This window comes from Lytechinus pictus, chromosome 9 (genome assembly GCF_037042905.1).
Source record: "Lytechinus pictus isolate F3 Inbred chromosome 9, Lp3.0, whole genome shotgun sequence".
NCBI classification, from domain to species: Eukaryota; Metazoa; Echinodermata; class Echinoidea; order Temnopleuroida; family Toxopneustidae; genus Lytechinus; species Lytechinus pictus.
The window spans coordinates 16388987-16503979 of NC_087253.1; the positions used below are offsets into that span (position 1 = coordinate 16388987).

Genomic DNA, 114993 nt, shown 5'->3' on the forward strand with positions numbered 1-114993 from the left:
AAGAAAGGTCCACAACCATGGCCTCTGCAGCCTTGGATCAATTTAAAGGGAAGGTTCACCCAGAAGAAAACTTTGTTGTAAAAATAGCAGTTTTGAGGAATACCTGAAATAAAAATTAAGAAAGTTGTTAGAATTTTAAGTTTTGGATTTGTATCATTATAAACAAGCAGCTGCCCCATATGTTATGTAATGTAAAATACATTTCATGATGACTTATTTTAGTTTTCTGTTTAAGAACGGGTGTAAAATGATTTGTCTATTGATATACTGAATTTAATACAATAAAAACCATTTTCAATTTGCTGAGAAAATGACATTTCATTAATTTTTTTACCATTCGATATATGTAGGAAAGCTGCTCGCATATGACGTCACAAATCAAATAATTGAAATTCTAATAACTTTTTTATTCTTTGATGGATTTTTTCACACCTGCAATATTTTTCATTATTTTTTCTGCTACTTTTACAATAATTTTTTTGTCAGGGTAAACTTAACTCCTTTAAAGGATAATCCAAACTTGGTCATAAAAAGTGCTGGAAAGGAGAAAATGCATATGTAAGTATAAAACAGAATGGAGAAAGTTTGAAAGAAATCGGACAAGCAATATTAAAGAAAGCAATGGCTGGTTTGAAATTGAGATCTCTATTTCAAATTGGCAACTGGGTTTACAAGTAAATTATGACAAGGAGCAAGGACAACTTTCACATATATACATGTACATATGTAGGCCATCTAATGATTATCAGGGATTTGCAGTTTTCTCCTAAGAACCTATTCCCATTTAGCAGTAATCAAAAGTTAACCCAGTTAGCATTTTGTTTTAAATGTCCTCATGAAAAATACAATTTTACATAAACATTTTTGAAAAAATAAAATTTCAGCCATTATTTGTATTGGAACACAGAATAGTACATAAAGTAGTCCTTTACTTTTTTCACAAATGCGGCAGATTTGAAATCTCCATTGGTACAGTGATTTATTTTTAAACTTTTAAAAATTCATGTTTCCGATATTGCTCAAAACTTTCACCTATCAGCTTGGCAGATTATTCTTTTCCTCTAAAAACAGCTTTTTATTTGGGATGGATTCCCCTTTCAGCCCGACACATTTAAAATGACACAGATCTACATGTATGGTGTATACATTTACACTCTCCACTCCAAGTAGAGCAAGTAAAGAGAGAAAGCATTTTGTTTTGAGAATAATTTCTGAATTGGAAAAATAATTTGGGCATGTGAAAAGAGCAAGCAAAATTAACCACACTATTGGATGAAGATATGACCAGTGTCATTTGCAGGAGTCCCACCCCCCCCCAAAAAAAAAAAATCTTAAAGGGGAATCCAACCCAAATAAAAAATTGTTTTTATAAGGAAAAGAAAAATCAGACAAGTTGATAGGTGAAAGTTTGAACAATATTGGACAAACAACAAGAAAGTTATGAATTTTTAAAAGTTGTAAATATTGGTAATCACTGTATCCATGGAGACTTCAAATTGGCCGCATATGGGATGTCATAGTGATGTAAGGCAAGGACTACTCTTCCATGTACTCCAATTCATATTATGGCGAAAATGTGATTTTTTTTTTTTTCCCAAAAGTTTTATTTCAAATTAATATTTTTCTTTCATGAGGACATAAAACAATATACTACTTGGGTTATATTTAGATTACTGCCCCAGGGGAATGGGTACTTGAACAGCTGAGCATGGATTGTGCCATCTGTGTGAGAATTGTTTTGATGTAAAACTCCAGGTTTTTATTCCACAATGTATATTTTTCTATAATGTCTTCCTTTTATCAAATAATGAAATTAAGATATTTAAGTAATGGAGAAATTTAGAGATTTTTATATATTTATGTACTCTATTTGATAAGTTTACCAAATATAAATTGTTTCATGGAATGTTTAAAGGATTATATACATATGTAGCAGGGGCCGCTGAAAGATTTTGAAAGTGGGGTTGGGATGGGGGGGGGGGGGGCTGAACATGTATAAAATATCATTGTCATATTTTTGTACTCATTCACTAAAAAAGGGGATGTTCAGCCCACCTTTCTGGATCTGCGATTTTTGCAATCATATTTGTTTGAATATCTATTTTATTACTGAGTATTTATACTATCTTTAAGATGTGAAACTGTTTGGATTTTTGTTCTCAATTATTAGAGTGTGATCAATACCTGGTAATAAAATTGTTTTAGAAGAAGCAGAATTAAAAAAAAGTAATGGAAGAGTAACGAAATGCAAACGATGCAAAGTGATTGGTTGCTCCTGTGAACTCTACCTAAACAGCAATATTTGAAATCCAATGAGAAAATTGATTACAAGTTCTTAAAAAAATAATAACTTATTGTTTGATTTTATTTTAAAGGGGAATCCAACCCAAATAAAAACTTGTTTTTATAAGAAAAAAAAAATCAGACAAGTTGATAGGTGAAAGTTTGAACAATATTGGACAAACAACAAGAAAGTTATGAATTTTTTAAAGTTGGAAATATTGGTAATCACTATACCTATGGAGACTTCAAATTGGCCGCATATATGGGATGTCATATTGATGTAAGGCAAGGACACTCTTCCATGTACTCCAATACATATTACGTCTAAAATGTCTTTTTTCCCCAAAAGTTTTCTTTCAAATTATATTTGTTTTTCATGAGGACATAAAACAATATACTACCTGGGTTATATTTAGATTACTGCCCCAGGGGAATGGGTACTTAGGAGAAAACCACTAATCCCTGATAATAAAGTACATGGCCTATGGGAAAGTTGTCCTTGCCCCTTGTCATAATTTACTTATCCAGTTGCCAATTTGAAATCTACATAGTATTAGTGATCTCAATTTTAAAGCAGCTATAACTTTCTTATTGCTTGTCCGATTTCTTTCAAACTTTCACCATTCTGTTTAATTTATTTTTCTCCTTCCCAATACAACATTTAATGGCCAAGGCTGGATTCCCCTTTAATTGCATACTACAAGTACTGGAATAGTGGCTAGCGTTTTTGAAAAATCTAATGTAATTTACCTAATACCTTTCAAAGAGTTTAATGCTGGAACTATTAAATAAACTCATGAACTGGGACAACTTGAGCAGTATGAGTATTCTACAATGATTGATGCTGGCACATTGTACTGACAAAGAACTGTGAATCAATTATGTTTTGACAATGACTTCTGTACGATGTATTAGGCTTACATTGACTGTACACTATAAAAATGTATTTACTTTGGGGGTGTGTACAGGTCTGTATTACAAAAGAGACTGACTTCCAAACTAAAATGGGAATGTACCCTGGAAAAAAAATTATCTGCCCTTTTGTGTTATACAGTGCGTATCAAAAAAAAGTTTACACTCCTGTAAAATTATACATTTGTGATACATGTATCCTGAAGATTTTTCCTCATTTTAACATTGGTACAGACCTATTTAAGCAAATGACGACATAACTGTCGAAAAACATTTCCGCTTGAGTGAGCACCACTTACTTTTGAAAAGTTTAATAGTGAAAAATGGTTTGCGCAGAACTTTGAAATAGTTATGCGAATAAAAGTAGACCTTATTCATGAAGAACATGTGGAATTTAGGTAGTAGAATTGATTTGAAGATATCTTTTACTTTTTTTAACCTGTTTCCTTGTCCAAAACACTACGAAGAGCGCATTGCGCCCCACCCCACTCCCCCACATACATGTACCGAGGCCATCGTGACGATATTTGCTTTACACTGAGCTGTGATTTACATAAAATGGCTTAGGCTTGATTTTTATTTTGTTAATCATTGTCAAACTCGGGAAAAGTGTGGAGTAACAAGTATTAAATGAAAAATGAAATGTAAACCCACTTTAAAGTTTAAATGATAAAAACTTAGTAAAAAAATGCTGGAGATGTCTGATATAAACTTTTGTTCAGATTCAGTTATGTCCTCAGAGCCAGCTGGCACAAAATGGGCAAAGGTTGTGCTTACTAATTAAAGTGTTGAAATTTCAATTTAGGTGGCAAAATTGTTACAAAATGCTTGATTGTATCCGTTTTATTTCAATTGACTAAAAGTGCAAGGAAAATGTATAAGAAATGTTTCGCAGGGTAGGTTTGATTTCGCCCTTTCCCCTTGACACAGCGTGAAAACGAGCATTTCTGCGCAAACAGATTTCTGCGAGCTTTACAAAAATGGACAGTGCTCACTGCTCACTTAAGTGTAACATTCTGTCATTACTTTTACTTCCATTGGATAGATGAGACCCAAACGGTTTGCCAAACCCAAGAATATAAAATTACTCACATGTTGTATATTTTTTTAATTCCCAGGGCTTTTTCAAAGTGTAAACTTTTTTTGATATATGCACTGTAGTACAGTATGTATTTTTAAAACATCTGTAGAACTTTATAGCTTTTCTCCATTTTAAATTTTAAATGAACCATCTGCATATTTTTAATATTAAAACACATTCAGAAAAAAGTGATTTTTGTTTGTTTAGCCCAGTATGAAACCAGCTGTTTTGAATGCTCTAATTGATCTTTGGTACCAGTATAAGCACATCCTACCCTTTAAAAAATCACACATTACAAATACCGGTACACCGTCTTTTCAAGAATTTCAAAGAAATGTGCCGTAATACATGTAATTAATCTTAGGAAATACAAATGTACACGTACATGTATTTATTAATGACAGATCAAATGCCTATTCAAGGTTTTCTTGAATAATCTTCTTAATAAAGTTCTTGTTCTCTTCACCTTCAGGATAAAAAAAATATATATAATTTTTTTAAAATTTCAAGTTGAAGCTTCTACATTGTACACTTAAACATGTTTTTTTTCTAGCAACTTTAAAGTAACATTTTGGCAATATGTATTATGTACATGTAGTGCATTTAAGTACACTATTAAACTTTCTATAAAATCTTCTTAAATTGTCAGATAAAATATACAACAATGTGTTGCTTTCACAACTTGACCATGGAAGTACATTATCTGACTCCCAAAGCATATTAAACAAAAAGGATCTCTCGGCTTAGACCTAAAGAAAAAAAAAATCATCAAACTTTACATTGGTACATAACGTATCCTACATTGTACAATGTTAAAAAGTGAAGACTGATGTTTGTTATGTGAAAATATTTACACAACCAACGAGGCACTTGATCTTCAAACCTGATAATCATTCTATTGTCTGAATAAATAAATGATAAAGATATGATATTCTATCTCTACAAAATACTATGTGAGGGCATCCCCTATGAACTTCCTGTCTAATAGTCAGTGACTGTTGATTATAAGTACTACAAATCCTTCACCCGATTGGCCAAGAGTAAATCAGCCAGGGAAAAATCACTGACAAGCAGAGTTGGGCTCAATAACTTTCTTGAAATTACATAGTTGAAGAAATGTTCCATTTCAAATACTCAATTAAATTACATTTTTTGCAATTACAATTTAATACCAATTACTTTTGTCAATTACAATTTCACTTTCTATAAAATCATTAAAAAAAAATTCAATTTATATTTTGTATACATGTAGTGTCACCCATTTCAACTTAATTCTACGTTTGAAAGAAACTGACAAAATGGAGGTTTAATAGTTATAGAGAGCATTGATCCTGCCTATCGCTCCCTTCAATGCCAAAGTCAATTGACAATTCTCAATAATAAATATTTTCATCCACTTTTAAAAGCTAACTTATAAAAGATTTATATACATGTACATGCAGTAAAACATCTTACATTTATTCTTACAAACAAAATGAGGCCACTGCATAAGTTTATAAGAAATGTAACTTTGCTAGTATTATGAAAAATTACAGTTTGATTCCTTGTTGGAGCCTACAGTGTATTTCCTTTTGCAAATTTTCTCAAATATTTCAAATGTTCAATATGTGTACGGTACTTTTTATAGCAATGTTTCCTCTTTCCCCCACATCATGGGAAAGGATATAGTTGCATGCAAGATAAAATAAATGAAGTAATGTATTTAAAAGTAATTGAAGTCAATTACAATTACTTTCCCTTTAAGAATTTCAATTACAAATTTAATACAATTAATTGAAAAAATGTAATTAATTACGCAATCGATCAATTACATTGTACATGTAATTGAGGCCAAGCCTGCTGAGAAGTCTTTTTGTGAAACACTCCCACTGAAATCATGATGGAAACAGGACAGATTTATAACAATATAGGCCTACATATTGTACATGTACATTGTACTTGTAGAGCAAGCGCTATACCCTGTTGCGTAACGGTTACCATTTAATTCTGCCATGCAATGGTAACTTGCATGGAATCCTTAATTCTCATTGGCTGTTGATCATCCTCAACATATGGTAGTTACCATTGGATGGCAAAGATTAAACTTTTATGCAACAGGGCCCAGAACCATATATGTTCCTTAAATTATAGGAGTGGGCTATACATGGGTCAAAAATACTTTTTTTGTAATTTCAATATGACAACAGTTTTTTTTTATTCCTTGTAATGTATCTCAACATGAAATGACAATATTTTTTGTCTTGGGTCCGAGAAAAAAGTGTGCCGGGCCAAAATCCAAAATGGCCGCCAAAACCCCCCAAAATCACAGTTTTGGCCACAACTTTTTTATTTGGTGGTCAATTTCTCTGGTTTTGGTGTCTATTCATATGTTTTCGGGGGCAGGCAATTTGTTTTTCCTATAATTAGTACTTTTAAACCATTATGTGTAGAGTTAAAAGGTAATTATACCTAAATTTTCCCATTTTTGTAGCCTTTTTTCAGCCAAAAAGTAGGTTTTATCATCCTGGGGTTCTGGGATATTAGATGGTACGAGGTCAACTATAGCAAGCAGCTTCATATAGCTAGATTGCTTTTATTCCTCCACTTTGGGTCTTACGGATATTTGTGAAATACATCTTATTAAATAAAAAATGTCAATTATCCATTGGGGCTATACAGTGTACAATGTACTGTACATACATACTGCACTGCATAAATGCATTGGCCACCATGACAGATAACAAGGGTTGTATAAACTATAGTGTCATAGAAATGAGCTCTCAGGTTTAGAATTAGATGCCTCAGAAATTGAAGATATGTTTTGTCTCAGAAATTGAAGACATGTTTTGTCAAATATGCTAATTCAGGGGGCGGAGAGAGGTAATTTACACTGTAGCTATTCTGGGCCCCGTTGCATAAAAATTTACCATTTATAGTGTTAACTTATTGGTAACTTGCATGCAATCCTTTAGTCTGATTGGCTTGTTGATCAGCCTTACCATGATACTAGTACTTACCTGACCCCATAAACATAGGCCAGTTAGACACCAGAACCAGGTAAAAAAAAAAGCCTCCAAATGAAGAAGATATGGCTAAAAATGTGATGTACGTATATATACATGTCTGTGATATACATGTAAGTGTAATTTACGTTGCTGGTTTCACCATGTACATCAGCTGACAAGGAATCAAATTCACAATCTAATTCTAAACCTTTGAAGCTCATTTCTATGACAATATAGTTTATATACAGGCCTTGTCATATGCCATGGTGGTCAATGCATGGATATATGCAGCGTAGTTTGTAGAGTGCATTGTACACCGTATAGTCCTTATGGATAAATGACATTTTCTTTTATTTGATAAGATATATTTCACAAATATCCGTAAGAACCAAAGTGGAGGAATAAAAGCAATCTAGCTATATGAAGCTGCTTGCTATTGTTGACCTCGTACCATCTAATATCCCAGAACCCCAGGATGATAAAACCCACTTTTTGGCTGAAAAAAGGCTACAAAAATGGGAAAATTTAGGTATAATTACCTTTAACTCTACAAATAATCAGACCTTCATTTTTGAGGAGCGCGATCGCGCCGGCGCTCCTACCGCGCTCCTTAAAAAAAATAAGGAGAGCAAAAAATCGCGCTCCTAAAAAAAAAAAAAAAAATGAAAAAAAAAATGAAAAAAAAAATTGCTAAAATTTCACATTTCACATCTTTAAATCTATGAAATGGTCTTCTTTTTTCCATAATTCCTTGACATTACTTTGATTTAGTTGAAAACTATCAGAAAAATTAAGAATATTCATCTCTTTCCCCGACTCTGATTTTAATTTAAACTCGGTAAATATTTGCAGTCCCATGTAGTCCCATATGTAGATTTTCATGGCAGCACCTAACCCAGAGAGCTCCCGCCCGCGCAGCGGGCGGGAGCCCAGAAGCTTACCGTGTATTTTACCATTGTCACCGGACTAGGGTGATTTATGGTCTAAATATTTCTCCAAATGAATTGTGAAAACAGAAAGTATACAATTACCACGATTATATGGATGAAGGTCTAACGAGTGGCAGATTCCTGACATCTGGGCACAGTCTGGAACCTCAAAAAAACGAAAAGTTCTCTCCTTCTACCCCGTCTCGATCGGCCATTTTTGTTAAAAATCGTAACAAAATGGCCGATCGAGACTGGGTAGAAGGAGAGAACTTTTCGTTTTTTTGAGGTTCCAGACTGTGCCCAGATGTCAGGAATCTGCCACTCGTTAGACCTTCATCCATATAATCGTGGTAATTGTATACTTTCCGTTTTCACAATTCATTTGGAGAAATATTTAGACCATAAATCACCCTAGTCCGGTGACAATGGTAAAATACACGGTAAGCTTCTGGGCTCCCGCCCGCTGCGCGGGCGGGAGCTCTCTGGGTTAGGCAGCACCATGAAAGTCTACATGTGGGACTACAATATTTACCGAGGTAAGTTCAAATCAGAGTCGGGAAAGAGGTGAATATTCTTCATTTTTCTGATAGTTTTCAACTAAATCAAAGTAATTTCAAGGTATTATGGAAAAAAGAAGGCCTTGCATGGATTTAAAGATGTAAAATGTAAAATTTTAGCAATTTTTTTTTTTTCAATTTTTTTTTTTTTTTTTTTTTTTTTTTAGCAGTAGCGCATACGACATCTTGTAAACGTATTGACGTGACCCAGGCCTAGTTTCACCACAGATTAATTAATAGCTAACACAGCTACTGCATATATACAATGTTAAGAAAAATCTACAATTTATCATACATGTATTGTAATAAATTGATTTGAGCTCCTCACGGAGAGCGATTCTGAGGAGCTCAATTGAGCTCCTCAGAAAAATAAGGAGAGCGATTTATTGAGCTCCACGAAATTATAAACGTGAAGGACTGAATAATGGTTTAAAAGTACTAAATATAGGAAAAACAAATTGCCTGCCCACCAAAACATATGAATTGACACCAAAACCAGAGAAATTGACCACCAAATAAAAAAGTTGTGGCCAAAACTGTGATTTTGGGGGGGTTTTGGCGGCCATTTTGGATTTTGGCCCGGCACACTTTTTTCTCGGACCCGAGACAAAAAATATTGTCATTTCATGTTGAGATAAGGTAAAAGGAACACAAAAAAACTGTTGCCACAGTAAAACCAAAAATCACCCATTTATAGCCCACTCCTACTTAAATTGAAAAATCATAAAAATGCATCAATCTTCATATTTTTCATTGGGAAAGATAATACAAATGTGTGTAATGATGAATGATTCCCAAATTTCCCAGGCTTTAACATTTATATGGTCATTTCTAATTCTATCACATACATGTAGCCTGGGTGTGTATTATCCCAATTAAAGAAAAGGCAATTTTGTTTAAGCCACAAAAGTATGTGGAAAAGATAAATATTTTCCAGTTTATACTTATCAAATTTTATGCGGTTTAACATACTGGTACTGTATGTACACAGACCATCTCAATTGCACAGAGAGATGTATGTATTGTCATGAAGTTGGTGTCATTCAAAGCTGCAGTGTATCTTTAATAGTTAATATTTGCGCTTATTAATTATTATTCATTTCAATGATATACATTATATTCCATTTTTAATGTATTGATTCATTTTAATTTATATGTAAATGCATCACAATTCGGCTTGGCCGTCATGATGTATGATTTTTATCAAATAAAAACCATTTATCTATCTATCTATCTATCTATATAAACCATGGATCCTACTCGCATAGAAATTTTCAGCCCAGTTGACACTGTATATTGGTGATAAAAATTGAGGAAAGAGAATTGAAATTGATGAAGAAATGACTAAGCATTTTTGTGATCCATGAATGAATTTTGTATAAATAAGCATAAATAATTTTCTGGTCAAAATTTCTAAATTCTGTGTAGAAACTTGGTGGACCTCATGTACTGTAGCTCTCGGATGGAACAAAATAATTCCAAATCAGTCAACAAATATTACAAAGCATATTTTGTGAGTTTTGAAAAATATGCATACATGTAAATTAGCATAAAAATAATGAGTTTCAAAATTCTGTGTAGAAATTTTGTATCTCCACCTAGAGCTATCATAAAAAGTAAACAAAATTGAAATGATCAACAAATGAAGGAGAAAAAACATTTTTTTGTGATTTATGAATAAATTTCACACAAATAAGTAAAATTTCCAAATTCTGTGTACAAGTTTGGTGAACCTCATGAAGCTCTACCACATGGAAGAAAACAAATAGAATAGGAAAACAAAAAAAGTCGGTCAACAAATAAAGAAGAGGCATTTTCTGTGATTTATGAATAAATTTTGCATAAATTAGCATACCGGTAATTAACTTTGTACTCAAATTTTCAAAATTCCTTGTAGAAATTTGGTGAACCTCATGAAGCTCTACCAGATGGAAGAAAATAAATCAAAATCGGTCCACAAATAAAGAAGAAGAAGCATTTAATGTGAATTTTGAAAAATACACATTAATTGATTTCGCATAAATTAGCATAAACAGTTTTCTAGTCAAAATTTCAAAATTCTGTGTAGAAGTTTGGTGAACCTTGTGCAGCTCTACCAGATGGAAGAAAAAAAAATCAAAATTGGTAACCAAATTATTAAAGAAGAGGCATTTTCTGTGAGTTATATAAATTTTGCATAAATTAATTTTCTACTCAAAATTCTGTGTAGATTTTGATGAAGCTCTACCAGATGGAAAAAAAAAATCAAAATCGGTCAACAACCGTTTTACTTTTAAATACAAATGTCATTTGAGATAACTTTATTTACTGAATTGTGTTCCTTAAATCTATGATTATATTAAAAATATGTTGTCTTGTAGTATTTTCGAACTTGTTATGTTATGTTTATCATATTATGTACAATTGTGAAACGTAAATAAATAAATCAAATAAAAAATCAACAAATAAAGAAGAAAAGCATTTTACATGAATTTTGAAAAATAAGCATTCTTAAATTTTGCACAAACTAGCATTAAAAAATTTCTAGTCAAATTTTCAAAATTCTTAGTAAAAGTTTGGAGAACCTCATGAAGCTTTTACCAGATGGAAGAAAAAAAAAAACGGTCAACAAATAAAGAAGCATTTATGTGAATTTTGAAAAATATGCATAAATATTATTTTTGCATTTATAAATTAGCATAACAATTTTTCTAGTCAAATTTTCAAAATTCTGTCTAGAAGTTTGGTGAACCTTAAATATGAAGCTCTACCAGATGGAAGCAAATAAAAATCTAAATTGGTCAACAAGCATTTTTTGTGAACTTTGAAAAATGCGCATAAATTAGCATATTTTAATGGGTTGCAAAATTCTGTGTACATGTAGAAGTTTTGAATCCCCCACCTAGTGCTATGATATAAAGCAAACAGAATTGAAATGACGAAGAAGAAGCATTTTGAAACTGTGGACGGAAGACAGACGCCACGCGACCGTCTGTATAGAGTGTATCAGCATGTGAATTCGAGAAATTGGGCACTGTTGAGGGGGAAGCGGGGGAGGGGGGTACAAGCCATACACAATTACACAAAAAGCCTATGTTGTATACAACTAGTAGGCGCCTAGGCGGAGGCTACAACTAATGTCTTTGTTTACAGTACACTTTCTATTCAAAATGGAATTTCATGGGCAATACAAAAATGATGGCTGTTTGAAATTATACTTATGCTGAGTCTGAGGGTTACCGGTATAAAAAGTCAAATATTTTGAGTTATATGTGAGCAGTTCATACCCCATGTTAATTATGGTGAATGTTTGATGAAAATCCATTAAAAAGTAAAGGTTGATAAAAGTTTTTAAAAAACTGTAAATTGTGACATTGATTGCTATGTCTATCCATCACCATTTCTGTACTTCATGACACTCACTTCCAGTGGCTCACTTTATTCATCATCCCAGTATATACATGTAGCTTATGAGCTGCCAAAGGGATTACTACATGTACAGTACATCAAGTATCAAGTATGTATGTGAGCAGATCCCACCGTGTATCTTATGTTCCAATGGAAAATGATAAATTCATTTTTTTAAAACTAGATTCCAAAGGGGAAAGAGTTCCTTTTGTGAAAGCCACCCTAATCCCCAACCCTCATACTAACCCTACCCCTACCCCTAAACTCTAACACCATAATACTGAGCTGAGTAGGCCTATATATTCTTTCACTTTGGGTGGCTGTCGCAAAAGAAACTCTTCCCAAAGGAGGGTATGACCTATTTTTTTACCTATTAATGGTGTGTCTAATGATATTCCCTGCACGAATAAATTCACTTTCAATTTTTTTAGAAAATGGCATTTGGGGATCTATCATATGACATACAAAAGTGTGAAAATAGAACTCACAGTTTGGGTTACATAAAATGTCAAATGAATAGTGCATATCATTTCAGACATTATCATCATCACACCATTATCATCATTAAGACATCAATATCACCACAGCTATAGAGTATTATCACCATCATCATCATCAATATCACCATCATCATCAGCTGATCATCATCACATCACCATCACCATCATCATCACCACCACCACATCATCATTAAATCAATCCTCACATGCAACACTGCCAGCAACAGTTATAGAACAAGGGCAAGGCTGGTGTAAAACGATAAAGCGTTGTGTTGTATTCTTGATCTTAAGCCTAATATTAAAAGGTAAACCCATTTCAATCATAATAATTGGCCCATTCCGGCATTTCCATGTTCAAAAGAACAATTATTATGATCCGTCACAACCTCGCATGCTTGGGTGAGTGGTCAGCAACTACACTAGACCAAAAGCTTCGGTCTCTGTTTTGGTTGTTCCGCTGAACCCCGTTGGCTCCACTCACCAAATACAGAGACCGAAGTTCTAGCTCGATCTGTACAGGGACTCAATGGCCATATCATATGTTTATGTATTAAGTTTGGATAAAACAGGGAAGTGAAGTTGCGCGACAGCCGAAGTAAGTCACTGTTTTTCCCCCTTTTAAGATTTTTTCCCCCCGTTTTGGTGCATTTCAGTCCAAAAGGGAATAATAACCTTTATACCGGTAGTTCTTTTTATATATTTTTATGAAATAAAGACAAAAATCTATGAGCCCCGTCGGGGGGAATTTGCATTGTAAGTCCCCTAATGGCGGCGGCACGCTAGCGAGCCGTCTGTGTATGAGGAGAAATAAAAAAAAATAAAAATGTTTAAAAAACTCCTCGAAACAGACGGCTGCCAGCTGTCTACAAGTACAACTACGCTACGGTATAGTACTCGGCATGTCGATGAATTGAATTCGTCTCTCTCACTCACGTCACACCACCAAGAATAAATTAAGAGTCAGTACCGTACAGTCCAACAAAGCTCACCTAAATTTCTCTATAATTCATAAGGATGAGACGATGACACTGTCTGATGCGATATCCGCCAGCCAACGCCAATATAGGACGGCATCGGAGCGGAGCTGTGCACAGCTGAGCAGCAACGCCTTCGGAGTTTATCCCAACACAGAGAGAACGGGGACCGACCGGGCGGGTGATCGAGTCGACTCTCGGCTCGACTGACTCCGACTACGGACTAGCTAATTAGCCCTGTCAACGGTCCCGAATTTGGGTGAAAAGGGGCTGTTCCATGTATCACTCAACCTGCTTTCTAAATTATTTTCTCGATTCTCGCTGAATTTTATCCGACCAGTCATTTAACTTGGCAATGAATGATAAAATGGATGCTTTAGAACGTGGCGAAATTGAGGATGCGATCTTTGTGTTGTTTATTGATGTTTTGGCACAAGGAAACCAAAAGAGGGCGCACGATAAAAAGACAGTTATATTGATTACCGGTAAACTCTGAAAAGGGGGAAAAGAGAATCCAGAGTCATCTTTAAAACAGAGTTTGTATCCCCGCAAGTTATTTTAACCAACTCTTTTAACAAAGACAAAGACTGAATTATATTCATTAAGTTAATATGCCCCGCCATACTCAAAGCTGACATACTACGATCAAAACACATTTATTTTGTAAATTGTTTAAGATTCCATCGGGATTCAATACCAAATAAGAGGTCTGTCACAAAATCCCTTGGCCATTTCTCTATTCAAAATTTAGATGTGATAACCATCGTTTTCCCATCATTTCTGGGAGTTGTCATCCATAAAAATCTATTCAGTGCCTTGTGCCGGGGACTTGAGCAATGAAGGAGAAATGGGAAGTGAATATTACTACCTCTCTCTAAAGGGAACATTTGTGAAGGACAGACAGACCTCTTAAATAAGAGTAATTAGAGTGAGACCTAATTCAGTTTTCGCCTTGCCCTCCCCCCTCTTTTTTTTTTTACTTTATCTCTTAAAGAAAACCTTTTTTATTTAATTCATGAATCTTTTTCACGTTTTCTCCTCCCTTGTTTTCGGTATTTTTTGTTCTTCTTTTCTTGCTCCCCCTGTTCCATCTTTCTTTCTTTTCTTAGAAACAAAACATAGGGAGTGAATTATGGAGAAACGAGAGGGCAGTGAGAGAAAGATAAGAACACAAGTTTGGTGGGTGGGGGGGGAACAAAAAAGAGAAAGAAACAGAGATAGAAATCATCGATTTCGATATGGAATTCATGATTGGAATATGACTGACACATTTGCCCTATGATGAGATGGGGTCTTCTTTTTTTCTTTCTTTCTTTTTCATCCTTTCTTTCTTTTTAGATTAGAGAGAGGAGAGTGTCTATAATGTAATGAGCCCAAAACATGGTACCTGGGGCAATTTTTTTTTTTTTTTTAAGAAAGAAAAAAGCTGCTAGAGAGCAAAGCGAGCGAGCAAAAAATATATATTTTTCATACAAAAATCTGATTTGGGATAATTTTGACGCAACATTTTAAAAATAAATTATATATTTCAACCTGTCATATTCACTACCCTTTCTTCTTACTTTTTTCTTACTTTTTTCTCATTCGTCAAAAAAAATTAGTGATTAGAGGAGCTATGATGAATTAAGGGAGATCTAAGATAGAAACATAGATAAAAGGAAAGTATGTTATTGCATTTACAATTTTCTCAGAAAAAGACAAGACAGCCGAGTTTCCATTTATTCTGATACACTCAGTCAAAGAAAAGAAAATAGCCACTGCAATAAAGGTTCATGAGATATTAAGTTTATTCAGATAGAAATGAAAAATAATTGCACAATATGCAAACTGGTTTGCTGAAAAATAACAAACATTAAGTATATAAAACTAAGTACATATTGATACAAGAAAAATAGTCAACCAGGTTCATGGTTCGTGAGAAAATATACATTTTATTCTAAATAGAAATAGAAACTTTAATTCACATCATGTGAATAGGCTCATTAAAAAAAATCTAATTAATTGGTACGAAAAATATAACAATTCAAAGTCTCTTTCTAGCACCACAATATATCCTTGAGTAAAACAAAATATAACATCAGATAGAAATAGAAAATAAAATTGTACATCACAAAACATCATCATAATCTGATACATTAGATATCACATCATTTTAAAATATCTCTATCCCAAAACATGCTAATAATGTTAAAAGGGAATCCAATCTAATGGGCGAATGTTCTAAAAAATAAAAAAAATTACAGAGACAGAATGGTGAAGCTTAAAAAGGGGAATCCAGCCATGGCCATGAATTGCTGTGTTGGGAAGGATAAAAATAAATTAAACAGAATGGTGAAAGTTTGAAAGAAATCGGACAAGCAATAAGAAAGTTATAACTGCTTTAAAATTTAGATCACTAATAGTATGTAGATTTCAAATTGGCAACTGGGTATATCAATTATGACAAGGGGCAAGGACAACTTTCCCATAGGCCATGTACTTTATTATCAGGGATTTGTGGTTTTCTCCTAAGTACCCATTCCCCTGGGGCAGTAATCTAAATATAACCCAGGTAGTATATTGTTTTATGTCCTCATGAAAAACAAATATAATTTGAAAGAAAACTTTTGGGGAAAAAAGACATTTTAGACGTAATATGTATTGGAGTACATGGAAGAGTGTCCTTGCCTTACATCAATATGACATCCCATATATGCGGCCAATTTGAAGTCTCCATAGGTATAGTGATTACCAATATTTCCAACTTTAAAAAATTCATAACTTTCTTGTTGTTTGTCCAATATTGTTCAAACTTTCACCTATCAACTTGTCTGATTTTTTTTTTCTTATAAAAACAAGTTTTTATTTGGGTTGGATTCCCCTTTAAAATAAAATCAAACAATAAGTTATTATTTTTTTAAGAACTTGTAATCAATTTTCTCATTGGATTTCAAATATTGCTGTTTAGGTAGAGTTCACAGGAGCAACCAATCACTTTGCATCGTTTGCATTTCGTTACTCTTCCATTACTTTTTTTTAATTCTGCTTCTTCTAAAACAATTTTATTACCAGGTATTGATCACACTCTAATAATTGAGAACAAAAATCCAAACAGTTTCACATCTTAAAGATAGTATAAATACTCAGTAATAAAATAGATATTCAAACAAATATGATTGCAAAAATCGCAGATCCAGAAAGGTGGGCTGAACATCCCCTTTTTTAGTGAATGAGTACAAAAATATGACAATGATATTTTATACATGTTCAGCCCCCCCCCCCCCCATCCCAACCCCACTTTCAAAATCTTTCAGCGGCCCCTGCTACATATGTATATAATCCTTTAAACATTCCATGAAACAATTTATATTTGGTAAACTTATCAAATAGAGTACATAAATATATAAAAATCTCTAAATTTCTCCATTACTTAAATATCTTAATTTCATTATTTGATAAAAGGAAGACATTATAGAAAAATATACATTGTGGAATAAAAACCTGGAGTTTTACATCAAAACAATTCTCACACAGATGGCACAATCCATGCTCAGCTGTTCACCGTAATTGTATCAGTTGTGTAGGGGGGGGGGGGCTACAATCTGGAAGACTTCAAGGATTGTACAACAATGTTTCATATAGTAAATTTTTTGTTTATATCATTCCAATTACAAATCACCATACATGTACTTATGATTCATGGATATTTTTTAATATATGACTTATTTCACTTTGCACACACATTATATCACATACGGTAATTTTTAACTGATGTTAAACGTGATGTTTAACTTGAAACATGTATGCCTGAATATACAAGTACAAATATTAAACTTCTAAAACATAGAGAGATAGCATAAAAAATACAAATTGAAATTTCAGTTACATGTAGTTGCATTAATAAGTAAATGCGTAGTATTGTTTGATACCATTAAATGGATAATAGTGAGCATGACATACACTAAAATATTTCATTTGAGAAAGTTTACATGCATGTACCCGGTTGCACTATCAATCATTCAACATACATTAATGCTGGCAACGACAATCAATAATGTGATATATTATCAAATTAAACTAAGTCATAAACACATATAATATGAACATTATATAATAACTTGCAGATTGCATAATAATGTTAACAGTTCTAACAAATTAATATAGCCACATGGTAGTCAGATCAGAGTGATAAATATCTAATGCACCAATGATGATTGTTATCATTAATTTGACATTTGTCATATTACAGTGATAAACCAATATAATATGAAACATAAGTGGCCTTACAAGGCAATACATGTAGATAAACAAAAAAAAATTAATATAGTTACAAATGGGTGTCAGAGTGACAAAAGCATAATGCACCATTATGCTAACAATGATGATAATTTAAATTATTTTTTATCATGATTGGATCAAGTCATGTCCATGAAAAAATAAATCACTTTTTGGTAGTGATGGTAGCTCAAGCTAAAGCTGAGGTAATAATAGCAGCGCTTTGTATCCTCAGGCAAAAGCGCTTTATAAATCCAGCTACATGTATTATTATTATTATTACATGGCATACATGTTGTTAAATAAAAACAAATTAAAGATCCATGTGTACATGAATGGTACATGAATGTCAGGGTGATGAACTATTATAATCAACTGTTGCTTGGAAGCAACCCTGCATGCATTCATACATGTAGATACATTTTTAATAGAATTATTGATGTTCATTAAATTTTAAAACAATATTAAAATGAAATACATTGCTCTACATGGAGATACACCATAGAATGTAGAATTGCAAAATCAAGGTAAACCCCCCAAAAGTAATAATAAAAGTATGGGTGGAAATCCCTGGGGGGACAGGGGCGACGCGTCCCTCTATCCAAAATATTAGGGGGGACACAATATGAAATGTCCCCCTACTATTTTGGTCTTTTATGATGGAAAGAAATACATCATTCCAAATCGAGAGATGTATTTTTGGACGTGATGACCAACTTTTTTTGTCAAATTTCTTTTGGTCGAAATTACCTTTTTTTGCTTGTCATTTTCCAGCCCCTGGTCCCCCTACCTTTGGGGAGAGATTTCAGCCCTTGAATAAAACAAAGAAAAGTCAATACATATATCATGAGTCAAACTATACAAAAGTTAATTAAATGTAGAATTGACTGTTGTGAACTGCTCTCTTAGTTTGGAAAAACTACAAAAATATCACTTTAAATTCCTGGGAAGCGTTTCATCAACATCTTCGTCCGACAGGTAGTCGGATCTGACAACTTACCTTGATTTTAATTGGCTGAGAATCACTGTTATTACGGTAACTGTCGGATAAAACAGGACTTGTCGGACAAAGGTCTGACAAATCTTTTCTTGAAACACTCCCCAGAATTTAACATGTGGAATGAGACAAAATGAAAAGAAGGGCAAAGCAGCCAGTTTACAGAAAGTTGTGCCATTTTGATTGGGGGGGGGGGGGGAATTACTTTGGGTACTGTACTACTGGCTGGCTCAAACAATCTAGAACACATGATAATTGCATACATTTATAATACGCAGCCTCTTTAAATTTTTGGCCTGTTGCATGAATTGTGGTAATCCAACACAACTCCAAAAATCAAATTCAAATTGATTTTCAACCGATCAAAAATGCACATTTATTACTTGCACTGGATCCCGCCTTACAAAGAGTTGCGATTGATCCGATCAAATACAACTATGGAAAGCCAGCAATGTCAAAATCTAAACTGCATGTTTGTTCAAAATATTTTCTAGCTATGATGCATATTCATACATTCATCATTTTCTTGAAAATTTGGTGTGCTTCTCTTTTTTTACAAAGGACATTGTGCAAATTTTCTGTAGGGAAAATTAATACATTGTTGATGGATTACCATAGTTACGATTGATCGGATCAATCGTAACTTTTTGTAAGACGTGATCCTGGTGTGTTGTCATCATCTTTTAGCATAAGAACTCTTTCTGCAATAGGTCTAAGACAGCATAGCCTATAAATAGTCATCTTATAATAAAAACTGTACTGTTGTCAAAACATTCAAGGCATATCATTCCTTTTATACAAATTCCTGTTATACAAATTACCCTGAAGCAACAATTGCATCATTTTCAAAGAGCTTTGAAACTCCTGAAAGTACTGAAATGTCGGCAGTTGACATCATCTCGTTCAGTGAAAAACCATGGGAACCTAGTAATAAAGCATTACTGTTTTTACCTTTAATTACACCATAATACCTGAATTGAATCCAGTTTGCATAGATTAATTGTTGCTATGTCTGGAAAGCCTCTGGCAAGCTTTCAGGTTGTCAAGAACAACCTTGATTGAACATATGTATAAAATCTAAATAAAAATAGTAGACAGTCAAATGTATATATATCTTGGATGCTAGTATCAATGCTACCAACATCAAACTTATAATAACTGGGGTACTCTTCTTCTTCCCGATCTTCTCGGAGTACAGACCACCTTCTGCATGGCGTATTATCATACTTTAGAAGCTTTGCCTTTAACTGGCAAGTGCAATACACCAGGGCCCCGTCTTACAAAGAGTTATGATTGATCCAATCAACGTCAACTATATGGAAAGCCATCAATGGCATAATTTTTTCTTCAGAAAACTTGCACACTGTACTTTGTGAACACAGAGAAGCACACTGAATGCATTTTAGATGTTGATGTTGCTGGCTTTCCATAGTTGTGGTTGATCAGATCAATCGCAACTCTTTGTAAGACGGGGCCCACGTGAACACCCTACTATTTGACGTAAAGTGTATTGCAGAAAATTGCCATATATTCTATGGAATTACGGTAGAGTCACTAATCAACAATAAAAAAAAACAAGAAGACAAGCAAGAACTCAATTTATGAACAAATTATTCTACATCTGGCAGTGAGTAGAAATTGAGAGCCTGGTCAGAGAGAGTTTATCAATGAATTATATGACAATATGTAATTTTGTGCTTCTTATACTGCTTATTAATGCAAGCTGTGTCAGTTAACCAAATCTCCTATCCGACTCAAATACATATGCATTGCACATTCTTTCCACCATAGGGCTCAGCTCATATTACATAAAATAACCACATCAGCAATAATCTGATTTTAATCTAGTTCTACATGCACCTCATGATAATCCATCTGTTAATCTTCCAATAGTACTTTCTCCTCTCCTGTCCCTCCTTATATTTGCACATTCTGTCATCATAGGCCTCAGCTCACATCTCATAAAGGGCAATTCCATAAAATGATCAAATTTTTTTATACATCCGACTCCCACTTTTCTCAAGTTTTACTTCACTTTATAAATTTACCAAGTCATAGTCCTTTGGGAACATTAGACTTTCATAGGAACCAGAAATCAGAGACAGAAAATTTCATGAAGGTCCCACATTTAGGGGGTCGGATGTACATATTTCATGGAATTGCCCTAAAATAAACCAAATCCGTAATAATCAGTCTATTTTACTTAATCTTTACCAAATTGTTAATCTTCCTTTGAGAGCTTTATTTCTGTCTCTCCTTGTATCTGCCGATTCTGTCTTTCATAGCGTTCAGCTCATATTTCATAAAGTAAACCAAATTTAATCAGCACATTTAACTCAGCCTTTACAAAATGACCATCCATCTGAATAATCTTCCACCTGTGCTTTCTGTTTTTCTGTCTCTCCTTAATATATTTGCACATTCTGTCAATCAATGAACTTACAATCCAAAGCAATCAACGCGCCTTTTAAAACAAGATCTTCAGCTCCGCTTCTATAAGTGAAAGCATTGTAGTTCATATTTCATAAAGTAAACCTAATTTCAGTAACTATTAACCTTTTTATGCAACCTTTACCAAATGACCATCCATCTGTTAATCTTCCTTTGAGTGCTTTCTGTTTTTCTGTCTCTCCTTAATATATTTGCACATTCTGTCAATCGTTGAACTTAGTTCATATTTCATAAAGTAAACCAAATTTCAGTTAATCAGCCTTTTTACTCAACCTTTTAATATCATCCATCTGTTAATCTTCCACCAGTGCTTTCTGTTCTTCTGTCTCTCCTTGTATCTGCACATTTTTCCTATCATAGGGATGACTGAGAAACTGTAAAATTCTGTAGAAAATAACATTGAAAAAAGTACTCCAATCACTATCATGTACGGTCTATTATACATTTAAATGTAAATTCCTAATTGTGGGAATGCCCATAAAATCAACTTGAAAATGAATAGCAATTTGGGGACGCATCACTTTACCTGTGGCAAGTAAAAATTACAAGGAATAAGTTTGCTTACTCAATTTTATTAACACTTTGGGTCATAAGAGAAAAGCTCTCAACCAAATTCTGGACAGTCCTATCTAAAAATCTGCTACAAACACAACTTTTTGTGGAGCAGTTTTTGAAAAAAAGCGGGAGCAAATTGCAATGCAATACCGGGAAAATTATTCCCTGAACCAAATTCAATTATGTGTTCTTTTGAAGATAAGAGTTTGTAAGGATTTTCATGCACTCGCTCAGATACGTGTCATGTTGGCTATGCCTGTAATACCATTATAAAACTCAAATGTGGCCTCTTCGTATGCTTCTTCTACAAACTTATAATGCCAACCAGTTTTTGATCAAATAATGCACAAATAACTGATACATAATTCGTGGATACACAATTTTATGCAAAATGACTTGTATGAATTGAATGTGGCTATGACAGAGAGTCTTCTACGCATTTCATGTCAGTGGTTTTCAGATTTTGGTACAAATGACCTTCCTCTGCACATGTTCAGATTGTATCTCTGAATTGGCTTGAGCGTTGCTACATCAGGCGATCCTCTAATAATTCAGGACAGTGGGTTTTAGATTTTGGTACAAATGACCTTTATCTCCACATGCTCAGATTCCAAATGTATCTCTCAATTGGCTTACTGCCCGATGCTATGTTAGGCAATTCTTTAGGAGTTCATGTCGGTGGGTTCTAGATTTTGGTACAAATGACCTTTAACTGCAAATTGTGCTCAAAAAGTATCTCTGAATTGTCTTACTAAGCATCACTATATCAGGTCATCATCCAAGAGTTCATGTCAGTGGGTTCTAGATTTTGGTACAAATGACATCTAACTGCACATTGAGTGTTGCTTTTTCAGGAAATCCTCCAATAATTCATGTCTGTGGGTTTTAGATTTTGGTACAAATGATCTTTAATTGCGCATGCTACATGTTGGATGGTATTTACAAACTTGCTCATTGAAATCACCTAATGGTACTTACGCTGTTAAGACTATGGGTATGAGGTATATGGCTGCTGCGAGGTAGAACGTGAGTTGAGGGAAGTCAAGGAGAACTGCCTTGGCGTAGACAGCATTCAGCAGGATCGGTGACAGCACTTTACCAATTGATGATGTGATGGAGAGCAGAGCAAAGGCAGTCCCTGTCATGAAAAATAAATACAGATGCAAAAGGGACAAGAGCTTATTGAAGGGATGAATAAACTTTGTCTATTGTAGATCAGGTTTGTTTTGATGAGTATCATCATGTGCCTTGCAACAACTGTCATACAGATCCAGCTTCTAAAGGCAGAGTTACATGTACCGCTAAGATATTACTGACGGAACATTTTAGAGGAAAATGGAAGTCATTACCTTATTCAAAAGGTGACAAAGGGCAAAGGAAATGCATATGGGTGAAAGCTTCTTTTGTCCTCATGACAGCCCATATAGCCCTTAAAATTCCCCCAAATTCATGCTTTAAGAAGACCATTCTTTCTAGAGTCGCCCTAGATTATTTAGAAAATCAATATTCAAACTATGGCAGGATAATATATTTATTTACTCCATAATTCCTTGTTGCCCCTAAAAACTAGCCCTTTTAAAATAGCCCACAAATTCTGCAATCACCCCAATGTGGAAAAAAACGGTCATCCCTAAAAATAAAAGTTATTTCCTCCCCTGGTGACAAATCAGTGGCAGATCTAGGGGGGGGGGGGGCACATCCAGCCCGTGCCCCCCCCCCCCCCTTTAGAGAGCCATAATACAAAATTGTAATGTAAATATGCTCTTTTTATCCAAGTGTGACCCCCCTTCCTTTTGAAAGTAAGGACTTTTTTTTACTCCGTGCCTATGTAGTTGATCTGGAACCTCTCACCTTGCTCATGTTTGGAGACCATCTTGGACAGGAAGAAATCTGTGAGTGAATCAGGAATCGTCCTCAGCGAACCAACAGCTACAGCTATATTAAAGTAAAGAATAACATAAAAGCTTTAGAGAGGCGTTGTGGCTCAGTGGATAAGTCTCTGGACTTTGAACCACAAGACCCGGGGTTCAAAACCCACCACATCACTCACATCCTTTGGCAAGGCGTTTATATCCTTTTGCCACTCTCCACCCAGGGGTAACCGGTAGAAAGGAATTCCTTGAATGCTCGAGCACGTGATCAGAGTAGCCATGCTAAAGCCGGGGTAATAGTATATAAATGTTGCATATTATTGTTTGATATAGAGGTACATAGTATTCCTGGGGTAACACTTGAAGTTCTACCGATTAATCCTCATCATTCCCTACGCGTCAGATTCAACATTCAGTTTTAATATTTTTCAAATTGTTAATTCTCACTCGAGGCCACAGGTGAGGATTTCGGTCCATCTAGGGGCAGAACATATGTAATAAGAACACACAAATTGAGCTTAGCTTTCCAGGGATTTGATCCCCCAAATAAAAAAAACAGGACCTTCTGCCTTCTTGTGCTCAGAATTTAAATTAAAGAAGGGTAATGATAACATATCATGTTATTTTGGGGCAGGATTTTCTGATTTTTATTCATAAATCAATAATAAATTAACATTTTCATGTATATTATAACAATGATATAAATGAATATGTTTTGAATGTGAAGAGATAAATATTACTGACATAGTAATATTATATATCAAACATGTAAAATAGTAAATTGGTTTAAAATACAGCTATTATAAGCTGAAAACTGCTTGAAAAGCAATAGCCGCCAGGAGACGGCCCAACGGAAAAGCAGTTCCCTATAAACTGAACAGGCTTCCCTGACAATATAATAACCTTACCCGCATAAACTAGAATATTGGAGGTCTTTGCGATGGCTGAAACAATAAGTATAGCAATACCAGAGAGAAAGCCGACCTGCATTATGATGTAGCCAGACATGCAGAACAGTAACGGCTTGATAACTACCATGGCAACTGCAATAAACAAAGGAAAAAAAGATATGTTATTGCTGGATAATCACATCAAAAAGACACAGGACCATCTTGCAAAAAGTTACATTATAGTAAAATAAAACTCAAATTGTTATTAATCAGGGCCCCATCTTACAAAGAGTTGCGATTCATCCAATCAATCGCAACTATGGAAAGCTAGCAAAGTCAACATATAAAGTGCATGTTTATTTATTTTTAATCTAGATATGAATGTATATCCATAAATTCATTGATTTCTTGACAATTTGGTGTGATCTCCTTTGTTTACAAAGGACATTTTGTAAATTTCCTGTAGAAAAATTATGACACTGATGGATTTCCATAGGGTCACGATTGATTGGATCAATGGTAACTCTTTGTAAGACGGGGCCCTGAATTTCCTATCTACACAATCGGAGATCGAACTAATTTCAACTTTATCTATCGCAACTCTTTGTGAGATGGACCCCAATAGCTTCAAGGCCACTGCACAACTGACAACATGATTATGGAAATAGTGGTTTGCATTATTCTATAATTGAGGTTCAAAATAACTATCAGAATACATATCCATGCAATACAAGCCACAAGTTAGAATTCGTAACAAAATTGTGTAAAAATGTTACTTATCCTTTTCTCTATAAAATGTTTTTATAACTATGATCAGCTTTTATTACTATGGGGAGGAAGACTGATGCCATAAATGTTTACTTAGTGTTCATATGAAGATTCAGAACTGTAGAAAGTAGTATTTGTTGCATCGTTCCTTCAAATGTGTTAAATGTTTTAACAAAAAATTTGGCCATCGACCAATGGTAAGGTGAGATGATAAAGATGATGGTGTTGATGATGGTGATGATGAGGACAATGGTGATGATGATAATGATGATGATAATGATGGTGATGATGATGAAGATGATGGTGATGATGATGCAGCTCGTGCCGGTGATGATGGTTGTGGTGCTTGCAGTGATGGGGATGATAATGCCATTAATGATAATTGTGGTGATCGTGGTGGTGGTGGTGGTGATGATGGCGTAATTTCCTTCCGCAATAAATTTATCCACATTGTGCTGCACTCAAACCAGGTGAGGTGAATGGGTACCCGGTAGGATTAATTCCTTGAATGCACTGAGCGCTGAAAGGCAGCTCGAGCTAAAGCGGGGGTAATAATAATAAACAAGCGCCTCGGAATAGAATATTTCTAGATAGATGGCGCTATGTAAATGCCGATTATTATTATTATTTATTATGATGATTAAAAAAAATTGGGGATAGAAAACATCAATTTCAGCCGACAGACTTACCAAAAGCAGGACATGCATTCACAATAACATTGTAGATCCCAACCATAGTGGGTGACCAACAAAACGGTTGACCAATCCCATAGATGGTTATAACAGCATAGATAGCCTCGTTGATTAGAGTGAAAACCATGTACATGAAAATTAGAAGCATTAATCTTGACTGTCTCTTGTTCTCTGATACCGATACCAGACGGACAAAACGTTTTAGGAGGCCCTTTACTGTAGAAACTACCTTAAACTTTGTGTTTTTTTCAACAGTTTCAAGTAAAATGCCCGGGATTGAGACGTTAAGGACGTAAAGGAATGCGAATACCCACGCACATCCAAACGTGAGGTTGTAGTTCCCCGTGTTCTGTAAGATGAGATCAACCAGCATTTGACTCCCACCGAATCCGATGTAAATCATGAATGAGAGGATTGTGTATTTGGTGACCCGCGACTTCCCGGTGGTCACATCGGCGATGTACGCGAACGAAACGTTTACGCAGACGATAGAGTCACCGCCGAGTCCTAGGATACATTCTGCCGCCACGGTGACGATGAGCGGGAGATGCAGCCAGGCAACGAGCAGGAAGATGGTCGAGGCGAGGAGATGGCCAAAGGCGTTGATTATCAGGATGGGTTTCCGGCCGACGATGTCAGATGCAGCGATCAGGATCGTTCCAGTGAAGATAGGGATGAAGACAGATGCCGATTTCATGTACATGACCCATAATGAAGTCTCAGACTCTATCTCTTTACCTGTAGCATCAGCTGTAAAAATAAAATTTCATTAAAAAAATGCAGAGAAAAATAGGTATTTACCACATGCAAACATCTTTGATGACTTTTTAACCATATTGAAGTAGTGTATAATCAATTTGTATTCACTTGGTGCACTAGCAGGTGGTCTAATTCTTTTGATTTACAACTTATTTAGTCTAATACCAGGGCCCCGTCTTACAAAGAGTTACTCTATGGAAATCCATCCATACCATAATTTTTTCTTCATGAAATGTCCTTTAGTAAACAAAGAGAATCACACTGAATTTATAAGAAAATTATGAATGTATGCATATATGCATACATGAAAAAATATTTCCATGAAAAGATGTACCTGTATATACATGAAAATATTTCGAACGAACATACATTTTTGATTTTGATGTTGCTGGCCATCCATAGTTGTGATCGATCTGATCAATTGCATTTCTTTGTAACATAGGACCCAGATGGTCTAATTTCCACTTTGTCTGCCTATTATTTTGCCATTTCTCAAATAAAAGTTGGTTCATATACAGTTCATCTAATCATAAAAGACTAAATGCTGTTAGACCAAGATATTATACAAAATGGGTATAGCCTATGAAAGGTCAAGTCCACCCCAGAAAAATAGAGAAAAATCAGACAAGCATAACGTTGAAAATTTAATCAAAATCATATATAAAATAAGAAAGTTACGACAATTTAAAGTTTCACTTATTTTTCACAAAACAGTTATATGCACAACTCAGTGACATGCAAATTCCCTCACTCACTATTTCTTTTGTATTTTATTGTTTGAATTATACAATATTTCAATTTTTACATATTTGACAATACGAACCAACTTAATTGATTGAACCATAAATGTTAAAACAATGGTAATACCACATGTCCAGGGAGGAATAAAACTTTTTTTCACAGGACAATGGGGAGAATATTGGAATATTTCATATATCGTACAAAAGAAATAGTGAGTGAGTGATGTCTTCAGTACCCTCATTTGCATACCGACCCGGGGGGCCACTTACATTTACAAGTGGATACCATATGCGACCAAAAAAACATGTAAAAAGGATGTCTTTTTCAAGATAGGGCACGTTATGTACGTAACGTAATAAGGGTGTCAAAAACACTAAAATAATGAAAAAGGGTATCTATTTTTGCTAGGAAAGCTACGTGTTTAGGGTCAAAATTTGCGAGGGTATAAAAAATTAAGACTAAAATGTTTTATATAAAATGGGATGTATTTTTTGCCCCAAGAGTGTTTAGAGTACGATTTGCACGATCGAGGTGTGGAAAGGTGGGGCTGTACTAAACCCAACGATGTAGGTAAAGGTAAAACCGACGACTGATGTCGTCCGTGACATAACAATTGAAATATCGCTGTAATTGTTTAGGAGTTCTATTCAGGGAATACTTGCCAAGAAGAGTATCGTTTTGTTTCCAATACTTGTTAAGGGTAGGGTTTCACACGCCAATACTTGTTAAGGGGTACATTTTCAGAATATGGAAAATACGTGTTTAGGGTGCTCTTCGAGACCTCATGGTCGCGCATCATTACGAAAATACCCCATTTGAGGCGTCACCGCAGTTCGGATCGCAACTGCGGTTTTAGACCCCATTTTTCATTTGAAACTCTCATTTTTCATTTGAACATTTCCAAGCCCCGATAAACCCATCTTGGCCAGGTAATCCCCGTTGTCTCAATTTCACCTCCACAGGCCAGTAAAGCCAAGGACGAAATGATAAACAACAGCTGTGCTATTACGTAAGACTTCTCTGCCTGTAGAAGGACCTTCGGAATGAAATTATTGTATTCGATATTTAATCACGTTTCCAAAGGCATATTGTATTCAGACATCCAATATTAGTCCTTTTTCAATTTCGAACGAAGAAAATCGACCTCGAAATAAGGAAAATAAGCGAATAAAAATTACGGTATGCTTTGCATGCAGGGACCGCCCTCAGCGCTGCGACGCATCCCATAGTTTCTGTCCGTCCAGCAAGAAAATATGGGATGCATGCCTATCACTCGCGCATTGATACAGTCCTAACGTAAAAAAAACAGCCAGACAGAAAGAAAGAAGGAAAGAAAGAAAGAAAGGAAGGAAGGAAGGAAGAAAGGAAGAAAAAAGTTGCACTTCACCGCGTGTATACACGGAACTCCATAGCAGGCTCTTAGACACGTTGCAATCCATCGTGTGTGGCCCCCTGCTGTGACTGTATGTGCTGGGCTGTCGTGTTATCTTCGGACCGAGGTCAAGAAACAGGTGTTTTGATACTTAAATTGCTTGCTTGGGAGTTCGGGCTTATAGTACTTGGAGAAGAGAATTGGTGAAAAAGAAACTGGGGTATAGTGTTCTCAAATGGAGGGTTTTCGTCATGTGGTATCCACTCGTCAATGGAAGTGGCCCCCCCGGGCACACTGACTAGGATGGGAATAAAACTGTTTTGTGAAATTAAGCGAAACTCAAAAATGTCATAACTTTCTTATTTTACATGTACATGTAGGCCTACATCCGATTTTGATGAAATTTTCAGTGTTATTCTTGTTGGATTTTTCTCATTTTTTCAAATCAACATTTTGTTAATATAGAGTGGACTTGTCCTTTTAAAGATAAAAGGCAGTTGTTGTAATGATCTCAAAATGAGTTCAAACAGAATCCAATGAAATTACAATAGTGCCAAAGTGTTTGTATGTATGAATGAAAAATATGTGCCAAATGGCTCTGGAAAATGTGTACATGTAATTGCTGAGAAATATAAGCAAAATAAGTATGGAATACCATCTAATGTCAGGTTTTTTCCAGCAATATCAATACTGTTCATGCCTTTCTGTGTTAGTGATCATCAGAATTATCATCTTTAAGCGAAGATTTCATGACATTTCATAAATTTTTATTTTTAAAGACCAAACTATTGCTTTAATATCTACAGAGAAACTTCCCTGCTTTTGGTGTGGATGGTCACATTTCACTTTACCTGACTTATTCGCTAAGGAGCAGTTTCCTGCCTCAGGTAGCGTGTAGTTATAATCAGCAGCCAGACGAGCCTCAACATACTGGGTGCGAAGGTTGACCAGCACACCTTGGACGGCTAGACTCAGAAACACAACAGGTTCCACAGAGATGACCCTTGACCTCGCTTTAGGCTCCTCTTCCATCTCATATTCCGAAGACGTGATCAACGTAGAGGATTCTTCGGGTATGGTCTCCATGATGGAGTCTGACATAGCCTGCTGCAAGAAAAAGAAAGGAGACAGTCGATTGATGCCTTTCGTTATGACAGACATGCCAAGTCCTGGGCTTTTGGCATGAGACTCCCACCGTTGGAAATCCTGCTAATCTCCCCAAATCTTTATCACACCTACAGGTATCACAGCTTATCTCTGTACAATGCCTGTGATCTCTTGTTGAGCCATGGACAATCTCGAGCATAGCTGGTCTTGGAACTTGGCATCTCTGTCACGGTTATGCATAAAGTTGAGATGGGGAATCCTGGCTTTTTAATTGACTTATCTTGCACACATATGGTATACTCTCTCAACAACCTGAAACTAGAGATGCTCGGCGGGTCGCGTGGTCGAGCACATGTATCCCCCGAACCCACCGCGTCATCCGTCATTGCGATATACACCTGTATAGAGCTTACACAGAAATTTGACAAATAAATACAATTATCATGGCGACAATGACCCTCCCCACATTTTACCTGTGGGTACCAAATTTGATGACAATAATGTGACGTACAGTAGCAGCGTGACTCTGCAGAACCTAAAGTATTATCCAGTATCACCTGTTGGGGAATACAAATATAGAGTAAGCTGGATATATTATGTAAACCTAACCCTAAGACCCCCCACCAAAAATGATAGGCATCTTCGCTTCACCTTCTAATATTGCTTCTGTGTGCTAAATGTTAAGACAAACTGGAAAAAAGCAGATGTTACAGGTTTTACCAAATTTTCCACAAAAATATGGTTACCAAGGCAACCATGTCTCCACCCACTCCAAAATCATTAGGCGACTTTGCTTTACTTTACCATAACGGACCTTCATGACAAATTTGAAGATAATTGAAGAAGAAATGCAGCCAGTAGAGCACTCACAAGGAAATCTCTATTTCCACAAAAACTCTTGTTACCATGGCAACGATGTCTCCGCCAACAACAAAATCAATAGGCAGCTTTTTATTTACCATAATGGACCTTCATGCCACATTTGAAGATGATCGGAGAAGTAATGCAGCTGGTAGAGCGCTCACAAGGACATCTCTGTTATTTCCACAAAAACTTGTTACCATGGCAACGATGTCTCTGCCGACACCAAAATCGATAGGCGGCTTTGCTTTACCATACTCTATCTTCATGCCAAATTTGAAGATGATCGGAAAAGAAATGCAGCTGATAGAGCGCTCACAAGAAAATCTCTGCGGCGGCGCGACGAGACCAAATCCTCCGAACTCTGTTCGGGGGATACAATAATCTCACCATTTTCAATCTACTTTTTTGCACTTGAAAATACTGGATGCTGACTTTTTTTCCTTTTTTATATGGACATGAACTTTGAATCAAGATTTGATGGATGCGATCGTTGATTGCCTAAAAAAACTTACCTTTAGAATACAACGCAACTCTAAAGAGGGTGTAGCAATGCCTGTTTCATTCTACCGTATGTAGCAGATGTCTTGTTCTAACAGTGGACAATCATGACATAGCAGATGTCTTGTTCTAACAGTGGACAATCATGACAATCAAGTTGCATTGCAAAAGTATTCCCCTAAAAAAGCCAATGGACAGGATAGAAGTCAGTGGAAAATTTGGTTTCTTACTCTTAGTTTTTTTTTTGTTCTTTACATTCACGTTACCTCCATGATACTAAGTCCTAATGTAGAATCTACTTAGTTGTCTAAAATTGGATGAAATTTGACATTATGCGCGACCCACTAGTTAGAAATCCACTGCCAAACGCGGTTCTTGGTTAGTATACAACATGTAATACAAACCTCGCACTAGTGTGAGTGGGAGAACTTATTCAATGAACAAGGTTGAGTGGGAGAAATCACCGGAGGAGTAACAATACAAAGAACGAAGTTTGACAAAGTAGACAATGTATGCGCATTGTTGTTTTCTATAGTATTACTGCACCTTGTTCCCAATAAAGGTCACAACTTTTGTTCTCAAAAACAAAGGAATAGATCTACATAAGAATTGAAGAGCGATTTGTACGAACTTAAAACTGCCATAACTTTCTTGTTACTGGGGCTATTGAAATGAATGAGGTATTAAACGAAAGGTCTTGATGAGCTCTAAGTCTAGACTAAACGTAGACCAAAAGCTTCAGTCTCTGTATTTTGGTTGTTCCGCTGAACTGCATTGGATAGTAAAATGTCAGAAGTTGTGAAGAAAAAAAAACCCAGAAACGACGGTTATTCCTGTCTAGACTAAATGATGCTATGAAGCAAACACCTCATTTCTCAAATTTATTTTTTTTGTAACATACCTACAACGACCTTGAGCATATGGGTTAGACTTAGACTGGCTGTGTGCACACAATAGACCCAAACCCCTGTCATGCCTGGGCATTCATTTATGCCTGGGCAGCCGGCAGTTGGGTGCACAACTCAGCAATTCTTCATCTTGTACCTTTATACTAGGGGCTAGTTGTGCACCCAACTGCCTAGGCATGGATGAAAGCACAGGGCTTATTAAGGGTTATGGTCTATTGGTGTGTGCACACAGCCTATAACCCATAATGTTAGTACGTTTATCGTTTGGCTGGCCAAGGAACTAACGTTAATTCACTTGGACTTTGTCTTTGGAGAGTCAGATCGGCCGTGATCTGGCAAAACCGTGTACCGTAAGTCATTTTTTGGTGTTTTTCTGTTTCTTGGAGTTTCTTATAGTTTTGAATGTGCTCTTTCATCTGGCAAAATTTCAAGTTCTAACTCTAACCATTTTTTTAGATTAAAAAACCAGTTTTTGTAAAATTGTCTCAAAAATCAGAAGATTTAAAAGGCAGAACTACGTAAGTCGACTTACAAAAGTAGTTTTTCAATTTTTGACGAAAATGAAAAGGCAAAACTACGTAAGTCTACTTACATAGTTTTATTAGAACAATATCTTCGAAAGTAGAAGTTGATTAATCAGGCAAAACTACGTATCTCCCACATTTCTGCATTGTAACGGTCGGGAGAACCGCATCACACGCAGTTAGCTTATGTTGCTTAGCGCAATAAGGAACCGCCATTTAAACTTCTCACAGTCACTGTGGTGCCATGGCTTCAAATTCGAGAGGCTGGAGAGGGAAACGGATTTTGAAATTAGCTTTAGAGAAAATCAAAATTTCCCAACTGAAACAAGGTAAGCTAGACTTTCTAGTATACTTCATTGTTCAGATGATAAACATGAGATTTTATCAAAGACTAGATCTACATTAGATCATTCGTTAGAGGTCTAACACCGTCCGATCATCATCTCCAAACTTTAAGGTAGGCCTAGAGCCTAGAGTAAGTAACTATTTTCCTATAGATCTACATGTATGCATATGAATTTTTATCTTACTTTTGAGTAATCTAGGCTCTAGATCTACACTGTAAGTAGAATTAGTCGTCATTGTGCCATATCTTCCAAAGGGAAACTTCTGCTAAAAATTAGTTAGCGTCAAGACTATTTAAGTCTGACTAGAACAACTGACCTGACACAGTACATGTACGTTAACAATTAACTTTTAGAATAAGCGATCTAAGACATTAAGTTAACTTAACTTTACACAAAGTCTTTATAAAAACAAGATGAATGCCTCTGGCCGTCTCACCTGCATCACGCGATTCAATATAGCAGCAGTGCTGATTTTGAAAACTACTATAACTCGCACAAGATGTTCAGTGATACTTGGTTACTCTTATTTCTACGTTTTATGAACTAGACCCATACACTTATAGAGATATGATGGTAATTCAACAAATACCCCCAACGTGGCCAAAGTTCATTGACCTTACATGACCTTTGACCTTGATCATGTGACCTGAAACTCGTACAGGATGTTCAGTGATACTTGATTACTCTTATGTCCAAGTTTCAAGAGAAAGATCCATCAACTTTCCAAGTTATGATGGTAATTCAACAGATACCCCCATTAAGCCAAAGTTCATTGACCTTTGACCTTGGTCATGTGACCTAAAATGCGCAAAGGATGTTCAGTGATACTTGATTACTCTTATGTCCAAGTTTTATGAACTAGACCAACACACTTTCAAATTTATGGCGGTAATTCAACAAATACCCCAATTTGACCAAAGTTCATTGACCCTAAATGACCTTTGACCTTGATCATGTGACCTGAAACTTGCACAGGATGTTCAGTAATACTTGATTACTATTATGTCCAAGTTTCATGAATCAGATCCATAAACTTTTAAAGTTATGATGGTAAATCTACAGATACCCCCAATTCGGCCAAAGTTCATTGACCCTAAATGACCATTGACCTTGGTCATGTGACGTGAAACTCATGCAGGATGTTCAGTGATACTTGATTAACCTTATGTATAAGTTTCATGAACTAGGTCCATATATTTTCTAAGTTATGATGACATTTCAAAAACTTAACCTTAGGTTAAGATTTTGATGTTGATTCCCCCAACATGGTCTAAGTTCATTGACCCTAAATGACCATTGACCTTGGTCATGTGACGTGAAACTCATGCAGGATGTTCAGTAATACTTGATTAACCTTATGGCCAAGTTTCATGAACTAGGTCCATATACATATTAAGTTATGCTGTCATTTCAAAAACTTAACCTCAGGTTAAGATTTGGTGTTGACGCCGCCGCCGCCGCCGGAAAAGCGGCGCCTATAGTCTCACTCTGCTATGCAGGTGAGACAAAAACGACATGATACTTAGAGAACCGTCTTAGCTAAGATTTTACTGCTAGATCTACATGTAGATCTATAACATGGTAGATCTATCTAGAATCTACTGATACTAGACTGAATCACTGATTTTGTTGTTTCAGTCTCAATTTTTCCGAAGAAACCAAGCATGTGGTAATACAATATCATTTTCAAGTGACCAAATCATTTCATATGCGTAGGGGGTGCGGTTGGAAGCTGACATTGTAAAAAAAAAGACAAACGAATTTGGCAATTTTTGCAACTTTTTGTACATGTTTATATTTTGTGGGTATTTGTGTATTTTTGGTGAAAGTTTGATGAATTTTATTAGAATATTTTGTTTGATATTGAATTCAAAAGTGTTTGCTAATACCAGGGACTCCCTGGTAATACGATCCATTGTACGTAGTTTTGCCCGATAAAACATTGCAATGCGCGAGGACATACCTAGTTTTGCCTTATAAAAATAAAACTTTGCAATGCGCAGGACATACATAGTTTTGCCTGATAAACTTTGCGATGCGCAGGACATACGTAGTTTTGCCAGATCAAAAGCTAGGAGTGTAGTCGTCGATTTAATCAGAAAAGCTCGTAAGTTTTAAAAATTGAAGAAAATTACAAGATTTAATGAGGAAATCAATTTTTGGGGGGTCCCAATTCCTTATATATGTTCCACAGGACAAAGGAAACAAAAAAGTCTGATACATCATTCTCCATTTTTTTCAAAGAAAGCTAAAAAAGCAATTTTGAATTATTAAGCTCGAATATCTCGGAATCGCATATTAAAAGGGAGCCAAGGCCAGGGGCTTACCGTGTATTGGACCATAGTCACGGGACTAGGGTAAGTTATGGTTTAACCCTAATTCTCCCGGGGCCATAATGGCCCCCCCCCCTCGACAATTTTTGCGATATATCTGCTGCGCAAAATTTTTGACCTCGCCGCTCACTGACTTTTTACTTTCAAGTCTCGCGCAAATTTTGAGACCAAATTTGTGACGCCCGGGTACGCGGTTACGACATTACGCAACATTATGTAAGTGCATGTCAGACCCAAAATTGCTCATAAACGTGATTTCATGTACAAATCCAATGCAAATTGTGTATTTGGCCAAAATTCATAAATGTATCATTATTTCTACTTTTAATGATCAAACTTAATTAATTTTGCCTTGTTTATGATTAGAATTAAGTCTGGAACGATTTCCATTGAAAAAACAATAAAAAACAAAAAGTAAAAAAACAAAGAAATACATAAGAAATTTAAAAAACAATAAAATACATAAGAAATCGGTCTTGGTACCAGAATTTTTTTCATTCACAATTGTTAGGAATGCTATAAAGAATATTTTCACCAAAAAATAGCATTCTAGGAGCTTTATTTAGTGAATCAGAGCAAAAAGTATGATTTCATGAATAAATTAGCATAATTAATTCATATAAAATAAAAATATATGAATTCAGTGAAATTTACCAATGCAACTGCGTAGATTACGTCATTCTCTACCATCATGCAAATTTTCGTTGTGATCGCGCAATCCACGGCTGAGATCTTAAGGGGGGGCCATAATGCCCCCCCCCCCCCCCCCCCGGGAATGACAAGAATCAGAATACCCCGGGAGAATGAGGGTTAAATATCTATAAAAATGAATTGTGAAAACAGAAATTATGCACTTACCACGATTATATGGATGAAGGTCTAACGTGTGGCAGTATCCTGACATAGAGGCACAGACTGGAACCTCAAAAAAACTAAAAGTTCTGTAGCGGTAGCTCTCCTTCTTTCAGAATTCATAGCAAAATGGCCGATCGGGATCGAGACCGGTACCGAGGGTGTAGGGCGCATGCGCGAATTTGACCAAGTCTATATGCGCTAGTGCTATAGCGCTCGGTCTCGCGATCGGCCATTGTGTTTTGAATTTTGAAAGGAGAGCTACCGCGACAGAACTTTTCGTTTTTTTGAGGTTCCACTCCAGTCTGTGCCTCGATGTCAGGATACTGCCACACGTTAGACCTTCATCCATATAATCGTGGTAAGTGCATAATTTCTGTTTTCACAATTCATTTTTATAGATATTTAAACCCTAAATTACCCTAGTCCCATGGCTATGGTCAAATACACGGTAAGCCCTAACCCAGGGAGCAGCGGGCCGGCGCCCAGGAGCTGACCGTGTTTTTACCCATACTCACAGGACATGGGCAGATTATGCCTATGGTCAAAATATCTAGCAAGATAAATTGTGAAAACAGAAATTATGCACTTATCACAATTATATGGATGAAGGTCTATCGAGTGGTAGAATCCTGACATCGAGGCACAGACTGGAACCTCAAAAAACGAAAATTTATCTCCTTCTACCCCAGTCTCGATCAGCCATTTTTGTTATAATATGAATCACAACAAAATGGCCGATCGAGACTGGGGTAGGAGAGAACTCTTCGGTTTTTTGAGGTTCCAGTCTGTGCCTCGATGTCAGGATTCTACCACTCGATCACTCACACTAATACGAGGTTAGTATATATACTAACCTCGTACAAGGGACCGTGTTTGACCCTGGATTTGAAGTAGTCGGCAAACATCGCTTCATTGCTGAAGTAATATTTGCCGAAACTCCTTCTCGCTACGCACCGGGGCTCTTTCCGGTAAGTAGCAATACATAAAAAATTATACATATGATTTTGAAATGATTTCATTATAAAAAGAGCAAATTTTGCTAGCAAGTGACTTCGTTTGTCTCTTCTACGGAAATACAAGGAAGCCCGTTGGTGGCGCTAATAAATTTCACAACCTTGATTCAGCTCCTCGGTAATTTTATAACTGTGTCTATATTCTTTGAATGTGCAATTCTTATGATTAATTTACTAATTATGGGCACCAATAAATGGGAAAGAGTTCCATATGCACCCCCACCAAAAATAACAAAAGATTGTTGAGACTTCCGGTTCGTTCACTTCAGATTTTTCTATCATTTTTTTACTGTTGCTTACCTTAGTTGGGACTCGAACTCACCTCGTTTGATCTGCAGTCAAGACCTTTCCCACTATGCTAACGAGAAGCGCTGATACCGGAAAGGGTATTTTTACGATTATCAGCCGATAGTTTGACTAGTCTTGACTCGCAGACCCTTTACTGACTAAAATAATAAACCGATGTCTACGGACAATTACATGCACAAGATCTCGCTCGAAATTTGACGGAATAAAGCCATATTTCGGTATGAATTTCCACTTCCCCATCATATATGTTCGATATTAGGGCTAGATATATCATTCTGAACCTTCTCCATATTTTTATTTTCAATTTTAGTGGGGGGTGCATATGGAACTCTTACCAATAAATGAAATACCTTAAAAAATATAATTCAAGATTACTATTGGCGATGATAACACTTTTTTTTCAATTAATTTAAAACGATGACTAATAAAATTAAATTGAAAAAAATACACATGCCTGGAACGAAACCAGCAGTACAAGCTTTAACACACACACACACACACGAACGTCAATAATACGGTATACCAAAGTCTATACAATGAAAAGATTGGACACTTCACGGACTTCGCGTAATGCCTTGCGTGGATTTGCGTGTAAAATAGTGTAGCCAGGGCCCAGGTGCCTAGTCTTTCCCTTGTCGTGTCTTTGATATGAATATAAATCGCGCGCCCTCTTTAGGAGAAAATTGATATCCACGCCAACCAATTTTTATCTCCGTGAAATCTTCACTAAAGATCAAGAAAATATACATATTTTTTAAAAGAAACTTCAAGGAGAAGTCACAGAAGGATCTAAATGATTCGGTAAGTGTCATAGCAGAATGTGAAATACCAGATTATGCGTGATATTTTATGTGGGCAAAAGCCCAATATATTTTCAATGTGTCGTGTGAATATGACTGATATTCCTTCGCACGCGAGACGATATGAACCAATGGGAGCCACTCGATAGACCTTCATCCATATAATTGTGGTAAGTGCATAATTTCTGTTTTCACAATTTATCTTGCTCTAGAGATATTTTGACCATAATCTGCCCTTGTCCTGTGACTGGTGTGAGTATGGGGGCGCTAGTGTAGTTTCGCACCTCCCCGTTTAATGGTTTTCAAACATGTACAATCTCACCCTAAATAATTCACAACCTAAAATACTTGCATCTGAGCCTCCAAAGTCCAGTAGAAGTTGAATATTTGCCGTTTTGACACTTTTTTACAAAGTTTTAGACCTATTTCGGAATCACTCGGTCGCTTGATCAAGCTCAGCGCTGCACATAAGCAGTCGGTACGCGTACAGTACGTACCACCTAGTGAAGTGCAAGAAGAGCGAGTTTTTCTATGGTATCTTCAAAAAGATTTTTTCCCCTCTTTCAGCTTGCACCAAGTATTACGGTAGGGGTTTTTCACATTTCTTATTTCATTCAAACAAGCACACACACGCACACCCCACACACACCTTCACACAACAAACATCAACCACTCTGCACAACCACTACCGTAATACTTGGTGCAAGCTGAAAGAGGGGGAAAAAATCTTTTTGAAGATACCATAGAAAAACTCGCTCTTCTTGCACTTCACTAGGTGGTACGTACTGTACGCGTACCGACTGCTTATGTGCAGCACTGAGCTTCAAGCGACCGAGTGATTCCGAAATAGGTGTAAAACTTTGTAAAAAAAAGTGTCAAAACGGCAAATATTCAACTTCTACTCACTTGTTCACTGCAACCACCCTGCCTGTGGGGAATCTACAGGTTGGACTATGGCATGCCAATGCTGTACAGAGCATACACTTTAAAAAATCATTGAAATATCACTTTTGTGACCAAAATTAGTACTAATTTCCATACAGTTGCAATTTATTTTTCATTAGTAACTTGGGAATAATGTTTGTATTCACTAGAGCGCTCAAAAACTTGAATTTTGGGCATATTTTGTGTACGCCCTCTATTGGTGGAAAATAATATGGCAAGAAAATTTTCATTTTTTATCTCTATTTTTAATTAAGAAAAAAATAATTTAAAGAATCAAATTTACTTAAGGGCCAAGTTGTATGACGAATAGGTGTAACGGAAACTGTCAGTGTAAAAAAATCAAGCATTTGTCCCAAAGAAAAAGAGAAAATAAGCCAAACATTGTCATCCTTATTTTGCCACACATGGAGATATAATTGAGAACAAGGTTATAATCATAACCTTGTTCATTGAATGAGTGCTTCTACTGGACTTTGGAGGCTCAGATGCAAGTATTTTAGGTTGTGAATTATTTAGGGTGAGATTGTACATGTTTGAAAACCATTAAATGGGGAGGTGCGAAACTACACTAGCGCCAGTAATCAGTATGGGTAAATACACGGTGAGCTCCTGGGGGGCGTTTCATGAAAGGACTTGTCGGACGTTTTATCCGACAAGTCCCATTTCATCCGACAGTTACCATAGTAACAGTACCTCTCAGCCAATCAACATCAGAGAAAGATGTCAGATCTGACAACTTGTCGGATGAAAATGTTGATGAAACACTCCCCTGAGCGCCGGGCCGCTTCGCGGGCCGGCGCTCCCTGCCCCTGGGTTAGGTAAGCCCCTGGGCTCCCGCCCCCTACGCAGGCTAGGCGGGAGCTCCCTGACCCTGGGTTAATTAAAAGGGAGATACCACGTACCCGTAGTTCTGCCAGATCACGACCGAGATACGGTCGGTAGGACTACCGGTAGTCGGAGGCGGTAGTATGCGCGGAGGACGTATATACTAGTAGTAGTAGTGACTAGGCTCCTACTAGTTTAAGCAAACTACTGTCTACTCCAGCTCCTCTTCGCCCTTTAATTTTATCTTGACAACCCGGGATTCTAATACTTCTTACCTGTCCAGTTCCTGTGCATCTATTGTTGAGCTGTGCGATTAATAGGTAAGAACCATTCGCGATCCGCCTGTTTGACACTCCGTCAGTCTGTGATGAAAAGGCTGGATCGATCGGAGCTAGCTGTGCACAGTCGACATCATCGTCATGTGACTCGTCATGTGCGCTCTTAATCTTGCCAATGCTAGGGCGATGATGCATGCTCACCCGCCCCCCCCCCCCTCCCCACGGGCTCGCCCCTGGTCTAAAAGTCTTTTTAAAAGCATTAAACAATGGAAAATGGAAGGAAAGCGGGAAAAGAAACTGGAAAATGTGAGAAAGAACAATCCATCCCGAATTAGGACTACGTACAGATACATCATGGGAAATAATTTAAAGATGACAAAAATGGCACTGCTGGCTACCCAGAAGGAAAAACCAGTAAGACCAGTAAGAATTTTTACTGGTTTCCGGTAGAATTTTACTGGTTTCCAGTATATTTTTACTGGGCCAGTAGATTTTTAACTGGAGACCAGTTCCAACAATTGCATTCCAGTTGAAACAAAGTAGTAATACCAGTTAAATTGTTTTTCATCAAACTGGTGTTACTGGTCCAATAAATGGTTTCCAGTAGATTTTTACTGGTTATATATGTTTACTGAACCAGTAAAAATCAACTGGAGATCAGTTGAAACAATTGCATTCCAGTTGAAGCAATTAAAGTAGTAATACCAGTTAAATTGTTTTTCATCAATCTGGTGGTACTGGTCCAATAAATAATGACTTTATTTCAAGTCAGATCATTTGACAAATTATGGAAATGAATCTTGCAATTTCAGAGAAAGTTATTATCGTTATCATTTATCATCGTTATCATTTATCATTGTTATCATCATTCTTATAATTATCATTATTATTATTATAATTATTATTATTATGATTATTATGATCATTAATGTTATCATTCTTATTACTGTTATCATTGTTATTGATATTGTAATTATTATTAATATCATAATTATCAAGTATTAACATTATCATTAAAATAATTATTTCCTTTAATTATGATTAAGATCAAAGCAAGATAAAAAAAATACATATATTTTTTTTTGCAGGAATTTCTGCATTTTATTCATAAATCAACAAATGAAAATAGAATGATACAATAACAATGACATAAATGAGTACATTTTTGTGTGACAATCGAAAATATAAATAATGAATAAGGCTGAAAAATACATAAATGAAGCACGTAAAATAGTAAAGTGGGTAAAAATGCAGGGGCCAGCTATAATAAGCAGGTAACTGCTTGAAACAATAGCAGCCATGAGGGAGGGCTACATGGGAACCGTAATAATAGGTTATGAATAGAATTCGATAAAATGATGTCACAAAAGAGAAAGTATAAAAGTTTAGATTTTTAATGGGGAGAGACAAGATAAAGTTTTTTTTTTAAGTGCGAGTGAGTGCTAGTGGGTGAGTGCAGGTGATACATTTATGAATACTTAGAAATAAGAAACTTTTTCAATGAAGCTTTAAAAGAAAAAAGAGACGCGGACTGTTTGATGTTATGTGGCAAGGCATTCCAAATATCTGGACCATGGTGGCGAATTGTTTTATGAGTGAGTAAGATTATGGGGTTGGTTAAGTGGATATCTGTTGAATGACGCGTTGGATAAGTATGTATGTCTTTGTTATAGATAAAAAAATTGCGAAATGGAATTGGAATGGTATTTATGGAAAATTTAAACATAAATATGGCTATTTGGTATGTGTTAATATCCTCAATTTTCAATGTCTTTAAGTTGTGAAATATTGGATTAGTGTGTGCAATGTAATGTGAAAGTGTACAGATGCGAAGTGCCTTTTTTTGAAGACGGAATATAGTTTCTATTCTTGACTTACTACTATACCCCCAAACAATGTTGCAGTAAGATAAGTGGGATAAGATGAATGAATTGTAAAGCATAAATAATGACTTTTTTGAGATATAATATTTCAATCTATATAAGATTCCTATCCCTCTGGATGTCAACATACAAATATTGCGAATGTGACTGTTCCAAGTCAAATTTGAATCAATCAAAACACCTAAAAATGTGGTTTCTTGTTTTTCCGTGATGGGAATATCATCTATAAAAATGTTGTTGAGAAACTTGTGTTTACTTTGAATGTGTTGAAAATACATAAAATTTGTTTTGTTTATATTTAAAGAGAGCTTATTAGCTCTAAACCACATTGATAATTTCTTCAATTCTAAATTAAGTGTTGGAACAAGTATATTTAAGTCTTTGTGTGAATAGAATACATTTGTATCATCTGCAAATAAAACAAACGTTAATATTCTAGATGCATTCACAATGTCATTCATATAAATCAAAAATAACAAGGGACCCAAAATAGATCCTTGTGGTACTCCACATTTTAAAGTACAAATATTAGATGATTTAGATTTAAAACAAACATAATGGCGTCGATTGCTTAAGTAATCTTTAAACCAAGCGAGAACCACCCCCTAACTCCATATTTCATTAATTTACAAAGTAAAATGCGATGATCCATGGTATCAAATGCTTTCGACAAATCCATAAAAACACCAACAGTGTGTTCCTTTTTAGATAAAGAATCAGAAATTTTGTCACATAATTGCAAAAGTGCAAGGTCCGTTGAATGATTATCTCTGAAACCATATTGATTAGGAATCAGTAAATTATTGCTGTTCAAAAAAGAATATAAACGCTTGTAAACTATTCTCTCAAGTATTTTAGAGATACCCGGTAATAAAGAAATTGGACGATAGTTTGAGATAAGACATGGATCATCTTTTTTGTATATTGGAATTATTTTTGCAATTTTCAGTAGATCGGGGAAAATACCACAAGAAAGAGAACGATTGAAAATATGCGAAAGCGGGGAGGCTATAAAATAAATTATTTTTTTCAAAAGATAGACACTTATACCATCATGCCCACAGGATTTAGTCGGTTTCATGGACCTAACAATTTCTAAAATCTCGTTAATATTTGTTGGATTGAAAAATAAAGAATGTTCTGGAACATCGTTTAAATATACAGAAAAGTCATCATCATTAGATGTTATTTTTGAAGCTAGTTTTGGGCCAATATTATTGAAGAAATTATTAAATGCATTAGCAACATCAAAGGAGTCTTGCATTTGTTGACCATTGTCTACGAAATTAACGTTATCACATGTTTCCTTTTTCTTACCTAAATTTTTTTTTATAGATTTCCATAATGTATAATTATTATCTTTATTATTTTCAATTTTATCAGAAAAGTAGGATTTTCGAGCTTGGCGTATAACTGATGTTAATTTATTGCGGTATTTTTTGTATTTATTTATATTTTCAGTTGTAGGCGATTTAATTGATATTTTATATAATCTATTTCTAGTAAATATGGATTTGATTATAGTTTGGGTAATCCAAGGTTGTTTGCTCTTCTTTTTATTCGATTTAATTTTTATTAATGGCATATTTTTTTCGTAATAATAAAGAAGTTTGTCCAAATATTTTTCATAAGAGTCATTAACATTATGTTCAAGATAAATATCTTGCCAAGATTCTTCAGCCAAATCTGCCTTCAATGACTCAATATTACGATGGGTTTTTTTCCTTCGCATTATAGTGTATGATTTGTCAGTAGCCTTGAGTTGGCGTTTATCGTTTGGATACATTGCAAAAATAGGCAGATGGTCTGAAATGTCATAGTAAATTATTCCATTATTGTTATTATCAAGTGCGTTAGAAAAAATATTATCAAGTATTGTATTGGATACGTTTGTAATTCTAGTAGGTTTATTTATAAGATGTTGAAGTCCAAAAGATGATAATAGATTTGTAAAATGTTGAGCGATTGCATTGTAGGGAAATGATAGATCAATGTTAAAGTCATCCATGATATAAATATCTTTGTTTTCACGCGAAATTGAATCAAGACTGGCTTCCAATTCATTTAAAAATGTTTCAGCTAAACTGATTGGGGGTCTATAAATAACACCGATTATTTTATTTTTATTTTTAGCATTAGTAATTTCTATGAATAAGGATTTTATATTTTTCAGCTCAATATCATGTCTTAATTTGAAATTCAAATCATTATGAATATAGAAAGCGACACCGCCCCCCTTACCAATTTTACGATCAATGTGGAGAAATTTGTAGTTATCGATATTGAGAATGGGAGGTGACGTTGAATGCAACCAAGTCTCTGTGAGACCAATGATAGAAAATGGAAATGTATCAAGAATGGATAAAAGTTCGCAAAGCGTATCAAAATTTTTCTGTAAGCTTCTTTTATTTACGTGCATTAAACTAAAGTAATCTGGAATAGAATTTGGAACTGTTTTGTTGAAAGCATTATTGAATTCGTTAGCTGTATAATATTTACTTTGGGGTGAAAAGATTTCAGCATTCAGTAAATCTGTTGAGTCAAACACGAAAGAACAATGTATGGCATATGGCGAGTTAAAGAAGTAAGCGAAATAGTGCTCGGTGTGTGCAAGTGCAAGAGGTGTAGGCTAAAAGCAATGAATAAAGAGTCCGTATACATGTTCACCTTTGCGTGACGATCTGACAGACTCGGGGCCGGTGCATAAATTAATCATTGTCATAAAAAAAGGTTTTAAAAGTCTATGAATCTATTGATATAGTTTTGATTTCCTAATTTTCGTGTAAAACTATGAGGTTGAAAAGATAACTAAAAATATCTTTGAATTGATAGAAAACAGTAATTAGATTAGAAATATACTTTTCTATCGTTTCATGACATCATTATACCTTGAATAACAGAAGATATATCATGGAGAAAAGGTAGTGTTAAAGCAAAATATACACACATATATTTATATGCATATTACAGCTTACTGGAGCCTCGGAAGAACATTTTGGGAGGCAAAATAGATATATAAGGAATTATGTGGAAGAAATTTATAGACGCTGATGGAACTAATACTAGTACATAAAAAACCCATACAATAGATGCACATGATGTAATCAGATTCATGCTGACGAATAAGGGAATATAATAATCCTGTCCATTCGTAAACTGGCGTCAAACAGCATTTTGGAATGGAAAAAAAAATCCTGCCCTCTTAGAAAAAAAAAGAAGAAAAAGATGTCATTGACAAATGAATGTGGTTGGAATGTAAAGCAATAGATGATAGAGAATGTCAAGAGCAATATAAGTTAACATTGATGTACAAAAAGTAGGGGCGAATGAACGGTAAAACAAGGTTTCTATTAAGCATAGTAGTGTATAGGTACGAGCATTAAAGATCCTCATTTGCATAGGAATTCGACATATTTACGTGCTGTAAATTGTAACCTATTCATAAAAAACAGAACCTATGATAATGTCATCTGAGTGCAATTAAGATTTTTTTTGCAATACATCTGACAATAAACAATGCCAAAATGGTTTGATTTCAAATGGGAAGAAATAAAGAGAAAAATGCATAGCAAGCAGAGGTGAGGAAACGTATCGGAGACGCAATTATATGAGATCCCTGTCATGCAGGAATTTATGTTAAAATAGGGCAAATAGAAATGGACCCTGTACCAAATGAGGAATTTTGACTCTGAAAAGGGCAAGTCGCTTTTGAAATGTAACAGCTGAATAATCTCATTCGCATTGGTATAATGTAGAAATGCGCATGTAAACCAATGATGATAGAAATATTTTCCTTTTACATAATAACAGCAGGGGAACAACGTATATAACAAGGTCTCCTTCGTGTTGGAATTCATAAGACATGTAAGATGGATCACATTTGCATAGGAATCCGACACATTCACGTGCTGTAATTGTAGCCTATTCATCAAAAACTGAATATGTATTATAATGAGGTCGAAAAAAAAGGTATTAAGAATTTTGCAGTGCACTTGAACAACCAAAACATTACAAATGGTTTGATTTGGAATATAAGGAGATAAAAAGCAAAATGTATAGACGTGTTTTGTATCGAAGATACCAATGAGATCCCTATTACACTGGGTTTTCTATTTACCAAATGAGATCCAACATTAGCTCTGAAAATGGCAAGGTGAAGTTAAAAATACAATCGTATTTATAAACTCATTTGCATTGACCATAATATTTATAGCGATATTTTTATAGGAATGTGTTTGTAAGGCAACCTGTTCTAAAAAAAAGAAGAAAAAAAAAATCGTAGAAAATACAGTTTTAACTTCATAAAACTTCGGAGGAGAGTATGGAAAAGATTTCGGTTAATAACAAACAAACAGACAACGGAATTATAAAGGCATCGTGTACAAGATCAGGTCATATGCAATGTTATCACGTTGAGCTTCATTTTAATGAATTACTTCATTTGCATATGAGAAAATTAATGCAAGACTTACGTAAACTCAGCATTATTTTTTGGAAAAATAAAGAAAATCACGCAGTGTATGTATGTATATTCCTCTGATATAGTCAACTGGTCTAAAGTAATGCATGTTTTTTTTTAACTGGCCAAGACCAGTAATACCAGTAATTCTGATGATGCTGATCACGTGGTTTACCTCATTTGCATATTTTCTATTTTTCAGAAAGAAAAATCAGGATTTAGAATGGAAAATCCTTGCAATGGCACTCATTGTTGTTTAAAAACTTTCTAAATAAGTGTGTGAACTAATTCACAATGGAAATGTGTAATTTTAACTTACTAACCATCTCTTCCATCACATTTCACTGACCATGGTATATAACAAACCAAATGCATGTAATAAATTTGATTTGATTTGATTTATTGTTTTCTTCTGCATCCATAACATTCGTATAATACATTTTTCATAACATAATAAACATAATATGCTAGCATTTTTGGCATGAATCATAAATAAAGAGTATTAAAAAGATAATTTCAGACAAAAATTATTAACTATATGATATTCACAATTTGCAGGAGAAGGATTGTCATCATAAGCAGATTGCTTGAAAAAAATGACAATCCCAAACTTATACTAATTGAATTAATTAATACATTTATAAAGCAGAATGGGCATACATTTTCAAATACAAAACATGAATTCATGCAATATTATAGTATGAAGATGATAAAGCTGAGGGTGACGGTGATATGATGATGATGATGATGATGAAGGCCATGGAGATGATGGTGGTCATGATGAAGATATTGGTAATGACTAAATCGAAGGAGGAATAAATTCACGATAAAAAGTATATGACACAGAAATTTTACTTCAAATATTCTGATAATAACATAGATTTAACGTTTGCCTTAAATGAGTGAAGAGACGAAGATTGTTTTACAGGCTCTGGTAGAGAGTTCCACAAATCAGGACCATGGTGTCTTATGGATCTCTGCGCAATAAGCAATTTAGGGTTGATTAAATGGAAATTTGAAGAGTTACGGGTAGGGTAAGAATAAATAGATGTATTCAGAGTATAAAAATTGTGGAATGAAGGTGGGAGCATGTTATGTACGTACTTAAACATAAGTAGTAAACTTTGAAGAGTATTTATGTCAAATACTGTTAGAGTCTTTAGTTTATGGAATAATGGATTTGTGTGTGATAAATATTGGGAATCAGTACAGATTCGAATTGCTTTTTTCTGTAATAAGTATATTGTATTAATTTTAGTTTTTGCACATGTTGCCCAAACTATGTTGCAATATGATATATAAGGCAATATTAATGAATTGTAGAGTATGACAAGAGTTGTATGTGGAATAATGTTTTTCATTTTGTAAAGTATACCAACGTTTCTAGAAATACTAGTAGTTATACGACGTACATGTTCATTCCAATTTAAATTTTCATCTATTGTGACACCTAAAAACTTTGTTTCTCTTTTCCTTTTGAGAGGAGTATTGTCTATGTTTATATTGTAAGGAAATTCGTTATCATGTGAGTGTGTATGCTTGAAATATATAAAGTTTGTTTTATCTATATTGAGTGAAAGCTTATTACACTTAAACCACAAAGATAATTTTGGTAATTCACGGTTAATTATATCTACTAAAGTTTCTAAGCTATTATGTGAACAAAAAATGTTGGTGTCATCTGCAAATAATACATATGATAATAAAGGTGTTACAGAAGTCAAATCATTGATATATATTAAAAAAAGCAAGGGGCCTAGGATTGATCCTTGTGGAACTCCGCATTGTATTAACTGAAAATCAGAAGGAATATTATTGTGAATTACATATTGTTTTCTATTGGACAAATAACTCTTAAACCAAGATAGTGTAATTCCGCGAATTCCACAATTTTCAAGTTTTTTAAGTAATATCTGGTGGTCAAGAGTGTCAAAGGCTTTGCTTAAGTCCATGAATACGCCTATTATATGTTCTTTTTTTGCCATTGCATTTGTAATTTTATCGTATATTTGTATTAACGCCTGATCAGTCGAATGTCCTTTCCTGAATCCATATTGGTTAGAATTTAGAAAATGAAAAGTATCTAGAAACTTATAAAGTCTATTGTAATAATCTTCTCTAATATTTTGGAAATGCTGGGAAGAATAGAAATAGGCCTGTAATTTGTTATTTCATGCGGGTTGTCTTTTTTTAAAACAGGATTTACCTTTGCAATTTTTAGGGAATCAGGACATATTCCGGTGCTAATCGACAGATTAAAAATATGACACAAAGGAGAGGCAATATAGTGTATGATCTGCTTAAGAAGGAAAGTACTAATTCTATCAATTCCCTGTGATTTGCTTGATTTGAGATTTTTTGTTATTTCAATTAATTCCTGAACATTTGTTGGGTTAAAGAATAAAGAAGTGTTAATGGGTGTGGGAAGAGATTTTCCAAAATTTTCATCAGTTCTGTCAAGTTTGTTTGCCAATGAGGGTCCTAAGTTAACAAAAAAGGAATTAAAGGTATCAGCTACATCTTCTGAATTTATCGCAACATCATGAGCTGTGAAATTATCTTTGGGTAATATTTTGGGTTTCTTGCCAATCAAATCATTTATAATCTCCCATGTTGCTTTCATGTTTGATTTGACTTTGTAAAGCTTCTCAGAATAAAACAATTTGCGAGAAGCTCGAATTGTATTGGTTAGTCTATTTCTATAAGTTTTGTATTTATTTTTGTTTTGAATAGAAGGGTTCTTTAAAAATGCCTTGTAAAGTTTATTTCGGGTACGTATGGATCTTAAAATTGCTTTAGAAATCCATGGCATTTTTGCCTTCTTTCTTTTGACCAGTGGTATCAGAGGAAAATTTTTCTCGTAAAATGTTTGCAATTTATTGTTAAAATTTGTGTATGCAATGTTTGAATTAGACTCATTAAATACATCCAACCATTCTTCAATAGCAAGATCCCTTTTAAACGATTCAATGTTATTTTGAGATTCTTTTCTATACATTGTCGATTTGAGTATATTTTCTTTTGGAATATCATTATCGCAAAATGAAAAAACCGGCAAATGATCCGATATATCAGATATTAACAATCCGCTGGTAATATCTCTGTTTAATATATTTGAAAAAATGTTGTCGATAAGTGTTGATGAATGGCTATCAATTCTGGTCGGTTTATCTATATGGGGATAATAGCCAAATGAATGCATTGTGTGTAGGAATAAATCATGTTCATTATTTTGGGATAACAGGTTGATGTTAAAATCACCCATTAAATATATTTGTTTTTCTTCTTTTCTAATAGTATGAAGGCACGTTTCAAGGTCTTCACAAAATAAATTTACTTTATCATGAGGGGGTCTGTAAATCAATCCAATAATTATATTTTTGCTTTTTGGCTTCGTGATTTCTATGAATAAAGTTTCACTCTGTTTTAATGATATTTCTTTCCTTACTTTGAATTGTAAATGTTCACTGATGTAAAATGCTACACCTCCTCCTCTTTGATCTTCCAGGTCACGCCTAATGAGATTATAGTTTTCCAAACTGAATATGTTAGGTGAAGTATTGTGAAGCCATGTTTCCGTGACACCAATAATGGAAAATTTGAAATTGTTTAAAGTGAAAAGTAATGATTCCAATGACTCAAAATTTTTGTTCAAACTACGAGCATTAATATGAAGCAAACTGAATTTATGTTCCATGTCTCTAAATCTAGAAGTAAAATCTTCGGTTGAGTAATAGTTATTATCAGATGATATATTGTTTGTATTGAAAATAGAAAAAATGTCCATGTCATTACTCAGGAGGATAATTTGATATTACCAAAAACTTAAGATTATTGGTATGATATGTGATTTGTGTGTAAATTTTCTGTGTCATAACAGCAAGATGGTGGTAGTAATGGTGATGAGATGAAGAGAGGATGAAGTTTAAAAAAACTAATAAAGGATGAATGTGAAATCGAATTTGCTGTTGGTGATTATGATGATGATGATGATGATGAAAAAGATGACAATGATGACAATGATGATGGAGGTGATGATTGTAGAATTGAAATCCTACAACCTGAACCTGATAATGAATATTCATAATCGAAATGTAATGAACACTCTTATTTCTGAGTGTCTCAGCCATGATTTGTATGCGAAGGAACCTTTTAAACACAAAGTATCAGTGGCACTGAAATAATAAAGATACAAAATAAAGGTTTCGATCCTATCGAATAAAAATATACATTTGTATATATATTGATATAATTGGTCATCGACATCACGAAGTGTCTCAGAGGTCAGAGTCAATACAGAATCAAAGAATAATTTTAATTTGTTAATTTCTAATGAGATGTCAATTGTTGAATATCTCGTAAAATTTCTGTCTTTTATTTTTCTTGATCGATCACTTGTGTTGGTATTCAAAATAAAAATTAAATTCTAAAAGCTAGAAATTAAACACAAGTTTCTCAAAATTAGTTCATGACCTCTGAAAACATAAGGATGGTTCGTGAAAAGGATGATAAATTAGCACATAATGTCATGTACAACCAAAGGGTGGTGCCATAATGGATATACTGCATGCGTGCTGGTATAATCACATAATGCATGGTTGCATAGGGCCTATACACATGATGGCTGCATACAGGTTGATTCAGCAAAAGCTGGTGGATGTAAGAAAGGGAAAATTTCACAATGTCCAATAGATTTGCTACTATTGTCAATAAATGTCTGGACGATCAAATGATTATTATAAAAACTGCCCTGACCTGGCAACGGGTAATACATGGACAACGTGATGAGTTTATTCACCGATTAATAACAATGGAACACCCCGTCACGTCACATGGCCACCGAGATAGCAAGAAACATGTATAAAGGTACGGTCCAGTAAACCGCCATATAGGCACAGTTGATATTATCCGGGGACAAAGCAATGAGGTGTCCCTAAACTCACTCATATAGTGAATTGCAGCAATCAGGAAGTTGATTACATAAAACATTTTTTTTTTTTTTTTGTATTTCCCTTCCCTTTGTTTATCGATTTAGTCTAATTTTTCACTTGAGGCGCCAAAAACAAGATAAAATAAAATGTAACAATTCGAGCCTTCCAATTTAGAGTTCACTTTTCCCGTAAAAGATTGATATCAGCTCACGGTGAATAAACTACATCCGCGTGTGCACCTTCACATTCTAGTTCTACAGCAATAAAAAAAAACGAGATCTACAAAATACATCCACATGTCTTCATATTAGAGTCGCACAATATGTGATGAAATATGAAGTATACTAATGGTAGTCACTTCTTTAACAATTTCTGCAGAAATTTCGCATCTCCAGTATGAAAAAAAGAAAGATTCACATAGAGCTAGATTTAGCGTACACTTTCACAACTAGCTAAATGAATCTCATGATATATTGAAATTGAAATTTAATTGTGGTGTTTACAAAGACAATATAATATATTCAATATTTTCCTTCTAGATAATCTAGAAATTATCGCATTTAACTGAAGCTCTATAAGGACTTACAGGTAGTTGTTTTCCTTCGAACAAAACACAACCAAATATTTTCATATGTTGTTGATTGAATCTAATAATGTATATTGAAATATAATTTGTATATTGATGATAATCTTATATGTTTAATAAAAAATATCTGCAGAAAATGACAAATTTCAAATATTAGATCCACATAGAATTAGATATGTTTGGATAAAATATTACCTCATATCTTCACATTTGGCAAATGCATCTCACTGTATATATGGTTTGTATACTAATGATAGTTCAATGTTTAACAACTTTTGCAGAAATTGTCGGATCACATATAAATAAAAGATTTAACTGGAGCTAGATATATTTGATACAAAAATGACATATTTATTTTTTAGTTATGATTGAAAAAAAGTGTCTACAGAGTCGTTACATTCCAAGTAAAAGATTGATAATGAATCGAATGTATTTTAATAAAATGCAACCGCGTGTAAACATTCACATCTATGAGTCTCACGATATATTGTCAAATTATTCAGATTTGGTTGTTTACAAAAATAATTCATTTAATAATTTCCTCGAACAAAACACAATCAAATATTTTCAACTTTTGGCTGAATGGATCTGATAATATATAGTGAGATATGATTTATATACTAATGATAATCTTATGCTTTGATGACAATATCTGCAGTAATTGTCACATTTGAAACAGAAGTTCCACATTGAATTAGATGTATTTTAGGATTATATATATTTCACATTTAGTGAAGGATTTATATACTTATAATAGTCTTGTGTTTAACATCTGCATAAATCGTCACTATTTAAGTTAAAGATAGATCCCGACTCGGATGTATTTGAGCAAGCTATATACAACCGCGTGCAAATTCATATGTAGTTAGATGAAATACACAATGTATCTTCAATTCATTCAAATTGATTTGTTAACAAAATGTTTTTTCTCCATATTCTTCCATTATACAATCTATATGAATTGTGACATTTATAGTTTTTCTTTTCCCCAAACAACAAAACCACATAATATCTGCACATCTGGCTGAATGGATATCATAATAAGTGCATAGTAAGGTATGAAGATAATAGTTTAGCAATCTCTGTAGAAATTGACAGATTTCAAATAAAAGATTCATATTCTAGTACAAGTCCTCACATTTTGGCGAATGCATCTCACAATATATATTTTTTGTTTACTAATCATTGCAGAGATTTTTTTATTTTTATTTGCTTTATGTGAAGGACTTATGAAGATTTGGATGTTATTGTTTTGGTTTGTTTGGGGGATAAATTACAACCTTTACATTATAGCTGTATGGATATTAAAATGTGTTTCGTTTACTAAACGATTTGGAAACCATGTTTATGTCAAAATATGGATTATACACTACCAGGCCTATAAGAATTCGATATTACAGATATTTGGTAGAGACACTAACACAAGGTTAGCTTCTTGTAAGCAATTCAAACAGCATACACCTGTGTATAAAGTATGTAGGCCTATGGCCGTGTTGGTGAGCTTTGATCCAACTAAGGCGTTTGATTTTTACATAGGATATGAGTTACTAGAATTTGAAGAACATTCCGGAAAAATTGTTTGTGCTTATCATTATATTATTATTTTAAGACAACTTTGCTCTAGTATTAGGGCAACAAGAATAATCGTGGGTTCTTACTCTTTTATTCTTGGTAACGCTTCCATTCTGTTGATTCTTTTGATTTGGTGTACAGGATAACTTTTGTGCCGGCAACAACTATTTTGGTTGAAAGGTTGTCTTCTTTCCTGAATTTGTACGCTTTTGCAGCCAGAATTCCTCTCTCAGCTTTCAACACTGGGGGTAAGTCGGTGCGAACACTGATTCTTGCTTTGCTGGGTTGCTCATTTCCTGGACGTTGTGGCCTCCTTTCAAATGCAGATAGCGACCGATTCCTTTGGGCCATGTAAGACCAGTACGTATACGAGGACCAGTTTGACCAGTTCGAGGACCAGTCAGACCAGCAGAAAATACCAGTAAAGACCAGCTTGAATTGGATACCAGTATGAAGACCAGTTAGACCCACCAGAAACAAGACCAGTATAAAATTCCAGTAATTCAAGACCAGTTTAATTTTTAACTGGGCCAGGGGTATGACCAGTTAGACCAGTAAACCGATGTACCAATTTCCAGAGTTACCAGTTAAAATTCTACTGGTCATATATGCTTTTCACACTGCACTTTTTGTCCTAAATTGGTGGGGCTAAGGGGGTCTTAGCCCCACCAATTTCCCGGGGTTAAGCTTAGCCCACTTCGTTTTCACACTACGTTTTAGCAAAGTGGGCTAAGGCACGGTAAAAAGTACGGTACTATCTGGCCCTGCAAAAAAGCAGGGTTAGCCGGCTTATTGTGGTGCTAGCACCACAATTGCGGTGCTAAGAGATGCAGTGTGAAACGAAACAGGGCTAAGCAAAAGCGGGGCTAAGCATTAGCCAATCACAGAAGTCGAAATTGCACGTTAATCGCGCTCTGTATGGTAAAATCATCAATATTTATGAGCTGTGTGATTGCCTGGGGTTAAGGCGTTAACCCCGGCTAAGCAATAGTACGGGGTTAAGAAAGACAGTGTGAATCGAAAAAAAGATAGTATGGGGTTAAGGATAGTCCGGGGTTAAGGATAGTATGGGGTTAAGGAAATGCAGTGTGAAAAGCATATAACTGGTCCAGTGGAACTGGTTTTTCCTTCTGGGTAGCGACCAACGGGTTTCCATTCTCAGCCTTTCTCTGATTGGTCAGTTAACACCACAGTGGGTGATTTCAAGAACGGTGTTCGATGTTGGTGTTGCCCAGAAGGAAAAACCAGTTCCACTGGACCAGTTAGACCAGTAGAATTTTAACTGGTAACTCTGGAAATTGAAACATCGGTTTACTGGTCCAGTAAAATTTTACTGGTCCAGTTACAAATTAAATTGGTCTTGAATTAGTGGAATTTTATACTGGTCTTGTTTCTGGTGGTTGTTATACTGGTCTCACTGGTCTTCGTACTGGTCTTCAAGCTGGTCTCTTGACTGGTAGTTTCTACTGGTCTTACTGGTCCTCGATCTGGTCCAACTGGTCCTCGTACTGGTCTTACTGGATCAATTTGTTAAATGCATTTGGTTTGTTATATACCATGGTCTGTGAAATGTGATGGAAAAGATGGTTAGTAAATTAATCTTTCTGCTGTTATTTTAAATGTGATATATAAAATTACACATTTTCATTGTGAATTAGTTCACACATTTATTTGGAAAGTTTTTAAACAACAATGAGTGCCATTGAAAGGATATTCCATTCTAAATCCTGATTTTTCTTTTTTAAATAGGAAATATGCAAATGAGGTAAATCACGTGATCAGCATCATCAGAATTACTGGTATTACTGGTCTTGACCAGTTCAATTTCAAACAATGAATTACTTTAGACCAGTTGACTAAATCAGAGGAATGTATCTTGATCTTAATCATAATTAAAGGAAATAATTATTTTAATGATAATGTTAATACTGGATAATTATGATAATATTAATTAATAATAATTACAATATCGATAAAAATGATAACAGCAATAAGAATGATAACAACAATGATCATAATAATCATAATAATAATAATTATGATAATTATAAGAAGAATGATGATAACGATAATAACTTTCTCTGAATTGCAAGATTCATTTTCCATAATTCGTCAAATGATCTGACTTGAAATAAAATCATTATTTATTGGACCAGTAACACCAGTTTGATGAAAAACAATTTAACTGGTATTACTACTTTGCTTCAACTGGAATGCAATTGTTTGAACTGGTCTCCAGTTGATTTATACTGGTCCAGTTAAAAATCAACTGGTCCAGTAAACATATACTGGAAACCAGTAAAAATCTACTGGAAACCATTTATTGGACCAGAAACACCAGTATGATGAAAAACTGCATTGCATCAACTGGAATGCAATTGTTGGAACTGGTCTCCAGTTGATTTTTACTGGTCCAGTTAAAAATCAACTGGCCCAGTAAAAATATACTGGAAATCAGTAAAATTCTACTGGAAACCAGTAAAAATTCTTACTGGTCTTACTGGTTTTTCCTTCTGGGTGGTGTTAATTTGAGAGCGTAAAAATGAATACACTGTTGTCATTATTCTTTAATCCCCTATTTAATTCTCACGAGAATCTAATTTGACCTTAAAGGAGAATGAAACCTTTGGAACAAGATAACTTGTGTGAAAACATAAAAATCAAAGAAACAGATCAACGAAAGTTTGAGAAAAATCGGACAAATAATGAGAAAGTTATGAGCATTTTAATATTGTGATCGCTAATACTATGGAGATCCTCAAATTGGCAATGCGACAAAGATATGTGATGTCATTTTGTAACAAGATCAAATCATTAGATTTAATTTGATTTTATTTTATTTTCATTCTTCATAAAATTACTTTAGTAATTGCCTCTTAATTTTATTACATCTATTAGTAGACATGGTAGATCATGTGTTCTTTCTATATAGAAGGGCATGTAATACATATTTTTAAAGAATACATCGTGGATGTATCACCTTATAAGAAAAAAGCAAAAAGAGACATCTTGAGGGTATTTTATAGTCCATCAAAGGGAAAGTTGTTCACATCACACATCCTTGTCGCATTGCCAATAGGAGAATCTCCATAGCATAATAGTGATTGCAATATTCAAATGCTCATAACTTTCTCATTATTTGTCCGATTTTTCTCAAACTTTATTTGTTTTAATTATTCTTTGATTTTTCTGTTTCAACACAAGCCTACTTGTTCCAAAGGTTTCATTTTCCTTTAAATCAAAACTGAGTGCAAGGGATCACACACCATCATTGTGCTAGGGTATTATCGGGGGGGGGGGGGGATGTATTATGTGGAGAAAGCACATTTTATCAGGGACTTCAAGTATTTATTAGAATAAGAGTAATTTGCCTGTTTGAGATGGATGTGTTGACAGGCTCTTGAAACAGGCTGTTCCCCAAGAAAGATTTATGTTATTGCCTATTATTTTTTTCATTTATTTATATTTTTACGTGTACAGGAGGAGTCTAATATTCAACAGAGAACTAGATTGCAGACCCGAATAATTAAGATTAATCTACATTACATTGATATGAAGCCCCCCCCCCCCCCCCCCCGCTTCCGCGGTCCCTGATTCACAATCGAAATAATACATGCATCTAGGACTAAATGACCTTACATTTTGGGTGAAAATTTTTTTTTGCTTGTCAATTATTTGTGGGTTAAAATGACCTTACATTTTGGGTGATAACCTTCTTTTTCTTGTTGTGCTTCTCAAATTTTCTAGCCCCTATTCCCCCTTACCTGTGGGGACAGATTTCCGCCCATGACTGAAAATCCCTTGCATTCCAAACTACGGTCTCTTTTTTCTATCTTCAACCTTGAACAACTTATGCAATGTCTCCAACCCGGGTAACCCCTTACAGTAGTAGTTGCACTAGTTAGCGTTCCTAAGGGGGGGGGGGCAGACTGCCCCCCTGACGAGTCACAAGCAAAAAAAAAAGAGGAAAGAAAAAAAAAAAAAAGAGGAAAAAGGAAAGAGAGGAAAAAAAAGGGGGAAGGGGGAAAAGAAAAAAGAGTTTAAGAGAAAGTGGAAAACAAAAACTGGACTGCAGACTGTCGGAAAAAATGATAAACTGTCAGGCACACGGGGCTGTTCCAACTGATTTGGTTTTTAGTTCCAGCATCTTTGTCGGTAAATGTCAATGAAACTATACACTTTTATCGGTAAATTGTGATTTTTACGCAATGCGACTGTTAGAGCTCTTTGTACAGATAGTGAGGATGGACTGGGCTGACCAGGGACAAGAAAAAGGTAGAGAACAACTATTAGGTAATACAATTATAACAATAAAAATTTCGCTCGCGCTACGCGCTCGCATCAATTTTTTTAATTGGGCACTTAAGATAAATGTTTAGTTTTCAGGTTGAAATATCAAAAATTTTCAGCTCGCACAGTTGATTAGTTAGAAACCAATTTGTTCACGGTTACAAAAGTGCTTATAATATTCAGTTCTAAGGCCGGAATATCAAAAATTTCAGCTCGCGCTTCGTGCTCACATATAACTATTTAGTATATCCATCGTGTTCATAGTTAAATGAAATGCTTAGAATGTCCGGTTTTCAGGTCGGAATATAAAAAATGAAAAATATATAATTAGAAACCAATTTGTTCACGTTTACAAAAATTGCTTAGAATATCAGGTTCTTAGGTCGGAATATCAAAAATTTCAGCTCGAGCTCCGCACTCGCATAAAATTCCATCCTGTTCATAATTAAATGAAGTGCTTAGAATGTAAAGATTTCAGGTCGAAATGTCAAAAGCTTTCAGCTCGCGCTTCGCGCTCACACCAATTAATTGTTTTTAACTACCATCTTGATCATGCTTTTAAAAAAGGTACTTAGAATGTCCACTTTTCAGGGGGGAGTATCTCAAATTTTCAGCTCGCTTTTCGCGCTCGCATCAATTAATTATTCAGTAAGAAACCAATTTGTTCATGGTTACTAAAAGTGCTTAGAATATCCCGTTCTTAAGTCGGAATATCAAAAGTTTTAGCTTGCGCTTTGCACCCGCACGACTGTTTAGATACCCATTTTGTAAAACTACTTAGAATGTCTAGTGTCCAGTTAGGAATATCAAAATTTTTAGCTTGCGCTTCGCGCTCGCATAATTTATTAAAGAAGATACCCATCCTATTCATAGTTAAGTGCACAAAATGTATCGTTTTAGGTCTAAATTTTTAGAAAATTTCAGCTCGCGCTTCGCGCTCGCAATTATTATTTTTAATAATTTTAGTGTAAATTGTTAGGCATGTGAAAGTGAAGACTTTTTGGGGGGTGGGGCTTGTCAATTTTTTTGTAAACAAAATGTCCCCCTTGAAAATCCTGGATCTGACCCTGTGTTGGATATAGACGAGTATTAGTCGTCGGACGTCAGTAATCGGTACTGATGTCTGTCGGTAAAGGCCTAGCTATACCCCTGCTTACACATTCCTCTGATAATTACCGTCCCCCTTTCTATCCTATGTACCCGACCCCATCGTCCGCCTATCTATCTTTTTCAAATTTCAATTCCCTCAACCTTCTGACATTCCTGCCCGGAGTGAGTGAGTGATTTTCCCCATATCTGTAGTGATATATCATGTTACTGTCGCATATATTTTCACGTTCATATTAATTATTTTTAATGAGTGAATGGATGCATTTATTTTTGTTTTAACTGTGTATAATAAAAATAAAACAAATGCAAATCAATATGAATACAACTGATTTCAATATCAAATACCTCTTTTATAACCTTCAAAGAGGAATAAAAGAAGTATTTTAATATAAACCTTGCAATTACCACTTGATTAGAAATATATCGATCACGATCCAATATATTTCATTTCTGGAATGATATACAAAAAGACAATAAAGTGCAATCGCCCGATAGCATATATCAGTAGTAGCAAGATCATCCCAACTGTTTTATTGGGCACCCCCTGGGTAACCTTTCCCTCCTTAATCTGTGCCACTTCTAGACCTACACATCTAAACGTGTATGGGGGGTGGGCTGCAAAATGCAGGGCAACGAGGACTGCGAGGTGCCCAAATATCCCCGTGTATTGGTAATTTCATGACCGAATGTATAATTTCTGGAAGTTTCATATCATTTAAAAGGCTAAATAATAATTGGAAAAAATGTTCGCTGCTTCGCTCGCTCGAAAATTAAAAACTGTGAAATTGATATTTGGGCAATGATTATCAGCCCCCCCCCCCTGAAAAATTGTGCCTATATACGTCCATGCCTAATCCCCCCTTGCTCATCATTGTCGCTTGCCCCCCCCCCCCCCCCCCCCCTGACGAAAGATGCCAGGTACGCTATTGAGTAGTTCTATTGATCTGATTTTTGTACCAAAGACAGAAACTGAGTTTAAATGTGGAAAAGTAGCAATAGGTCTGAGTGACCATTGCCTCGTATATGTAAACATTAAGAAAATGCGAGTTTACTCAAAACCATTGCCGGTTTAGATTTAGAAGTCAGTCAGAAAATTTATTGCCTCTGAATTTATTGATGAAGGAGTAGCACTCTTTGGGCCTAGTTTTATGATATATATGATTTGAATTACTTATGAAAATGATTTAAAGAATCGTTTATTAATCTTTGTGATAAACACGCCCCTTTTGTATCGGTGCGTAAGAGAATTAATAGTGCGCCATGGCTAACAAAATCTGATGATTTTTTACAACTGTCTAGACAGCGTGATTACCTTAAACGTAAATTTATGGAAACACGTAATACTCAGTTTTCAGTTGAATTTAAACGAGTTAGAATTTAGGTTAATAATCTTGGTAAGTATCTAAAAAAAAACAATACTACATAAATGAATTTGAGAAGAATATTTGTGATGCTGGTCGTACTTGGAAAACTTTAAAAAGTCTGTCTCATCAGTCTAAGAGTTCCTTTTGTACTGGATTGTGTACTGAAACTGGTGTATAAGCCAGTTCGTAGTTCCACTCTGCGCATGATCAGAAGATTCTTCGCATGATCAGAGGAAGGTCATTTGTACTAAAGTGACATGGTGGTTTAAAATTTAATGAGATAAGCACCAAATTCGATGTCTTGATTATTCATATATTCTTTTGAATTGTGTTTTTCATTCACATCCACAAAAAAATGCGCCCACGACTGACTGCATGGTATATTTCACAGTTTGCCAAGTACATTGTACAACATCCTCTAGTATGCATTCAAAGTAGAAATGCAACAAATAATTTCATAGAGTGTTCATTGATGTGCTATTCTAGTCACCTGGTCTATTCAATTTCTTCATCCCGCAATGTAAGGCATGCATACGTAATATCTTGCTTTGAAATCTACCTATCTTAATGAAATAAATGAAAGGTAATTGGGGTTGATATTGAATGGCTTATTGTGGATAGCCTTACACACACCAAGTACCTACGGAAGTAACTACGAACTGGTCTATTGACAGAAGACATTGATGTGGCGATTACCTTCAACGAGTATTTTTCTCATAACACTGTAGGCAATAGTTATGCAACCAGGCATACAAGGCAAAACCCAGTCACCCTTAGTAGATTCAACTTTGAAAAGATAATGAGGAGTTCGTTTCTAAAGAACTCTTACACATGTCTGTAAATATGTCAAGTGGACTTGACGGTATGCACCCCATTTATTAAAGGAAGCAGCATCATTTATCAGTAAGTCCCTAACGAAAATATTTTTAATGTCTCTATTTTAACTGGACTCTCAATGCCTGATTGGAAATTAGGAAAAGTAAACCATGTCTTTTAATCGGGTGATAAAAACCTGGCAAGCAACTATAGGCCTATATCTGTATTGAGTCATATTATGAAAATACTGGGAAAAAAACTTTACATATCTGTACACATATCTTGTATCAAATAATATACTAAATAGTTCCCAATCTGGTTTCCAACCTCTATTTTCAACAACCACTTGATAGATGTGAATGATTATTTACAAGTTGATATTGATTATGCTGGGTACATTGTTGGAGCCCTGTTCTTTGATTTTAAACGGGCATTCGATCTTGTTGACCAGAGCATTTTGCTTGATAAATTGTATGACTATGGTATTCAGGATTCTGTATTGACATGGTTTAAAAATTATTTATTGGGTCGCTCCCAGAGTGTATGCGTTAATGGTAAATTGTCAACGATTTGTGATGTTGAGGTAGGTATACCACAAGGATCAATTTTGGGCCCCCTACTTTTTGTAATTTTCATTAATGATATATGTAATTTAAATTTCGAAGAAGATACAAAAATATGTCTTTATGCTGATGATACAGCACTCTTTTGTAAAGGTAAAGACATCCCTTCAATCCAGGCTCGTCTACAATCTGAATTTGATAAGTTAATGTTATGGGTTGAGGGGAATGATTTAAAGTTAAATACAAGTAAGAGTAAAGTAATGGTGTTTGGTACCCATAAGAAAGTTATCTCAAAACAGATTATGATTAAATATAATTCATCAGTTATTGAGCAGGTTAGTAACTTTAAGTATCTTGGAATTATATTTGATGACTTACTCAAATTTAATGAGCATATTGATAAAACTTGTAAGAAAATCTCGAGGACCATTGGATTTATACGTCAAATTAAATAATACTTGCCTGATGAAGTCCTCACTTTGCTTTACAATGGCCTCATACTCCCACATATTGACTATGGTTTGGTAGTATGGGGCAAATCTTCACAATTATTAATAAAAAAATTACAACGCTTACAAAATCGATATGCTCGCTTAATTCTAAATGCTGACTCTATAACTCCTCACAATATTTTACTCGAAAAATTAAAACGGTAGTCTGTTTCTCAAAGAGTCAATTATCAATTTTGTTTATATATGTTTAAGGTTATAAATAAACTTGCCTCAGAATATCTTCTGAATCTTATATTATTTCGTTCTCCTCTGATACTAACCAGATACGCCTTAAAGTCCCCTCTCCCTTTTCCCCAATTAAAAAACTGAAATCATGAAAAAGTCCTTTCAATATTATGGTCCGTTCCTCTGGAATAAGCTTCCCTCTAATCTTAGAAATTCAACATCCCTTCAAGTATTCAAAACTAAATTTAAATTCTTTCAGCTGAAGCCTTAGTTTAGACCCCATTTTTTTTTACTTTACATGTATACGTTTCCTAATGTTTTTTTCATTGTATGATTGTATCTTATTTATATGTCCATTGTAAAATATGTATACTGTATGTTCTTTTTATCGTTGCAGGGCCTCTTTGTAAATCAGTTCTATAAGTGAAAGGACTACCCTGCGTAAATAAAACTGAAATAAATAAATGAAACTTTCAGCTCTAAATTTCATGGCATATACAAATAAAATCTGCTTGCGCCTCGCGCTCACATTATTCACATTATTTAATTAAGCCTTTTAAGACACATAATCGTGTTTGTGAGAATAAAGCTTATATGTATTTGATAATAAATACTTGATGAATAAATCTATGTTGGTACCCCCTGCAAAATATCTAGCCCTTCTGCTGACAAAATCCTAGCTACGCTGCTGGTGAGCGAGCTGAGTGACCGAGTCTTTTAAACAAAAGCCTTAATTTAGGGCAGAATATGTATTTAATAAGAAATCAATGTTTTAAATTACAATATTACACTCAATTGATAGGTCATTATAAATAAATGAATAATTAAATTAATTAGCAAATAAAAATACACATTTCTCTCTAGTTTGTAAAGTTATATGAGCAAGACCCTTATATTGGAGTTCAGATATTAGGAAGCAACCAAGAAAAGGGCTAATAGAAAATTTTAGCAAATAAGCGAGCCGTCGACATTAAGCGAGAAAACCAACAGAGGGCTGGAGAAGCGAAATCGACAAGCGAGACAATCCGCTGTACCCTACCCAACACGCTCTCCATTCTTTTCCTTCTGTGGTTATATGCTTTTTCTTGAAACTTTTTGGGGCAAGTTTCCTCCCCCCCCCCCCCCCCTCACTTCCATGCATCTTTCATCAGAAGGCTTACGTCAGTGTCCATACCTCATTTTCCTGATTATAGACTCTACATGTAGAAGGTATTGTTTAATGCAACTACGGTCTCTTTGAACAGCACAGGGCGTTGTGGCGTGCGCCTGTAATCCAAGCTATGTGGGGAAGTTACAAATTGATGCAGAGGTTCGAGCCCTGGTCACGTCTTTCGGATGGTGACGTTAAAGGTCGGTCCCAGACGTAAATAATCATATCTGATTGATACACGTCTGACAAAACTCAAATACACACACATACACACACACTGTAAAAAATAGTGGGTAAAATTTTAACCACCACGAGGATAATTACGTGTCCAACCAATTTGGGGTAGTATATTTTAACCATTGCGGGAAGCATATTGTCCAGTAGGGTTAAGAAATAAGCAGCAATTACTTTAGAATGGGCAAATTTTCATCACACTGGATAAATAAAAATGCCCCAAAGAAATGTTGGTCGGGACACATAAATACCCCCATGGGGCACTTTTACCCAATATTTTTTTAGAGTAAGTTCATTAGACCAGAAATAATAAATAGATCGGTCTTTAACCATTTGAATGAGCTATTAGTTTTCATAATTATGTGGAGAATGATGTTTGAAATACCAAAAGAGTAGGTTCTTAGGGTTTACCTTTTAATTATGTTTTTTTTCAAATCTCACTTCATCAGATGCATTGCCATGTTGGGAAATGCAGTCGTATGACCCTCATGACAAACGAATCTAAACGCTAATGACCATAGTCCAGCGCAGACATTGTAATATATAGATTGAATGTATAATTTTACCTGTGCACGTCCCGGGTGCACGTATATACTACCTAGATGTCTTATATAAGAGCACGGACCTATGGTAACAGCAAATGAGAAAATTGAAGGTAAATCTAGATTTGTTGTAATCAAGCAAAATGAACTGAGTAAAAACCTTAACTAGCAACGCATGAGACCAAGAAACATTTATCATATTTATTCATGTTTTCACATAAAGATGTTATTTCTTCAATATACATAGCAGCATTACTTTGGAAACAATAATTATTAACAAAAGTGCGATTCATGTCATAATAGAATACTAAGCTCATCGACCCTAAATGACATCTGTCCATGAATTTTGACCTGAAACTTGTGCAAAAAATGATCGATGATACTTGAATAACCTTATGTCCAAGTTTCATGAACTACATGTAGATCAATAAAACTTAAAGTTATGATGACATTTAATAAAATACCCCATGACCAAAGTTCAGTGACCCTAAATGACATTTGATCTTAATCATGTGACCTAAGACTCATGCAAGACGATCAGTGATACCTGAATACTCTATTAGTGTCATGACCCCCCCCCCCCCCATACCTTCAAAGTTATGACATTTCAAAAACTTAACCTTGGTTAAGATTTCAAGGTTGATGACGTTGTTACATGTATATCGACACTGCCATTTCTTCCGCCGGAGAAGTGGCCCCTGTATAATCCTGCTCTGCTATGCGGGCGAGACAAAAAAAAAGATATTGCCGTTGCCATTTTTACAGATTTTGATAATCCATTAACTGAAGTAATATATAGATTGAATGAATAGTTAAAAAAATATTAATTCAATCGTCATATTCATACATTCTCTGTGTTTTGGGATATAGATATTCTAAAAAAAAATAATGTTACCATGGTAACGGCAAATGAAATATCAGACCTATTTGTGAATATCGCCACAGGTAGATATGCGTTCAGCACCCTAATTTTTTAATTCACAGAAATAGCAAGAAAATCAAGCTCTACCAGTGGCGACGCCACGGTGCACAGTGGGCCAGAATGAGTTGAAAGTGCGCCAAAATTATATTCCGTGTTATATTTTTACTGTAACATGTTGATTAAGGGTAATTTTGGGCGTAGAATCGACTAAACATTATTTAAAGCCGATATGACGTCACTTTGATACCAAATGTTGATTGGCTACTTAAAACCTATCTGTGAAAAGACAAATTACGCTAAACAATGTGTAGTATATAAACTTTGTGTTATGTGTTACTTTAAGATTGACCAGAGTGAATGTCGGTTTATGCTTCTCACATGCCAAAAAAGTGTGGATGAGATCCTCAAAATAATTTTATGGCATCAAAATGATCATTAGATTAAAAAAATACTTAACAATCTGAAAAATATTAACCGTGCTTTATCAAGCGGCGTAGACTTGGGTAAAACGCAGAGTATATAACACGAATGTTTTACTATGAGGAGGGTTTATGGCTGAAATTATTCTACAAGTAACTTTTATCTCTGGAAGAGGGGCGGGTAGCCCTAATATGCGTGATCAACCTTTATTTTGTTTGCATTAAGCCCGGGATTCATGTCATTTCCATGAAATGGAAGGGGAATCGTCCTCGCCGTGCAAAAATGAACGGCAATGTACACCCCACACGGTGCGCTGCAATGACTGCGCGGTATAAAATTACAGTTTTTGAACAGGTTTTGGGGGTGTTGTGTCAAGTAAAATCGGCTCTAACATGAAAACGGGCAAAAACGGGCAGCTAAATTTGGTATCGCCTTAACGCTTAGACATTTAGCAAAATGATGATGATAGAATTTAAACGGAAATCCACGGAAATCCAAACGTTTCTAATGTAAATGCAAAAAACATGGATTATCATCCTATTTCAAGGAACAATTATCCTATAAACCTCCTGAAATGTGTCTTTTATCTAATTTGAACCCTTTCACACGAAAAAAGAATATATCAGGATTATGTGGGTGCCATTTCAGATTCCTACATGAAAAACCTCCTGTGAAATGGCCTGTTTTTCAACTAGGTTGTCGTATGCACGGCATTTCGCAAAATGTCACATTTTACGATTTGAGGTAGGAAATTAAAAACCTTTATGCAAATTCCCGAATGAAATATTTTGCTGAAGTATTCTTCAAAGTGTTGTCTTTCAGCTGGGCATGATAAAAAATAAAAATCTGAAATTGCCCAAAATGACTTTTGGCGCACTTTTGTTTCGCCCCGGCCCACTGTGCGGTGGCGTAAATCCGTGTTGATGGGTGGTGGGGGGGGGGGGGGGGTGATTGAAATATTTTGGCATTTTGTTTGCAATCATGTGTTTAAATATGCAAGGAATTGTCATTGATATGTCCATATGGCAAATATCGCTCCTATATTAATATCTTTTTTACCCCATGATGGTATACATTCATAATGAATTCATGAATAAATCATCCACTTCAAGCTAACGGATATCCACACACCCATCACGCATATGTCTCTCTCACACACTCTCTCACTCTAACACACACACACACACACTCTCTCTCTCTCTCTCACGCACATATACACATGTCATCAGCATTTACAAATCACTAAGTTTATTCAAATGATGCACCATTCTACACTATTAATCAAAGGAGAGTCATGAACACGATATATAAAACAAGATATAACTTTCTACTTTCAGACAGCGGTGCTTTAATAATAGGTCTATCTGTACATTCTTTGGCAAAAAACAAAACACGTCATGATAATAGGACAATAAACAAAACAAGGGGATAATACTATTCCCTATTCATAATAATAATAATAATAATAATAATAACAATAATAATTATATAATGATGATAACATTAATAATAATAATAATATGTAGGGCCTATAATAATAATTAAAAAAAACAATATTTATGATAGTTATAGAATAATAGTGATAGAGAGTAATAATAATGCTATAAATAAAAACAATAATAAAAATGATTTTTATAATATGATAACAGTATTAATAAAACTAATAATGATAATATTAATAATTACAATAAAAAATATGATACGGTGTAAATCCACTCAACTTGTACAAAATCCTCTTACTTTGTAGGATTAGAAATTGCCATAAATGTTCTTCCTGATGTCAGATCTGGCTGCAAATTCTTTGGCCACTTCTTCGATGTTGACTCGGTCATGGATGCCACAGTGAACATTGGAGACCGCCACGGCGTTGGGTCTTCGTTGTGTCATTGTATTCCGAAGCCATGACTTTAACCGGCGCAAGGTAAAGAAACTTCTCTCACATTCGCTGGAAGACACTGGACAAACAAGAAGAAGCTTCATGAGGGTCTTCACCTCGGTATACAGTGCTCAGACCTCCGGGACCATCTTCCTGTATGCTTCCACGGCCTCATGAAGTGACGACGCACCTGTTGTTTGCAGAAACATCGGCAGTTGTATCGCAAGGATGTTCGCACTCATCTCCGGATATCTTTAATGACACAAAATAGTGTATACAAGAATTACTCAGTGAGGATTAGTTTGAGAAAAGATGCTGAAAGATGATGAAACAAACGCATGAACAACATAATGTGATAATCGACCTATTTTTTAATATTAAATTTTTTTTTTCTTCAGTTATTCACAAGACATCATGAATAAACATAATTGTTTAAAAATATATGAACGGATAATACTCCGACACTCCGTATATTGTATAAGGATGAAATTTATATACCTCTTGAGAATATCCAGATCCTCCAGCTCCAGCTGGACATAAGCTTCCAAACCAGACTTTGATGGATCAAACCTCTCTTCTAGTTGCATGATGATTTCATCTAGGAAGGAGAAATACATCTGTCTGAAGTACACCTCAGGGTTGTCCGGTGTGTACTGCTCTCCTTCACCTGCAAGTCGCTGGGGAACTCGTCTTCTTCCTGGTAGCTGAAGAGGCTCAAGGTCGTACTCCTCCACTTTCTGCTCCGTTGTCAGGTATACGGTGTGAAATGCATTTCCGGCTTTCACGAATCTATCTCGTTGTGCCTCTTGCTGCTTCAAAAATTCCTATAGAAATGGGGAGAGATACGAGTTGATTATTGTATGAGAATTAGATCTATATATTCCTAAATACAGATGTAAAATTATGATTACACCAAAATTACAGATATATAGATAGATAGATAGAATAGATAGATACATAGATTGATAGAAAGTAATCATAAATCAATCTAATCGGTAACCATGGTAAATGATTGATTGACACTTCCTATTCAATTTGATTTTTTTTCCATACGATAAAAGGAAGATAACTGCTTAAATAAAACCAAGAAGCCTTCATACAGGTACAGCTCCCATAACTATGACAACATTGGTAACCTGATTTAAAAAATGGATGCAACTCACCTGATATGTTGGCGGATCTTGCTTGCATTGCAGAATTGAGTTGCTCTAGAATGGCAACGGGCTTAATGGCCATTTGCAGACCAAGGAGAGTTTGACACTTGTCAAACCTGTCGAGGAGACCATTCGCTTTCACTGATGTTTCACCGCTACCAGACTTTGACATTTCTCGTAAACTGACGATGACGACCTCATAGTTGTCCACTGAGACAATTGCTGGCAATCGACACAACCTCCGGGTAGGACAAAGGGGACGGATTGAAGCTTGTGACACATGTGTCGATTCGTCAAACGCGATGTCCATGAAGAGAGCCTGAAAGGAAGAAAAAATGAAAATGCTATGTAAAATGAAAATTAAGACTTTAAAAAGATTATTTTGTTCATTTATATTGTATATTTATTTGTGAAATAAATGGAGCACAGTGGATCACGATTGGAATAATTATCTATAATCAATCATTATCATCAGGATAAAATATTGCAAATTTGTTGAAAATTACGGTGAATAAAAAATTACCTTGTACTTTCCAGACCGCTTGAAAAGAACTCCAAGTTCATGGACCCATTGCATGGCGTCACAGATAATATGACATGCACCGACTCCATGTTGCATCACAAGGTTGGAGATGTGAGCTCCGCAGTGGAAATGGAGAGCCAACGGTTGTGCTTCCTTTACCTTAGCCTGACAACCGTTGTAAGGACCCTGCATGTTCGCTGCTCCATCGTATGTTTGAGCCCTAAGGTTGTTGGGTGACAGAGACAGCCTTAATTGTCATAACATCAAGATCACTGACGCGATGCATTCCCCTTTCGTGTTTGGTAGTTCGTACAATCCAACGAAGTCTTCCTTGATGTGCAGCTCATCATCCACATGGCGAAAGCAGATGGATTCTTGTTCAGTTGACGTGATGTCCTGCGTTCCATTGACCATAATTACTGCAAACGGACCACCCTCCTGTATCCCATGGACGACTTTTGTCACGACTTCCCGAGCGAGCATATCAATTATTTCTTCTTGAGCTTTATGGGATGTGAAGTTTCTCTTGCGTCTCAGGTAACTGCTTAGACCATCGTTATCTACCCTTAGCAGTTCCATAAGGTGATGAAAATTCCCATCAACTTCCGTGTGTCCTCTGAAAGCAAAACATTGGCGGAGGAGAAACCTAAGAGCCCTTACTATCCTCAGAAGTGAATGTCTCGCTTCCTCTTGTTGTCGCCGACATTCGACACAAAGATGAGCTCCAATGGATGGCTTGTTGGATGCTTGTAGCTGTGACATGGCAAACCGCGAGGACTGGTGGCTCTCAAACCTTTGGGTGGCCTTTTTCTAATTACTGAAACCTGTGTTGATGAATGCAGACTCTTTCACCTTTACGAGATGAAGAAGGCCATTTCTTTCAGCTTTGGAGCAGTCGAAGCATAAAACACCTGCCTTTCCTTCATCGTAATGCAGCAATGGATAAGTCTGAAACCATTTTGCTTGGAAATAGACTTTTTGGTTTTCCGTTCTTTTGGAGGGATGTTGGTAGATGCTGGATGATTGGCTTGTCATGAGGAAGATGCAAGACATTCACAATCACAGGTTTTTTGACACTTTGTTGGTCTTGCTGGTCATGTTGGTCGCTGCTAGGTTCGGAGGTTCAGGCTTCTTTACTGGCAGTTGTAGACTCATTTGAGACATTTTCCGCCACATCTTCCTGTGGATCCTCTTCATCTTTTCTCCTGAAGAATACGTTATTTTGCTCAATTTACGTCGTTTTGAACCGGACTGGGACATGATGCCAAAACTATATTCCCTATTACGAGTTGTCAAGTTTAATGAAGTCAAACTAACATACATGCATTACATCAAACCCATTACAACAGCCTCGCGCGGTAAAACTGAACATACACCACGCATGATCGGAATGCGAATACGCGCGTAAACTACATTTTTTTTGACATTCCATCTTAATCCCTTCCCAAAGACCCCAACATTGATGAATTGGAAGAAACGGGGGTTCTCTTCAATGTTATAATAAAGACATAAGTATTTCGTTTGGAAATGGTGAACAGGCTCTATTTGTATTATATGATTCAATAATATTGTTTTGTTTATTAAGCGGTATTTTAGGAAGAATTTTCACCGATAAAACAATTATCTCTTGTGATTTTTTTCATTTCTTTCGTAAAAAGTGTGTGTGGGTGTGTGTGTGTGTGTGGGGGGGGTGTTTGTACAGGCCATACTCCCCTCCTCGAAAAGTGGGGGGGGGGGGATATATCCCCCATCCCCCGGGATTTACGCCAGTGAGCTCTACAACTGTAAACATAATCCTCAAATCATGACGAGTATCGCACTGCAAAATAGATGTATTATGCGCAGTTTGTTTTTATAAAAAATGCGCATCCGGTAAATGTACATAGTTCTCTTTCGGTTAACATAAAATGATATATCTTACAACTTATTTCAATTTTTTTCGCTATATGTGACATGACAACAAGTATTGTGTGTTTATTCGATTAACGCATTAAAATGGACGAATTTGAGATGCGGAACACAAACATACTACTATTAATAGTTTTCACAAACTTTTATTTTGAGTTTTGTGTTTCATGTAGCCATATATGTATGTGTAATATTCCAATTTGAAATGTATATTTATTAGACTTATAATTTGAAACTCCAAACAAGAATGATCGCATATCAAAGGTAATCAAAAATTTTAACATATCCGTCAAAATATAAATATGCGTGAGTTTCAACATTCTTTCAGATTTTACGCTAAAAATGATACTTTCACGCAAAAGTGCACTTAGCATCCGCCCGGACGTTATTCCACAGTAAGACTGTAAGCTGGGATACCAAGAAATAACAAATGTTGCTATCCAAGGTATAAAAAACTCTTAGTATGTGAATTATGCATGTAATTATGTATACGGTAATATACGGTATGTTCATTTTTTTATTCAAAATGCGCACCTGGTAAAATTTACATTAACCCCTTTCGGATAACATTAAATGAGATAGCTACCATCTTACTTGAAATTTCTTTTGATATTTTTGACATTAGGACATTTACTATTCAATGGGTAAACACATTTCAATTGAAGAATTTAACGTGTAAAATATAACTTCAAACTTATGGTAGTATTCACAAACTTTTATTTTGAGGAAATCGCGGTTTTATGTTTCACTGTGCCATATAGTTGTGTGTTATATTCAAATTTGAAATGTATATACAGTGCGTCCCAGAAAAAACGAAACCGAGATTTAGCGATGATTTATCATAACTTAATCATAAATAAAATAGACAAATGACCTACCAATGTAAAGCTTAGAATCTCCTCTTTCATCTGATATTACTTAGATAATTCCTCATTCACGCATGAGTGAGCAAAAACAATTTGAAGAAAGGATACCAAAAACTCATTTGGCGGGGGGTATCTGAATTTCAAAGAGAAAATCACATGACTGAAAAGTTCAATATCTGCTCTTTTATTTGATACCTTTATCACAGAAAATGGTCAAGAAGTAAAAAAGTTATGATCCCTCGAAACAATGCTTGTATTTCCATAATTTCATTAAATAAACGTGTTTTCACTGGCTTCCCACAGATGAAGCTATCGCACGGTAACAAAAGACTTAATGCATGGCTGATCGTCAACAAAACGGAATGTCGAGAGAGTTTGAACGCTAGCCTGTAAAACCTCTTCATTTTATGAAATTATTGAAATTCAAGCCTTATTTCAAATAACCAGAACTTTGTTATTTCTTGACCATTTTCTGTAATTGAGGTATCAAATTAAAGAGCAGATATTGAACTTTTTAGTCATGTGGTTTTCTTTTTAAAACCCAGATACGGCCCGCCAAATTAGTTTTTGGTATCCTTTCTTCAAATTGTTTTTGCTCACTCATGCGTGAATGAGGAATTATCTAAGTAATACTAGATGAAAGAGGAGATTCTAAGCTTTAAAATGGTAGGTCATTTGTCTATTGTATTTGTGATTAAGTTATGATAAATCATCGATAAATCTCGGTTTCGTTTTTTGTGGGACGCACTGTATATCAGACTTTTATGATTTAAAAATCCAAATGAAAAGGATCGCATATCAAAGGTTATTAAAAATTTTAACCTATTCCGAAAATGCGTGATTTTGTATATCCTTTCATATTTCACGCTTAAATGACACTTTCACGCAAAAGTGCGCTTGGCATCCGACCGTGCGCCATTCCTGGGTATTTTAGCAAGACTTTTAGTTGGGATGCCAAGCATTAACAAATTTTGCCGTCAAATCCTTATCTAGAGCGCATACATTCGTAATTCCGAAGCTTCGTTATTCCGAAGGTTCGGATATTCCGAAGGTCGTTATTCCGAAGGTTCGTATTTCCGAAGGTTCGTAATTCCGAAGGTTCGTTAGTCCGAAAACAAAATGAGGTTCGTTATCCCGAAGGTTCTTTAATCCGAAAAAGAAATGAGGTTCGTAATTCCGAAGGTTCGTTAGTCCGAAAACTAAATGATTAACTAACCTTATTTCGTTTTCGGACTAACGAACCTTCGGAACAACGAACCTTATTTCGTTTTCGGATTAACGAACCTTCGGAACATCGAACCTTATTTCGTTTTCAGATTATCGAACCTTCGGAATAACGCCACAAATGTTCGGATTAACGAACCCTTTTACGTTTTCGGATTAACGAACATCGAGGTATAGGCAATTTACGTGTTTCGGAATTACGAACCTTCGGAATAAAGAACCTTCGGAATTACGAAGTTTAACCATCTAGAGCCCTTTTTGACGTTTGGCCGGTCTACTAAATCTACAGTTACGGTAGAATGAAACATAGGCATTGCAACACCCTCTTTAGAGTTGCGTTGTATTCTAATGGTAAGCTTTTTAGGCAACCATCTCGAGGATCGCATCCATCATCCATGCATTACAATTATTATTGAATGTTCTATCACACCTGTTTTGCAATGTAATTTCAACCTATATGATTGATTACGTAAGATTATAATTGTCAAATTTGGAGGCACTTTTGCATGTCATAAAGTACCCACGTGATGCCACTACCAGGTACGTCATTGCGAAAGAAGTTATGACAGGTTCGGATGTGTCATAAATATTTAGTCAGGTTGTTGTCCCAGATCTTGGCAAAGAGGGCTTCGTGAAAGAGTTAGCGGTCAAGTAGATCACTATCTCCGATTTAGTCAAGAAGTTAGACTTACGACGGTGTTGAGCTAGAAACGAGCCCCAGCTGGATTCCCCATCTCAACTTTATGTATACTCGTGACAGAGATCTATGCCAAGTTCAAAGACCAGCTATGTGTAAGATTGTCCATGGCTCGACAAGAGATCATAGGCATTGTATGGAGGTAAGCTGTGTACAGGTGTGATAAAGACTTTTTGGGATTAGCAGTAGTTCCAACGGTGGGAGTATCACACCAAAAGCGCAAGACTTGGCATGTCTGTCATAACAAAAGGCATAATTTGAGTCTCCTTTCTTTTTCTTGCAGCAGTCTATGTAAGATCCATCCTGGAGACCAATCCCGAACAGTCCTCTAGGTTGATCACGTCTTCGGAATACGAGATGGACGAGGAGCCTATAGCGAAGTCAAGGGTCATCTCTGTGGAACCTGTTGTGTTTCTGAGTCTAGCCGTCCATGGTGTGCTGTTCAACATTCGCACCCAGTATGTTGAGGCTCGTCTGGCTGCTGATTATAACTACACGCTACCTGAGACAGGGAACTGCTCCTTAGCGAATAAGTCAGGTACATGTTAGACAGGAATAACCGTCGTTTCTGGAGATTTCTTAAACAATTTCGGACATTTTACCATAATCCCTATGAGTGGAGCCAACGTAGTTCAGCAGAACATCTAATGTACAGAGACTGAAGCTTTTGGTCTAGGTACATGTATGAAATGTGACCATCCACATCAAAACCAGGGAAGTTCTCTGTAAATAACCGAAGCAATAATTTGGCCTTTAAAAAAGTTAGAATGTGAAAATTAGCTCATCTGGAAGTGAAATTTTATTCTTCATACTGCCAAAATGTGTACTTTTAAAGTTGAATAAAAGACCAGAAATACGAGTTTCTTTGACACCACATTTTCCAGACTGCTTGGAAGTTTAACCGAGATTGCACATTTTTTGCTTGAGTGGCAACACTGTTTATCGCTACAATTATGAAAGTCTTATTGGAGATTACAGGCTCATAACCCGCCATAACACTTACATGTATGCCGCTCGTTGGCCCTTTCATGTCTTTTGGATGGTGATGTTAAAGGTTGGCCAAGACTTACTAGTATATAATTCTAAAATAAATAAGTAAAGTGCTATATGGTCTACAGTCACTTTTTCTACTTCCGACTGCATGACCCACATGATCTATTTGGTCTATTTGCCATTTAGCCCATTTCCCATTTTGTCTTAAATTACCAAATAAAGGTAAAAGAAAGTAGTTGCAGCAAATGGTTATTTCATGACAAAGTCTTTTAAATAAAGGTTATTGTTCACAATATTATCATTGATCTACATCTGGTTCATAATGTAAACCTTTCTTTGTGGAATCACAAAATTTTAGCTAAAACGATAATTCTGATGATCACTAACACAGAAAGGCATGGACAGGAATTACCTTGCTCATGTGTAGGCCAAGGCAGCAATTTACAGAAAGTTGTGCAATTTTGATTTAAGGGGGGGGGGGCTTACTTTGGGTACTGTACTCTGCTGGGGCACGGCTTACAAAGACTTGTGATTGATCAGATCAATCACAACTATAGACGGCCAGCAACGTCAACATCTATTATGCATGTTTGTTCAAAATATTTTCTAACTATGATGCATATTCATACATTCATTGTTTTCTTGAAAATTCACGGTGCTTCTCTTTGATTAAGAAGGACATTGTGCAAATATCCTGTAGAAATAACGACACTGATGGATATCCATAGAGTTACGATTGATAGGATAAATCGTAACTCTTTGTAAGACAGGGCCCCGGCCTGCTAAAAAAATCTAGAACACATATAATTGCACACATTTATACACAGCTTCTTAAAAATATTGCGCTGGTTGCATAACTTGTTATAATCAAACACAACTCCAAAAATCAAATTCAAATTGATTTTCAACCAATCAAAAATGCACATTCATTACTTGCACTGGACCCCATCTTACAAATTAGAGTTGCGATTGATGCTATCGATCACAAATATGAACGGCCAGCAACATCAACATCTAAAACGTATTGTTTGTTTAAAATATTTGTAAGATAATATGTATATGCATACACTCATCATTAAAAAAAAAATCAGTGTGATTCTTTTGTTTACTATTAGGACATTGTGCAGAATTTCGTGAAGAAAAAGTTATGGTATTGATGGATTTCCATAGAGTTACTCTTTGTAAGACGGTGCCCCAGTCATACAAACAGTTGTGATTGATCTGATCAATCGCAACTATGGAAAGTCAACATATAAAATACATGTTTGCAAGTCAACATATAAAATACATGTTTGCTAAAAAGAAATTCTACATATGAATGTCATCCATAAATTCTTTGATTTCTTGACAATTTGTTGTGTTCTCATTTGTTTACAAAGGACATTTTGCAAATTTCCTGTAGATAAAATTATGACACAGATGGATTCCCATAGATTGGATCAATCGTAGCTCTTTGTAAGACGGGGCCCTGGTCTTAGACTAAATGAGATGTAAATCAAAAGAATTAATTAGACCTCCTGCTAGTATACCAAGTGGATACAAATTGATTATACACTACTTCAATATGGTTAAAAAGTCACCAAAGATGTGTGCAAGTGGTAAATGCCTATTTTTCTCTGCATGTTTTTATTATTTTTTTTTTACAGCTGATGCTACAGGTAAAGAGATAGAGTCTGAGACTTCATTATGGGTCATGTACATGTGCTGGGCATCAGTCTTCTTCCCTATCTTCACTGGAACGATCCTGATCGCTGCATCTGACATCGTCGGCCGGAAACCCATCCTGATCATCAATGCCTTTTGCCATCTTCTCGCCTCGACCATCTTCATGCTCGTCGCCTGGCTGCACCTCCCGCTCATCGTCGCCGTGGCGGCAGAATGCATCTTTGGACTTGGCGGCGACTCTATCGTCTGCATAAATGTGTCGTTCGCATATATCGCAGACATTAGCACCGGAAAGTCGCGGGTCACCAAATACACAATCCTCTCATTCATGATTTACATCGGATTTGGTGGGAGTCAAATACTTGTTGAGCTCATCTTGCAGTATACGAAGAACTACAACCTCTCGTTTGGATGTGCGTGGGTATTCGCCTTCCTTTACGTCCTTAACGTCTCAATCCCGGGCATTTTACTTGAAACTGTTGAAAAAAACACAAAGTTTAAGGTAGTTTCTACAGTAAAGGCCCTCCTAAAAAGTTTTGTCCGTCTTGTATCGGTATCAGAGGACAAGAGACAGTCAAGATTGTTGCTTCTAGTTTTCATGAAAATGGTTTTCTTTCTAATCAACGAGGCTATCTATGCTGTTATAACCATCTATGGGATTGGTCAACCGTTTTGTTGGTCACCCACTATGGTTGGGATCTACAATGTTATTGTGAATACATGTCCTGCTTTTGGTAAGTCTTTCGATTGAAATTTATATTTTCTTTCCCCAATTCTTTTTAATCATCGTGATCATCATGATCATCATGATCATCATCACACCATTACCATCATCATCCCCACCACTGCCACCACCGCCACCATCATCAATTCATCATGATCACCACTACCACAACAAGCAACACCACATAACCACCATCATCATCACCAACAACACCATCATCATCATCAACCTCATCATCACCATCATCATTATCATCACACCTTACCATTGGTCGATGGCCAAATTTTGGATTAAAACATTTAACACATTTGATGTTTACTAAGATTAAAACAAATACTACTTTCTATAGTTCTGAATCTTCATATGGACAGTTGAGTAAACTTTTATGGCATCAGTCTTCCTCCCTTTAGTAATAAAAGTAGTAGTAATAAAAGCTGATCATAGTCATAAAAACATTTAGAGAAAATGATAAGTAAGATTTTTACTCAGTGTTGCTATGAATCCAAACTTGTGGCTTGTATGGCATGGATTTGTGTTCTGATTGTTATTTTATTAATACCTTAAATGGAATAATGCAAACCACTTTTTCCATAATCGTGTCGTCAAGTTGTGGAGTGGCCTTGAAGCTTTTGGGGTCCGTGTCACAAAGAGTTGCGATAGATAAAGTTGAAATTAGATTCCGATTGTGTACTTAAGAGATAAGAAATTCAGATCAATCGCAATTTGAGTTGTATTTGACCATATTGCAACTCTTTGTAAGATGGTCCTTTGCATTGTTGTTGTGATAGTCCAGTAATAACATGCCCTTTTTCCTTTGTTTATCGCAGTTGCCATGGTGGTGATCAAGCCGTTACTATTCTGTATGTCTGGCTACATCATAATGCAGGTCGGCTTTCTTTCTGGTATTGCTATACTTATTGTTTCAGCCATCGCAAACACCTCCAATATTCTAGTTTATGCGGGTAAGTTTATTATATTGTCAGGGAAGCCTGTTCCGTTTATAGGGAACTACTTTTCCGTTGGGCCCTCTCCTCGGTCCTGGCTGTTATTGCTTCAAGCAGTTTTATGCTTATAATACATGTAGCTGCCCCCTGTACTGTATTCTAAACCAACTTTTACATGTTTTATGTGTACTAATATACATGTATAAATTATTACTTTGTCAGTAATATTTATCTCTTCAAATTCAAATTATATTCATTTATATCAGTGTTATTACATGAAAATGTTAATTTATTATTGATGTATGAATTTAAATCAGAAACTCCTGCCAAAACTAGCATGATATATTATCATTACCCTTTTTCAATTTAAATTCCGAGCACAAGAAGGCAGAAGGTCCTGTTTTTTAAATTTGGGGGATCAAATCCCTGGAAAGCTAAGCTAAATTTGTGTGTTTTTGAATAATACATATGTTCTGCCCCTGGATGGACCAAATCCTCACAAGACCATCGCCTGTGGCCTTGAGTGAGAATTAACAACTTCAACAATATTGAAACTGAATGTTGAATCTGACGCGTAGGGAATGATGAGGATAAATCGGTAGAAATACAAGTGTGACCCCAGGAATAATGTGTACCTCTACATTAAACAATTTGAGCGTTGCGTACCATTACCCCGGCTGTAGCACGGCTACTCTGATCGGGTGCTTGAGCATTCAAGGAATTCCTTCCTACCGTGTACACCTTGTTGGAGAGAGGCAAATGTAGATAAATGCTTTGCCAAAGGATGTGAGTGCTGTGGTGGGATTTGAACCCCGGACCTTGTGGTTCAAAGTCCGGAGAGTTATCCACTGAGCCACAGCGCCTCTCTATAAAGCTTGGATGTTATTCTTTACTCACAGCTGTAGCTGCTGGTTCGCTGAGGACGATTCCTGATTCACTCGCAGATTTCTTCCTCTCCAAGTTGGTCTCCAAAGATGAGCAAGGTAAGGAGTTCTTGATCAACTTCATAGGCATGGAGGGCATGGAGTACTTGAATCTAGGTTATTTTGTCACCAGGGTTGGAAATGATTTATATTTTAGGGGCGATCTTTTTTCTACATTGGGGTGATTGAGTGCTATTTCTTTCATTTTAAAGGTCAAGTCCACCCCAGAAAACTGTTGATTTTGAATAAAAAGAGAAAAATCAAACTAGCATAACGCCGAAAATTTCATCAAAATCGGATGTAAAATAATAAAGTTATGACATTTTAAAGTTTCGCAATATTTTTCACAAAACAGTGATATGCGCAATCCTATCTCCTGTGCACAATCCTATGCAACAACCCTATCTCCAGCCAAGTCGTTTCCTAACAAGAAATCAACACCTTCCACTGGTAATTCTGGAACGACACCAACTTTCACAGGACCACTAACTAGGTCACACCTTAAGTCGTCCTTATGCAGAGGAACCGACATGGAATTTTGACCAATACCTTGAATTAAGACTTTGGCATTCTCTGAACTCTCCGGAGGAAGAGCCAAATCCTCTGGGACCATCAGGGACTGTGCAGCCCCTGTATCCCTAAGGATCACCACTGACCTACAAGCAGCACCAGTCGAACAAGGGGATACTTCACCATCATACAAAAAACTTCTAAAGCTTTCATCAACCTGCTTGACTTTATCAGCAAATACCAGAATGTACACTCTCAACTTCTTGAATAGGCTCTGATGGGACGAACTCCATCGAGGGAACACTTGTTTGCTTGACAAAACCCATGTCTTTCTTAGTTTTGGTTGGCATTCCAACCAATTTCAAACATGATTCTTTCAAATGTCCCGATTTATGACAATGAGTACAAATTTGGAACTACGACTCTCAGACCTTTTGCTTGATTCTGTGCCCCCACTTGCCTGATTCTTGTGAGCTATGTCTTTGTCCTTCATCAGGTTTATTGTGGGATTCAAATTACCCTTTACCTTGCTTTTTCCAATAATTCTTGAAAGGAGGCCTATCCCCACAACCTCTATGTGTGACCTCAAATTCATCAGCTATTATGGCTGCTTTACTGACTTCAGTAACTCTATGGTCATCTAAGTGAGATTTAATGCCAAAAGGAAGACTCTTTTTGAATTCTTCTAGGAGGACAACTTCCCTAAGGTGAACAAAATCTTTGTCAACTTCCAGTGATCTGTACCACTTATCGAACATCATCTCTTGTTCCCTAGCAAATTCAATGTACGTCAGGCCTGATTGTCTTTGCATGTTCCTAAATTTATGTCTGTACGCTTCTGCTACCGACTCAAATATGCATTGATGATTGTTTCTTTTACTGTAGCATAGTCACATGATTGCATTTCAGAGAGCGAAGAATAGTCTTTTGCATCCTTTCCAACAAAAACAATTTGGAGGAGAAGAGTCCAGTATTCCTCAGGCCAATTCAATCTCTTGGCCACCTTTTCAAATGACACAAAATATGTATCAACTCCCTCTTCATCAAATTTTGGCACAAGGCGAATGTTCTTCGCCACATCAAAGACTTGGGGATATTTATCTTTAGCAGAGTTAGTATTTGCAAGAGCTAACTCTATTTCTTTCAATTTTAACTAATACTCCAATCTCATTTTCTGCATTTCAATGTTTTCCTTGATTCTTTCCTTTTCAAGGTTCATTTTTTCAATGTTTTCTTTCATTTTCATTTCCATTTCAAATTTTGCGAGTCGAATCTGAGCATCATCTGAAACAGTGAAAGAAGTTTCAGACTCCTCTATAAGCTTCATGTGACTAGCTAATTAACAATTAACAAGTCAATTATCTCTGCCTTCTTTAAACATGGGGCTAGAGATCACTAGCGTACCTACGGGGGGGGGGCAGGGGGGCACTCTGCCCCCCCTGACGAGCCACAACCCATACAAAAGACATATACCTGCCCCCCCCCTGACGAGCTTAAAAAACCTTTTTTGCCCCCCCCCTGACGAGCTTGAAGACCTTTATTGCCCCCCCCCTGACGAGCTTGAAGTGAAGACCTTTTTTTTTTTTTTTTGCTTGTCACATTTTTTGTCGGCCGATTTTGCCCCCCCTGTGAAAAATCCTAGGTACGCCACTGCTAGAGATACAACCAAGTGATCACAAACTGCTATCAAATCATCCTTTTTCAGTGACTTCAAATGATCATATGTCATTTCAAGAAATTCTTCAACATCAAATGTAGCCATAGTGGAATATACAGAAATACAAGCAAGTAATAACACAGAATATTCTAGAACTTTCAAAAAATGTTTTCAATTCAAATTGGCTTTTGTTTCGAATTGGCTTTCGTTTTCCGAAAAAACTGGTTTTGATTTCAAATTGGCTTTCGTTTCCCGGACAAGCCCCCAAAATTATTTGTTACGATACTGCAACAAATAACAATGAAAATTTAGTTTTAAACTTGATTTCCTTATTTTTATTACAGGAAATAATCAACCGTACACTAAACAAATGAAAAATGATAATGATCTTACATCTCTTGAAGTGTCAGATGTGCAATCCAAAGTTATAATAGTCCTGTGTTTAATCCAGATAAAATCCAAGTTGGTTTGCGAAGTTTCTTTAAAGTTCACAATGATGGCGATGATGAAACTGATGTTGAAGCACGATGAATAACAAGAGTCACTGTTACGAGTTGAAATGTCCGTGAAGGTGATGTTGATGATGATTAACAGTCAATTTCTGTAATCCATGGCTTGAAAAGCGTTCATTAAAACAGCTTGATCATCTCGATGAGAACTGAGAATTCCTCTCTCAAAGTAACTGCAAACAGTTCATTGATGGCGTGCAACTAATTCCACAAAAGATAAATGTTGTATTCCAGTTGGAAATAAACTATGCTCTGACATAAAGTCTGGTGTGAAACTCTGAGTTCTGATCTGATGTGATGATGTCCTGAAGAAACTGCCAGCTTATATACATAAATATTCACTATTATGGAAGCTTCTAGTATTGTCTTTAAAAAGAACATCCTTCTTTCTAGAATAGTCTTCTTCTAGAAGACTCTTGAATGGCCTCAGTGAAATTAACAATGTAAACAATATAACTAATCCTATTGTCCATTTCCACTAGGCAGGCTCTATTGTCTAAAGTCCAGAAATAACAAAAATTACTCTTTCTCATTGAATAGACATGCCTAACAAAGCTTTACTGAGACATTCTGGAACATTCTTAATCATTATATGCTATGAATATCCTTAAAGAGGAAATAACTGAATAAATGAATGTAATTGCTTTTACAATTCTACCTATATATAACAGGTGCATTTTCAGAATATGGAAAATATGTGTTTAGGTGCTTTTGGAGACCCCATGGTCGCGCATCATGGTATCCACTCGTCAATAGAAGTGCCCCCCCCCCCCGGTTCATACCTTTCATAAGATATTTTCCCTTTGGCATTTGTATTATATTGGATGGCTCAGAATGGAATATAAGAAATATTCCAAGACTTTCGGCAAATATTCCACGAATCGCAGATGAATGGAATATTGGCCCGAAAGAGTGGACTATTTCTGGTATTCCATGAAATATTGCCATCCAATAAAACTATTATCATCTATCCCATCCCCCCCCCCCCACAAAAAAAGGGAATTTTTTTAGTGAACAAGTCATCACTTATCACATTATGGCATCATCACTTCATTAAGATCAATTTTGTTGTTGACCCGCGACTTGCGTGTAGTACATTATGACGTCAGTGAGTGTCATGGTGCTCTTTGTTGCGCATTGCATTGTTGTACGCGTTGCATATTTCACGCATTCACGCATGCGCATTAAACTGTTGAATACAGTCTCATATTCAATGACAAATTTTGTACAGGAGCCTATGGGATATTCCTCGGATTTCGGTCCTTTTAGAGATACGCTCTGATACTGCACAGGCAATTGATGAAGACCAAAATCGCTAAGACGGTCTATATAGATGATGATTATATAATATTGACTGGCATAGAATGAGATACAAACCTATAATGCCCAAGTCCGAAAGCACGGGCAATATTGGATTCAGAGAGGGAAATATAGGTTTGTATCTTATTCTATGTCAGTTAATATTATTATTATTACCTAGATAGTAAATTCATTCAAAACTTCATAATGTAAAAATATTTACACCCGCTATATTCAGAATTTTCACCACACATTTGACTAATACCTCTTTTATAGGCTCCCCTGAAAAATCATCCATGATAGGCCTACTTGTAATGCAGGATCCTACGGCTACGTTAATGTGAGTTAAAAAAAGATGCAAACAATTATGAACACAGCAAATAAAACTCCGAATTCCAGGAACGATGTAACAAAATAACTCCAAAGAGGTTAACGTAGGTCTATTTACATTTATCCGAACGTATATAGGTCTATATACAAAGTTTTTACCCTGCTTAGATTTACTTCGGGTTGAAGTAATTGATAGTCACGTTGCAGTTATTGAATACAAACGGACTTGTCATTGTCTGACATGTTTTGCGGGTTGTAGTTGTTGTACGGGTAGATGTAGACCAGGGCCCTGTTGTACAAAGAGTTACGGTTGATCCGATCAATCGTAACTCTATGGAAATCCATCAGTGTCATAATTTTTTCTACAGGAAATTTGCAAAATGTCCTTTGTAATCAAAGGAGAACACCCCAAATTGTCAAGAAATCAATGAATTTATGGATATGCATTCATATCTAGAATTTGTTTTTAACAAACATGCATTTCGTGTGTTGACTTTGCTGGCTTGCCATAGTTACGATTGATCGGATCAATCGTAACTCTTTGTACAACGGGGCACAGATGTTAGATCTGTGACCTACGCGTGTACTGTCCATCTTCCGTCGAGTCTCCAAGTCTTGCTTCATATTTGGAACTAGATCTAGATCTATGTCACTTTGTACTATACACAACAAAAAAGTAAGTCCCCCCTAAATCAAAATGCTGTAACTTTTGAACGGAATAATTTTGAGATATAATATTTCGTAGGTGACTTTTTACACTCATTAAGCAACTCCTGTGGGGAAATGAGATTGATCGGTTGGGCCATGCATGAGTGATAAAAGATTGAATTCAAAATGACAATTTTTGAAAGTCACAAGAGTCGTTTTTCAGATTTTGTAAATACAAAGTTGGGCAAAGGTTGTTTATTAGTGAATTTTATGATGTTAACGTTGTTTTACTATCCATCATTGAGCCACTCCACACAAAATTTTGATAACGTATGTTTATGCTTGAGTGAGCACATTTTTTGTGACGTATCATCTCATAGGGGGTTTATGGTAGTATCCTCTGTAACTTGTTAAAACATGTTAAAATTGAAAAGTGTTAGTGGCTCCCCCCCCCCAATTTCTCGGCACCTCCCTACTTTCAAATTCAGGATTTACCACTGATTTGTCCATAAATTCAACTGATACTGAGAAATTATTAGGAAAATAATACATTTATGCAGTAAAAAGATAATCTATTCCTAGGTTTTCGAGTGTGCTCGCTCAACCATGACAGTGTAAAAAGTTTGGAAAGTGTTTTGTGACAAAAATGATGGATGATAAAAACAACGCAAATTAAGTTACATTTGAAACCGAATTTGCCCCCATTATTCACTTTATAACCCATCAAAAAAATTGTCTGTGACATTGAAAATGCCCCTTTTCCCCGTTTGAGGCGTGCTCACTCATCCATAAACAAACAAATCGATTTCATTTTCGCATAGAATTGTGCCCATACGTTGATAAACATTACTGCCAAATGATACTGCTAAAGACAGCTTTTAAAAAAGTTCCACCACATTGAATAGGGGGATACTTATTCTCAAACATATACACCCATCGTGTACACAATATCTATAAGAGAGGAAGTCAAAATTTTAACAAAAGTGAAATAAGGGTTTGTTTCATAGTCGGTTTTTGTTACTTCTGCCAATAGTTTTCTCATGAAACTTCGCACATGGCTTCAGAGTGACACTATCCAAAGGGCCCGCACACTCAAATAACCATTCGATACGGCACAGAGTGGGGCCAAGGCCTTGAACTTTCTTCTCATTTGCATAATTTTCGAATATTGTGTGCTCACTGGAGCATTATATATCGGGATTTTCATAAAAATCCATTGAAATTAACTATGCAAGAAGGTTTGTGACAGATACCCATAGTTAGCAATTGCATTAATATTTTCCAATAACGTAAAAAAGAGCTAATCACATTCCACATGTTCATTCAAGCGTGAATGTTAATTAAATGCCTTTGAATCATTGAAGCATGTTAATTGGTCATGAACATAACGAAAAAGTTTGAGAAAAGATAATTTCAGTTACTAAATTGAAACATTACTTGCCAATGATATTTGAAAATCGTTTTTTTTTTCATTAAATGTTCATTGAGCCGTGAAATGATGAATATTGTTGAAGATACTCTTCCCAAAAATAATTGTCATCATATTCGATAATTTTCATTGAAATGTGTAAAAATTCCAATAAGAGCAAATTTTGTCTGTGTTTATTCAACCGTGATATTTAGCAAAAAAAGTTGTATCGTATTTTGGAAAGTACCTTTTACAAGCCTTCTGTCTATTTTTCATGATGAGAATGTGGAATTCGTTCCAATAAACTGGAATTAAAGTCATGATATTTTGCTTGTGACTTTTAAAAAGTGACAATCTTGCATTCTGCCGGTGCTCGCTGGAGCATGACATAAAATACCTCCGTTCATTCACTAAGAGGGTAGCTTATACAATTACCGACACGCTCATGTAAAAATATATTTAAGAACTCACAGTGGTTCGGAAATTATGGATGTTTGTTATAGGGGGACTTACTTTTTTTGTTGTGTATATTTCCTCGTTAGCTGCGGATACCTCACTGACTTGAGAATCGAACCAATCCATATCAATATTGAGATCAAAGTTCAAATCTTCACCAATATCCTGTGGTTCTTGGCGGGGTTGCGCAAAACTTGTACTAGGTCCAGCGATAGCATGACTAGGTCCATATGGTCCCGGACCTGTCCTCGGTTCTGATGTATTTTTTGTCCCATGCGAATGGCCCTCAACAAAGCGTCAGACATTTGCTGCTTCTTATTTAAGATTGACTGGATTCATTAGCATGGCCTGAAATCTGACAAATGTCTCTGTTCTCAAAACCCTCTCTGCCCAGAATGGAAATACACGTAGCACAAAGACAGTGATTGGTAGGGGAGAGTGGGGTAATCCCGAACGCGGGGTAATCCCGAACACCGTAATATCTATAGGAGAGGTGAGGTTCTGCTGTCACGGCATAATAGCCGTAACACAGAATGTTGTCTGAATTCCTATGCACGGATCTGTTGACTGGTCTCTTCCGATTAAAGAATAATCGAAAAAATGCTTCATATGACAGATTTTCGCTTTTTTACGTTTCCTTCATTGAAGAATGAAGAGTGGGGTATAAATCCCGAACGCGGGGTAATCCCGAACATCTCAATATCTCATAGGAGAGGTGAGGTTCTGCTGTCACGATATAATAGCCGTAACACAGAATGTTGTCTGACTTCCCATGCAGGGATCTGTTGACTTGTCTCTTCCGATTAAAGAATAATCGAAAAGAATCCAAATTACATATCTTTACTTGTTTATGTTTCCACGAATGGCGTTCGCGATTACCCTGTGGCCCGGAAGTGCGGGGTAATCCCGAAAATCTGCGTTTTGTACTATAAATTCTAAAGGAATGCTTGATGTTGAATAAAGACGTTGTTACAGTCAATATATGGTGTGTTTTTATCAAATTATGTACTAGTTTTAGAATAAGGCTCACTTTGATTCTTGCTATCGCTCTGATCAGAAAGGTGTTCGTCATTACCCCACTTCCCCCTATATGTTTTTGACAGCCCAGCATTTTTGGAGAGTCTGACCATAGCCGTTCCCAGTGTGTTTTCCCAACCGGGCATTTTTTAACCATGGAGTGTGTTCGGGACTATAGGAACAGAAGGCTTTGGAGTTTGGAACAAGAATTTGCATTCCGGGTTCAACTTTGAAAGATATTTTTCAAACGAACTAACAAGACAGTTTTCATTTCCCGTCGCGTACATCCGGCCGGCACCAGCTCTAGACGCAGTGCAATCTTCTCTAGATTTTTTTGTCAACTCATCGACTGCCTGTTACTTATTTGCGACCATTTTCATCTCTTTCGATGACAAAGTGATCTTTCTTAACTTCCCGCAAGTTTTCTCTCCCTCTTCGACAAATAAATAACATGAGTTCAAACCAAACTTTGTCTTGAAGCTAAGATGGTGAGCTCTGATCGAAAAAGTCAGATTCGTATAGTTTCTTCAAATCATTATTATTTATGATTTCATGATGCTACACGTCTCCCTTTCCAATCTTCTTTAGTTCCACAGATGCAGCTTTAAATGCTTCGTTGGCTGTAACAAATTCCGAATCCTTGATAATATCTCCCTCTTCGACAAATAAATAACATGAGTTCAAACCAAACTTTGTCTTGAAGCTAAGATGGTGAGCTCTGATCGAAAAAGTCAGATTCGTATAGTTTCTTCAAATCATTATTATTTATGATTTCATGATGCTACACGTCTCCCTTTCCAATCTTCTTTAGTTCCACAGATGCAGCTTTAAATGCTTCGTTGGCTGTAACAAATTCCGAATCCTTGATAATATCAATCAGATCTTTGTACTGGTACTAGTGGTACTCACTTTTCAAGTGCCTGTAGAGTCCGGTGCGTATTGCATTAAGCATTGCGGTCTTGTAATAATCTCCGTTAGCTTTCCTTGCTTCCACATAAAATTTCCCCAAAATCTTTCCAAGGGTCTATTTATCCAGTGTCTCGAAATCGCCCGGAAGAGATTTTTCAAACAGATACTTACGGAATACAGCAACGGCCTGTTTCGTATACTTTTTTGTATTTTCATCGTCTTTGTTTGTCACTATATTTTCAAATTCGTCTGCACCATAACTAGCGAATCTCTTCTTAGAAGTAGCGTGTGTGTGTGTGTGTGTATTTGAGTTTTGTCAGACGTGTATCAATCAAATATGATTATTTACGTCTGGGACCGACCTTTAACGTCCCCAGGTAACAATACAGCGTTGGACCAACGTTGGATCAACGTTGGGAATTTTTTTCCCAACGTTGCCTCAACGTTGGCAGGCCAACGTTGCATCATCGATAGAAGTGCACGCGCATACATCGTCAGACCAACAACATTTCCAACGTTAGTTCAACGTTGTCCAGCAACAATGTTTCAACGTTGTCTGGCAACGTTGATCCAATGTTGGCTAAATAGTCAAATACAACATTGCTACAACGTTGGTAAGCAACGTTGTATCATCGATAGAAGTGCACGTCCATACATCGTCAGACCAACAACATTTCCAACGTCAGTTCAACGTTGTCCACCATCAATGCTCCAACGTTGGTATAATGTCGGCTGAGTCATCAATAACAGCGTTGCTGCAACGTTGATGGGCAACGTTGAAGCAGCGATGGACGTGCACTTGCATACATCGTCAGTCCAACTATGTTTACAACGTTGGTTCAACGCTGTCCAGCAACAATGCTCCAACGTTGTCTGGCAACATTGCTCCAACATTGTTACAACGTTGTCACAACGTTGCTCCAACATTGCTCCAACGTTATTCCAACGTATGGCAGTAATTAACAAAACATTAATTGGTTTCAAGGTGAAGTCCACCATTACAACTCTACACTCAAATCTTTATCATCATATGTCTTATCCTATCCTAAAATCCTACATCCTAATCCTATATCCTATTCCTATCATCCTACACCTATCCACTGTAACCTGTCATTGACTCCTATATATAGAGCAACTTTGCTATACTTGGCAGAATACAGTTAATATCATTTTCCACACTTAACCTTGAATATTTCACTTAGAATAATATGTTTTGATTATATATGATATGGTAATGGAGCCACATACTTTTCTGAAACTTTTCATGGTGGAAATATTGAATAAACATAAATACTCTAATTATTATAGCAATATTACCTAAAATTTTGGTCATTTACTGATGTAATGAATATTCATGAGTGCATAATCATTGTCCAGATGAGGCAGGTATGGCAGCGTTGGTCCAATGTTGGTCCAACGTTGGGTGACGTTGATCCAACGTTGGTATAATGTTGGTCCAATGTTGATGGAAAGTTGATTCAACTTTAGTCCAATGTTAGTCCAACGTTGGCGTAAACGTTGATTCAATGTTTGTCTAATATCGGTTAAATGTTGTTGTAACGTTGATTCTTTGTTGGTCTAATTCTAAACAAATCCAACGATGCGCCATCTCCATCAAACAGTTTTCAACACTGTGCCATCATCATCTGTAATCTGTTCATGATTCTATCAAAAAACATTACAACTATTATTACAGCTATTCATTTCTTTTCATTCTTTCTGTTACAAGTCTCTTCATATAATTAAGAGAAATCAAGATAATTACGTGTGATATTTATTGAGGCCTTTGTAGCATTCAAACTTTTTTGACATCCTCTTTTTCTCAAACAAGACTAATACCAAAAAAACATATGCATATGTAATAAAAATTAAGATGTATTACATTTTCTTGCGAGTTGCAATCTCTGTTTCTGTCTACAATTGTTTAATGACTCGGTATGCAATGCCAATTGCAACGTCAGTAATCATCACAAAAACTCACATGTGTAATTGCAGTCTCTCAGTATTTACAAAATCAAAAAAGGAGGTCGCGTAACTTGGCCTCACTCAGAGTAACGTAGCTACTGCCTACTGTAACTAAAGAGTGCCTCTTTTTTATTAAGATAGAAGTCAACTGATATCTCAATATGCATGGCCATGGCCTAGTCTCGCTCGTGCCATAACTATTAAATGATATTTCAGCGTCAAGTGTAGCATGCCTCACATAGCAACTACAGGTTTGACTGCAGTTGGAAAACACTCGGTCCAGGCTAGGCCAGGCAGGACCGACCAAGTCAATTCAAGGCAGCGTATAATAAATAAGGCAGGAATGCCAGGTAGCAAGTCATTTGGGTGATTTCAAGTACGGTGTACGGTGTTGAGAGCGTGAAAGGGCTGCTGAACTGAGCTCCAACACCAAGCGTAATATTATTTTTCATTGAAATGTATTAAAACTCTAATGATTTGCTCTCATCTTAAATGTAAAAGATAATTTTACGGAGATGGTTCGTCGTGTTCGCCCCCTGTTCGTAATAGCTACAGTTCATCAACACCAACACTGAACTTTAAATCACGATTCTCCCAATCCCTGGGGTACGTCGGTGTTGCTGAATGGAGAAATTGCTTGTAGATCATCAACACCATGCAGCCACAGTGCAGTGTTGGGTTCAGCAGATGACAATCAACACCAGCCTTCAACACAAACTGCCGGAAATACACCATATTTTCCGAGGTCAATCTTAACACCAGCCTGATTCAAGTACGGTGTTGTCACAACACCAACACTAACCCAGGGAGCTCCGGCCCGCTCAGCGGGCCGGAGCCCAGGGGCTTACCGTGTAATTCACCATACCCACGGTAGTAGCGTGAAGTATGGTCTAAATAATTATCCGAATAAATAGTTAAAACAGAAATTAAGCACTTACCACGATTATATGGATGAAGGTCTAACGATTGGCAGCTTCCTGACATCGAGGCACAGACTGGAACCTCAAAAAACGAAAAAGTTATGTCGCGGTAGCTCTCCTTCTTTCAGAATTCATAGCAAAATGGCCGTTCGAGACCGGTACCGAGGGTGTAGGGCGCATGCGCGAATTTGACAAAGTCTATATCATAGAGATGTATACTAATGCACTAGTGCTATTAGTCTCGGTCTCAATTGGCCATTTTGTTTTGAATTCTGAAAGAGGAGAGCTACCGCGACAGAACTTTTCGTTTTTTTAGGTTCCAGTCTGTGCCTCGATGTCAGGAAGCTGCCACTCGTTAGACCTTCGTCCATATAATCGTGGTAAGTGCTTATAATTTCTGTTTTAACTATTTATTCGGATAATTATTTAGACCATACTTCACGCTACTACCGTGGGTATGGTGAATTACACGGTAAGCCCCTGGGCTCCGGCCCGCGCAGCGGGCCGGAGCTCCCTGGGTTAATTACACTCACACGTATTGCCAGGTTAGTATTAGTATACTAACCTCGCACCACGAACCGCGTTTGGCAGTGGATTTCTTACTAGTGGGTCGCACGTGCTGGGATCTCACTTCTTGGGTCCACAACACACGACTTCTATGGCTTGATTTTTCTGTGCGCGGCGGCATGTAATGAACCCTTGGGTGCCTGGGTTACACCATGGACCTACCAGATTTCAACACTGTACGTACTTGAATTTTGAAAATCATCCAATGACTGTTGCCTTGCCATTGGTATCGCATACTCGTTCCCACTCACACGTATTGCGAGGTTAGTATTAGTCACTCACACAAGCTAATTACGAGGTTAGTTAGTATGTTATACTGTGCAGTGACTGGTGTTAAGTACTACTTTACTACTACTTACAGTACACGAATATACTAGCGTCGGACTGTACGCACACAGAAGCTGACTCCGGGATCTTTCGGAGGGGATCAATGGTTGCAGTTACCGATTATCTGCAAGTGCAAAGAAAATTCAACTGTAGATTGTAGGTCCTAAATATACAGCTTATAAGTACTGTTCCAGATCACTAGATATTCTGGAATTTACTTATCTATATCCACTATCCAGTCCAAATTCTGCCAGATTCTTCAAGTTCAAAATTGAAGGAAGCAGACTACACAGACATGACAGAAGGAGTCCGACGTCGCGACTAATTCTGCGCATCAGAATAGTATGGTATTTTTAAATAGGCACATTTGATGCTTGTATTTCCTTCTTCAATTTCTTCTAGTTATGTGACGGTAGGCCTATGACATATCTCGTACTTACTGTGAAAGGCCTTGCCAGCTGCAAAGGATCGACGAGGGCGTTTCTGGAAATTCTGGTCTTGAACTACATTTTTTTTCTTGTTTTTCTTCTTTATTTTCTATATTAATCGACACATTTGCATCCCCAGGTGCATGCAGCCTCTCTATTCTACCCCATCTTTATTTTTGTTTTCCCCTTAGACTTAGTTTTAGTTCCTCTTTCCCTTCCCATTATTTTCCTTCTCTCTCGATTTCTTTTCCCCTTATTGCTGGGGGATACCAAGGGTGACATGGATAGACAAGCAAACTTACTTGATCGACCCCCCCCCCCCCCCTTGGCCCCATTGGAAATTATGCCAGTAGTCTTGTCTTGTCTTGGGTTAAGTCGGCATATGCAGACTTGCTGTACTCCGCCAACTTTATCAATTATCAATTCTCCAATGAACCAGTTTCTAACGTTCTCAACACTGTGTATATTATGCCAGGATATTATGTTGACTGTCAAACAAATATCCAACAAACTATAGTTTCCAACATTGTGTCAATGTTAACTGTCCAATAAACTATTCCAATTACGCTGTCCACGTTGTGCCATTGTCCGTTGTTCAACAACTCTCCATCAAACTAGTTTCCAACTTTGTCAACGTTGTGCCATCGTCGACTGTCCAACAAATCTCCAAGAAAATAGTTTCCAATTAACGTTGTTCCTTTGTCGGTTGTTCAGCAACTCTCCATCGAACTAGTTTCCGACGTAGTCAACGCTGTGCCTTTGTTGGCTGTTCAACACCTATCCAATCAAACACGCGTTTCCAACGTTGTGACGTTGTTGGCTGTCCAACAAATCTCCAACACACTAGTTTCCAATGTTGTGCCATTGTCTGTTGTTCAACAACTTTCCAACGTTGCCAACGTTGTGTCATCGTCGACTATCCTACTGATCTCCAATCTACCAGTTTCCAACGTTGTGCCAGTGTCAGTTGTTCAACAACTTTCCATCTAACTAGTTTCCAGCTTTATCAACGTTGTGTCATTGTATACTATCTAACTAATCTCCAATCTACCAGTTTCCAACGTTGTGCCATCGTCGACTATCCAACAAATCTCCATCGAACTAGTTTCTAGCTTTGACAACGTTGTGCCATAGTTGGTTGTTCAACAACTTTCCATCGAACTAGTTTCCAACGTTGCCAACCTTGTGTCATCGTTGACTATCCAACTAATCTCCAACCTACTAATTTCCATCGTTGTGCCATTGTCGACTGTCCAACAACTCTCCAACTAACAAGTTTCCAACGTTGCCAACGTCGTGTCATTGTTGATTGTTCAACAACTTTCCAGCGAACTAGTTTCCAACGTTGCCAACGTTGTGTCTTTGCTGGCTGTCAACAACTATCCAATCAAACGTGTCTCCAACGTTGTGACATTGTCGACTGTCCAACAACTCTCCAACTTACTAGTCTCCAACGTTGTGCCATTGTCGACCGTCCAACAAATCTCCAACAAACTAGTTTCCAACTTTGTCAACGTTGTGCCATTGTCGGTTGTTCAACAACTTTCCAGCAAACTAGTTTCCAACGTTGCCAACGTTGTGCCTTTGCTGGCTGTTCAACAACTATCCAATCAAACGTGTTTCCAACGTTGTGACATTGTCGACTGTCCAACAACTCTCCGACTAACAAGTTTCCAACGTTGCCAACGTCGTGTCATTGTTGATTGTCCATCATCTTTCCATCAAACTAGTTTCCAACGTCGATTCAACGTTAATCCATCAAGTTTTCCCAACGTCCAACGACTTTCAAGTTTCCAACGTGGAGCCAACGTTGGCTTGTTACCTGGGTCACCATCCGAAAGACGTGACCAGGGCTCGAACCTCGATCCTCTGCATCAATTTGTAACTTCCCCACATCTTGGATTACAGGCGCACGCCACAACGCCCAGTTTTCTCAAGTCACATACGCATTGCGCATGCACATACAACAGTAGTTATTTGTCTAGGTGCAGGGCATGGCATGCATCGCACTATGCGCTGTATATATAGAGCCGCGCTGCGCTACAATTAACTGCGGTCTCTTCACCAACTGGTTCCAAACGGATTTCGCGAATATTGCCCGCTGTTAAATTTACACACAAAGTCAATGGGAAAACCAGGAAGAGAGAAAATATTGCACGATATTGACCGCTGCGAAATCAGAGAACGCAAAATATGGATAATGATTGCCACGAAGAAACACCTCGTATAGGTAATAATTGTATTTATTTTCATGACAGGGACTGCCTTTGCTCTGCTCTCCATCACAACATCAATTGGTAAAATGCTTTCCCCGATCCTGATGAATGGTGTCTTTGCCAAGGCAGTTCTCCTTGACTTCCCTCAACTCACGTTCTACTTCGCAGCAGCCATCTACCCCATACCCATAGTCTTAACAGCGTAAGTACCATTATGTGATTTCAATTAGCAAGTTTGTAGATACCATCTTACATGTAGCATGCACATATAAAGATCATTTATACCAAAATCTAAAACCCACTGACATTAATTATTGGAGGATTTCCTGATATAGCAACACTCAAGAAAATTAAGAGAAAATTTTTGAGCACAATTTGCAGTTAAAGGTAATTTGTACCAAAATCTAGAAGCCACCGACATGAACTCCTAAAGAATTGCCTAACATAGCATCGGGCAGTAAACCAATTGAGAGATACAATCTGAACATGTGCAGATGAAGTTCATTTGTACCAAAATCTGAAAACCACTGACATGAAATTCGTAAAAAAACTGTCTGACGTAATAACATTCAATTCATACAAGTCATTTTGTAGAAAATTGTGTATCCGAGAATCGTGCATCAGTTTGTCAGCATAAGTTTGAAGAAGAAGCAGACAGCGAGGCCATATTTGAGTTTTATAATGGTATTGCAGGCATAGCCAACATGATGCGTATCTGAGTGAGTGTATGAAAATCCTTACAAACTCTTATCTTTGAAAGAACACATAATTAAATTTGGTTTAGGGAATAAATTTCCTGGTATTGCATTGCAATTTGCTCCCCTTCAAAAAAAAAACTGCTCCACAAAACGTTGTTTTTGTAGCTGACTTTTAAATAGGGCTGTCCAGAACTTCATTGAGAGCTTTTCTGTTATGACCCAAAAGAGTTAAGCAAATTTGGTAAGTAAAATTATTCCCTGTAATTTGTATGTGCCAGAGGTAAAAAGATGCATCCCCTGAATTCTCTTCAGATGAATTTTATTGCCATTTTTTCAATATACGTTTAAATGTATAAATGGACCATACATGATAGTGATTTTTATAATAACTTATTTTTTTAATGTATTTCCTACAGAATTTTACAGTTACTCAGTCATCCCTATGATGGAAAGACAGAAGAACAGAAAGCACTGATGGAAGATTACCAGATGGATGATATTAAATGAAACCAAAACCCAACAAGAGAAGCGATCTTCTTGGAAAGAGTAAAATGAGAGGAACAATTAAAAAAAAGTTTCATCAAAATCGGTTATAAAATATAAGTTATGGACGTTTTAAAAAGTCTTGTACTTTCTATGGGGATCCTCGAATTGGCAAACGTGCTTCAAACTGGCTGATTTTGTGGACAACTCTTCATTTGTTTTGTACACAAATTTTCAGATTTTCCTCATTATCTTTCAAACTGTATCTTGCATTCTTCTGAGCACAACATTTGTCATGGGAAAATATAATTCACACCACATGTTTCAAGGTCAGGAGGAGATCAAGTGAAATATGGGGAAAAAGTAGAAAATCTGAAAATTTGTGTACAAAACAAATGGAGAGTTGTCCACAAAATCAGCCATTTTGAAGCATGTTTGCCAATTTGAGGATCCCATAGAAAGTACAAGACTTTTTAAATGTCCATAACTTGCTTATTTCATAACCGATTTTGATGAAACTTATTTTAAATTGTTCCTCTAATTTTACTCTTTCAGATTAGATTGCTTCTCTTCTTGGGTTTTGATTTCCTTTAAAAGGTTGAGTCAAAAGGCTGATTATTACTGAAATTTGGTTTACTTTATGAAATATGAACTAAGTTCAATGATTGACAGAATTTGCAAATATATTAAGGAGAGACGGAAAGCACAGATGGAAGATGAATAGATGGATGGTCATTTGGTAAAGGCTGAGTTAAATGAGCTGATTAAATTTGGTTTGCTTTATGAAGTATGAGCCGAACGCTATGAAAGGAAGAACTTGCAGATACAAGGATCAACATAATTTTTTAAACAGCACTCAAAGAAAGGTTAACAATTTGGTAAAGATTAAGTAAAATAGACTGATTACTACGGATTTGGTTCATTTTATGAGATGTGAGCTGAGGCCTATGATGACAGAACGTGCAAATATAAGGAGAGACAGAAGAGGAGAAAGTACTATTCGAAGATTAACAGATGGATTATCATGAGGTACATGTAGAACTAGATTAACATCGGATTATGACTGATTCGGTTATTTTATGTAACATGAGCTGAGCCCTATGATGGAAAGAATGTGCAATGAAAGAAGAGTAAAAAAGGAGAGTTGGTTGACTGACAGAGCTTGCATTAATAAATAGTATAAGAAACACAAACTTACATATTGTCATATATAATTCATTGATTAACTCACTGGCCTGTATTCTCAAGTTTAACTTAGACCATGGTCTAACTCTGTGCCAAAATTATGGGAAGCCAAAAACCCCAAAATTCTGCCTATATTTTAAATTTATTTTATTTATTATTTTGTTTCACTTTGCTTTCACAATGAAGAAAATATTTCAGTAATCATTGTTAAATAGTTATAAATGATTTTGAGGGTCATAAGAGTTAATAAATTGAACATGTACTAATAGAGATTTTGGACAGTCGGTGGAATGGAAAGAGAAAATGCATACAAGAGAATGCCAATGGTTCTTTGAGGACTATGGCAACACAGTAGTAGTAGTATAGTAGCACTAGCGTACCTACGGGGGGCAGAGGGGGCAGACTGGCCCACCTGACGAGTCACAACTCATGCAAGGGACATATCCCTGCCCCCCTGACGAGTCTTGAAGACCTTTTAAATTTTTTTTTTGCTTGTCAATTTTTTTTCTGGTACCGAAATCCTTTATTTGTGGTCGAAGACCTTTTTTTTTCTTTTTTGCTTGTCAATTTTTTTGGCGGACGAATTTGCCCCCCCCCCCTGTGGAAAATCCTAGGTACGCCACTGAGTAGTAGTAGTAGTATAAGGCAATATTTTGGAATATATACGTCAAATAGTAGGGTGTTCACCCGGTGCATTGCACTTGCCAGTTAAATTAGGCAAAACTGTAGTATGATATTACACCTTGCAGAATGTGGCATGTGCTCAGAGAGGAGGAAGAAGAATATCGTACCCATTCACAGTAATCTTTATCCCAGCTATGATACATGTAAGTTTGATGTTGGTAGCATTGATACTAACATCCAGTGTATACACATGTCACTGTTAATGTATTAAGCTTTGATACATACATGTATGTTGAATAAGGTTGTTCTTGACAACCTGAAACTTTCCAGAGGCTTCCTAGACAGAGCATCAACTGTATTTCAGGTATTATGGTGTAAGGCAATAATAGTAATGCTTCATGGTTGTTCACTGAATGAGATTTATACCAACTGCCAACATTTTGTCATTTTCAGTACTTTCACAGTTTTAACGCTCCTTGGAAATAATGCAATTGTTACTGCAGGGTAATTTGTATAACATGCACAAAGGAATGATATGCCTTGAATGTTTTGACAATAAGAGTACATTTTTTTATTATAACATGACTATTTATAGACTATGCTGTCTTAGACCTGTTGCTGAAATAGTTCTTATGCTAAAAAATGACAACACACCAGGATCACGTCTTAAGAAGGGTTACGATTGATCCAACCAACCACATCTCTATGGAAATCCATCATTGTCATAATTTTTCCTACAGAAAATTTGCACAATGTCCTTTGTAAAAAAGAAAAGCACACCAAATTTTCAAGAAAATTATGAATGTATGAAATGTGCATCATATCTAGAAAATATTTCAACAAAGTGCATTTTAGCTAGTGTTGACATTGCTGGCTTTCCATAGTTGTAGTTGATCGGATCAATGGCAACTCTTTGTAAGACGGGATCCAGTATAGTGCAAGTCGTAAATATGCATTTTTTGATTAGTTGAAAATCAGTTAGAATTTGATTTTTGGAGTTGTGTTGAATTACCACAATTTATGCAACAGGCCAAAAATGTAAAGACGGGATCCAGTATAGTGCAAGTCGTAAATATGCATTTTTGATTAGTTGATAATCAGTTAGAATTTGATTTTTGGAGTTGTGTTGAATTACCACAATTTATGCAGTAGGCCAAAAATGTAAAGAGGCTGTGTATAAATGTATGCAACCATATTGTGTTCTAGATTGTTTGAGCAGGCCAGTAGTACAGTACCCAAAGTAAGCCCCCCCCCCCCCTAGATCAAAATGACATAATTTTCTGTAGACTGGCTGCTTTGCCCTACTTTTCAGTTTGTCTCATTCCACATGTTAAATCCTGGGTAGGCATGAAGGTCCATTATGGTTGTGGGCGGAGACATCGTTGCCAGTGTAACAAGAGTTTTTGTGGAAATAGCAGAGATGTCCTTGTGAGCGCTCCACCAGCTGCATTTCTTCTCCGATCATCTTCAAATGCGGCATGAAGGTCCATTATGGTAAAGCAAAGAAGCGTATCGATTTTGGTGTGGGCGGAGACTTCGTTGCCATGGTAACAAGAGTTTTTGAGGAAATAGCAGAGATGTCCTTGTGAGCGCTCTACCAGCTGCATTTCTTCTCTGATCATCTTCAAATGTGGCATGAAGGTCCATTAACCCTAAAAGGACTAAGGGGCCATGATGCCCCCGCCCTCGACGCTTCGCGCAATATTTCCGAAACTGGCTTGCAGTTTATGCGGTAAAGAATGTGCGTGCCGAATTTCGGCGCGATCACGCAAACGGAGGCCGAGATCAGAAGGGTGGCCATCATGCCCCCCCCCCCCGCCAATACGTCTCAAATAGCCCAGTCCCTTTAGGGTTGAGCAAAGCCACCTAATGATTTTGGTGTGGCCGGATACATCGTTGCCATGGTAACAAGATTTTTGTGGAAATAGCAGAGATTTCTTTGTGAGTGCTCTACTTATAGCTGGCTGCATTTCTTCTCCAATTATCTTCAAATTTGTCATGAAGGTCCATTATGGTAAAGCAAAGTCGCCTAATGATTTTGGAGTGGGTGGAGACATGTTTGCCACGGTAACCATATTCTGTGGAAAATTTGGTAAAACATGTAACTTATGCTTTTTTTCCAGTTTGTCACAACAGTTGGCACACGGAAGCAATATTAGAAGGTGAAGCGAAGAATCCTATTATTTTTGGTGGGGGGTCTTAGGGTTAGGTTTACAAAATATATCCAGATTACTCTATAATTGTATTCCCCAACATGTGATACTATACTTTAGGTTCTGCAGAGTCATGCTGCTGCGTCATTATTGTCATCAAATTTGGTACCCACAGGCAACATGTGGGCAGGGTCATTGTCGCCATGATAATTGTATTTATTTGTCAATTTCTGTGTGAGCTCTATATATCGCAATAACGGAAGACGCGGTGGGTTCGGGGGATAAATGTGCTCGGCCGCGCGACCCGCCGAGTATCTCTTGTTTTTGTCATATTTTTAATGTGCATGACTTGATCCAATCATGATAAAAATCATTTAAATTATCATCATTGTTACCATAATGGTGCATTATGCTTTTGTCACTCTGACACCCAGGTATTAAACTGTATTAAATAGTTTTTGTTTATACATGTATGCCTTGTAAGGCCACTTATGTTTCATATTATATATATTGGTTTATCACTGTAATATTTCAAATTATACAACTCCCAAGAATGTTCTGCAATCTGATTGGTCCAAATCGGATCACATGATATTCAGCTAATTGCACTATTGCATCCAAAATGCACTATCCCGCACTCTGACGTCAGAGTAGTGCGAGTTATTGAATTATCTAAAATTTAGATTTAAAGAAGCATTCGATGTAACTCAGTAACATGGGTGAAGGGGGGGGGTTGTATAAAACAAACAATACACACATTCGTGTGCATAGAGGACCTAAATAATGAACTCTGTGCTCGACTCGCCAAATGGATATACCGCACTCGGTCCTGCGGCCGGACCTCGGTGCGGTATATCCATTAGCCTCTTGTCGAGGCCCTGTCGGATGCTTTCCGAGCGAACATGGCTAAGTAAGAGCATGAAGAGAGAGAGCGAAGCAGAGCGCCGCGCCAGGCCTTATTCGCTTCGCGAATTAGGAAATCCCTCGCTTCGCTCGGGAAGCAGCCGCCAGGGCCTCGACAAGAGGCTATATATCCATTGGCTCTCCTCGCGCATCGTTCATTATTTGGCCCTGCATGCACGTGTTTACGTACATTATTTGTATATGGTGCATTAGATTTTTATCACTCTGACCTGGCTACCATGAGCCTATATTATTTTTTTTGAACTGTTAACATTAAATGCAATCTACAAGTTATTATATAATGTTCATAATGTTTATGACTTAGATTAATATGATAATATATCACATTATTTTATAATAATGAATATTTCAGTATATGGTATGCTTAGCATTATCCATTTAATGGTATATGTATTTCAAACAATGCTATGCATTTACTTATTAATGCAACTACATGTAACTGAAATTTCAATGTGTATTGTTTATGCTATCTCTTTATGTTTTAGAAGTTTAATATTTGTACTTGTATATTCAGGCATACATGTGTCAAATTAAACATTATTTGATTACCGTATGAGATATATTGTGTGTGCAAAGTAAAATAGGTCATATATTCATAAAATATCCATGATTCAAAAGTACATGTATAGTGATTTGTAATTGGAATGATATTTACTTTATGAAACATAGTACAATCGAAGTCTTCCTGATTGTAGCCCCCCCCCCCTACACCAATGATACAATTCCGGTGAACAACTGAACATGGATTGTGCCATCCGTGCGGGAATTGTTTTTATGAATGACTCCAGGTTATTATTCCATAATGTATATTTTTCTATAATGTCTTTTATAAAATAATGAAATTAAGATATTTAAGTAATGGAGAAATTTAGAGATTTTTATATATTTATGTTTACCAAATATAAATGTTATAAATTGCTTCATTTAATGTTTTTATATATAATTATATTCATAAGTAGCATGGTCTGCTGACAGATTTTGAGAGTGGGGTGGGGGCTGAACATGTATAAAATAACAATATCATTGTCATTTTCATATTTTTGTACTCATTCACTAAAAAAGGGGATGTTCAGCACGCCTTTCTGGATCTGCAATTTTTGCAATCATATTTGTTTGAATATCTTATTTTATTACTGAGTATTACTATTTTAAGATGTGAAACATTTCTTAATACCATTTGGATGCTTTCTTTTTATCAATTAAACTTTAAAGGAGAATCAAACCCTGGTAATAAAATTTCTTTAGAGGAAGCAGAATTAAAAAAAAAAGTAATGGAAGAGTACGGAAATGCAAATGATGCAATGTAGTTCCTGTCAACTCTACATAATCCAATGAGAAAATTGATTACAAGTTCTTACAAAATAACTTTCTTATTGTTTGATTTTATTTTAAGCTTCACCTATCTGCCTCTGTGATTTTCTATTTTTATAACATTCGCCCATGAGATTGAATTCCCTTTTAACATTATTAGCATGTTTTGGGATAGAGATATTTTAAAATGATGTGATACCTAATCAGATTATTATTAGGAGTAGGCTATACATGGGTCAAAAATACTTTTTTTGTAATTTCAATATGACAACAGTTTTTTTTATTCCTTGTAATGTATCTCAACATGAAATGACAATATTTTTTGTCTCAGGTCCGAGAAAAAAGTGTGCCGGGCCAAAATCCAAAATGGCCGCCAAAACCCCCCAAAATCACAGTTTTGGCCACAACTTTTTATTTGGTGGTCAATTTCTCTGGTTTTAGTGTCTATTCATATGTTTTTGGGGGGCAGGCAATTTGTTTTTCCTATAATTAGTACTTTTAAACCATTATTTGTAGAGTTAAAAGGTAATTATACCTAATTTTTCCCATTTTTGTACCCTTTTTTCAGCCAAAAAGTAGGTTTGATCATCCTGGGGTTCTGGGATATTAGATGGTACGAGGTCAACAATAGCAAGCAGCTTCATACAGCTATAATGCTTTTATTCTTCCACTTTGGGTTTTATGGATACTGCTTGCTATTGTTGACCTCGTACCATCTAATATCCCAGAACCCCAGGATGATAAAACCCACATTTTGGCTGAAAAAAGGCTCAAAAAAAATTTCTCGGACCTGAGACAAAAAATATTGTCATTTCATGTTGAGATAAGGTAAAAGGAACACAAAAAAACTGTTCCCACAGTAAAACAAAAAATCACCCATTTATAGCCCACTCCTATTTTTATGATGTTTCGTTATGTACAATTTTCTTTTCTATTTCTATCTGATTTTATGTTTTGTTTTTTTCAAGGATATATTGTGGTGCTAGAAAGAAACTACTATATGTTATATTTTTGTACCAATAAATCAGATTTTTTTTCAAAATGAGCCTATTCACATGATGTGAATTAAAGTTTCTATTTCTATTTAGAATAAATGTATTATTTTCTCATGAACCATAAGCTGGTCGACTATTTTTCTTGTATCAATATATGTGCTGATGTTTATATACATGTACTAAATGTTTTTTCTTTCAGCTAACCAGTTTGCATATTGTGCAATTATTTTTCATTTCTATCTGAATAAGCTGAATTTCTCATGAACCTTTATTGCAATGGTTATTTTCTTTTTCTTTTACTGATTGTATCAGAATAAAAGGAACTCAGCTACCTTGTTTCTATCTTAGATCTCCCTTTCATCATAGCTCCTCTAATCACTAATTTGTTTGACGACTGAGAAAAAAGTAAAAAAAAAAAAGGAGAAAGGGTAGTGAATATGACAGGTTGAAATATATAATTTATTTTTAAAATGTTGCGTCAAAATTATCCAAATAAGATTTTTGTCTGAAAAAAATATATTTTTTGCTCTCTAACAGCTTTTTTCTTTCTTTTTTGTTTGATAAATTTTGGCCCAGGTACCATGTCTGTTCATCTAAAATTTTTGGGCTAATTACATTATAGACACACCCCCTTCTCTTTAAACTAAAAAGAAAGAAAGAAGAATAAACAAACCCCACCACATCATAGGGCAAAATGTGTCAGTCATATTCCAATCATGAATTCCCTATCGAAATCTAGTCTGCTAAGCAGACTCTGAATGGCTCGTGAGGTGGGATCTCAGCACGCGAAGCGCGCTGCTGCTGGTTTGCGACCTGAAAGCGCTCGCAGTATTTGATTAGTGAGATGCGTATATGTTAATCATGATTACAATGACTACAAGTGCTTCATGTGTTTAGATGTAATTCTAACAAAATCAGCAAGCGCTTGGCACTCGTATTAGATGACTATGGTGAGATATGTATACTCTTAGTGGATTCCTAAAATATAGACCTTAAAATGTCCCTGTTTGGGGTCAATATATAAAAAAAATTCAGCTCGCGCTTGCATTATTTGTTTAACGAGACAGGTATGTATCATGATTTTAAAAAATAGCTTAATGTCCCTTTTTAAAGGTCTGAATATCAAAAATTTTCAGCTCGCGCTTCGCGCTCGCATTATTTGATCAGTGACATACATATCCGTTTAATGGCACTGTCTTTAAAATGTCTCTATTAGGTCAGTATACCTAGCTACTGAGCGCGCTTCGCTCACTAAGTGACTAAATTTTTTTACTGGTGCCCCCCCCCCCCATGCTGTGACCCACGCCACTGACTAATAGTACTGGTCAATATTGTGTACTTTACAAACAATTAGTCAATATTAGCATACTATCTAAAGTAAGGCAATAAAATGAGAGAATGAATTGAAATTCATTATTTATGAAATTTTATGACACTACACATGTTAAATGGAGTAGATTTTTATTTTCTGCTCAGCGTTATTTCAGTTTGATCTTCAGAAAAATAAAACATCTCTAATACTATTGTATTCTGCACAATCGCAGACTAACTATTAACATGATTTATAATATGAAATACATGTCGTCAAAAATAGGTGATCTGCTGCATATATATCTTTGTTTTCAAAACTTGCGAGTGGCAATATATCAGGCACCTCAGAAATTAGCGATTTTATGATGAAAGAGAATTCGTAAAAAATAATTCTATAATGCACTGAACAATAAGTTAACCTATACGGTTTGGGGTTTTATACAATACGAATTAGGGATAAAACATCCCTGCTGGAATGAATAGTGTTTCCACAGTGGGTGATTTCAAGTTTAGTGTTGACCTTTTGGTGTTGGTGTTAGGTCAATTTTTACACGATAATAACACCAAACATAGAATGAAGATGGTCCCGAAAAGTTGTTGAGATGTCAATAATGTGATCTGGATCAGTTTTACAAACTCTTAATAAGTTTTGGAGCTAGGGGAAGCAATCCAAATTTCAACACCTACACTAAGGCCAACACCGGACTTGAAATTACCGAGTGTGTTCACATAGTGCACAGTGTGGTCAGTGTGTTAACACCGTTAAAATAAATTCAACATTGTGAAGACATTTCCACATTGTGGACACCTGGACAGTGTAACAGTGTGTTCACAGTGTGTTCACATATCACAATTGCATAGAAATGTGATGCACACTATAGTTAAGATGACCAAAATTAACAGTCCGAGGATATTTCCACACTGTGGACACATCGATAGTGTAACTGTTCATAGTGTGTACACATAGTAGACTGGATATGCGATACACACTGTTAAGATAATCAATTTTAACAGTGTGAAACATTTTTCACACTGTGGACACTTTGTGTATAACTGTTCATAATGTGTTCACATAGCAGACTTCATAGAAATGTGACATATACATTGTTAAAATGATCGAAATTAACAGTGCGAGGACATTTCCTTACTGATATGTGGACTCCATGACCAATGTGAGCGTTCACAGTGTACTCACACAGTGGACGATGTGGAAATGTGATTCACACTGTCAAGAAAAAAAAAGGTATAATTTCATCGTGATACGATGATTTCACAGTGTGTGTTCACTGTGTATTATGGGACTGTGGACACACTGCTCGACACTGTGTTCTTTTGAGCAGGTATAAGGGAGCTCAACTCTAATCGGGTGTTGCAAGAAACTTGCGATCAATTGCAAGTCAATTGTTGGTCCCTAAATCAATTACATGTCTTGCAGTTAATTGCAAATTAGTGATTGATTGCTAATTTGCTCCTTGAAACAAGAAGTTTAATCTCATTTGCTACAGCTAACGTTGATCTATCAGTTGTAAAATTGCATCAATATTTGCAAATGATCGCAAATATTTTCTTGCAACACCCCCTAAGAGGCATTTCATGCGTATTAGACAGTTAGAATTGAATATCCCTGTATTGATGGGTTCTTTCATTGCTCAAATCAATATCATTTCATTTTTCGTTTACAAACTATATAGTACAAATAAAATGATACAATAGTACTTAAATATATATTTTTTAATGATACAATAGTAACGTGATAGGATCAAGAATTCATTACAATTGATGAATCATAAATATATACAAATCAAACAGCGAAATACACAGAAAAAATGACCAATCAAATTCAATTCATTTTTCGTTAACAAAATATATAGTACAAATAAAATGTTACAATAGTACTTAAATATATACCGGTATATAGAAAAATGATACAATAGTAACGTGATAGGGAAAAAATTAAATTGCAATGGATCATAAATATATACAAATTAAACAGCGAAATACACAGAAAAAAAATGACCAAACATATCAGGGCCTGTTCATAAAGAGTTACAACTGTTGTAACTTTGCCATTATGGCAATTACAATGGTAACATTGATTGTGATTGGCAGCTGAGCCCTGTTGCCATGGTAGTTGCCATAATGGCAAAGTTACAACAGTTGTAACTCTTATGAAACGGGCCCCAGTTTTATATTTTTGAATATCAAATCCATCGTCAACAATTGGCAATAAATATATATATATATATATATATATATATATATTACATTCCGCGTGTTGGACACAGATGAGATGAAAGAGACAAAGAGGTAATGCATTGTAGTTGTGGAACTACAATGCATTACCTCTTTGTTCTTTTATATATACAAATGTATGTTATATATATCAGTATATGTGTGAAGTTATACATGTACAACAGCTTTGGCAACTCTTTTATTAAATATTGTAAAGAAATGGATGAAGAGAACAAGGGGTAGATAGCTCTGGGAAACCTTGATTTAAGCTACGCCTACCATTTTTCTCTTCATCCATTTCTTTACAATATATATATATATATATATACATATTATGTATTCATATGAGTATTGGGGGCGTGGTGGCAACAAGTCGTCCTTTTCCTTGAATGGTCCCGATTTTATTCGCCATTAATTCTCCTCCCAAGAAACAATGAGCGTAACTCTTAGCATGCCATTCGTCTTGAATCCAAGGGCTTCGTTCTCGACAACATCTTTCTCAATCACCTTTGGAAACTCAACGACGTGCATGCCGCCGTCATTTTCCTTCGAGTCCTTGGATTTCTTTCGGGTTTCGTCTTCATCGTCGAAGTTGAGAATACGGATCTCGAATCGGCATTGGGAGGGCAGTTGACCGGTCTCTTTCGCGTTGCCGGACTTTGCTTCGATCCGCAGGGAGAGATGTGTGCCTTGTCCAGTGCCATATCCGACGAGGAAGAGTTCTGCTCGGATGTTCAGGTCCGTGGATGGTAGGATGAAAGATTGGTGCCCCTGCTGCCTCTCTGAGTCATAAGGTATAGAGTGGGTTGAACTCGAAGCAAATGTGTTTCGGTTACAGCGCATGGCAACTTCCGGTCTCTTTTCAATAGCACCAAGTCTTGACTTTAAATCTGCCATATCTCCCGAGATAAATCCTATCATCGTGAGTAGGAAATTTATGTCTCCTTGCTGGGAGCTCACAGAATTGGTTAAAGATCTTATATTCTCGACGGACTTTGAGTGCTGCAGCTTGCTCCTAACACATTGACTGTGGTAGCCCCTTTTCAATTTGTCAAACTTATCTGTATTTTGCTTGACAGAAGACATCATTGTTGCAAGAGACTCAGATGGCAATGAAAAAAATTCCATGGGAGTGGTCGGATCGGATATTCGACGAGGTTCCGGATTGCGAAGGACATCGCCGTCACTCGAGGTGTCATAAATGGAAGATATCTCTGCGATAGGTTCTGGTATTGGGTATATTTGCTTGGGTTTCGAAACGTTAATGGGACCGGGTTGTCCGTGAGGCGGTCCCGGCATAGGAGTCCCCTCCCCGCATGCAGGTTCACCTTTGGCGCCACTATACATGCTATAAGCCCCTCCTACGGCCCCGCCAACTCCACCTCCCATTGGACTGCCAGTCTCGGTCACGTGTCCATCTGCTTTCCGATCTGGTTCAGGTGACCTCTGCATCTGCGGCGACATTTCTGCACAGAAATTAATGATCAGGTGAAGATAATTATGTTGACTTTTATTACAAGCGATCATAGCCGAACTAAAGCTATCGTGGGAATTGGTGATCTTGACTTTACTTCATTCTTCTGGGGGTAGAATAAGGCACTAAATGTGAAAGATTAAATTTGGGCTTACTAAGGCCTATTGAAATTATTCACGGCAAGCTAATGTCCGCTGTTGCTTATGGTGCAGTCACATTTCCCCTTCGGCGGCCGTCCGGCGAGTCGGAAACAGCTGTTTTATTCATTTTTATCCCACCACCTTTTGGTAGCTGGTATACAAAAATTGTTAAACGGCTGTTTTCGACTCGGCGTACGACCGCCGTACATGCCGTCAGACTCTTACGGTATATAAGAGAAATGTGAGTGCGCCATTAAAGGTAAATTGTGACATTGGTTTATTTCAAAACTTTCTTTTAGATTTCACTCTTCGCTTTTCAAAATACTCATAAACAAGTTCTGAGTCCATAAAATGTATTGCATTGGCCAAAAGAACTGTTTTTATTCTCAAAAAAATATATAAAGAAGAGAAATTTTGCCAAGTGAGCTTTCTTTTGATGCAGATTTTGAAATTGACATAAAAAATGAAGAGCGCCACCTTGAGACCAAATGACATCAATACCTGCTCATGAATATTCATATCCATCGCCTCTGCGCTTGTCTCACGTGCCGATCTGTATACCGGCTATACGGTACAGTATCGGATTGAACGGCGGAGTCTATTTGCGACTTTTTCATTCATATCCTGTAGGAGCGTGTGCATTCGCGCAGTCCCTCGACGGCAAATTAAATAACTTGGAAACAACCAAGGAACTTTTTGAAATGACTATCATAACAATTGTGATGTTATGCACGTTGTTTTTCAAATCGCGGAGGTCAACAATAGCAAGCAGCTTCATACAGCTATAATGCTTTTATTCTTCCACTTTGGGTTTTATGGATACTGCTTGCTATTGTTGACCTCGTACCATCTAATATCCCAGAACCCCAGGATGATAAAACCCACATTTTGGCTGAAAAAAGGCTCAAAAAAAATTTCTCGGACCTGAGACAAAAAATATTGTCATTTCATGTTGAGATAAGGTAAAAGGAACACAAAAAAACTGTTCCCACAGTAAAACAAAAAATCACCCATTTATAGCCCACTCCTATTTTTATGATGTTTCGTTATGTACAATTTTCTTTTCTATTTCTATCTGATTTTATGTTTTGTTTTTTTCAAGGATATATTGTGGTGCTAGAAAGAAACTACTATATGTTATATTTTTGTACCAATAAATCAGATTTTTTTTCAAAATGAGCCTATTCACATGATGTGAATTAAAGTTTCTATTTCTATTTAGAATAAATGTATTATTTTCTCATGAACCATAAGCTGGTCGACTATTTTTCTTGTATCAATATATGTGCTGATGTTTATATACATGTACTAAATGTTTTTTCTTTCAGCTAACCAGTTTGCATATTGTGCAATTATTTTTCATTTCTATCTGAATAAGCTGAATTTCTCATGAACCTTTATTGCAATGGTTATTTTCTTTTTCTTTTACTGATTGTATCAGAATAAAAGGAACTCAGCTACCTTGTTTCTATCTTAGATCTCCCTTTCATCATAGCTCCTCTAATCACTAATTTGTTTGACGACTGAGAAAAAAGTAAAAAAAAAAAAGGAGAAAGGGTAGTGAATATGACAGGTTGAAATATATAATTTATTTTTAAAATGTTGCGTCAAAATTATCCAAATAAGATTTTTGTCTGAAAAAAATATATTTTTTGCTCTCTAACAGCTTTTTTCTTTCTTTTTTGTTTGATAAATTTTGGCCCAGGTACCATGTCTGTTCATCTAAAATTTTTGGGCTAATTACATTATAGACACACCCCCTTCTCTTTAAACTAAAAAGAAAGAAAGAAGAATAAACAAACCCCACCACATCATAGGGCAAAATGTGTCAGTCATATTCCAATCATGAATTCCCTATCGAAATCTAGTCTGCTAAGCAGACTCTGAATGGCTCGTGAGGTGGGATCTCAGCACGCGAAGCGCGCTGCTGCTGGTTTGCGACCTGAAAGCGCTCGCAGTATTTGATTAGTGAGATGCGTATATGTTAATCATGATTACAATGACTACAAGTGCTTCATGTGTTTAGATGTAATTCTAACAAAATCAGCAAGCGCTTGGCACTCGTATTAGATGACTATGGTGAGATATGTATACTCTTAGTGGATTCCTAAAATATAGACCTTAAAATGTCCCTGTTTGGGGTCAATATATAAAAAAAATTCAGCTCGCGCTTGCATTATTTGTTTAACGAGACAGGTATGTATCATGATTTTAAAAAATAGCTTAATGTCCCTTTTTAAAGGTCTGAATATCAAAAATTTTCAGCTCGCGCTTCGCGCTCGCATTATTTGATCAGTGACATACATATCCGTTTAATGGCACTGTCTTTAAAATGTCTCTATTAGGTCAGTATACCTAGCTACTGAGCGCGCTTCGCTCACTAAGTGACTAAATTTTTTTACTGGTGCCCCCCCCCCCCCCATGCTGTGACCCACGCCACTGACTAATAGTACTGGTCAATATTGTGTACTTTACAAACAATTAGTCAATATTAGCATACTATCTAAAGTAAGGCAATAAAATGAGAGAATGAATTGAAATTCATTATTTATGAAATTTTATGACACTACACATGTTAAATGGAGTAGATTTTTATTTTCTGCTCAGCGTTATTTCAGTTTGATCTTCAGAAAAATAAAACATCTCTAATACTATTGTATTCTGCACAATCGCAGACTAACTATTAACATGATTTATAATATGAAATACATGTCGTCAAAAATAGGTGATCTGCTGCATATATATCTTTGTTTTCAAAACTTGCGAGTGGCAATATATCAGGCACCTCAGAAATTAGCGATTTTATGATGAAAGAGAATTCGTAAAAAATAATTCTATAATGCACTGAACAATAAGTTAACCTATACGGTTTGGGGTTTTATACAATACGAATTAGGGATAAAACATCCCTGCTGGAATGAATAGTGTTTCCACAGTGGGTGATTTCAAGTTTAGTGTTGACCTTTTGGTGTTGGTGTTAGGTCAATTTTTACACGATAATAACACCAAACATAGAATGAAGATGGTCCCGAAAAGTTGTTGAGATGTCAATAATGTGATCTGGATCAGTTTTACAAACTCTTAATAAGTTTTGGAGCTAGGGGAAGCAATCCAAATTTCAACACCTACACTAAGGCCAACACCGGACTTGAAATTACCGAGTGTGTTCACATAGTGCACAGTGTGGTCAGTGTGTTAACACCGTTAAAATAAATTCAACATTGTGAAGACATTTCCACATTGTGGACACCTGGACAGTGTAACAGTGTGTTCACAGTGTGTTCACATATCACAATTGCATAGAAATGTGATGCACACTATAGTTAAGATGACCAAAATTAACAGTCCGAGGATATTTCCACACTGTGGACACATCGATAGTGTAACTGTTCATAGTGTGTACACATAGTAGACTGGATATGCGATACACACTGTTAAGATAATCAATTTTAACAGTGTGAAACATTTTTCACACTGTGGACACTTTGTGTATAACTGTTCATAATGTGTTCACATAGCAGACTTCATAGAAATGTGACATATACATTGTTAAAATGATCGAAATTAACAGTGCGAGGACATTTCCTTACTGATATGTGGACTCCATGACCAATGTGAGCGTTCACAGTGTACTCACACAGTGGACGATGTGGAAATGTGATTCACACTGTCAAGAAAAAAAAAGGTATAATTTCATCGTGATACGATGATTTCACAGTGTGTGTTCACTGTGTATTATGGGACTGTGGACACACTGCTCGACACTGTGTTCTTTTGAGCAGGTATAAGGGAGCTCAACTCTAATCGGGTGTTGCAAGAAACTTGCGATCAATTGCAAGTCAATTGTTGGTCCCTAAATCAATTACATGTCTTGCAGTTAATTGCAAATTAGTGATTGATTGCTAATTTGCTCCTTGAAACAAGAAGTTTAATCTCATTTGCTACAGCTAACGTTGATCTATCAGTTGTAAAATTGCATCAATATTTGCAAATGATCGCAAATATTTTCTTGCAACACCCCCTAAGAGGCATTTCATGCGTATTAGACAGTTAGAATTGAATATCCCTGTATTGATGGGTTCTTTCATTGCTCAAATCAATATCATTTCATTTTTCGTTTACAAACTATATAGTACAAATAAAATGATACAATAGTACTTAAATATATATTTTTTAATGATACAATAGTAACGTGATAGGATCAAGAATTCATTACAATTGATGAATCATAAATATATACAAATCAAACAGCGAAATACACAGAAAAAATGACCAATCAAATTCAATTCATTTTTCGTTAACAAAATATATAGTACAAATAAAATGTTACAATAGTACTTAAATATATACCGGTATATAGAAAAATGATACAATAGTAACGTGATAGGGAAAAAATTAAATTGCAATGGATCATAAATATATACAAATTAAACAGCGAAATACACAGAAAAAAAATGACCAAACATATCAGGGCCTGTTCATAAAGAGTTACAACTGTTGTAACTTTGCCATTATGGCAATTACAATGGTAACATTGATTGTGATTGGCAGCTGAGCCCTGTTGCCATGGTAGTTGCCATAATGGCAAAGTTACAACAGTTGTAACTCTTATGAAACGGGCCCCAGTTTTATATTTTTGAATATCAAATCCATCGTCAACAATTGGCAATAAATATATATATATATATATATATATATATATATTACATTCCGCGTGTTGGACACAGATGAGATGAAAGAGACAAAGAGGTAATGCATTGTAGTTGTGGAACTACAATGCATTACCTCTTTGTTCTTTTATATATACAAATGTATGTTATATATATCAGTATATGTGTGAAGTTATACATGTACAACAGCTTTGGCAACTCTTTTATTAAATATTGTAAAGAAATGGATGAAGAGAACAAGGGGTAGATAGCTCTGGGAAACCTTGATTTAAGCTACGCCTACCATTTTTCTCTTCATCCATTTCTTTACAATATATATATATATATATATACATATTATGTATTCATATGAGTATTGGGGGCGTGGTGGCAACAAGTCGTCCTTTTCCTTGAATGGTCCCGATTTTATTCGCCATTAATTCTCCTCCCAAGAAACAATGAGCGTAACTCTTAGCATGCCATTCGTCTTGAATCCAAGGGCTTCGTTCTCGACAACATCTTTCTCAATCACCTTTGGAAACTCAACGACGTGCATGCCGCCGTCATTTTCCTTCGAGTCCTTGGATTTCTTTCGGGTTTCGTCTTCATCGTCGAAGTTGAGAATACGGATCTCGAATCGGCATTGGGAGGGCAGTTGACCGGTCTCTTTCGCGTTGCCGGACTTTGCTTCGATCCGCAGGGAGAGATGTGTGCCTTGTCCAGTGCCATATCCGACGAGGAAGAGTTCTGCTCGGATGTTCAGGTCCGTGGATGGTAGGATGAAAGATTGGTGCCCCTGCTGCCTCTCTGAGTCATAAGGTATAGAGTGGGTTGAACTCGAAGCAAATGTGTTTCGGTTACAGCGCATGGCAACTTCCGGTCTCTTTTCAATAGCACCAAGTCTTGACTTTAAATCTGCCATATCTCCCGAGATAAATCCTATCATCGTGAGTAGGAAATTTATGTCTCCTTGCTGGGAGCTCACAGAATTGGTTAAAGATCTTATATTCTCGACGGACTTTGAGTGCTGCAGCTTGCTCCTAACACATTGACTGTGGTAGCCCCTTTTCAATTTGTCAAACTTATCTGTATTTTGCTTGACAGAAGACATCATTGTTGCAAGAGACTCAGATGGCAATGAAAAAAATTCCATGGGAGTGGTCGGATCGGATATTCGACGAGGTTCCGGATTGCGAAGGACATCGCCGTCACTCGAGGTGTCATAAATGGAAGATATCTCTGCGATAGGTTCTGGTATTGGGTATATTTGCTTGGGTTTCGAAACGTTAATGGGACCGGGTTGTCCGTGAGGCGGTCCCGGCATAGGAGTCCCCTCCCCGCATGCAGGTTCACCTTTGGCGCCACTATACATGCTATAAGCCCCTCCTACGGCCCCGCCAACTCCACCTCCCATTGGACTGCCAGTCTCGGTCACGTGTCCATCTGCTTTCCGATCTGGTTCAGGTGACCTCTGCATCTGCGGCGACATTTCTGCACAGAAATTAATGATCAGGTGAAGATAATTATGTTGACTTTTATTACAAGCGATCATAGCCGAACTAAAGCTATCGTGGGAATTGGTGATCTTGACTTTACTTCATTCTTCTGGGGGTAGAATAAGGCACTAAATGTGAAAGATTAAATTTGGGCTTACTAAGGCCTATTGAAATTATTCACGGCAAGCTAATGTCCGCTGTTGCTTATGGTGCAGTCACATTTCCCCTTCGGCGGCCGTCCGGCGAGTCGGAAACAGCTGTTTTATTCATTTTTATCCCACCACCTTTTGGTAGCTGGTATACAAAAATTGTTAAACGGCTGTTTTCGACTCGGCGTACGACCGCCGTACATGCCGTCAGACTCTTACGGTATATAAGAGAAATGTGAGTGCGCCATTAAAGGTAAATTGTGACATTGGTTTATTTCAAAACTTTCTTTTAGATTTCACTCTTCGCTTTTCAAAATACTCATAAACAAGTTCTGAGTCCATAAAATGTATTGCATTGGCCAAAAGAACTGTTTTTATTCTCAAAAAAATATATAAAGAAGAGAAATTTTGCCAAGTGAGCTTT

The 114993-nt window shown here is 36.2% G+C and overlaps 3 protein-coding genes across 5 annotated transcripts; 1 reads left to right on the plus strand and 2 right to left on the minus strand.

The window, feature by feature from the left end:
* Positions 1–15376: 15376 nt before the first annotated feature.
* Positions 15377–37763, minus strand: LOC129268203 (proton-coupled folate transporter-like). 2 transcript variants are annotated; one of them, XM_054905785.2, is made up of 7 exons: positions 37707–37763; positions 29809–30064; positions 26083–26835; positions 24644–24778; positions 23716–23799; positions 22843–23002; positions 15377–21693 (listed from the first exon to the last, which is right to left on the minus strand). In XM_054905785.2, the coding sequence occupies exons 2-7, from the start codon at positions 30056–30058 to the stop codon at positions 21603–21605; spliced, it is 1473 nt and encodes a 490-aa protein (XP_054761760.2). In that variant the 5' UTR covers positions 30059–30064; positions 37707–37763; the 3' UTR covers positions 15377–21602. The 2 variants fall into 2 exon arrangements, with proteins under 2 accessions (XP_054761760.2, XP_063960883.1); XM_064104813.1 differs by lacking the exon at positions 37707–37763 and adding an exon at positions 32328–32492.
* Positions 32360–81107, plus strand: LOC129267647 (proton-coupled folate transporter-like). 2 transcript variants are annotated; one of them, XM_054905292.2, is made up of 5 exons: positions 32360–32684; positions 74614–74868; positions 76970–77722; positions 78540–78674; positions 79556–81107. In XM_054905292.2, exons 2-5 carry the CDS (start codon positions 74688–74690, stop codon positions 79762–79764), a joined length of 1278 nt encoding a protein of 425 aa, XP_054761267.2. In that variant the 5' UTR covers positions 32360–32684; positions 74614–74687; the 3' UTR covers positions 79765–81107. The 2 variants fall into 2 exon arrangements, with proteins under 2 accessions (XP_054761267.2, XP_063960884.1); XM_064104814.1 differs by having other exon boundaries at positions 32570–32684; positions 74617–74868.
* A 25871-nt stretch (positions 81108–106978) lies between these two features.
* LOC135153095 (uncharacterized) lies at positions 106979–108190 on the minus strand. Its single transcript, XM_064104320.1, has one exon. It carries the CDS (start codon positions 108186–108188, stop codon positions 107073–107075), a length of 1116 nt encoding a protein of 371 aa, XP_063960390.1. The 5' UTR covers positions 108189–108190; the 3' UTR covers positions 106979–107072.
* Between the last annotated feature and the right edge of the window lie 6803 nt (positions 108191–114993).

What these genes read in the sequence shown, in the direction of transcription:
- LOC129267647 (XM_054905292.2), top strand. Translation starts at nt 74,688, where the DNA reads ATGGACGAGGAGCCTATAGCGAAGTCAAGGGTCATCTCTGTGGAACCT. An exon ending in CTCCTTAGCGAATAAGTCAG is followed by an intron (nt 74,869 to 76,969) that starts GTACATGTTAGA and finishes TTTTTTTTACAG; the next exon opens with CTGATGCTACAGGTAAAGAG. An exon ending in GAATACATGTCCTGCTTTTG is followed by an intron (nt 77,723 to 78,539) that starts GTAAGTCTTTCG and finishes TGTTTATCGCAG; the next exon opens with TTGCCATGGTGGTGATCAAG.
- LOC135153095 (XM_064104320.1), bottom strand. Translation starts at nt 108,188, where the DNA reads ATGATCGCTTGTAATAAAAGTCAACATAATTATCTTCACCTGATCATT.
- LOC129268203 (XM_054905785.2), bottom strand. Translation starts at nt 30,058, where the DNA reads ATGTCAGACTCCATCATGGAGACCATACCCGAAGAATCCTCTACGTTG. An exon ending in GAATGCATGTCCTGCTTTTG is followed by an intron (nt 24,779 to 26,082) that starts GTAAGTCTGTCG and finishes TGTTTATTGCAG; the next exon opens with TTGCCATGGTAGTTATCAAG. An exon ending in GGTCTCCAAACATGAGCAAG is followed by an intron (nt 23,003 to 23,715) that starts GTGAGAGGTTCC and finishes TTTTCATGACAG; the next exon opens with GGACTGCCTTTGCTCTGCTC.